General features: G+C 42.1%; 7 protein-coding genes across 10 annotated transcripts; 6 read left to right on the forward strand and 1 right to left on the reverse strand.

Moving 5' to 3' along the window:
• Positions 1–20,252: 20,252 nt before the first annotated feature.
• edem2 (ER degradation enhancer, mannosidase alpha-like 2) lies at positions 20,253–25,928 on the reverse strand. Its single transcript, XM_087833686.1, has 11 exons — positions 25,700–25,928; positions 24,305–24,415; positions 23,233–23,272; positions 23,014–23,119; positions 22,756–22,881; positions 22,449–22,660; positions 22,031–22,172; positions 21,672–21,796; positions 21,453–21,597; positions 20,995–21,116; positions 20,253–20,904 (listed from the first exon to the last, which is right to left on the reverse strand). Exons 1-11 carry the CDS (start codon positions 25,789–25,791, stop codon positions 20,440–20,442), a joined length of 1,686 nt encoding a protein of 561 aa, XP_087689812.1. The 5' UTR covers positions 25,792–25,928; the 3' UTR covers positions 20,253–20,439.
• A 1,231-nt stretch (positions 25,929–27,159) lies between these two features.
• On the forward strand, positions 27,160–35,665 carry LOC148097056 (C-type mannose receptor 2-like). Its single transcript, XM_087834028.1, has 6 exons — positions 27,160–27,196; positions 31,651–31,841; positions 32,031–32,250; positions 32,362–32,697; positions 33,646–33,743; positions 35,549–35,665. Exons 1-6 carry the CDS (start codon positions 27,160–27,162, stop codon positions 35,663–35,665), a joined length of 999 nt encoding a protein of 332 aa, XP_087690154.1.
• Positions 35,666–38,193: 2,528 nt separating this feature from the next.
• On the forward strand, positions 38,194–43,062 carry LOC148097057 (C-type mannose receptor 2-like). The gene is made up of 6 exons (XM_087833642.1): positions 38,194–38,227; positions 38,421–38,596; positions 39,138–39,333; positions 39,475–39,807; positions 40,683–40,774; positions 42,943–43,062. The coding sequence occupies exons 1-6, from the start codon at positions 38,194–38,196 to the stop codon at positions 43,060–43,062; spliced, it is 951 nt and encodes a 316-aa protein (XP_087689768.1).
• Positions 43,063–45,972: 2,910 nt separating this feature from the next.
• Positions 45,973–47,880, forward strand: LOC148097058 (lymphocyte antigen 75-like). The gene is made up of 4 exons (XM_087834176.1): positions 45,973–46,144; positions 46,625–46,963; positions 47,201–47,319; positions 47,749–47,880. Exons 1-4 carry the CDS (start codon positions 45,973–45,975, stop codon positions 47,878–47,880), a joined length of 762 nt encoding a protein of 253 aa, XP_087690302.1.
• Positions 47,881–55,912: 8,032 nt separating this feature from the next.
• On the forward strand, positions 55,913–65,674 carry LOC148097059 (C-type mannose receptor 2-like). Its single transcript, XM_087834178.1, has 6 exons — positions 55,913–55,946; positions 56,211–56,401; positions 62,554–62,770; positions 62,895–63,233; positions 63,589–63,683; positions 65,555–65,674. The coding sequence occupies exons 1-6, from the start codon at positions 55,913–55,915 to the stop codon at positions 65,672–65,674; spliced, it is 996 nt and encodes a 331-aa protein (XP_087690304.1).
• Positions 65,675–72,996: 7,322 nt separating this feature from the next.
• Positions 72,997–86,542, forward strand: drc7 (dynein regulatory complex subunit 7). 3 transcript variants are annotated; one of them, XM_087833644.1, is made up of 18 exons: positions 72,997–73,101; positions 75,066–75,150; positions 75,604–75,742; positions 75,858–75,983; positions 76,927–77,121; positions 77,213–77,365; positions 77,793–78,011; positions 78,085–78,219; positions 80,181–80,247; positions 80,416–80,544; positions 80,850–80,978; positions 81,723–81,937; positions 83,208–83,420; positions 83,523–83,633; positions 83,753–83,848; positions 84,907–85,053; positions 85,930–86,069; positions 86,174–86,542. In XM_087833644.1, the coding sequence occupies exons 2-18, from the start codon at positions 75,113–75,115 to the stop codon at positions 86,271–86,273; spliced, it is 2,352 nt and encodes a 783-aa protein (XP_087689770.1). In that variant the 5' UTR covers positions 72,997–73,101; positions 75,066–75,112; the 3' UTR covers positions 86,274–86,542. The 3 variants fall into 3 exon arrangements, with proteins under 3 accessions (XP_087689770.1, XP_087689772.1, XP_087689771.1); XM_087833646.1 differs by having other exon boundaries at positions 73,020–73,101; positions 75,097–75,150; XM_087833645.1 differs by lacking the exon at positions 72,997–73,101 and adding an exon at positions 74,533–74,627.
• Positions 86,543–91,806: 5,264 nt separating this feature from the next.
• On the forward strand, positions 91,807–100,596 carry LOC148097060 (uncharacterized). Of its 2 annotated transcripts, none has more exons than XM_087833372.1 (7): positions 91,807–91,996; positions 92,738–93,079; positions 94,790–95,134; positions 95,787–95,867; positions 96,337–96,438; positions 99,554–99,594; positions 99,898–100,596. In XM_087833372.1, the coding sequence occupies exons 1-7, from the start codon at positions 91,957–91,959 to the stop codon at positions 100,015–100,017; spliced, it is 1,071 nt and encodes a 356-aa protein (XP_087689498.1). In that variant the 5' UTR covers positions 91,807–91,956; the 3' UTR covers positions 100,018–100,596. The 2 variants fall into 2 exon arrangements, with proteins under 2 accessions (XP_087689498.1, XP_087689499.1); XM_087833373.1 differs by having other exon boundaries at positions 95,787–95,849.
• The last annotated feature ends 2,379 nt before the right edge of the window (positions 100,597–102,975 follow it).

Raw genomic sequence — 102,975 nt, forward strand, 5'->3', positions numbered from 1 at the left:
ACGCATCTAGTTGTTTTCTAGTTTGCAGTTTGGTTTCTTAGTCCCTTTTGTCATCTCTCCCTGGTCCGTGTGTCTACCTGTCATGTTTCATGCCTCTGGTTAGGTTAAGTTCATGTTCTATCTCCATGTCTGTCTCTGTGTTTCCTGTTTTATTTTGAAAGAGTATGGTGTTCATTGTAGTTAGTGTTACTCTCCCCTGTATTGCCATTAGGTTTCATTCTAGTCAGCTGTGTCCTCATGTGTCTCCACTTCCCCTGATCACCTCATGTGTGTATTTAAGTCCTCGGTCTTCCTTTGGTCGTCGCCATGTCGTCTGTTCAACTTCCCCCGTGTTACGCCAGGTTTCAGGACTCTGTGCTGGTCATGTCCATGTTACTTACGTATATACGTTTCATAGTTCCTTGTTGTTCCAGCACAGAGTCCTGTTCACAGTTGCCTCCGTCATGTGCATCATTGTCAGTTCTTAGTTTTCCCAGTTCAGCTTTGTTTAGTTTTGTCTCGGTGCTTTCTGTTGTTTGCCACGTTAATCAGCCCAAATAAAGGCTCGCTTTTCGTTTCAAGTTCGGTACTGTCTCCTCGTCTGTGTCTGCACCTGGAACCTCACACTCCCACGCTCGGTCCGCCCACAGCAGACCGTGACAATCGCTGGAGTAAAATGCGTCTAGCTTACCTCGTTCAAACTGATACGACTGCAACTGCTTCGCCTACCATCTCTGTCCCTTCAGACGCCTTCCTGTCGGTCAATGACAGGTTTGTACCAGAGTTTCCCAGAATTCAACAGATTCACATCGAGTCACTGATGAGCTGACACTGATTCAGTTTGTGACATATGTACTGTAGTCTTTTAAACAGCGACATGTGTTTCTTAATCACTTTTTGTTATTTAGATTTCTTTTTACTTTTGGATTTGCAGTAAAATTTGTACAAAAGTACTTCACTGTCAAAACATTCAGTATTTAAGAGGAAAGGACGACCTTCTCTCTTGTTTCTATGAAGGATGATGGCTGTATTTAGAGCATCCTGACCCATGTCTTACGTTGGACTTACATATTTCATTTATAGGTTTTTAAATACTGTAAAATAACATCTTAAGTTCAGGAGAACTTCATGGTAAATATTATGATTTTGATTCATTCCCAAGTGAAACCCTGTGTTACAAAGTGACGATTTCTTGCTACGATCTTCAGTTCAGACTTTATTTTCCAAAAAAGGAAACATCACGATTTTCTTCACAGCCCGAGTTTAGTTTTTAGACCTGAGGCAGTTTGTCTTTTTTCACTCAGGCTTAAAAATGAACTTCTTAGTCTCAAGAAAGCAGTGTTTCAGTTTTACTGAATGAAATTCTAGTGTCACTTGGCACTAATTAACTGTGTGATGCACCCACGTAAACACCAAAGTATTTGTTTAAGTGACATTGTCTTTGAGTTGACTCATCAAGGCTGCTCTACTTACACGAGTCAGCGAGGTGCTTAACTTCATACCGACAGGCAGCCTCATCATCATTTGTGTGACTGAGTAGTGAGTCTACTTGACTATGATGATGAGTCTGAAGTATCTGCACAGTCGTAGGTGTAAGGAGGATCCAGCAGAGGACTCAACACACAACCTTGAACCACCTGTGGTCTGCTAGTCAGGAAACTGAAGACTCGCCTCGAGGGTGGGGGAAGGCAGGCCAAGGTTAGTTTAGTGGCCAGCCTGAAGTGAACTACTGCATTAAGTGCTGAACTGGAGTCTATAAATAACAGGCTAACATGAACCCCTCTGCTAGTGCCCAAATTGGATAGAGTTGAGTAAGTGGGCTATGGAGTCATCTGTGGATCTGTGGGGACGTATGCAAATTGTAAAGCTCAGGCAAGGAGGAAGTGTTTAAGGTTCTGATCTCGCTTTATCTCTACAAACATCAAGGATCTAGAAGCAACGGTCATTTAAACTGCTGGGGGCGGGGCTTTCTTAGGAACTACGTCTGTTTGATGCATGTGGGGATGATGCAGTCGTTGAATATGTCCAACACGTTCTCACTCCCAAAGCGTAACATTTTACGCTAGGTGACAAATCGTCAACATATTACGTTTTCGGCTACCCACCACGTTCCTAAATGACGACCTCGGAAAAATGAGGAAATATGAAAACCGTATGGACTCAATCTACACATGTTCGCTCTTTTTCTTCAAATCACTTAGAAACACGCTATTTAACATCATTAAAGTCCTGGTTAAGATCAGGGAAAAGGTTATGGTTAGGGCTAGGGATAAGGTTAGGTTTAGGGCTGGAACGTCTATTACCGCGGGAGCGTCATTGCACTGGATTTCAGCCATAACCCGCCGCGTACCATAAGAACGCCGAAGGTCTCCTTTTGCGTTCATCAGGAACGCTGCGGGACGTGACAAAACGTCGGCATGTTACGCCTCGGGAGTGAGAACGGGCTCATATATCACAGTGCTCGTTGGCACTTCCCTTGACGAAACGTCTAATAAATTCACGGCCTTCAAGGGAATCAAGTCCTCCTTCAGTTGTGATCTGTCCCAGTGGTTGTCATGAATCCAGGTGGTACGTTGGTTTCCTGCCCTCACAGTACACATAGAAGATCTGTGCTTCTCCAGCCAGAGAGCTCGAGGGTTTTTCCTCACAGTCTGTGATGGTACGTGCTCTTCTGGAGATAGATTGCACTCTGTGGACTTTATCAGAGGCAGCCTTGTATTTCCTCATGTTACTGACTGAGAGCTCAGTGCAGTGTAGATGCTTTTATCCACCCACAGCTTCTGGTTCAGAAATGTCCTCGTCACACAAATGTCCATTAATTTCTTATTGAACACCACACAGCTTCCATAAACACGACATCATCTGAGCAGCATCAGGACGTGGCGCAGGCAGAAACAGGTCACTTCTGCTGGTGTCGTTCATCTGTTATGTTTATTTGTCACTCATGCTTCTTCCACAGACATAAAGCTAACATGTTGGCCCACTTTCATGACATGCTTTTGTTAAAATGTTTAACTCTTGTTGTTATTGTTCCCAGGCAACCTTTGACAAATCACAAACAGAAACCAAAGGACCAAAATCTGTGATCAGCGAGGACAGAGAACCACATCACGGAGAGGGCGGAGTCACAGCTGTCACATCTGTAACTAACGAGCTGCCAGAAAACATGAAGCGACCCAGCAATGCTCTCACACTGTGACCATAAATCATCACATTTATGGTGATAGCTTTGCAAAAGTTTCGTTTTAGGGGGAAGCTCACTCAGAAATGGACTCGCTCTGCCACACAGATGCAATTAGAACCGGTGACTGTTTTTTGTGAACGCCAAAGCTGTGTTTTCATTCTTCCAGCCAAGTACATCACATCATAACACACACCCTGCTGTACCCACAGGCTCACATTTCACTGTACAATGTAACACATTCCTGAGTAAGTGTATGTGTGTGTGGTAAAGGAAGCAGATGGGATGAATATATGAAACTGAATCCTGTGGGGTCAGCGTTTGCTGAGTAACACCAACCTCGTGTTGATGCGACATTCACGAGTCCTGACCTCAGTGTCACATCAACCGTCAGGAGTGTTGAAGACAATAAGTTCAGGGTGGATTTAGGTCGTCAAACCTAAATGTCTGCAAGACTGAACGAGCAGCAGCAGATATCCAAACAAAGAGGACTTTCCCCTCGTTTTCTGTCAGATATAAACTGTTACAGTAGCTGAACTGTAATTATCCATACTGAATATTGCCAGCGTTTCAAATAACGAGGCAAGTAATAAATTCTATGATCCTCAGCTTTTCAGACTAAGATCGCAGTTTTTTTCTAGTCTTGGATCTCTGTGATGTCATAGAGAGTGACTCCTTTTAAGGCCATCTCAGACACAAAACTCAGCTGTCAAACCTTCTGTTTATGATAAACAGCCAATCAAAAGGCAGTTCTCTTAAACAGGACCTAAAACACTTTGTTTCAGACATGGTCACGGTAAGCTGTGTGTGCCAGGACCCAAAATCCAGACTCACAAGCAGGACTGCAATCAGAACAGATTTAAACTGGGAAGGCCAACTGGGAGATACTAACCAGAAAGAATTAAACAAGGAGTTACCTTACAGACACGACACACAGCAAAAGGGAGATCACAACACCGGACAGAAGGAGACACAGACATTATATCTGTGGACGGGGAACACAGAGGGGGGAATAATAACCAAAACTTAAAGGCTACACAGCAAACTAAGACCTGGGGATACAAACAGAGTGAATACAACGGATGAAACACTGGAACAAAATAACTTCATAAACCAAAAGTACACCATGAACCCTCAAAACACTGGATCAACAAACCAGGAGCGTGACAAGCATGAACCCAGAGGTTGCACCAACATGACGTACGAATCTTTTTCACTCAATCAAAATATGGAGTTGGAAATTAAATGAACAAATTCACTAAGTTCGCTAAATAATATCCTGATCCTGTAGTAACAGAGGGACAAACTGGATGAGCGATGCCACCAGTGTTGGTCAAGTTACTTGAAAAAAGTAATCAGTAACTAATTACTGATTACTTCCCCCAAAAAGTAATCCCGTTACTTTACTGATTACTTATTTTCAAAAGTAATTAATTACTTAGTTACTTAGTTACTTTTTAAAAACACGATTTACAACCTGAATAGGTGATAAAGTGATAGATCTTTCAGCCCAATTCTACTTTTTCTGCATCATCATACAAAATGTAATCAAATGGAAAAGTCTCTTTTTAAAACTTGTTTTATTAGTTTTAATCTTTTAACTTTATGCATCAAGCAAACATTTAATTATCTGCAACATTCTCTGACTGGAAGAAATTAGTTTAACATTTAAACCTATTTTCTGCACATTCCAGCACATAAAATATTTTTGTGTGTGTTTACACTCAGTCTTTCAAATAGATGCAAGTAAAACACAGCAGAAAATAAATAAAGTCAAAGACTAGCGGTCCTGTTGCTCTATTTTCACCTGTAAAGCAGGAGTGGGGTAGGCGGAGGGTTACCCTGGTGCAGGTGTGCTGCGGTCAGTGGAAGAATCCGCGAGTTTCTCTGTGAGTTTCCCATTACGTCGTAGCTACTCGGTGCTTGTTTGGAAGTTTAGGGTTTTTTCGCTGTAAAAAGAAGTTTTCTTCCCACGCACAACGGACACTAATGTTTTTGTCACTTTTTATGGAATCAAACTCAAAGTAAGGTCAGTACTTCTACGCTTTAAACGCTGCACGCTCATACTCTCTCTGCACTCGATATATGATCCATTGTTGATCTGCACACAGCTGTTGTCACGAACGTCGCACTCGCTTACGTCACTGTCATGAGACATTCTCGCAAAAAAATCACGGTTTTAGTAACGCAGTAATGCAGCGTTCCTACGGGAAAGTAACGGTAATCTAATTACTGTTTTTGCAATAGTAATCCCTTACTTTACTCGTTACTTGAAAAAAGTAATCGGATTACAGTACGTGTTACTGCCCATCTCTGGATGCCACAGGCTGTGAGAAAGAGTTGTTGAAGCGAGATCAGGAAGAAGGGCGACAACCGTGAGTGGTAGTAAGAGCTCCACAGATGTGATGTTTGAAGTAGAGAGAGTGTTTTTTGAGTGTTTTTTGCTTCCTATAAACCTGCTCAAACAACATTTCACAATAAAAGTCTGCATGGCTTTTGACTAAGAATGATAACAAGCACAGATTCATTCATCCAAACGTGTAATCTGCCTGCCACGGTCAAAGATCAGAACAGTCCGTGTAAAAGATGTACAGACGAGTACTTTATGTTGAAACAGAGGATTACATCCGTCCATTCAGCCATATCAACACAGAGGAGGTCAGAATATTCCATTGCACAGTATCCAGAGTTTGACGGTGTCGATGTCGGGCTTTAATGTTCCCGTCTTTGTAGAAAATGCAACATTTTATTTGTTTTATTGTAGAAAAATAGTGATGGTTGAACTTCTCTGTATAAGTATTCTACAGCTGGGACCAGAGCGGGTCGACTGGACCACCAGACACAGATCCAAGCAGTAAATCTGAAAAATAAAAGAATCGAGGTGCCGCAGCGTACCAGTCAAAGTCCAGACTTAACCTTTAATGCCGTGGTGGGATGTAAGGATGTCTGTCCACAAACAAACGCCTGCGAACCTCAATGAACATCCTAAAGAAGAGAAAAAATTCCTCTGCAGTGATGTGAGACTGAGAAAGTTGTACAGAAAATGATTGCTTCAAGTTAGAGCTGCTGAGGGTGTTTCTGCAAGCTGCTGAATCACAGGATCCACTTAGTTTTTCAGGCGACTGTTTTTCAGCGTGTTCTTACCATGTTTCATAAACGAGGACTACCAGGAAAACACAAAAGTGTTACATATATACAGCTTATACAATAATGTGTTCCTGCTGTTAGAGAGGATACTGTGTAACTGCTTTCCTCTGTTTTATTAAGGATTGTTGTAACTGAAGTAAAATTCCCTCCACTGTTCTGATTCTGGGATCGGCGGTTGTGTCCCAGCTGACTGGGGTAAAAATGAATTCATGACAATCTCACAGTCCTGATAATAAAACTGAACTATACTGAGCCTTACACTCTCTTTGATATGGATAACATGGCGTACAGTCGTGATTTAGAGGCCACACCCGAACAAAGAGCTGATTCCAACATGTACTGTACATTCTCATGAGACTTGAGAAAAAACACTCTCATGCCTCAAAAATGTACGGCAACTTGCACCAATATTCTTTTTTCCAACTCTAAAGCTTTAGTATTTATAGTATTTACTTACATTACAATAATCTGGTATTTTTAATACAGTGTGGATAGCCATGATGTGTTTTATTTTTGCACTTTGTTTTCCAGATTTTCAGGAAATTCTTTTAAAATTTTAAACGTACTCATTTACATCACGTATTTGAAGTTTGCCGACTTTGCTTTCAGGCATGTTGAAGAGATCAGAAGTCATTTCAGGAAAAAAGTTCACGCAGTTATCAAACTTTCTTTGTGTGAAGTGAAATCTTTTACTGTGAAAACACAGCGTGAGACCAAATGGATATCAGAAAAAAGACAACAATCACAGATCAAATGAGACGACAAGCAGAGTTTTAATGAATCACATCCTGTAAGATCTCTTTTCCAGACCTGTGAAACTCGCAGGGTGGAGTCGGAGTGTCCAGTTTTTCTTTTGTCCTGCAATCTGCTCCAGCTGCAAGGTGGAGAGGAGCCAAACATAAGTTTAGTCGTGTTCGTTCTGATGTAGGGAGTCTCCTGAGTGTGAGACAGCTGGTGCAGTGAGACTGGATGCAACGAAAAGTTAAATCAAATCAGCAGGAAGAGAAATAAGCACCAAGATATGATCTGAGTTATTCTTTTCACACAGCTTTATGCTGTAAGTGACGGAGCGATTATGAAGGTCTGCTTCCCACAGCATGAGTGAACATTCACGTCCTGTAGTTACACACAGACACCGGTTGATTTTGGTACCAGTGTTGATTTAGTCCTCAATCTAGACCAGAGAGAGAAATCAAATGGTTCTGAAAAGAAGAGAATTATTTTATCATTTTAAAGCCCAAAAAGTCCAGATTTGCTTGATATGCATAAAGTTTGTAGTTTCCTAGAGTTTAAACAACTGCTGGATCATCTGCAAAAGTTGGTTCTGTTCATCTGGACGTAGCGTTTTCTGGGAGAAACGTTTCGTCACTCATCCAGGTGACTTCTTCAGTCTCAGCTGACTGCAGGTTTCCCCAATCTTAGAAACAGATTTGACCTCCCAGCCCATTGTTCCTTCAGTGGGTTGGTTTCAGTCATTATGCAAATGTACTGTTTATAATATTGGGGAAACCTGCAGTCAGCTGAGACTGAAGAAGTCACTTGGATGAGTGACGAAACGTTTCTCCCAGAAAACGCTACGTCCAGATGAACAGAATCAACTTTTGGAGACTTATTTCCCTGGATGATTGAGATGCATCAAGACGTTTTAACTGCTGGATCAGAGTGAGCGCTTCCAACTCTGTAATATGTCCAGGTGTGGAGCGACTTGCTGGATTTTCCTTAACCAAAGTAAAACGAGCAGACAGATCTTGGTATTGAACCCTTTTTTTAAACTTCAGACTTATTGTTGAGCTTAAATTTGAGCCGCCGGTCATGTGTTTGAGGGACAGGGCGAGCAGCTCCATGCTGACGGGGCCTGCGGAGATGGTTCGATGTTGTTTTGGACACAGCCCAGTGGGAGGAGACGAGGAAAGATGATCGTTCCCTCTGTCAGGACAGAATCTGCACGAGGAACAGAGAGGCATCAAAATCTGATCTTCTCCCAGAGGATGACTTTAAAAGGGATCCGTAGCTTAAATCTATGTGAAGCTCGCATGAATATGACTATAATCTATGTGAAGGAAATTTAGATTGAAAATAAAGGGAATAACAAGAACATACAGGGAATAAAACATCTTGTTTTAGGGTCAGAGATTATTTTTAACCATATTTATCTGACATAAATGATCCTGCCAAATATTAAATCACACTTATTAGACACTCGCAGCAGTTATATGTTGACTAATCCAGTTTAATCCTTTTTAATTGTTCAAGGGGTTTTTTTTAGAATACTTTATGCTTTGTCTACAAGGGGAGTTTCTGTCACACAGAGAGAAACATGACAAGAACAAATGAGTGAAATATGAAGAGATGGGATAGTGGTGGAGAGGAGGAGATGTGGAATTCCTCTTTGGTTGCAGACTGGAGCTGATGTTAAAGTCTGACCAGCTTACACCTGATCATAACCTACATCTCCACGTCTCCAATCCAAAAACATCACAAAAAAGATCCTGACTTAAGAATACGTCCCTATTGTTCACAGTTTGTTCCCACTAAAGTTTGTTCTCATTTTCAAAAATTCCCCCTCACACCAAACATGTTTTTTTAAATATCCACACTTTCTGAAGTTCTTCACTGCATAACACATCCTCACTCCCAAACGTACACACACACACACACTCGCACACACATCCATGCATCATTTGAATAATATGCGATGGTGTGTATGTGCATGAGCCCAGCCCATGTGATTCTGTTGTCATTGACTGGCTGCTAATGGCAACCAGATGAGCGGCCTTGCATGTGTACGTGTGTGTGTGTGTGTGTGTGTGTGTGTGTGTGTGTGTGTGTTGGGTGTAGCCCCTCTCACTCCTTCGGTTTATGATTAATTTGGGGACCTGGAGCCAAATCTCTCTCACACATGCTTTGCATTATGCAATATTTGAGCAGAGCTGCATGTTGCGTAACGCCCATCCTTGACGTCGTCATCTGTTCCTGCACATGCTCAGTGATGATGTCATCCATATAGGAAGCCGACCGTTCCTTGGAGACGATGTCGAACCCTCGTAAGTGACTCTGAACCTTCACCGATGTGACTGCTGCACCTCACCCAGTAACTCGATATCCTGGGCCTGATTTCACTCAGATTACTGGTCCTAATGGGTTCACTGGTGTCACCGGTCACACCACGCCAATAAACTGTTAACTGATCTCACTGGTTTCAGGTGTTGAATTCAATATGCTTTAATAATCACATATAAAATGATTTTTGTTGCACCAATCAAAGCTTCTCAGGCAGCCTCATGCTTGGTGTTCGGTGCGTTTGCTCCCACGGTCGTCTCTGCGTTATTTTAGAGCAAATCTTTCACCGCTGATGTATCTGAAATCACTGTGCAGTGGTAACACAGCTCCCAGTGCTCCCAGCACACTAAACACTTGAACTGAACGCTCAGTTCGCTCGGTGCATTCAACAGCGCCAGCATGTCACAATGGTGACCTTTTAGCTTACATTTCATTTTGGGGAAGAAACAAGGAGTCAAATGTGGTAAGTAAGGCGGGTGATGAGTGACGAGTTTGTTGATGGCAGGCCGCCCAGCTGTCATTTGTTTGGACTGTTTGGGCTTTTCAGTAAATCTCCACACTGACAGTCTGACGCTGAGGGACAAATACATGCTGTGATTATCTGACAAAGTGATCGTTCCCCTGTCACGCTCCCGTCAAGACGCACCTTATTCTGTCTTGAATACTGCAAAGACTGCTGTTTCGTTTTTGAGCTGTAGCCTCATCTGAGACGTAGTGATGGTCCTCCACTTGAAGGCTGGGTTATCACTCCGTGCTTCTCCTGCACGAGGTGTTATGTGAGGTCATAATGTTGACAGTCAGTTAAGAAGACTTTCACTCACTTCCTGGACTCGAAGCTGGAGTTTTTCCTCAACTTGTAAATCTTCTAAGAGTAGCGATGACACTCCCGTGACCAGCTGGGAGGAAAGGCAGCGGTTACATCTCACATGTTACAGTTAATTAAAAGAGACACCGATGAGAGAGACGTCAACTCCTTCTGTCTGGAAAAAGTGCTGAAATATATGATCTAAGTCGAGATGTCACGAGATGTTTAATGTCTTAGACACAATCACTGGTGGACCTTATTTCAAAATGTAGGACAAGAGTCAGATGTTGACTGCTACAGTAGAAATGATGTTCACGCCCAAAATCATGACTTTAAATCATTTCAATAATGAAATGTTGTTTCATATTTACCATGTAAATCATTCGATTTAATGGAATCTGGTGAAATTTACATTATTGGTTTACATTCACTTTATACAATGTATATATTTTTGATTTGAACATATTTAATTTGATATATTTCAGTTGCATTACATTTAATTAATGCTTCATGTTCACGAGGGCCAACATATTTGAGTATTTCAGGTGTTTGAGTAGCAGCTGTGTTGGAAACATACTTTGGTTTTTCCAGATCTGAAACCTCACAGTGACAAAAATGTTCCATCAGAAAGTCAAACAGGAAGTTGGAAAGGATGTCGAGTCACATTTTGAAGAGACTGTCTGACTCGTCTTCCTCTTTGGAAATCAGATTTTTTGGAGTTAATCATGGCTGCAGGTCTGTTTCTCTGGTTGTTTGCTGAAGGAATTCTAAAGTCTTTAAAATCCAGAACGGGGGAAAAACAGTCTGGCAAAGTTCAAATCTAGCATACTGGTGCTGAGCTGCAGTAAATCCCCTCTGACTGATTTCACCTCTACAGGAAAGAAACAGCTGAGATAGATTGCATCACCACATGTTTCTCTTTCTGGTATTGTTATTCTGAGCGTGAAGCAAAGAAAACCTCAGCAGAGAACAGACAGGATGGGAGGCTTTGTTTGAAAAACACTTCAAATAAATGTTCAGAAAGAGATTTAAATGGAAATGAAGACGGAAAAACAGGAGAACGTACAATCAGAGGATAAAGCCTGATATATGTACTCCAGTAGAAACTTTCAAGAGGGAAAGATCCAGTCAAATTCGAGCTGTAAGAATGAAAGCAGCAAAAATATCCAAATGTTGAAGTTTCTATTTCATTTGAAGCACAGAAAGTTACTTTCAGCTAAAGTGAAACGAATGATGAAAGCTCTTGTAAAGTCTCCAAACACAGTGCGAGCACAGAAAGGTTGAAAGGTCATTTGATTGAAGCAGGTGAGGGTGACAGGAATGAAACGTCCAAAAACAGTTAATGTGCAGAGCCATCGTTGACCATTACAACCGTCCTCGCTTCACAGTCGATCCCTCAGGTGCAGCAAGAAGCTGAAACAAATGCAGGACATAGACCCTCCAGATGATGAGGAGCTTCACTGACGATGAACCTGGAGGATAAACCCCAAGCAGATGGCAGGACTAACTAGATTTAAGAACCCGGGAGACTACAATAGAAAACTCTGAAGAACAGCACTCGGCTCAACATTAAACATTCAGACTCTTTGGTCGTGTCCAAATTCATGGGCTGCATCCTCCTGAAGACCCGGCCTTCGTGGTCTACGTGGGCCGGGTCCTCAGAAGGTCGGATAGGCCGGAAGTAAACGGCTGGGGAATTGGACGGTCTCGCCTTCAGATTAGCGTCACCGCTGTCTCGGTGGAGTTTAATAAACTCGCCATCTGCTCCTTGCTATCTAAAATATAACAGGACACTGGAGTAAACTCTCGACCGTCTCACACTTCTGTTTAATCAGTTTTCTGTTTGACGTTTATTCAGCTGTGTGAAAACCACCCGATGGATTAATAAAGTTTTATTTTATCTAATCTAATAACTTTAATCTCAGCCAAACCGATTTACTCACGAACAAACAAAACACTGAAAAAAGCCCAACAATAACATTTTTAGGTTGTCTAAGTGACTTATATATCACGTTTAACCCGAGCAGCGAAACTCCGCGGTGATCTGAAAACGATGTGCCGGGAGTTGTGCCGTTCTCGGCGGCATCAGTGACCCTCGAGCTCCCGGTCAGCTATTGAGCTGGTGGGTAACAGACGTGTCCGAAAACGTCGAAGCACTTTTGCAAATATGCGATATCTTGATAAACCGAGCAGATATTTGATGTTTACACAGCTACTTTCTCGCCTGAAAATATGTTAAAAGTTTATTTTGTGACCCAGAAAGAATAATAAGAGTAATTTTAAAACTTAGTAGCTGCCGCCATTGTTGGAAACTGGAGTTTGGCTGGGCTGTGCTATGAATTCTGGGATATGGTGGGCCACGAAGGACACACCCGACCCATCCTTCAAATTCGGGGAAAAGGAGGACGCATTTGTCGGCCGCATTCGGAGGAGTCTACGAATTTGGACAGCCTTCGGCGCGTCGCTGTGACGTAATCGGTCCTCAGGAGGAAGCAGCCCATGAATTTGGACAAGACCTTTATACAGTCTGAGAGTGAGAACAAGACACAGGTGAAGGTGATCAAGACAATCAGGCAGGAAGGAAGCAAAACTAAGAAACGAGCAAACAAGCCACAAGAACCAACTACCAAAATAAAACAGGAAGTCAACAACAACCATAAACCATGAGACAAGGAGACGCTGAAACATGCTAAACATGAATGAAGTTATTCAGCGAGGAACATGCAAGTAACATAATTTACTCAAGACGAAACAGACAGGAAGGAAGCTACCAGGAAGTAAACAAAAGACAAAACCAATTACAGAGACAGCACTCAGGGGAACAGGAAGAGGAAACACTCAGGGAACTAAAAACACTACAGCCTAAAACTTAATCAAAGCCACCCTGGGACCATGACACTCCTCTGTGATACAGTCACACGTAGTCAAACAGGTGTCGATGAATGATGAGGATTTATAAGGATGAGTGAAGCTGGAACATGACCAGCTGTGGATGCTTTGGCTAAAAACATACATGAACAGGAGCCAAGGTAAATATTTCTCAAAGAGTGTGATATGACTGAGTTATGAAAAATGCATGTTCTGGTGTCCTTGTCGTGATGTCAGTAGAGTTTTTAGGGACTGGATACCAGAATTGAGGGCTCTGGTTACCACAACCTTTGAACATCAGTTTTGCAGCTCCAGATAAAGTCCCAGATAATGTCTTTGCTATCTTTGCATGGTGCAACCATGCAGTCATTTGTTAGTTACAGGAGAAAGTCTTAAATGGGACAGAAGCTGAAGTGGGACCAGCGAAACTCCCCTTTGTGTCACTGTAAAGAAGTTTAGCTGCTGTAATCCCTGAGAAGTCTTTATAGAGGAAGAAGACGAGCAGAGTCAACATTTCGATGGCTTTGCATGTTTCTCTTGTTTATACAGAAGCAGTTAATTTTACAAATGCTTTACTGGTACAACGCCCACAACACTGCACCACATTCTTCTATTATTGTTATTTTTCAGCCACTTTATTAGGTACAACTGCTTCTCAAATAAACGATCAGCTAATCTTACAGACCAGATGAGCTGCTGAAGTTCAAACCGAGTATCAGGATGTTGGTGCCTCACTAGTCTGATGTTTCAGAGATGGATGATATAATTTGGGCACACAAACATCTCCAGATTTTACAGAAAACGGTCCAAAAACAAAAAAATCCAGTTTGTTGCAAGCAAAGTGTGCAGAAGAGCATCTCTGAATGCACAACATGTCAAACGTTGAAGCAGATGAGCGACAGCAGCAGGAGACCACAGTGGGTGCCACTTCAGTCAGCTAAGAACAGCAAACTGAGGCAACACTTCACACATCCTGCCCTGTATCAGTGATTCAGGCTGTTAGTGATGATGTGATGCTGTCGGGGATATGGTCAATTCAGATCTACACGAGTGTGGACCATGGTGTCAGAAGTCTCTGAACGTTTCCTACACCGTCATGAATCTATGCCATGAAGACAAAACATAGTTGCATAAACTTTTCTGTCTTTATAATTTAATGACTATTCAAATATTCAAAATCATGACCATCCCTGCCAAGTATCATAAGCTGTACCTCTGATCACACAGCTTATGTTTGCAGTTATTTCATGGAAAGATCCCAAGAAGTCACGTGGCTTTAGTTACTTAAAGTTTTGGTCCTAACCTTTAATGTGTCCAGTAAACCACGAGCCCGAGGGCTGTGCATACCTTTTACTCTCAACGTCAAACAGCAGAAATTAGTTTCCTTTGCAGGGTGAACAGGATCCAGCTGAGATGGATCAAACGCCCCCAAAGGAGCTGGAGCCCGAGAGGTCCGAGTATCTGTGCCCTGCAGTCCTGACCCAGATAAACAGACAGATGAACCAAAGTCTATTCAAAAAACAAAGCAGTGTAGCACTGAGAGCCTCAGCCAACGCAGAAACAGCATTATCAGATGGTCAATACATCACCATCTAACAGGTGGATAAGTAACAGTTAAGGTGCTTAAAACTACTAAGACGGTTGAAAACAGCATAATGAAATAAAACAGGTGAAAATAGTGCGACAATCCAGACAGAACAACATCAAGTAGACTGACAGAGCGGAGGAATGAAGGGAGGTATGGATGCTTTAATCTGGTTTAAAGACTTGTTTGGAGCAAAGTCAAGCTCACATTCAGAGCAGTTAGTCATGATGGAGTCATGAATGGAGACCGATCCAGAAACACACCCTGAAAGGACGAAGGAGGGGAGGAAAAGAGAGATGCAGAATAGTGACGGAGGGTTGAGGGACGTTAAAAGGTTATAAAACGTGGGGAGGAGGGGAAGAAACAGCAGGGTGAGTCCAACCCTTAATGCCAGAGGGGATTTCTGCTGAACAGAACCAGAGTCGGCTCTGATGCTGCTCTGTGGAGTTGCCCTGTGAACAAACAAAGCTCCTGTTTACTTCTAGAGTTGCACAGCAAAGCCGGCCGTGTGGACGCTCCAACAAACACCGATTTCTCTCTTTGATGTATTTTAAACCCTCTCGTCTTCCTTTCACTCATTCGCTGTCAGGCGTTCTGTCTCACTAGTACAAAAAACTTCAAGTGTTGATTAACTGATTAATGGCTTCTGTTTGACATTAGCAAGTGACAGTTTTTGACCTTTTTGACCCTAACAGGGGCCATAGTTGATCAAATGAATCTCACATGTGATTCAGTAACACTGAAAATAGTGACGGAGCCCATAAAGTCATCAGAGCAAAGGGACTCAACAACTCTTTCCCATTCAAGCTTATTGGCAACCAAAGGTGTCGCCCCCTGCTGGCCATCAGAAATAAGACAGGTTGAAGGGACACTGCTTCCTTGATCTATGGCCACAGTGAAAACTTGTTTTAGGGCAGTGGTGTCCAAACCCAGACCTCAAGGGCCGGTGTCCTGCAGGTTTAGATGTGTCCTTGATCCAACACAGCTGATTCAAATGGCTAAATGACCTCCTGAACATGTCCTGAAGTTCTCCAGAGGCCTGGTGTTGACCCGGGGTGAGATCTAAAACATGCAGCACACCGGCCCTTTAGTTTTCAGATGGAGGATGAGGCAGAGCTGACCTTACAGGTGAACTTTCACCAATAATAAAAGTTTAGACACGTGAATGAAAGAAATTCTGATTTTGGGAGGGTGTTGTTAAACTCCACGCCGTAGGGCTCTGGGTGGGTTTGAATCTTCTTGCTTTGTGGTAACCGTGCTAACCACTCAGCCACCACGGTGCCGTCAAATTACAGCTTGTGAAGCCAGATAATCAGATAATCCAACAAACTCTTGAACTCTTGTGGAAAGATGATCAATTACTTTGGTAAGACGGCGATGGAGGATCTATAAGTCTTCTGAATCAGAACCACATCAGCTGAAAGCAGCCATCAGCCCTGCCCTGACTCAACTCCATATGAAAACTGTTTGCTGGTAAATGAGTGAAGAGCTGGAAAACTGGATACACACCAGGAAAAGTTGATGTTTAATTACATGAAATCCAGAAACAATCACTCTGTTAAAACTGCCTTTCACCATTTTAACTGCTGCAAATCTCTGAGGATAAGAAGTTTTTAATCATCATCATGTTTGTTTGTTCGTGTCTGCCTCACACAGATCTCCTCCTGAGCATCAAACAGATGACGGGACAAAATCAATCATAGCCTTAAATTTAAAGGCAACATTCTGCTTCCTGAAGATGACGTCTTCACTTTTCACGTAGAACATTTGTTGCTCCGTCACTGCAAAATACAAATGCAGTGCTCAGCCCGTTTGTCAAGTGTTGCAAGTCCTTCGTGTCACCGCACATACGTACAAAATGTTCCTCCCTATGCAGCGTTACGGTATTTTCATTTAGTCCAAATAGTTTGGACTGCTCATGATCCAGCAGGTTGCTGGTTAGGTTTTAAACCAATACTTGCTGATTTTTACCTGAGTCTTTGAATTAACTAGAAAATATTACTGCTCCTTTTTAAAAGCCTCCCTTGGTTTTCAAACTCTTTGTGAGCCCAGCCGGGGTTTGAGATCTACAGCACATCCAGTTAGTATACCTGAGGCCTGGCAGCCACTGATCAGCTACCCGTCTGTCAGTCCAAAATAAAAACAACACAAAATATTAACCAAGGGGGGAAACTGTCAGGATTGATCATTTAAGATGGTCATTTATGCTTAAAAATGTATAATCATTTGTATGCTGATAAAAATCATATCCTTATTAGGTCTGATAAGACTCTGTGTGCACTTGTGTACCATGAGATGAGAGGAAGCAGTCTCGACGTTATAATTTCCATTATAGCTGCAGGAACTAGACTTTGCTGTTCTTAAAAGTGCTTTAAATGTGTGTTTGAGACACGACCTATTGCAAGTTCCTGTTTTTATCGTTTAGCAAGACGCTTCTGCTTTTCTGCATACAGTTTAAGTTCACTGAAAGGTCGTGTGTGGAATACAAGCATGCTGAGCCACACAGGTGTTCACAGACACAAACTACACCTTTCTTGGCTGCTGCCTCAAAGCACATTGTGCGCTGTCTATCTTGCGTGCTGCACAATATCATTTAATATTTAGTATCTACTGTTATCTACTGCTAGCTAGTTTATTGTGATGGTGCTGTTTTATTATGTTGCTCTTTTTTTGTTTGCTTTCTCTTCTGTTTTTTCCTCCATACAGGTGATCCAGGTGTTTTGTTTTTCTCTCTTTCTTCCCCACTTTCTCACTGGTTTTCTTTCTCTCCCTCTCTTTCTTTCATTCTTTCTCCCTGTCCTATCCCCCAGTCATGTCTGTCCCGTTTGTAGCAACCAAAAATAAAATAAATACATAATTATAATAAAGGTCAATCAAATGGACCAATATGGCCATGATGATCCACTTGGTAAAATAAATCCGCTTGGCATCTTTCTTGGCCTTAAGACAACAATTCTGATGCTAAAGATCCAAACGGGACACACACACACACAAAAGAAAGGTCGTGTGTCCATGTATAGTATGGCTGGAAACACACACACACACACACACACAGAATCCAGACACTGATGTTGTTCAGAGATGCCTGCTTAAGGTTGTCACGTGTATTTGTAATTGCATATTCATGAATGATTGCTTGCTGACAATAAAAAGGGCTGTAGTAGTAGTTGGTTGAGTTCAGGTGAAGGAATCTTTTCCTCAACTTCCCTCTCGAGCCACAAAGACAACGAGCTCTGTCTTGTTCTGTTTTGTCTGCAGTTTGTTGGTCTTGTGTTCCAGCGGGGTTGGTGCCTAGATAAACCCAACAGAAACGATCCACTTCAAAGTCTGACACTCTAACCTGGGAGTCTGTGGGCGCTGATTTGCAGTCAGCCTGTTAGCAGCGCTGCGGTTTGGGCACTTGAGCCTTTTGCTCGTCATTAATGATGAGCGGGGATCTGCTGCCCGGCTCCCTCAGATTTTGAATCGTCGGGACACGCCCTCTTTTAAATGTATAAAAGTATCATGTGACTTGGATCTCACTGCTTTTCATTCATTCGTGTTCCTGTAAAGACCTGCAGTCTGCTGTCACGAGGCTCTGTTTCTCATCACACAAAACTTAATTTATGATATTACCGAGTTTCAACAGACCATCTTTGTTTGTACGTCGGGAAAACTTTATGCTGGGACTCAATAGTAATAAACTGTAATCTATACTGGATCACGAACAAACCAATGAGTTTGTTAATCGTGTAAATTTGAATCAATAATTGATATTCAGTCACTTGCAGCTGTGCTTCTCAGTGCAAATGTTACATAAAAAGAATGATTTGCATGAAATCAGTCCAAGAAGAAGACATTAAGAAAACTTCATGATTTCTGTATGTGACACGTGTTCGTCTCTGTAGGATCCTGACTCCCAGATGCCGGACATACTTTTACTATGGAGGCGAAACACTGCCTCCCTCTGGCTGCTGCGAGCACAGACACCCACACGGCACAGACATAACACCGCCTGCACGCTCTCGTGCTATTAATTCTTTCATTTGTGGACTATTTTTCTGTCTGCTGGTTTCATTGTAACCACAGTGACAAAGGCTCCTGAACATGAGCCCAATCAACAGTCAGCATTTTGTTTAACTGCTCTCATAGAAACACTTAAAGTTTAATCAGTTTGACTCCTGTCTTTTGTACTCAGAGGTCTGGATCCTGGATTTAGAGGGACAACACTTCCCGTCTGTTTTGGAAAGTTAGAAATCTGTCCCCACATGTCAGAAACCGTTGGCTGGTCACAGAAACTCTCAGAGTGAAGACGAAACCTTAAATGGTGCAAAGGGAAGTTAATGCAGACCGCTCGAGCTCAGGGACCCGACCGTCGTTTCCGTAGTTGTGACCTCTAAGTGATTAAACACATTTACCTCTACAGAGGAGCTGCATGGTTGTAAAGCATCCCACATCAAAGTCATTAAAACCCTGATATCGTGATGACATTTCTCTATTTCTTTGGTGTAGAGGATCATTTTGGGATGTAACTCCTGTCTGCTGTAACTATAACAACGACAGTAAACAAACAGGCTTCACAGAATAATGGAGGCAGGTTGACAGAAGCTGAAGAAGGCGTGCCACTACTGTAACAAACAATTAACTAGGGGTGGGGGAAAAAATGGATACTGTGTAGCATGGTGATATTTTGTTTGCTAATAATGTATGGATACAGGGACAGCAGAAATTGATATTTTGTTACAAAAAGGTTTTTGTGCTCTGACTTCAGAGCATGTTGATCCTTTTTCTGAGCAAGAATCCTGACATTCCTTCACTGTCCAAATGTGTTTCACTTGTTTTTGGCAGCAATAAACATGACAGTTTACTTATTTTAATTTAAGACATGTTTTATTTTAATTAAGTTTAAAACGTTTTTATTTAATGTAAAATTATATTTTGTTTTAATTTACTTTCAAATTCTTCAGTTGCTGAAGGGGCTGCATAGTTTTCATAAACTGCATAGTTCAGAATAGCTATAATTGTACCAGATGGTTGATTCAGTTAAGTTGGACTAGACTGTAATACAAACCGTTCAGTTTGTCAACAATAAAACTGAAATGAGAGAAAGACTGAGAGTGAGACTTTGATATTAGAGAAAATGAATATTGATAAAGTTTACCTTTATGTGCAGAATCTGAATATCGCAAAATATTTTTAAAAATTGCAATAATATCGTATCGTGGGTTAAGTATTGTGATAATATCGTATCGTGGGATGTTTGGTGATTCCCACCTCTACAATTAACACCTGTAAACTACAGCGATCGGCCACAACGACAGAACCACTAACATATGAAGGAAACGTGGCTCTGACACATATGACCCGTCAGGTGGAGGAAACAGAGCCATCGCCATCCACGGACGCACCATCCTCAAAGGAACCAGCCAATCCGCTGCAAGAATCCCAGTTCCAGACACTGCAGGACACCCAGCCCCCCACCAACACCCCGAGGTGGTGCATCCACGCCCTAATGGGAGCGTGTTCATGCAGCACAGTGGTGACCGACACACTGTCAGGCATGGCCTGCACAAAAAACACCTCATCACCAACCGTGTAAAACAGACAAGAATAACATTTGTTTTAAATAAAAATATATTTCTCTTTAATTTAAATTACATTTGAGTCGACAAAGCACAGCAAAGTTCTGGTCCTGAGCTCCTTCATAGCAACAAAAAGCGAACCCCAGCAGATCTGTGTAGGAACGTCTCTGAAAACTCTGTTTTCAATCACGGAGCTGCTGAGACTCGGGGTCTCACTCAGCCGCTCGCGGCGAGACGCTCGGAGGAAGTCGTCTCACGTGTTGTCGGTAAAAACTTGTCCCAGGATGGAGAGCCGAGCGCTGAACGGCTGAACGGGGCAGGACAGCAGAGGGGGCGTCTTCTTCTCTCCGGGTTTCAGAGCGATGCTCTCCGATTGGCTGCCCCCCTCTGTCTGTTCGGGAGGGGGTTTTGATTGGCTGCCGGGCTGCGACAGGGTGAGCAGGATGTCTTGGAGCTCCTGGCGGTCCTGGTCGTGCCGGCCGCAGCAGTACAGCGCCGCTGGGTCCAGAGGGTGAGCCTCCGTGTTAAAGATGAACCCCCCTGCCCCTAACACGCACTCCCCCGCCTCCCCACCCTCCTCCCACGACCCGTCCCCCTCCGTCCCTCCGCCGTGCAGAAAGTGGGTGGGGTCAAAGAGCAGGTAGAGGTACTTGATGGTTTCAGCTAGAAAGAAGGATTCCATCCTGTTGTCCAGCTGGTGATCTCGCAGGTCTTTAACCTGGAAGACGAGCGAGGAAAACTCTTTTTAATCACGAGCACTTCAACGTGATAACTAAGGCCAGCCAATCAAACTGATAGTGGGGCTTACGCTGGCATATCCACACGGCGTCTTGGCGATCTTCTCGATGGACTCCAGAGCGTCGACGCCCAGCTGGAGATAGGTGTGATCACCTGTCGCCCTGAACAGGTACATCGCACTCTCGATCAACTCTGAAACACGAAGGAAGAAGGAAGATCAGCTGGTTTTTACTTAAAGTTGCTCAGAAAACAACCAAAAACTATACTTCAGAGTTTTATGACATCAGCGCCTTCAAGGTTCATCTACACAATAAATATTATTGCGATGAAGCTCTGTGTTGTTGCCCATCTCAGAAAGCATCACTCACCTGCTGTTTAGTTCAGATTATCTCAAGACACTAAAAATCAAGCAGCTCAAGGCCTCCCATCACTCCCTGAAGCTGATAAATATTAGTCTGAATGAGCTCCGACTGTAACCTTTGACCCCGAGGAGAGAACGCGATAGGCGGAGGGTGTTAGTGGACTGACCTGGTCTCAGTGGGTAGCCCTCTCTCTTATCCACAGTGTAACCCTGAGGGATGCTGTAAAACTCGGGCAGTCCTCCAAACTGTCTCCACACAGAATAATAATTCTGGAAAGTTCTCACAGCGCTGTCCAGGTTTCCCAGCAGAGACTGAAACACAGACGCAGATTTAACTTTGTTTGTTAACAGCATCCAGTTACACACTTGTTTGTGCGTTCACTCACCTGCAGGCCGGGCCAGAAGGCCTCCAGACTCTGGAAAATGGGCATGGACACAGTTCCTTTGTGCATCTGCACCCACAGGTACCAGTCGTCAAAGCGGGTGTAGTTCTGGATGGCTCGATCATACGCTGAGAAAAGACATCACAGGATCAGACGTTTGGTTTTCCTTCTGTTTGTGGCACAGAGGCATCAAATGAAGCTTTCATGAGTGCAGAAGTTATGCAGCTGGAACCATCGGACAAACCAACCCTGACGACTACTTACAGACTAGAAAAATTATTTAATTTGTCTCCACAAACTTTTTTTTTTACTAAAACAGGAAATGCTCAGCAGCTGTCAGGAGGAAGCGCTGTGACCGTTACCCTGGAACATGCTGAGCAGCTCTTCATCCTGCAGCATAACGGCTCCTTTCACCAGATACTCGAAGTACGAGTCGACTCCTGCGCCAATACCAGCATCCTGAGCGACCCACTTCGTGGACACGATGTCAATGTGGTTCCCCACCTGGGCGGGCAGACAGGTGACAGGAGCAGGTAGGAGGCTGTTTCTGTTTTATTGACACATTCAGCTCCTTCACCAGCTCCACAGAAACATTTATATAAAATCATCATATTTAAATGTTTTTAAATTAATTTGGCTTAATGTGGCTCCATTCATGCTACTCTCCATTTTCAGCACATCCTACACAAATGCTCATGTTAGGCCTTTTCCCACTTTAGCTGCCATGTTTGCGCTTTGGGTTGGACGTGAGTGGACGGTTGTAGCAGACACTTTATTTACCAGTCCGATGTCAGATCTGGTCTTCCACAGGGCTCTCAGGGCTCGGCGGGCGACGTTCTCAAATGTCGGGTCTCCCGTTAGTCGACTCAGTGTGGCGAACTCCAGGATGAAGGTTCCCACGCCAGCAGTACAGGTGACCGGTGTCTCAGTGGGACTGACGCCACGCAGGAGGTTCACCGTACCGTACGGCATGCCGGTGGGAGTCTCAAACGCTGATTTGTTGTTGAGACAAATTTCACTGATTTATTCACGTTTGCTTTTCAAAGTAGTTCATTAAAACTAGAGAGTCTGAAATGCCAGAACACACCAGGCAGCAGCTTCCTGGCGGCGTCCTCGGCCATCCTCAGCAGCGGTCCTGAGCAGGGCCACCCGGGCTCCAGCTCCATTCCCGCCCTCTTCGCCAAGAGATGGGCTGACAGCAGACCGCCCACAACTACACGCAAACACACACACACACACATTAACCTGAGGTGGACTCTCTCCACAGCTCCTGCGCCCAGATGTGCAGCGTTTATAAAAACAGCAGTTTAAATGTTGAACATGAGTCCGAATCGTCCGTCAGTACCTCTGATGTTGGTTTCAAACACGGACGCGTTGACGTCGATGTCGAAGTCGACGGTGTCTTGGAGGATCGACGCCACTCGCTGGAACTCTGTACGGTTTCCCAAAACCTTCAGAGAGAACACATCGAACCACTGTCGGGTCACAGCACAGGAGTACAACATCTGCTCATCAGTGTTTGTTAAAGGCTCTGTAAATGTAAAACATCTGTTTCCAGTCTTACCAGCAGCGTGTCGAGGGCGTCAATCAGAGTGAGCGAGAAACTGTGGAGAAAAGAGCAGCAGGGGTCATTTTACCGTTTCTGACTCTTAACATCACGTAATGTTTTCTTCTGAACCACTTTAACTGAAGAGAATATTTTCAATGTTTTACTTTGAAATTCTTTGTTCTTTATCTTTGTCTAAACGTAACTTCCTTCCACATGCATAAATACATAAACAAGAGAAAAATCATAATTGTATAATTTAATATTTAAGTCACTATTTTCTAATGTGATGTGTGTAATGTGTTGGACTTAAAAAAGCAGTAAATTTATTAAACTTTTATAAGAGAAATCTTGAATCTGTTCATTAAAGGAAAATAAAATTAACTGATTTCACCTGAATATACGAAATAAATTCATAAATGTGACCTGATGGTTTTATAAAGTGGTAAAAATCAGAGAAAGGTAAAAGAAATACTTAAAGGTTTGGCGTGTGCTAGCTGTGTCCTGTTGAGACAGGAAGTGTCTTATAACTACAAAATAAAAGAAACAAGAGCGCTCAGAGAGTTCAGATCTCCCTGAAAGGCACACGCTGTGTTAAAATAGTGATGCTTTTATTAAACATGTTGATGTCAGCATTGTTGGAAATGTGGAGATGATTAATCGATTTTATTATCTTCACCCGTATGATTGGAGCAGAACTGACTGAAATCTTTGGCTTCTATCAGCTGTAGAAACCTGAGATTTTAGGATACATTCATACTGTGACTTTATGGGTCATCGTAACGTCGTAGGCCCTTGTATTGAAATAATAGTGTATACACATAATAATACTCAGCATGGTTTCTTTATTATTTTTTTTAAGGTAAACTTTGACCTTAGGTGCTAACAGTGAAGGTCAAGGTCAACCTAGATACTCATGACCCCTAAGGCCTGCTACAGTGTTGTGAAGTTTGAAAACAATCCATGAAATGTGAGTAATATAAAGTTTCTACACGTTGTGTCCTTGAACTTGACTCGATTTTCACCCTAAGTAAAGAAAAGTTCACTGCAGTAAAGTGTACTTTACATTCCAGTTTTTAAACTGCCTCACCTGCCCCACGTGTCCTGTCCATCGCAGGTGAGAGGGCGGAGCTCATCGTAGGGGAAGGCGTTGTCAAGGTAACTGTTGTAGGCGTGGTAGAACATGGATTTGATGCGCTGTCTGAGAGATGGAGTTTGTTACATTACGGACGGGACAATTTATCACAGCATTCAAATTTAGATGAAACTAATTCAGTAAAAATTGGATTCTGCAATTTGTGAAAAACGTTAAACATGCAAGTACACAAATATTTCAACATATATTAGAATCAAAATGGAAACGCTCTGAAGCCAGATCAACTTTTTTAACGGGATTTCGGAAAAGCAAGCGAAGCAAACCACTGAACAGTTAATGTTCAACGTTTTTCAAAATAAAAGCTTCTCACATTACTGACACAGGCAGACAAACAGGCAAACAAACGAGAGCAGGTCGAGCTGTACACGAATCGCTGTTTAAGGTTGTTTAGGACCAGCGTTCATACTTTACATAATAATAATAATAATAATAATAATGGATTGGATTTATATAGCGCTTTTCAAGCACCCAAAGCGCTTTACAATGCCACTATTCATTCACTCTCACATTCACACACTATTCATCACCTAAACGAGTCTGTGCGCTTTCATCGACAAATTAAAAACTTTGTGTTTCAGGTGAATTCAAAGCTTTTAAAAACAAACTGATTAACCTGTGAATATGTTGGGACTTCTCTTAATCATCAGTTTGAAACATCTGACAAAATTAAACGCACATGTCGGTCGCTTAAGTCAAACCCTTAAAAGAGGCAGCGTTCAAATTATGATGCAAATGCAGCTGATAGTAGAATGAAATATTTCCACAAACAAAGTGTACCAACATCAAACCCACACCGACTGCTCAGGAACACAAAAACAAATGAGAGATGATTAAGATGCAAATGAATTTCTGCGTCAAGCCAACTCGCATTTATCTGATATTGTTTTAATGCCACTGCTGCATATCATTAAATTTGGCATCTTTCTTCCACAGTTTGTTTTTTGTCTTGTTTGTGGTCTTGAGTTCTTCCTCCCCACAGTCGCCAGCTGTTGCTCATGGTCTGAGTGTGGTGACTTTGTAAAGAAAATACAATAAAACGACCCAAACATCTGCCCGGACGCATTGCTAAGATGACTGCTGAGTGGAAATACTTGCTTAGATAAAACATACAGTAAAAAAAAACACTTTACAATTATTATTTGATTATTGTGTTGTGGGAGTTTCCCCACTCTCAAACTCACAGTGGGGTCCCAGTCTAGTGTTAGCGTTTGCCCCTTCAGACACACGCACCCACCCTCAGACTCGCTCCAGCTGGCGTGATGAAGGGAGGATGGGTGTCTGCACAAAACTCAACTTTAAACCGAGTCCAGACGGAGCTGGTGTCCGTACCTGACAGCAGCCATCTCCTCCTCCGAGAACTGACGAGCCGCCGCATCGCTCAGCACCCACACCAGCAGCGCCGCGCACACGGGAGCGCGCATGTAGACAGACAGACGGACAGGTGAGACAGGTGGACTCGGACACAGATATGACCTGAAATTAAAGATCGGGGGAACACGCGCGGAGCACAGAGCGAAAAGTCTTCTGTTGTTGTTGTGCAGCTGTCAGGAAGCAGGAAGTCATCTGTAGTCATCTGCGCATGCGTCGAACCGGTGCGCTGACGAGGGCTTTCGACGTGGAATCTCATTGGACGTTTTTTATGTTTTGTTTTTTAAATAAACCTTTATTAATAAACTGGTTATATGACAATGATGACAGTAGAGCCATTGAAATGACAAATTATATAACTGGACTGTAAAATAAATTATACAGATATGAATTAATAAAAAAAAGGTTTATTTTAAAATTATGCTCCGTTGTATTTATTTCAGAGAAGGTTTATTTCGTAGAGCTAAATGTATTTTCCAGCTGTCTCTTATTTTCATCTCTTATTTTATTAATTAAAATTATACTTATCTCTATTTATTTACATAATGAGTGAGTCAGTATTAAAAAGATAACTTTGCAAATATTTATGGACACACATTACAAAGTACTGTACATTTGCAGTAGTGTGGAAAGTCTTTGTTATGTTATCAAAGAGCCAAACATACATACATGCAGAGAGAAATACACAGACCTGCCCCCTACAGAAAACACAGAGTATGTGAATACCCTGAACAGCATGACAGACTTAAGCAAAAGACCTACAGCCATGTAATCTCTATCATTGCACGTTAACTGAATACTTCCATTCATTACTGCTCCACTGTATTTTAGAGTGACAAATATTTCCCCCAATCAGAAAAACTATGTTCAGTAATAATAAAGCCATTTTAGTTTCAGAGCTTATCACAAAGCTACTATTTAACTAACTGAAGCACACCTGAGGCGAGCCTGGTTTGGGCTGAACGATGATGTGAACAGCTGAAGGTGATCAATGTCAAACAGACAGCAGTGAGGCTGACTTCAGACACTGAGACAAGCAGACAGTAGGGAAGGCAAAGATCCCTGCGCTCACTGAGGTGGGAATGGATCCTGGACCAATGGAACTTGTGACCATGTTACCTTAACACAGTCTGCTCTGACGTCTGAGGATTAAAACAAAGGAGTTCAAGTTCTAGACTTAGACTCAATAATTGATGAGAATATCTTTGAATTTCACATTTAATTATACATTTTTGTGGTCTACATCATCCAGCCAACAGCGTCTCCAGTATCAGTTATATGACACGAAATAGCCTCACAAGCAAATATTCTCCTTTTAATAACTTTGCATGATGTAAACATTAACGTGTTCATGTATAACCTCCTGAGTTACTTCATTATCTGAGTGTGTGCAGTGACAGATACGAGCAGAACAAACAAGCATGGAGAAACTTGTTCTGTTCATCGCCGCTGCGTCAGGCAAGTGTTTTAAGGTGTTTTTATATTTTCTGTAATGAAAACAGAATGATAGCTTGAATAGAAAGCTACAGTATGTCAGTGGCAGTAATCTAGTATTCTAGTTTCTTGGTTCCTGTCTCTGTGCCTGTCTCATGTTCCCAGTTTTGCTTCCCCCCCAGTCTCATTGTGATTTGTCCCAGCTGTGCTCTCCCCCCCGTGTCTCGTTCCCTCGCTATCTCTCGGTGTTTTTAAGCCCTTTGTCTGCATTTCTCATGTTCCAGCTTTCCTTGTGTCACAATACGGCTGTGTGCAGGCAAGGAGCCAAACGCAAACTCGCAGAGACGACAAGTAAACTCAAAAAACAGCTTTATTGATGGTGTGGAAGGGAAACAAAGAACAAAACTAAACTGGGAAAACTAATAATAAATCGTACTTGGAAACACGGGGAGAATAACGGGGATAACGAGGGGGAATGAGCCACAGGAGGAGAGCACAGCTGGGAGTAATTAGGCAGGACGAGACAAAGGAAGCAAAACTAGAAACATTAACATAGGACAGACTGTGAAAACAGGAAACACACAGACTAAACTCAAGACATGTAAACTTAACAGACTGGGGAGACAGAACATAGGGACCTGAAACATGGGACAGAAAGGCAGAGTAGACACGATATGAACATAACGATGCCACAGGGGAAGAGTAAAACAGGACAGAACACAGGACCTCTTTCAAAATAAAATAGGAAACTTAATGAAACGCAGACATGAAACACATGAAGGACGAGGGAGACTTAACAGGGGTTGAAAACACAAGAGGAAACTAAATGGCCTGTATTTATATAGCGCTTTGCTAGTCCCTAAGGACCCCAAAGCGCTTTACATATCCAGTCATCCACCCATTCACACATTGGTGATGGCAGCTACATTGTAGCCACAGCCACCCTGGGGCGCACTGACAGAGGCGAGGCTGCCGGACACTGGCGCCACCACCACCGCTGACCACCACCAGTAGGCAACGGGTGAAGTGTCTTGCCCAAGGACACAACAACCGAGACTGTCCAGGCCAGGGCTCGAACCGGCAACCTTCCGATTACAAGGCGAACTCCCAACTCTTGAGCCACGATCGCCCCACTAATAAACAAATGAACACATAAACCATAAACATCAAAAGACTCAGGATCGTGACACCTTGTTCCATGTCTCAGCTCTTTAGTTTCTTTGTACTTGTTTTTAGGTTTCTTCCAGTTTAGGTTTTGCTAGTTTCGTCATTGTCACCCTTTACTTTTGTCTGTATTTTTCTTTGCTGTAATAAAGGCTCACTTTCAGTTTAATCTGTCTCTAGTGTCTGCGTTTGGGTTCTATCTGCATATTAGGGCAGCATCTATCAGATGAGATGTTGATGCAGTCTCAGTTCACCACCATAGAGTCCTCTCACACACACATGCACACGCACCTTCTCAAGCTCGCTGTTGCACTGAGACCAGTTTTACCTGCAGAGTCCAGCTGCCTTGATTATGATCAAGCTTCTTCAAGTGAGCTAAACTCAGATTATTGCTTGTTACAAAGACCAGGCTGAGGATTTGTCCCTTTTATCTTTTGTTTCTTTTACTGATCTTAACTGTTTCAACAACTGTGGAGTTTTGTGCTGTTTTCATTTGATTTTGTTTTCTTTTATCTGCTATCTTCATCTGTTTTCATTATTTTTTGCCTCTTTAGTCTTTTTTTTTTTTTCATTAAATCTGTGTGGATCCTGTGAAATGTGATAAATATTACTTTCTTTGTATCCATCAGCTTCATGATGGGATGAGGATCGATTCTGAAAGTTGTCTTGCTGGACTGACCTGGTAACATTGAGTAACTGTACGTGTGACAGCAGCATAACCTGTGCTGATAGATAAAAGGATTTTTTGGATGAATTTTGATTGTTGTCACAAAAAAGTGTATGAAACATGTCCTTTCCTTTAAAGTAGGAGGATGGGATTGCTTCACCATTCGGTGGGTCCAGTGTTTTGTCTGCTCGGCCTCCTGTATCGCTGTTCTAGTTCTCCTCTCATGTGTAATCTATAATATAGCACGCACCCTGCTCCACACAGCGGGTGTCAACCCCTGTTTATTTGACCTTCTGCAGAGTGTGTCTGTCAGGTTTGTCCCACACCACAGGAGAGGGATTGTATCTGCATTATGGCATCACAAAGCCAAACTGAGCACGGGGACAATACTCTCCTGTAAATCTGATGCATGCAGATCATTGTGCTTTTTTCCTTTTTTTTCTAGGAAAAGGTGGAAATGTGGAGGTGTCTGGGGAAAGTTGCAGAGAGGTGTGAGTGTTTCCTCCATACAGCCTTGGCATGGGAAGTTTTCATCTCATCACAGGCCACAGATGTCTTTACCTGGCCTCCCACTGCTGAGATAATCCTTCTATAGCTCCTCACCACACCTGGGCGCTGGATGGTTGGATGATGCTGGATCGAGACTTACAAACATCCAACAACTGGAATATGCTGGATATTCATTTTCAGCCTACTCTATGGCACAGGTGGTTTTGGTCAAACCTTTTGGTTTTTGGGGTTAATTTTCCCAAGAGCCCAGAATTATGACCTATAACTGCAATGTCTCCTCTTACTAGGATCAGTTTTAAAAAAAAGATTAAATTGATGTCGACCATCTGGGGCCTTAATTACATCAACAGCCACTTCAGTTCATTTATGGAGCTGAAGGAGAGAATTACTTACAGTAATATAAAATTTGCCGTATGTGAAAACAAGAACAAAATTCAAACATTGATCTTTCAGGTGCTGGCCGTCTGACGCTGCTCTCTCTCCTGTTTATGACACTGAATGTGCAGCTTTGTGCTGGAGCAGGTATCCACATGCAGACATCGCTGCCTTATGATCACTCCTCACACATTTCCTTTATGTTCATTCAGGAAACTTCATCACATCCCAACAGCATCAGTAAAGCTCCACGGTTACATCATCCAGCCAACAGCGTCTCCAGTATCAGTTATATGACACGAAATAACCTCACAAGCAAATATTCTCCTTTTAATAACTTTGCATGATGTAAACATTAAACCTCCTGAGTTACTTCATTATCTGAGTGTGTGCAGTGACAGATACGAGCAGAACAAACAAGCATGGAGAAACTTGCATTGGAGCTGGCCACCATAGAAAACATGGAGGAAGTGAAGACCCTGACATGGTGGACTTGAGCAAATCTGATAACAGACAGCGATGTAAATTCACTCTCTCTGTTTAACTGAAACATATTTTTGACACGGGCAGTTCAAATGCTCGTACACTTCACGTCTTCATTGGACACATGGAGTAATCCCTGACAGGACAGGCTCGTGAGAGCATGATCAAAGTTTCACCTGCTTGCTGCGATCCTGGACTGTATGATGATGTAAACAGCTGTAGGTTTACAGCTGTTTATGAAAATAGTGAGGCTGAGTTCAGAAATTGGAAAGGTGGAAAACCAGACAGCAGAAGAAGAACATTGTGCACAGATGACATCTTATGGGTCGGGCCAATAAAGACCTGGTGTTCTCCTCACCGGCTTAGCCTCTGAGTTATCCAGTTAACTTCCAGTCTGCACACATGCTAGCCACTCCTACCTCGCCAGATCTCTGCTACAACACACACAATTTAAGATTAAAGTAAACGTGTGAGCACCGGTGCTGCATCTTTTTATTTACATAGTAACACGTCCTCCAGGCCATCCGTTCCCAAACTCAAAAATGCTTTACAACAAGTCCAAGTGCCCTGGAGCCTGACCAGTGTTAAATCTTCAGTCTAATCAAAACCCAAGAGAAAGTGATGTTTTCATGAAGATCTTATTCTAGAACATGAACAGGCTGTTGGGTATAAATTCTTAATGCTGCACAGTCATGTTGAGCCCAGTTTGTGACCCAGCTGCCACTGGGACATAAGCTTGAAGTCACATGTAAAAAAGACGACCAATATAAAACTAGAACATTTTATTTTCTATATCATCTTAAATTTCCACCTGGAATTTCACATTTTTAATTTCTGGTTACTATTGAAACTGCCCCCCCCCCCCCCCCCCCCCCCTCTCTCTCTCTCCCTCCATTTAAATACCGACTGAGGCCATGAGTTCATTTACCCCTTTATGACATGCAAATCTGATCCAAATTCTTTCCTCCTTATTACTTTGCAGCTCCATGTTTACCGTCATACATGAAACAGGCAAAAGACAAGGATGGACAAGTTTCTTCTGTTCATCAAAGCAGTTTCAGGCAAGTATTTTAATCTGTTTCTCTTAATATTAGTTAACAATAAATAAATAGCTTTATTTTTTTTTTTCATCTGGTGACTTTCATAATATTTTAACTACACACCATCTCTTTAATCGCTGTACTGATTAAATAATCAACACGACCGAGCAGACTGAAATGGATGAGAGACTTGTTTTGTTTGTTTTTCATCATGTAATTAATATTCACATCTGTGTCAGGGCTGTGGGCTGTTTCCTCAAGTGCTCAGCGTCAGTACCATTTTGTTTATGAGCAGAAGAACTGGACCGAAGCACAGCAGCACTGCAGACAGTATTACACAGACCTGGCTGCAATAGAAAGCATGGAGGACGTGAAGACTCTGAACAACATGGCAGACTTGGAAAAAATGAAATACTCAGAATACAGCAATGTAAATATGTCCTTAACATCGTTTTTAATAATTATATAAGGTGCAGATGATGCTCAAGGTATCCACATGAAATTTGTAATGTGAAAATCAGAAGGTGGCTGTAATATTGTAAATAAATAATAAATGTATTATTGGGCCAACGGTTGAGTTCATGTTCTTTATGTCACACCTTTGCCCAATGAAACACAGCGAGCCTGGATCGGCTTGTACAACGACATGAACAGCTGGAGGTGGTCGATGGACAGCACAGGTTTCTACAAAGATGGAGAACCTGAGCTCAGAAATTGGTCACCTGGAGAACCAAATAACCATAAAGGCAATGAATGTTGTGTAGAGATGTTTGACAGCGGACTATGGAATGACAGAGACTGTGATGCCGTCTATAATGTAGTCTGCATTTACATCGCAGGTGAGGACTTTAAATAATACAGAAGCATTCAAACATACAGCGTTTTTCTGTGATTTCTTTCCTGACTCTGCTTCTATTTGCCTTCATGTTTATTGTTTCTATCTTTTTCAGAGTCAAATGTGACATTTGTCTTCATCGAAAACACGATGAAATGGACGGACGCCCAGAGCTTCTGTAGAGCTCATTACACAGACCTGGCCAGTGTGAGAAACATGTCAGAGAACCAGAAGATAAAGGAGCTGATACCTGCAGGACAAAAGGTCTGGATCGGCCTTTTCAGAGACTCCTGGAAGTGGATCGATGGATCCAACTCCTCGTTTAGATACTGGAATACAAAAGAACCAAACAACAATTTTGAAAAGGAGATGTGTGTGTCAGCATACTTTGAAAAGGAAGGAAAATGGGAAGATTGGAACTGTGATTATAAGAGAGCATTTGTTTGCTACAGTGGTAAGCTAGCCTATGCTATCCCGTCAGTATTGTCATTTAGCTCGACTTTGCAGAGACATGGCAGCGCTGTTGTGCCTCTGTTTGTGCAAAAATGACAAACCTGTACAGTAACTGTTCTGGAGGCTGCATTGAAAAATGTAACAAAATACCAGGAAGTGAAACCTTTAAAGTGTGCATGAATCTATCTATCTATCTATCTATCTATCAAACACTGACACAGATTCAACTGTCTCTCAGCTGCATAAAGTTAAAACCATGTCTAGCGCCATCTTCTGTCAGTATAACGTGACATCACAGGGTTGGCTGTTTGGTTGCAGTCAGTAGACTTGCATTAGTTTACTTTAGCTAACTAAAGAACAGGAAACACAGTTATGTTTGTGGTGTGATGTGCATGTAGTAACCTGTGCTGTTGTAAACTGGCTCCAAGGCTCTCCTCCACACAGTCCTCATTCATAAAGTGCTTTGCAAACCCGAACATTGCAGCTAACAGCTCCAGTTTCAGTGCAGCTAGCCAAACGACAAAAAAAAACACTGACTGCTTATGAAACAGAGTAAAAGTGGGCAGTTTATCCTCGGTTCGTTACATAAAACTAATTGAGACAAGCAAAAAACTTTTCCTGTTACTATTAGTTAGCTAATATAAATGTAAGACTTTTAGCAGCAACCAGCTAACCTGGTAATGTCAGGTCCTGTACTGACAGAAAAGGGCATCAAACATGTTTTAAAAGCTTTAACTACTTATTTCTAAGACCCAGCTTCACAGTGTTACATCGATGTCATCTTTGGGGAGCAGGGCTCCTTGAATTAGGCTTTGTGCATGTAGAGTTTCATGCCCACTTTTCTACAGTTTGGACACGATGGCACCTTTCAGTGAAAAAACAACAGCGTGTGCTCTCTGCTCCTCTTCGGCTAACCCTAACCATTATTTTCTTTCATTTACAGAAGTACGTGCTCGCAGCAAGCACGTAGTGAGACTGGAGCTGGTGAAAAACTCCAGTGTGGACCTGAGTGACCCTGCTGTGATGGAAGACGTGCTGAAACAGGCAGATCATTTAGATTTTTACTTTATGTTTCCTTTTCATCTTTTTCAGCACTCTGTTGGGTTTTGAATTTTGGAAACAAAACTACAACTACACATGTGGTGTAGACACCCAACTGAAAAATGTCCAAAACCAGTTTTATGATCTACAAAGTGAAAAACTTTGAAAAAACAGCTCAAACATACAAGTAACCAGAAAATATTCTATAAAAAAAGCACAGATAACACAACACATTTCACATGGACATGTGTTGCATGCACTCTTTATTTAAACAACTGCAAACTTCCACCAGCACTTAGTTTTTAACCAAAAGCTATAACTACTGTCATTTTTAATCTATTTATCTTTGTGTTTAATGTCCTGAGAGATTTGGCAGAGGTTCAGCGTGGGAAGGACCTTAGTCTGCGTGAGCGGGTAGAGAGCACCGAGTGGTGGTAATAACCCTGTGGAGGGCTTTCCTCCCTGCTGCTGGCACACAGATGCAGTATGACATGGATATCTGTTGCTCCACTGGTGCCACCTACAGGAGTTCTCTAGCTCTAGAGTAGCCGCCATGATTGCTCAGCCAAACTGTGTGGGGTGCAGCGTTGGTCAAGTTACTTGAAAAAAGTAATCAGTAACTAATTGCTGATTACTTCCCCAAAAAAGTAATCCAGTTACTTTACTGATTACTTATTTTCAAAAGTAATTAATTACTTAGTTACCTAGTTACTTTTTAAAAACACGATTTACAACCTGAATAGGTGATAAAGTGATAGATCTTTCAGCCCAATTCTACTTTTTCTGCATAATCATCATACAAAATGTAATCAAATGGAAAAGTCTCTTTTTAAAACTTGTTTTATTAGTTTTAATCTTTTAACTTTATGCATCAAGCAAAAATTTAATTATCTGCAACATTCTCTGACTGGAAGAAATTAGTTTAACATTTAAACCTATTTTCTGCACATTCCAGCACATAAAATAAAAATATTTTTTGTGTGTTTACACTCAGTCTTTCAAATAGATGCAAGTAAAACACAGCAGAAAATAAATAAAGTCAAAGACTAGCAGTCCTGTTGCTCTATTTTCACCTGTAAAGCAGGAGTGGGGTAGGCGGAAGGTTACCCTGGTGCAGGTGTGCAGCGGTCAGTGGAAGAATCCGCGAGTTTCTCTGTGAGTTTCCCATTACGTCGTAGCTACTCGGTGCTTGTTTGGAAGTTTAGGGGTTTTTTCGCTGTAAAAAGAAGTTTTCTTCCCACGCACAGCGGACACTAATGTTTTTGTCACTTTTTATGGAATCAAACTCAAAGTAAGGTCAGTACTTCCACGCTTTAAACGCTGCACGCTCATACTCTCTCTGCACTCGATATATGATCCATTGTTGATCTGCACACAGCTGTTGTCACGAACGTCGCACTCGCTTACGTCACTGTCATGAGACATTCTCGCAAAAAATCACGGTTTTAGTAACGCAGTAACGCAGCGTTCCTACGGGAAAGTAACGGTAATCTAATTACTGTTTTTGCAATAGTAATCCCTTACTTTACCCGTTACTTGAAAAAGTAATCGGATTACAGTAATGCGTTACAAGTAACGCGTTACTGCACATCTCTGGTGGGGTGTGTGCTGAACAGAGTGTCGTGCCTCAAATCGCCCTCCTGTGATGTCACTGCCCACAAAAAGACAGCAGTATATTCAGTGTAAATGATATTTCAATTCTAATTAAATGAGATGATCCTTTCAAATCAGCTGAGTAAAATATGCCGGATATAGCTGGAGACGTTTTTCTGAGTGATATTCAGGCAAACATGTTTTTTGTGTTGCAGCTTAAACAGAAGCTGAAGGACCAGAGAGTGAATGGAGACATCAGGCTGAGCTGGAGGACGCAGTCAGGTGGGGAGGTTTTCTACAAGGATGAGAAGCAAACAAAGAAGGAAGCTTGAAAAGTCAAGAGTAGCCTGTAAAGAGTTTTCATTCTTTGTTCTTTTCAAAATTGTCTAAAAATCTAATGTTTGTGACCATATCAATTTAAAAGGTGTCACATTTGATGCTACATTAAGTTAAACATCAAACATTTTAAGTGGAACAGCTGTTTTTATACTCGTCTGTGATGTGTCAGTGAGGGAAGCCCAGACCGATGATTTTACAAACAGAAAAAAGAAAGATTTTATTTGAGTTTCTCATTTCGGGTATTAGTCGTGTTTTTGACTTTGGAAAACGTATTTAATATTTTCTGGAAGCTGGAAAGTTAGCTCTATTCATCTGGACGTCACATTTTTGGAGACTGAAGACGTGTCCTGCATGAGCGATGAAGCGGTTCTCTCACTCCAAACGCTGCGTCCAAAAGAACAGAATCAACATTACCTGCATGTGTGCATTAAGATCGTTTCTATTTAGTTGTTTTCATTGTTATTAATCTTAATTTTTGTGTTTATTGCATTTTAATCCAGCTTTCATGATACTGAGTCTCTGGTTCTTCTTACAATATGTTGATGAGTTCAGTGTTTGTAACATCTTGTGTTGACACATTTGATTTTATCTGTAGAGCTAGTTGTAACTTTTATCTTCCCCGTGTCTCTGGTTGTGTCTCTCTGTTCTCGGTGTTTCACTGTTGATGCTGGTGTTGTGTCGTATACAGTGGTGTGAAAAAACGTTTACTCTGTTCACCATTTCCTCATTTTTTGCACATTTTGCTTCAGATCATCAAACAAATTTAAATATTAGATAAAGATAACACAAGTAAAAATAAATGCAGTTTCTGGTGTTTATTATTAAGGGGAAAATAATCCAAACACATATGGATGACCTCGTGTGAAAACGTGATTGCCTCCCTCTCCTTCATTATAACATAAGTTAACTGTGGTGTCTCACATCTTTGGAAAGCTGAGTCCAATTGGAACAACGGCCTGATTACTGCCACACCTGTTCTCAGTCAAGACATCAGTTAAACACAGTGGAGTAAGCCTTTTAATAATAATAAGAATAAGCCTCTTAAATTTCTCTAACTAGAATATAAAAAAAACAAAACGATTTTAAATTTTTTTGTAGTTTATTGCACTTTTTTGCAATTTATGTAATGACTATGCACTTAATGCATACATATTATTAAAATTTAGGCTGTAATGGTTGTATTGATGTATAGCAACTTGAAATGCTCCCAAAAATGGCTCCATAGCATGAAAAAATATAATATAAGCTCTGGCGGACTTGGTTCTGTGGTAGGTCTTAAAGGGTTAAAAAGTTGAAGCTCGGTCAGTTAATTGATGGTCGTTCGTCCGGCGCCATGTCCGGCCGATCTATTGAGCAATGGAAGGATTGCATACACGCTTACAATACATATATCACATATAATCTAGAAACAGGCCTGAATAAAGGCCTGAGTGTATTCAGCAACCTGCTGCGTTTGAGTTTGCTTGGTAACAGATGACTCAGAATAAGTCAGGAAGTGTATTTCTGAAACTTTGTTTCCTCTGTAAAGTGTGCATGTTTTGGTGGTTATTTTGAGGAGCTGTCTGGATGAGGCTATTTGAATAACCAGGTTATTCATTATTGTCTTTTATTCGTTTATATTCTTTTTATTAAGCTTTGAGTAGTGGAATTTAATTAAAGCATTTATTCAATATATTACAAATATAGTTTTAGTGGATTGTTGCACATATGAGAGTGGCCTCTGTCTGGTTGGGAGCTTTAGTAGGCGAGGTGAGAGGTGAAACAAAGTGCCTGCAGAATTGACCGTTTTGTTGCAGAGCATCTGAGGTTTTGGAGAAGCAAGAGCGAGATGAGCTACCGGAAGCACCTGGCTTGGAGGCGAAGAAAATGTTCTTTTCAAACTGTGTCAAAAGTCGTCACCAGAACATTTGTGGTTTTGGAAGTTATGCATGTATTGCATCTGCTTTGACGCATGAGGGGGCGTCATAAATAATACCCTGATGCTATAAAAACAACTGCTTGTGTATTATTGGGCGGAGATCGGCGCTGAGTGTGTGACAGTGTTCATCTCCCCACACGTGTGTTCATTAAAATCATCGTTTGACCGAACCCTCCTGGACCAGTGTTGTGATGTTGAATCCCTCCTGTATCCCTCCTCAATATTTGAACCCTTAACACAGTTTTGAGCCGGCCCATCTCATAATATTCATGCTTGTGTGACTTGAAGGCTTTACCTTTTTCATGAAGTGGTATAATAAGTGTAAATAAAATATCTATGAATCTTATTACTTCTGTTCCTTCCATGTTTTTCTAGATGGGGTGTAAGTAGGTTTCCTTTAAGTGCTAATTAGCTCGGGCGCCCTCATGCAAATGATTGACTGTAAGGCAAACTGATTTGACTTGTTTTGAATTGACTTCTGCACAAACACATGCGTCCATCGCCTCCTTGGAAGTAACTTGCATATTCATTTTGCATGAAGATGAAGATGAGAAGTCATTTCACAACAGTCGGACCAAAGGAGGAAGCAGGGAACATACAAGAATGGAAAAGGCTCTGTTCATCATAGCGGCATCAGGCAAGTCTGAATTATTACGTTTCCATCATCATATTTAAGTGTGATCCTTGTGATGAAGATTATTACTGTAACTCTTCCCCTTTGATGATGCATTAGTGTGTTATATTTACTGCTGACACAAATTTCCTGCCAACAGAATAGATTACACAGAAATGTACGACTGAAGCTAAACTCGTTTATTTACTGTTTGCAGGCCTGTGTGCCGTCGCCTCCAAACATCACTACCAGTTTGTTTATGAGCTGAAGAACTGGACTGAAGCGCTGAGTTACTGCAGGGACAAATACATAGACCTGGCTACTATAGACGACATGCAGGATGTGCAGACGCTGAACAGCATAATAGATTTAAGCAAAATGACCACCAGCAATGTAAATTATTTTTTTATTATTTTTTTGTGACAGTAGGACTTTAGGTTTTTGTACATTATTTGAATTTTATGGTACTGAACTATATTTAAACTATATTTGCTTGAAAGATCACTTTTCTTTTCTTACTGTTGCCAAGTGCTCACATGGGGTCATCTGATCGTTGACTTCAGTATAATAAAGCCGATTGAGGCAACAGTTGTTGTGATTTGCTTTTATAAAAATAAAACTGAATTATTTTGAATTGAACTGAATAAGGTTAGCGTTAGGATCTTGTGAACTTCCAAATATTTGAATATAATTTTTGTTAAGTGGAAAATCTTCTTGACAGAAAAATTGTGATGCAAAAATCTACAAATTAATTGAGATTTTCTTAATTTGTATTAATCTTTATAAATAAAAATGGAAAAAATTAAAGAACTAAATTACAAAATATCACAAAATATGAAATGTTTTATACTGTATATATCAGTGCTTACTGATAATCTGACAGCCTAACTCATATATTTTATGTCTAATGAAACAAACCCACTGGTGCTTTCAGAGAGTCTGGATCGGGCTGTATGATGACGTGAACAGCTGGCGGTGGCCAATGTCAGAAACCAGTGAGTTCAGAAACTGGTCACCTGGACAACCAGATAACCAATTGATTATAGAAAACTGCGTATATATGCTTGATGGACCGTGGTTGGATGGCCATTGTGAGTATGTGTTCAGATTCGTCTGCTCTGATAACAGAGGTGAGCATTTTTCAACAAAGCAGCTCATTTTTTAAATTTTTGTTGCCGAGCTTTTATTGATGTTTCAACAACGGCCTAATAGTTTAGACTTACAAATGCATTTACGGTTGTACACAGCACTTGAGTATGGTCTGTTTTCAGGGTCGACTAGGACATTTGTCTTCATTGACAATATTCAGTCATGGGCGAACGCCCGGAGCTACTGCAGACATCATTACACAGACCTGGCCAGTGTGAGGAACATGACAGAGAACCAGGAGATAGATGACCTGGTACCTCCAGGGATAAGGGTGTGGATCGGCCTTTACAGAGATTCCTGGAAGTGGACGGATGGAAGTAAACCCTCATTTACATATTGGAAAACAAATGAACCCACTCATGGAGCAGAGAATTGTGTGGCAGCAAACTTTGGAGAAAATGCAAAATGGGAGGACTGGACCTGTGACTGGAAGAAGGAGTTTGTTTGCAATGTTGGTAAGCATTACTACCTGAAACATTGGCTGCTATTGGTCACAATTTACAAACTACACCCTAATGTAAAAAGAGCAGGTTGTAGGTAAAAGGTTCTTGCTGTACATCCACTGTTGTGGTGGCAGCTGCTCAATATGTCAAAGTAACTGTATGTGAGAAAACAGTCCTGTACAGTGAGCTCCTAACTGCTGGCTTCACATTTTGTCACCCAGAAACCTCAAGTGGTCACACGGTTTATTCTGCCAGATCCACATTTGTGTTGTGATGGAAGCTGCATCAACTGTTGTGTTCAGTGCTGTTGGCCTTTGTTTTATTTTAAGGTTTTTTTCCAAAATGACCTTTAACAAGAAAGCCTCATTTCTGCTGTTTAATAGCAAAGAAATGTAAACGTTTTAAAAGTATGTCAAATTGTGTCTCTAACAAACTGCTGTGAAGTCTCACAGTGTCAGCTTTGTTTTTATACATAGATATAAAAATATGTACTGATAAATGATCAGAATTATAATATTTCTGACTGAATCAAAATTGAAATCAGTGACGACACCCAGCCCTATTTACTGTGTAGTTATTTTTCTAAAGAGAAACGCTGTGTTCCACCTTATATTGTTGTTTATATTACACATCAGCAGAGGTTTGAAGTGAGCACTGTAATATTATTGTGAATATTAGTATGACAGGATGGGTCATAACAAATGGGCCATTTCTGTGTTCTGGTTGTCGCTTATATATGAAATTAAAACAACAAACCAGGAAGGTTAATCTGAGATTTTGGCACTCATAAGTGTTTTATGGCAAGTAAATTATGTATGTAAAAGCAGAATATGAAAATGCAAGTGAAAGATGATGAAGGATGTAACAATTTGTTCTTATTTTAAAAGCACCTGTTTACAAGGAAGTGGTGAGAGTGAATCTGATCAACTCCGGTCTGGATCTGACCCAACCTGATGTGATGGAAGCCATGCTGAACCAGGCAAGTCATGTTTATTTATTAATATACATGAGAGAGAGATTATACATGCACACATACATCTGTGTATGTGTGCAAGTATAATCAGCTTTATCACAACACTGAATGTGGATCTAACAATCTGTCTGGATTCAGTTGCACGACTGTGTGAGCAACCTAAGACTCTCACTGCTTCTGGGTCTGTCCTGGTGATGTGTCACTGAAACTGCCAGTCTACTGTATCTGCTTCACAACAATATAGAAACAAGAATTTGCCTCAAATCAAACTTAAAGCAGTGTATGACTTCTACTTGATCACTGAACAAGTGCTTTATTACAGCATATAAATACATTTTTCTTCAATATTCAAAACACTGAATATTAAAGAGGATTTCATCTGTGTATTAAAGTTGTCTACACAAGAGACACCTCAGGATGTTAAAGTTGCAACTCCATTTGGGGGGATCATGTCTAAGGAAGGACCGTGGTTCCATCCATGGCTCCTTCAGCTCATGTACCTTAGGCTGAGTCAGGTTTTGAATTGTCAGTTAGACTATATGTAAGAACTAGGGATGCAACGATACCAATTTTTTCAAACCTATACGATACCGATACTTGGATCTGAGTACTTGCCGATACAGAGTACAAAAACCGATACTTCTACCACACACACACACACACACACACACACACACACACACAATTCACAAAATGAATTGGAAGACAGGTTTTATTTTATTCTCTGCAGATAAAAAATAAAATCTTAATAAAAATGACCACAAAAAAATTTCAAGTGAAAAATAAGCACTTCTGTTAAATTATTGCAGAGTCTCCACATTGTAATTTAACAAAATATCACTGAACTATTGGCACTGTCTCGAGCTTTCAGAATAATAAATAAACACTTCTGTTTGGAATAAAAGAAATACAAATTAGGTTTGAGAATAAAATAAACTTTTAAATTGTTGCAGAGTGTCCATATTGTAAACAAACAAACAAAATAACGAAAGTATTTGGCATTGACGAACGAACTCCTCATCTGCCCGTGGATCATCAGTCCACTGTGCCGTTAAACCGAGGACTGACATCACGCACACACTGCTTGTCTTTACCTCTTCAGAAAGTTTTGGCACCATTATCTCCCTGATGTGTGGGCGGTTGGGAATTTCATATCGCAGCTCGAGTATGCTGAGAAGACGGTGCAATCCTATGTTTTCCACTGCCGGCATTGGCTGGTCATCCAGAGCAATACAATGAGTCAAGCCTCTGTTATTTTAACTGCCCGTGGATTTTCTCTTGACATTTTTCATCGCTTTTCCAAAACCTGAGTTAAAGTTGGCTGTTCCACACTGCTGACATGTTTAGCCTAGCTACAGCAGCCTCCAGTTTCTCTTTTTTATCTGGAGCTGCCAGTCTCACTCGCCTAACCCTGTGCCTGTTTAGCGCGGGATGTCCCCCTAGTGGCCAATCTAAAGAACTACAACAGAAATGACAAGCCACCCTCTGATTAATGAAATAAGTTGGTATCGGTTCATGGTATCGGTTAACTTTTACAAGTATGAGTACACACACATTTTACAGTATCGGCCCCGATACCCGATACCAGTATCAGTATCAGTGCATCCCTAGTAAGAACCATGAGTCTCAGTCTGTTTCCTCCTGGCAGATGAAGCTGTGGGGAGTAATCCTTTGAGTACTGTGAAAATCATCAGCCCACAGTGTTCAAGCCAAATGCCTCAGGTTAGGACCATGATCCTGTTTGGCCTCTGGTTATGAAAATGAGGTTCGATTTAATCCACGAGTGCTTGCTCTGTGCACGAGTTTAAGATCCACTGAAGTCACAGATATAAAAGTACACGTGGTCAGTACGACGCTTGCAAAGAGCGATCAAAAAATAGTAACCAGAGTCTGAAACAAGGTGTTCAAATAGTCCTCCTTTAAGAGTAGCTGCGCCACATTTACATCTGGGATTGTTTTATTTTTATCACACATTATAATAACTTTTTTATATATTTCATTTCCAATATTTGGACCAATCTCATGTGCTTTTGTAGTTTTATTAGACATTATTATTAGTCATCAACTCTCTTGTGAAATATTACTGCAAATTTAAATATCTTCTCTTAAAAATAGTTTCTGAAGAATTTAGTGTATATTATTGTCTGAGTAATATTAAGTATTTTGTGTGTCAGATCCAACAGGAGCTGAAGGAGCAGGGAGTACAGGGGGACGTCAAACTGAGCTGGAGGAAGCAGTCAGACGGATCGGTCTTCCACAAGGACGAGGAAACGAAGAAGAAGAGCATCGTCTGAAAATAGTTCAAGAAATGTTGTTTTCGCCTTTGACCTTTCGAGTGCTATTGTGCCATATTATCATATTATTCTATGCTTTGTGTGAATATCATCATCCAAACAAAACAAAAATCTAATTATGATGTGTTTGCATAGTTTTACATAGTTTTATTCTTACCTGTTAACATTTAAAACACAGGACGTTTGCTGGGTATTTGGTGACAGTTCACTGTAATTTTAATACATGCGGTTTTTCACTGTTGCGCTTTACAGACAGCCACTGAGTGTTTGATGCAGTAGAAACAGAATTAGAAGCTGATAGAGGCTGTAAAGATGGCGCATTCTTCACAAAAGCAGGTCAGCCCCACGCACCGGGCAAACTTGCTAACGGAGATTTGCCACATTAGTGCGGTTATAGCGTTAGCGTAATTTTAACTAGATTAAAGCTGACACCACTAATACATACATATATATATATATATATATATGTACGAATATTATGAGATGGGCCGGCTCATCATTATCCTGATTTGCATTTGTTTGTCTCACTCAGTCCAAAAATTACATCAATAGGGAGATGTGGATGTCTACCAAAGAGTAAATAAAAGGGGGAGTATCCTGACGAGTCACTAGTTGTGCAATTATAGGCATGCACAACTTTGTTTACATAGTCACTCCAGTTTTCTTTCTTTTCCTCATCCAGGGTCCGCAGCCTTGACAGCACGGTGCGATTAAACCTTTCCACTGGGTTCCCCTGTGGATGGTAGGGTGTAGTCTTTGAATTAGCTATCCCTGTGTACTTCTGCAGCTGATTGAATAAATGATTTTCAAATTCTCTACCTTGATCATGATGTAATTTACCAGGAAAACCAAATTTCAAGGAAAAGTCATTAAAAATTTTATCTGCTGCTGTTCTGCCAGATTTGTTGCATGTAGAGTAGACTTGAGCAAACTTGGTGAAGTTGTCCTGTAACACTAAAATATACTCATACCCTCCCCTGCTCTTTTCGAGATGGACATAGTCTATGTCTATAAGGGTGCAGTAGCCGGCACGTGACACATGGGGGCCCTACGCTGAACTGTAGGTTTTTTCTGAATATTACATTTGCACATGTGTGATGAAAAACTCAATATCTTTGTACATATTCGGCCAATAAAACCTACTCCTTGCCAAATTCATCACACAGTCCACCCCCGAGTGACCCTAGTAATCTTGCCATCCCTTTCTGTGCCCCACTCATGTATTGAGCCATGTGCCTTTTCATCTTAGCCGCTATGATGCCTGACAGGAGCTTCCACGTGGTGCTGAGGCAGGTTATTGGTCGGTAGTTTGAGGGGACCGGTCCCTTCTGGGGGTCCTTGAGGATCAGGACTGTCCGGCCTTCGGTTAGCCATTCTGGGTGTCTCTCGTCAACTAGCAGCTGGTTCATTTGCGCTGCCAGACACTCGTGGAGTGCAGTCAGCTTCTCAGGCAGTAGGCGTGAACCATGTCGGGGCCTGGTGCTGTCCAACTCTTCATACTGGAAACCCTTTCATGGATGTCTGCCACTGTGATGGTTACTGGAACCTGTTCGGGGAGGTCGCTGTGGTCTGCCACTGAGCATTGCCGTTATGGGTTGCGTCCTTCTCCCATATGCTCTTCCAGTATTGTTCCATCTCCAGCCTTGGTGGTGCTGTTCTCATATTGTTCCCCTGCCACTGAGAGTACACCTTGGTTCGTTGCATGAAGAACAGATTTATGTTGTAACTCATCAATCTCTAGCTGTGAGAGCAGTCCCTTCTTTCGAATGTTGGAACACTGAGCTACTAGTTGTTTCGCCGTCATTGTGGATGTTGGGTATCAAAGAATCCATAGGTCCCTCATCCTATTCATGTAGCCCCTTCTGCCAGGGTTACTTGCGTAGTAGCATTCCAACAACGCCCTGTTTTCGTCTCTTGCCCACCGATGCCTTCTTGTTCCAGTAGCCCACTTCTCGTCAGGGTGCCCTGGTTCCTCAACACCTGACGCGGACCTTGTTGATCAGGGCGACGTCCGAGCTGGCATGCCTTCATATTTATGTCTCGCTCATGTCTGCGGTAGGCTCGCTTTGCATGGGGGGTCTAGCCTTAGGACCCTTACTGGATACAGACACCCCAGGCGGGAATTGAACTTGCCATCTTGGGGTGGCTGTAGCAGTGGCAGAGCAGGTCAGCCACTAATCAGAAGGTCGGTGGTTCGATCCCAGGCTGCCAGGCTACCCTCCTGGCTGCATGCCAAATATCCTTGGGCAAGATACTAACCCCATGTTTGCCTGCTGGTGGTGGTCAGAGGGCCCGGTGGCGCCTGTGTCCGGCAGCCTCGCCTCTGTCAGTGCGCCCCAGGGCAGCTGTGGCTACAATGTAGCTTTCCATCGCCAGTGTGTGAATGTGAGTGTGAATGGGTGAATGACTGAATGTAGTGTAAAGCGCTTTGGGGTCCTTAAGGACTAGAAAAGCGCTATACAAATGCAGGCCAAATGCAGGCCATCCTCCACTCCAAAAGCCTATATATATATAACTTTAATATACTGTGTGTGTGTGTGTGTGTGTGTGTGTGTGTGTGTGTATTCATATCTTTGTGGGGACGAGAAATAGGAAGTTTAATATGCATGTGGGGACCAAACTCCCACTCCCCACAAGTTTGAAGGCATTTTTGAGACTTAAAATATGGTTTTATTGTCAGGGTTACAATTAGGTTATGGTTAGGTTTAGGATAAGCGTTAGGCATTCACTTTTGATGTTTAGGGTAAGTGGCTAGGAAAAGTATTATGTCAATTTGATGTCCCCACAAAATATGAATATGCAACATGAGGGGGGGATCGAGACAGATGTTAGCTATGGAGGCTAAAAAAGTCATTTTAAAATTTGTCTTTGCAGTATGGCTGGATTGGGTTATACAATAAGAAATGGTCGATGACAGGCACAGACGTCTACAAAAACAGTGAACTTGAGTTCAGAAATTGGGCACCTGGTGACCCAAACAACCAGAACGGTAATGAAGAATGTGGACAGATGATCGGTACCGGAGAATGGAATGATGTACCTTGTTATCTAAATGTTATGGCAGTCTGCTCCAGTGTCAGAGGTGAGGATTTAAACACTTTAAAGACCACAACACAAAGCAGTTTCAGTTCTTCATCTATGAGTTATGCCTGTTGCTGCACACTTTTATCTCTTTTCATACAGCTCATATTGATAACTAAAGATCAGAGAGTTGAAATGTAAGCAATAAATCATGACTTGTGCATTTAAGAAATTAAGTGCAGCCTGTCTAGGACTGAGGACTGACACAAGTGGATGTAAAATATTATGATGGCTCAAAGGAGCTTGCAAAGAAAAGCGTCTGGACTTCTTTAAGTTGCTTGAAGACGTTTCACCTCTCATCCGAGAAGCTTCTTCAGTTCTAAGGTCAAATGGTGGAGAGTCCCAGATTTAGAGGGAGACCTTAAACACTTAATATGATTTATTTAGACTGTAATGCTTTTTGTTTTGTTTTGTTTTACATATTAATGTATTGCAAAAATATCTTATGATATTATATGGCACTTCACTTTGATCTGTTCAGGGGCTGATGTGGCTTTTATCTTAATCAACAATCCCATGACATGGACGGAGGCCCAGAGCTTCTGCAGAGCTCATTACACAGACCTGGCCAGTGTGAGAAACATGTCAGAGAACCAGAAGATAAAGGAGCTGATACCTGCAGGACAAAAGGTCTGGATCGGCCTTTTCAGAGGCTGGATGTGGAATGATGGACGTAAAGCCTCATTTACATACTGGATGGTCAACGAGCCTAGACGTTACGCGTCGTATAATTGTGGAGCACTATACTTTGGAGATGCTGGAAAATGGGAAGCCTATAGTTGTGACTTTCTGAGAGGATTTATTTGCTACAATGGCTCAGGTACCCTCCAGGTTTACTTTGATTGCAGTTGCTGATATAACAAAACCCGCTGCACTAACAAAAAGTGACTTATTCTTAAGAAAGTGAGAAGATGGATTTGTTTGTGTTGTTGTGAGGTTCACGCTAAGTTACACTAAGCTTTCTCTGCAACTAACAGCCAACTTCAAAAGGTCTCACATTAATATCCAAACAGTTATCGTCCATGTCACTGATAAATCTGCTTTTTGTTAGATGAAGAAGAAAAGCAGAAGGAAGTCGTGCCAATCGTTTCAAAACATGTGGTGAAAGTGAGGCTGGAGAAAAGCCCGTCTCTCAGTCTGAAGGACTCTGCGGTGCAGGATGAGATGCTGCAGCAGGTAATCATATCTGTAACAGATGTTTTATGGATTGATTAGTTGTCTGTATTTGATGTGAGGGGCATTTTCACAAATCATACTGAAAACAGAGGTCGAGTCCTAAGTTTCCAGTATCAGCAAACTTAACGGCGTACACGTGTTTCATTCTTCCTACTTTGATGTTTTCATGGGCTCTGAAAATGGGATGTGAAAAAAAAGAGATGCTTGAGAGAAGAAGTATGATATTTCAATTTTTTATGCAATTTATTTTAAGCATGTTCCAACCATGAAGAGTGATGCATAGGACCAGGGCTGTGCAGAGATGTTTGAAGGGGCTTAAAGTTAAAAATGGGCCCATAGAACCAGGCTGAACAACAACACACATTCATCTAGAATCTAGTATGGAATCGCATCATACTATATCACTGTCATCGGGCGGGGACAATGCAGAGCAAACATAGACTATGTCTGCCTGTTGGGTACAACGTTGCTGCTGCTCCTGCTGCTGATAGTGCTGGAGGGCAGGGCTGTGCTGAGACTGCAGACATGAAGAAGTCCATAGGAGAGATGCTAGCTGATTAAACCATAAGGCAACAAAACTGTAAGACATAAACGGGGCTCTGCCTGTGAATCACTCTTTGCCTCTCTTCCTCCTTCATCTCCTCATCTCATCTATCACTCTGAATCTGAGAACAATCTGCTATTGCATTAATCTGTTATTTCATTATTCATACTAATCCATAATAAAGTAATGATAGAAAAATGTTATAGAACCAAAACACTGCAACTGTGTTGATCATTGTTTTTATAATAAAATATCTCCGCAATGCAACAGCTGGTACAGGTCTTTTTGTTACCTGTGCGTTTTGTAATCCAGCTGCTGAGGGATCCACAGCCTTTAGCTCCTCCTCATGTCCTTACAGGGCATGTCTGGACAATGTTATAACATGAATAATAATTTTGAAAATCTATACACATAAAACACACACACATACATACAGTGACATTTTATACCTTCTGCAGAATACTGGATATACTTTCCATACTGATCCAGAATCCTTCCCTTCTTATTTATTCCTAGTGCTTTAATAATAAAGTGATGAGAATTTTAAAAAGCAATAAATATAAAATAATGTATTTATGATGAATCGGTTTGTTTGACTATCCACTCTGTGCAGGCAGAAATCTTATTAAATGCTTAAAGTGCAGAGATACAATAATGTTGCTGCTGTAAAAATCAGAATTTTGTCATTTTGTAAATGTAAATCTAATATAATCTCTTTCTTAATGTATTTTCTTTAAAACACAATGTTTGCATTTTCTAATATCACTATTATAATAATCCATAATTATGTGGATTTGCATATTAGATAAATATAGATGAAATATAAGCCCTCCAGAAAGGCAAACTTACTTTAAAATTAAATATGTTCCCTACAAAATGCAGTGAATGAACTAAGGTGAAATCTAAATCACATCACAGTTTTTGAAGGATCTTGGCTGGTAGGTCGTTCCATCTTGGAGAACTAACCACAGATCTTCTGTGGATGTAGGCTTCTCACATCCTTCTGTCTCGTCATGTAATCCCAGACAAACTGCATGATGTTGAGATCAGGGCTCTGTCGTACCATCACTTTCAGTACTACTTGTTCTTCTTCACGCTGAAGATGTTTGGGGTTGTTGTCCTGCTGCAGAACACATTTGGGGCCAATAAACAATCATTTACATTTCTGAAAGCATTTTTTGTTTACAGCATTTTTACACATCTGCCTGAAACTTTTGCACAGTACTGTGTTAACTTTTCACCTTTGAACCCTGAGTTGTTTGACAGTTCATTAAGAGCTGTAATCGAACTCTTAGACAAACTTTCTTTTTCCGTCTTTGTTTCAGCTCAAAAAGAAGCTGAAGGACCAGGGAGTGAATGGAGACATCACAGTGAGCTGGAGGAAGCAGTCAGACGGAGAAGTTTTCCATGAGGAGGAGACGAAGAAGAAGAAAAACAAACATGATGAGTGTCAAATGTTGGTAGAAAATCAGCCTTAACGAGCGATTTGTGTCCTTTAAAAGTAAAAGAAGATTCTGCAGTTTGTCTTTTTTTTGTTGGAATCTTGGATAATCTTGGTTAATGCTAATGTGTGCTGTTTCTTTAATTCTGTTTATTTCACAACTCAACAGGAAGTTGTTGAATTTTTTGGCAAAATTAGTAACGTAATGTTGGGTTTTTTGACATATGTACACTGTACTTACATATAATAGAGAATAATGTCTTTATACAGCCTCTTTGTTTTTCCACTGTTGTCGCACCGGTGAGTAAAACGGCCTCTTGTCAGTTCATATATCTGGTTAATGAAAGTTGAAGACAACAACATCAGGGAACTTAAACCGCTGCTCCTCTGCATTGGAAAAATGTAAAACACGACTGATTGCCTCAAAGATAGTAAACTCAATTTGTAATCCACAGCAGGTTGGAGAAAGAAGACTTCACACACTTTTAACAATCACCCACTGTGCTGTGCAATCGCCTGATTCGAGCTATAACTTCACTATAACTACCCGCCCTCTCCTTTTCTCTGGAGCAAAAAAGAATTAGAATAGAATAGAATTCAACTTTATTGTCATTGCACATGCACAGGTACAGGGCAACGAAATGCAGTTTGCATCCATCCAGAAGTGCTTTAGTGATATAGATATATTACAATATATATTAGCAATAATATAGATATGTAAGTATGTTACAGAAATGGGTCAAAAGCTACTTTATCACATAATCATATTTATTGAACATATTTCACTTCAGTTTGCATAATTTCAACATTTTCATTTTCAAATTAGTTACTCAGAAACGACTTATTTAGGTTGTTCATGCATAATAAAATATAATAATATCAAAAACTTTTGTTTCTGTCTTTTTGTCTGCTCCACTTTTGTCACACGGGCACTTTATTAGCTCTGATTAGATTTCATATTTGATCAATTCAATTACAGCAGGAACAACAATCAGCAAAAGCACATATTAAACTGTCACCCTACATTGCACCCATAAGGGTGGGATTTTAGGCCTTTTACTCGTGGGAGTGATAACTGCTAATAATGGCCTTGAATGTACTGACCTGAAGCAGGTGGTCCTTCCTCTCCTTCATGTTTCCATTCACTCTGGGAGAACAGCACATCCCTCACTCTTTCACAGCAAATGTCTGACAGTCTATAAATGCACCTATGTGTGAAATGTTTGGGTTTCTATTATAATCCATATTTTTTTAATAATATATTTATAAATTATAAATTATATAAAGTAGGAGGAATGGAGGGCTGATTCTGTTCTTCCACATTCTGCCTAAGAAGCGAGTCCATGTATTCTACAGTAATAATTCATGGCACTGTCCTTCCCCATTAGCGTGGTGTGAGACAGGGCTGGGCTGACCAAAATCTCATATATCGCCCTGATAACGATATGTATCGCAAAATAGTGCATTTTGTGTTAATCCTGTGAATCTCGGGCAACTAGTCTTGTGTGAAGTGTTTCCAGCTGGGCGTCGTGTACCTGGATTCGAGTTTTTGACCAATGCATGAAATGATACATTTTTAGACATAAGTTGTAACGGCCACCGTTTTCTTTGTGAGTATTACACGGCCTGTTCTAACGTTTGAGTCTGTATTTTTAGCACCTGACGGCTCTTTTTTGCTCCTCACCCATAAACTCTCTCCATACTCTTTCACCTGATTCCTGCACAGGTGGTTGAAGAGGTTTGTCTGAGTCTGGTGGGGACGAGTTTGCGGGATAATTTGCATAGTACAGCTTTATGGTCAGTGTCAGACTTTTCATAACCAAACCACGTCCGTGCTACAGAGGGCAGGCTTCTTCTAAGGATTTGATGGTTATTATCTAATTCCAAAATATGTTTTCTTTTTATTTGATGAGAATGACATTATCTTACCTCACATCACAGCTTTGTCTGCTTCCGAGAGAACAGACGTCGATGTTCCAGGTCATTATAATCTAATTATAAAGCCAAATTTAAAAATAAATATGTAATAAAATCCTCATCTTTAAGCAATGGAGTGTTAAATCTGCAGTTTTTATGGTTTAGTATTAAAGATACAAGCGCGTGATCACTGACAGCTATGGGTGTATCTCAGTGTCTGAAATGTCACTCGACAATGAGCTGCTCACTAGGAAATAATCTAGACAATATTAGGAGTGATGGGCATGTATATTCCTTACAGTTGGGGTGAAGGAAACGCCTTGTGTCACAAAATCTAAAACAGCTCATGTAGTGTTTAATTACATGTGGCACGGGTGTGGTCTCTGGCGTGGTCTCCAGGAACAAGAGAGCAATCTAAGTGTTCAGAGAGTGTACAAAAACCATAGAAGAATGAGGGGTCATCAACATCTGGGCCGTATATGCTTACAATACCTACTTTATGTAGTGGTTGGCCACCCAGCAGTGGATAAACTAGTATCCTTCTGGGCCCCACTTACTGACAACACTATACTGGAGCCTAGTTATTTCACTGGTGCCTCATTACTCTCCTCTTTCTCCTCACTAATCAGTTTCCTGTGTACAACAACTGCTGTTGTGTAATTTAGAGACCATAGGTTTGACTGCAAAGGGACACATTTTGCATACTTCTTCGTAAGTCAAAGAGCAGCTCCATTTGCATGTAATGGGAGACAGATTGTGTTTTACAGGAAAGGCCACACAGTACAAAGCTCTGAACTACACAGAAACATGTAGATTATTGGTGCTGAAAGCATGCTGTGAAAACCAAACACAACTACTCACTGAAAGAGTGCAATACGCTAACAAATAACTTATGACTCCATTAGCCACAGGTAAATATTGGCTTCATATATGATATTGTCTATTGCTGTATAATTGAGAAAGAGACGCCTTGTGTACTGGTCTAAATTGTGCTGTCTTTACAATGTAGCGCCATCACAAATTACTGTTTTACTTCCCTTTCCTTTCCATGTTTGTCAGAACAGGTGCTTCTCTGTGTACAACTTGTTCTCTGCATTGGTTGATTCTGGTCATCTGGACGCAGCGTTTTCGGCAGGAGAAATGTTTCGTCCCTCAGCCAGGTGACTTCTTCAGTCTCATTTGACTGCAGGGTTTTCTATCCTTATAAACAGTACATTTGGACAATGACTGAAAGCAGCCCACTGAATGAACAATGGGCTCTGAGGTCAGTTCCTTGATGATTAATATGCAAATTGTCTGACTTGATCAAACGGCACTGATCAATAACCATGAGTCCCATTCACAGAGAGTTGGGGAATGGCTGCAATCACAGCATGTAAGATGGTGACAGATGTACCCTTAGGCCCCTCCTCGATTCAGAGATGGTCTTTCCCTTTTCACGTAAATGGCCTCCTTGACTCCGCCTTCAAACCAGCGTTCCTCCCTGTCCAGGATGTTACATCCTCATCATTGAAAGAGTGTCCACTGGCCTGTAGGTGTAAACAGACTGCAGAGTCCTGGTATGACGAGGTAGCTCTTCTGTGTTGTGCCGTCCTCTTAGCCAGAGGTTGTTTGGTTTCCCTGATGTATAAACCCTGCACTTAACAGCGTACACTATGTTACTCTGTTTGTGTCGGGGGACCCGATCCTTGGGGTGGACCAATTCTTGGAGCGGAGTGTTTTGGGGTTTAAAAGCCACAGAAACCCGGTGTTTAGAAAAAATGCGTCTCAACTGCTCCGATACTCCTGACACGTACGGAATCACTACAAGTTTTCGCTGGGGCAGCGGTTGCCCTTCTCTCCTGGATCACCTGGAGCTTTCTTTTGGCGCCTTCTCAGCTTTGACATATGACCACCTGGAAAAACCACATTCACTCAGGGCCTTCTTGGGTATGACATTCTTCCTCTTCCCTGGCTGTGTCTGTGGGGATGGTTTTCACGTCCTGATGACGCCCAGTTTGTGCTCCAGTGGATGATGAGAGTCAAACCTTAAATACTGTATATACCCTATGTGTAGGTTTACAGTACACGTCAGCTTTTAGATGTCCCCCACTACTGTTGGAAATCTCACAGTCTAAGAAGGCCAACCTGACACGTTTCATATCCTCCCTGATGAATTTGATGTGTCGGTCCACCGAGTTAATGTGATCAGTGAAATGTGGTACGTCCTGAGATTTGATTTTCACCCAGGTGTCATCCACATACCTGAACCAATGGCTTGGTGGTGTTCCAGGGTAGGATAGCAAAGCCCTCTTTTCCGCTTCTTCCATGTACAAATTGGCCACGATGGGTGAAACTGGGGAGCCCACGGCACACCCATGTTTCTGCCTGTAGTACTGACCCTTGTATGTGAAGTAGGTGGAATGAAGACACAGTTCAAACCCACTTGGTCGATGCTGAGAGCGGTCCTGCTGCTGAGGTTGGTGTCATCCTGTGATCTCTTACAGACTACCTCCAACGCTTCTGTGACTGGAAGGCAATTGAAGAGAGATGTAACGTCGTACGAGACCATGGTTTCGTCTTTCTAAATTGTTTCTTGTTTCCTGTTTTACTTTGAAGGTCCATGTCTGATGTCATCGTGTTCACTTTACTTCCCCCCTGTCTGTTAGCCCTAATCTCTCCCAGCTGTGTCTCCCTCCTGTTTCCCATTCCCTGATTACTCCCCTGTGTATAAAAGTCCTGTTTTCCTTTGCTCTCTGTTGTGTTGTTGACATCTGCTCATCCTACATCAGCTAGTTTTCTGTCCTGTCTGCAACCCTCAATAAAGCTGTGTATTTAGAGTTCACCTTTGCCTCCGTGAGTACCTCCTGTTTGACTCCCATCACCCTCTGGAGCACAAACTTGGAGTAATCAGGACCCTACACCACCGGGCAGAACATGTTCCCTCTAAGCCTGAAGGAAAAAAGAAGGAACACACACATGTAAAGGAAGCTCTTAAAACATGTGGTTATCCTATTTGGGCGTTCATAAAGTCAGCAAAGAGGCACAGAAAAGAAGATCAGACACCAGCGAGGGAGGATAAGAAGGACAGACGCAACAACATTGTCATCCCCTATGTAGCCGGTATATCAGAAAAACTCAGGAGGGTTTTCTCCAAGCATGACGTCCTGGTACATTTCAGACCCAGCAACACACTCAGACACAAACTGGTTCATCCGAACGACAAAACTCCAAAACACAGACTTAACAATGTGGTGTTTGCTGTACAGCAGCGAGGAATGCCCAGACCTCTACATCGGAGAGACCAAACAGCCACTTCACAAGCGCATGGCACAACACAGAAGAGCCACCTCCACAGGACAAGACTCAGCTGTCCAGCTGCATCTAAAGGTCAAAGGTCACTCTTTCGAGGATGCCAATGTTCACATTTTGGACAGAGAGGACAGATGGTTTGAAAGAGGAGTGAAAGAAGCATCTATGTCCACTGTGAGCGACCATCTTTGAACAGAGGCGGTGGTTTACGACACCAACTCTCTGCCATCTATAATCCAGTTTTGAGATCCTTCCCAGACGCCTTAACGCCCACTCACACCCTGGGCCATCTGACCTCAGGAAATCACATGATAGGGTGGGGCCAGATTTCACAATGGCTGATTGGGACCAACACCCAGTTTCACACCTTGGCTCAGGCGATTAGAAGATCATCAGGGGGTCCTTTTGTCCCTCTGTGGGGGGAAACTCCCACAGAGCTTAAATCTGGGACTCTCCACCATTTTAAAGAAGTCCAGACGCTTTTCTATCCAAGCTCCTTAGACTACAATGACCTGGATGACTGAGGGACACATTTTACATACGTAAGCCAAAAGAACAAGGCTATTTGCATGTAATGAGAGGAAAATTGAGTTTTATTCGAAAGGTCACACAGAACAGAGCTCTACACTAAACAAAAACATGCAGTGAAAAGTAAACACAACTACTCACTGCAATAGTGCAATACACTATATTTATAATACTGACTTCATATATGATTTAACAACAAAAGCAATTTGTTCATGGTTCAGAAAAGATCTTATCTTGGGTTAAGTTTTCTCTGTTAAATGCATCTTCTGGTATACTAGTAGATATATTGGGCTGCAGAATAACAGTGTCTGTGGGAGTAATTACAACTAACAACAGGTTCTCCTCAGTGTTATTACCGTGGTACATAAAAGGAACAAGTCTGAGCCCTGTCTACAAGGATTCATATGTAGAATCAATGAAGCTAGTTTAACGGTCAAGTGTGTAAGAAAGTGATGTAAGCAAATCAAAGACAAATTTACTATCAGTCTTTGCACAAATATAATATATTTAACTTTTTTTGTAACAATCAGAATTTATTTTGTATTCTGGAGTGGAGGAATTAGATGTCAGGAAGCATAAAAGCAATGCTAAACATGATATTCATGCTTTGTCTTTTCAGTGAGTGGTATAAAGTGTATATAAAAAAATCTAAGAATCGTATTACTTCTGTTCCATCCTTCTTTTTCCCTCGTGTGCTAATTAGCTAAAGCTCCCCTCATGCAAATGAATGAAAGAAGGTAAAACTGATTTGACTTTTGGATTGAGTTCTGCATACACACATGCATCCATAGCCTCTGAGGAAGAGGAGGAAATCATTTAATTTGCTAAATATCAACAGTTGGACCAAAGGAGAAAGCAGGGAATGTACAAGGATGGAAAAGGCTCTGTTCATCATAGTGGCATCAGGTAAGTTTAAATTATTTATTGCATTATAAGTTTCCATTATCATATTTATGTATTATCCTACAGGAAACTATTACTGTAGATCTAAAGGATTCTCCCTTTCAGTGTTTTTGTTGTTGGAAATGAAAAAAAAAAGTGCATTTTATTTAATATCGACATAAATTTTCTGCTAAAATAATAGATTACACAGAAATGTAATGTAACAGTGAGGCTAAATGTTTGATCCTAAATTGAGTCCATAAACTCGTTTATTTACTGTGTTTGCAGACCTGTGTGCCGTCGCCTCAGATGTTAAGCGTCAGTACCAGTTTGTTTATGACTGGAAGAACTGGACTGATGCTCTGAGTTACTGCAGAGAGAGATACACAGACCTGGCCTCCGTAGAAAACATGGAGGATGTGAGGATCCTGCAGAGCATGGCAGACTCAAGTAAAATGAACTACACACAATACAGAAATGTGAGTACACTTTTTCTCTTCCTCTTTTCTTTTTGCCTGTCCTGTTTGGTTCTTTAGCAATCAGAATTATTGTCTGAAGGCCAAGAGAGATGCCCAACAGATTTACTTTACCAAATGGATCATCACAGCCTTTCTGTATTGGTCCATTTGACCAACAAAAGGGGCTCCTCAGCTTTTCTTTTTTTTTGTAACGGTATAAACAATGAAAGGTGGTGGATTGGCCAGATGCTGGCAGATGTGTAAAAGTAACTCAGTTGTTTGGTGGAGGCTATGGCGGAGCTTCCACGGAGGCCAGCAGGTGGATGAGGGAAAGGGGAGGCAGGAGGAGGAGAGACCCGAGGCGGATCAACTGGTCCCGTAACGGAATTGACACCCTGCTGCTTGGGAGAGCCCGATTGTCCTGCGGAGCCGTTTGTTGCCGGATACTCGATGGTCGGTTGCGTCGTGTCTGGCGACCAGTGTTGGGACTAACGCGTTATTAAGTAACGCGTTACAGTAACTACGTTATTATTGTGGTAACGAGCACGGTAACTAGTTATTATGCCAAAATCAGGAACGCGTTAATCGTTACTGGGATTTAGATAGGCTCGTTACTCGTTACTTCGTGTGGTGGCATCGCGGAGCTTCCACAGATTCAGTAACATTAGCAAGTGGTGGAGGCAGCAGGTGGAGGAGGGAGAGGGGAGACAGGAGGAGAGACAGGAGGAGAGACCCGAGGCGGACACCGGTCCGAGTATCAGGTGAACTGAACTTCAGGTAAGAAGTTATGAGCTGCAGTCTATCTGGTCAGATATAAACCAAGTTTAGGTGGAGTTTATTTTCGTTATGCTGACTTTTTACAGTCAGTTACAATAACTCGTACTGTGTGCTAGCTAGCATGACGGAGTTTCTATACAGCTGGGTGGTGCTATGATGTTACTGATAGTGAACTTTATTTTGTTCATAAGTTATTAGAGTTGCCAACCGTCCCGTCTGGTATTCAGAGAAAATATTACGCGTTTCTTATTGAGGTGAAAAGGATCAGTTTGTCCTGTAATTCAGCTACAATGAAAAAGACACAAAGCTGGAGTTATTCTGTCTTTGCTGCACAGCTGCCTCTTCTTCTTTCATTCTCTCACCCTCCCTCTCCCGTTTCTACTTCAATCATGAAAACTGATCAATGATCAGCTGATCGTCTCTCTTGTTTGTTTATCGCTCACTTTGCGCCAGAAAGAAGAAACCAGCCGATGTCGCACTAAACAACAGCAGCACGTTTAAGCTTGATCAGCTGTTGTTAGAATGTATTTAATATTAATTTCTAGTATCAGCTGATGTTTGCTGGAGCCACAGCTGTAAACCTGCTGGTCATGATGTGGGTTTGGATATGTGGTGAGAGGGAAACATGAAGATGAAACCAGGAGATGTCCTTACTGAATCATCAGAGCTGTGATGGAGAAACAGGTTTACCTTTTAGGTAACATGAATGAGTTGAAGTTATGAACTGTTTCTGAGAGACAAATAACCCCAGGATCCTTTTCTGTGTAGCTGACAGCTGGTAACTGTGCAGGGGCGGGTCTAGCAAAGTGTTGCCAGGGGGGCAGGTAGGGCATTAACAGGGAGAGGGGGGCACAAAGACATACTTTCTTATTCTCATTTAAAATGTCTCGCTTTTAATAAATAATTATCTGAATCTTACAACAAACGTTTGATAGATTGATGCATATATACCATCAGAACAGTGAACATCACTGTCACAACAGTGTTTGTTTTCATTCAAAGGCTTTATGATTTTTCCTATAATGGCGGCCGGTCTCTAGTCAAAATGCCCGGGACGATTTTCTGTCCCAGTCCAGCCCTGTATGCAGCTCATCTGCAGTCTGCTGTTACCTACATCTTCTTATTCAGAAGGCAGAATTTCAGAGTTCTGAGTACAATCAAAGCATCACGACTGCAGTTTTTGTGTTGGATGTAAAAAGCGCACATGACGCTGTGACGTAGGCTAGAATCATGGCGGCGGTCAACGACGGTCCAGGCGTGGGATTTCTCTCGTGGAAATATGCACATTATATTTTCCTTTCTATTGGTAGGTGGCACAGTGCACTGTGGCAAGTAAGCAAGCTAGAAGACTGGCAAAGTTATGGAAGCAACACATTAACAAGAGAATTCTGAGTAAAACCAAAGTTACTTTCCCGAGTAACTAGTTACTTTGAAAGTAACGAGTAACTTGAAGTAACTGAGTTACTTTTGATAGAAGTAACTAGTAATGTAACTAGTTACTATTTTAAAGTAACTTACCCAACACTGCTGGCGACACTCTCGATGGAGGACATTGAACGACATCTACCAATTCGGAACCACGATAACAGAGTTCTGGCTGATTGGAGCTTATCGAAGTACAAGAAGCAGCTACAGCTGTTCAAAATCCCATAACGCTGTTCGACATGATAGACGATGGGCTGTGAGTACTCAGACTGTGTTTTGAACACAATATGGATAAGATCTTGAAGAAGAACAACGGGAATTGAGAGAATTAGACCAACTGTAAAAATTGGATGCAGTCGTTCGCACTGGCACCAGCTGAAGGCCAGCCAAGGTTGAAGCTGACTGAAACAACCAAATTCTCCATGATAACAGGATTGTTGTCCTTCAAGGCCATCCGCGTTGATCGAAGATTGTTGACTTTTGCTTAACCGTGTAAAGAGACACTTTCTCTCGGTTGAACACGGAACACACACACACACATGAACACACACATGTACACTGACACAGACCTACACTCACCCCCCACCCCCTCCGAACGCCTTCGAAGCTTATGTCTTCTGTGTTGTGAGATGATTCATGTGCTGAGGTGGTTTTTTCTGTTCTCAAACTGATCTCCCTGTTGGAGCTCAGTCTGGGGGGGAGTTATTTTTTTTCCTCGTCTTTCCTCATGTGGTGCATTTTCCATTGTTATACCTCTCTGACCCGTCTTCCCCATGTGATGTTTGTGTAATGTATGTATGGTCGGAAGGGTAAGATGGCGCTGGCAAGGCTGGCAGCCTTAACCCAATTTCCCTCGGGATGAATAAAGTATGATCAATCAATCAATCATTCAATGTTGCCACCACCCCTCCGACTTGGGCACCATGTGAAGTGGAGAGGCCCAGGCACTGTTCAAGCGCTGCGCAATGCCCAGGCGCTCCATGGCCTCAAACTCCTCCTGGGTGATGGACAGTTTCGCAGGGTAGCGGCTACACGCGCGCGCAAACACCGGGGAACCAACCATGGCGATGTAATCCTCAACCCTGTATTTTGCTGCCGCGCTGGAGAAATTAGGAGTTGACAGCGACAGAAACTCTTACAGCAAACGCTGAAATACGTATCCAGAGGCCACCAAACTGGCCCCAATAAGGGAGTGAGCGGCCCGGGTTAGACAGGGTAGCGAGAAGAACGACAGAGCATCAATCAAGCGTCTGTGAGCAACGTTGACTAACAGTCCGTGGGCACAAAAAAAAATCGGTGCCGAGCTGGCAGCAACAAAAAAGTTCCACTGGAATTTCCGGCCGTGGAAACTAACAGTCACTAACCTTTCCCCATTAGTTGCAATACTAGAACCGTTAGCCGCAATCAGCTGCAGTCCGTGGCTTGCCGCTAAACTGTCCGCAGCGGTGGGTGGGATGAGGCTCTTCTGGGAGCCAGAGTCAACCAGCACGAGTCTTCAATGAAGAGCATCGTCAGCGCCCGTGGCCGCTCCTGCACGGCAGCCCCGTTTCACTGAGCCAGAAAAAGAGCAGGGTGGCAGGCAGCGATGTGCTCTGGCGCCAAAACCGCCATACCAAGCATGTTGCTGAATTTTGCAAAGGATGGATGGAGGGAAGGGAAGGTGGCAAGGATGATTGTAGTGAATGGAAGTGTGAGTAAAATTATGTTACTCCTGTGAGAAAGCTGTGTTTAAAGGTATCCGCTGAGAATGGACCCTGTTTGCACATAAACGAGAATGAACAGCTAGCAGAACTGGAGGAACCTATATAGATGACAGCCGGAAGGAGCGTGTTTGGAGGCGTGGTCCTGCTCCTGAAATTCCGATACATAATCTCCAATAAAACTTTATTGACCCCGAAGGAAATTGGGTTAAGGCTGCCGACCTTATGCCAGCACCATCCGTGGTTTGTATCATATCTATCTAATAGACTCCAGTTTGTGCATGTAAATGGAGAGTCCTCTTCACACACTAATTATGGTTAATTATGGAGTTCCACAGGGTTCAGTGCTAGGACCAGTTCTGTTTACATTATACATGCTTCCCTTAGGCAGCATCATTAGAAGACATAGCATACATTTACACTGCTATGCAGATGACACCCAGCTCTATCTGTCCATGAAGCCAGATAACACACACCAATGAGTTAAACTGCAGGAATGTCTTAAAGACATAAAGACCTGGATGGCCGCTAACTTTCTGCTTCTTAATTCGGAACAAACTGAGGTTTTTGTACTCGGCCCTGAAAAGCTTAGAAATATGGTATCTAAGCAGATTCTTCCTCTGGATGGCATTACCTTGGCCTCCAGTAACACTGTGAGGAACCTTGGAGTCATTTTTGACCAGGATATGTCCTTCAACGCACATATTAAACAAATATGTAAGACTGCTTTCTTCCATTTGTGCAACATCTCTAAAGTTAGAAATATCCTGTCTCAGAGTGACGCTGAAAAACTAGTTCATGCATTTATTACTTCCAGGCTGGACGACTGTAATTCATTATTATCAGGAAGTCCTAAAAACTCCCTGAAAAGCCTTCAGCTAATCCAAAATGCTGCAGCAAGAGTCCTGACAGGGACTAGAAAGAGAGAGCAGATTTCTCCTGGTTTGGCTTCCCTTCATTGGCTTCCTGTTAAATCCAGAATTGAATTCAAAATCCTGCTCCTCACATACAAGGTCTTAAATAATCAGGCCCCATCTTATCTTAATGACCTTGTAGTACCATATCACCCTATTAGAGCACTTCGCTCTCGCTCTGCAGGCCTACTTGTTGTTCCTAGAGTATTTAAAAGTAGAATGGGAGGCAGAGCCTTCAGTTTTCAGGCCCCTCTTCTGTGGAACCAGCTTCTAGTTTGGATTCAGGAGACAGACACTATCTCTACTTTCAAGATTAGGCTTAAAACTTTCCTTTTTGCTAAAGCATATAGTTAGGGCTGGACCAGGTGACCCTGAATCCTCCCTTAGTTATGCTGCAATAGGTGTAGGCTGCCGGGGGATTCCCATGATGCATTGAGTTTTTCCTTTCCAGTCACCTTTCTCACTCACTATGTGTTAACAGACCTCTCTGCATTGAATCATATCTGTTATTAACCTCTGTCTCTCTTCCACAGCATGTCTTTATCCTGTCTTCCTTCTCTCACCCCAACCAATCGCAGCAGATGGCCCCGCCCCTCCCTGAGCCTGGTTCTGCTGGAGGTTTCTTCCTGTTAAAAGAGAGTTTTTCCTTCCCACTGTCACCAAAGTGCTGCTCATAGGGGGTCACATGATTGTTGGGTTTTTCTCTGTATCTATTATTGTACGATCTACTGTACAACATAAAGCTCCTTGACGCGACTGCTGTTGTGATTTGGCGCTGTATAAATAAAACTGAATTGAATGGAGATGCTTGCCCCCCACCCGAATCATACGGCGGGTCAGCTGGACTCCTCAGAGATACCGACCCAATGCTGCTGTCTACATTGCCTTACTGTAACCCTACTCACCCACCCCTGTTGCTTGTCACGTGTTTTCATGGTGTTACGGTGTGAAGATTCATGTGCTTGTGTGCTGAGTAGTTTTTGTTTTCTGTTCTCCTAGTGACCCCCTGTCAGGAGCTCAGTCTGAGTAGACTTCTATTTTTGCTCCTCCCTTTTTGTGTTGTACATTTCATTGTTTTTCTTTATGCTACCTATTCTGACCTGTCTCCTCAATGTGATGTTTGTTTATTATATGTATGGTTTCACTGCAAGTGACAAATAAAGATCACCATCATCAAATGCTGTTTGACCAAGATCCAAAGAAATAGCAACTGATGACCTGATAATGACCCAGTTTACACAGAAATCAAAATATATGACTCGAAAGTAAAAAAAATACCATTTTAGTTTCAAGGCTTTTTATGAAACAATTGAGATCAATAGTTTATGTCACAACACATTTCAATTGTTCCTTGCAGCGAGCTTGGATTGGACTGTACGATGATATCAACAGCTGGAGATGGTCAATGTCAAACACAGATTTATACAAAAACAGTGTGGCTTTCAGAAATTGGGAGCCTGGACAACCAGACAATTGGAGCAGCAAAGAACACTGTACTGGGTTAAGGTGGACTGGATCATGGATTGATGAAAACTGTAATAATACATTTAAAGCACTCTGCTCTGACATCAGAGGTGAGGATGTTAATTCATACAGAACCCTAAAACAAAATTGTTTAAGTTCTACAAGTCTTTTCAATCTCTTTGGATTTTACATTTAAATATCTCTTCTTCTCCCTTCACTTTGGGTATTTTCCAGGACTGAATGTGACATTTGTCTTCATCAACAATTTCATGACATGGATGGAGGCCCAGAGCTACTGCAGAGCTCATTATACAGACCTGGTCAGTGTGAGAAACATGTCAGAGAACCAGAAGGCAAAGGAGTTGGTACCTGCAGGACAAACGGTCTGGATCGGCCTTTTCAGAGACTCCTGGAAGTGGACGGATGGCAGTAACTCCGCGTTTAGATACTGGAATATATATGAACCCAATCATAATCTCAAACATGAATCTTGTGTGGCAGCAAACTTTTGGTCTACTGGAAAATGGGAGGACTGGTACTGTGACCGGGAGACAGCATTTGTTTGCTACAGTGGTACGTTCTGATTCATGTAGCTTTTAGTTTTTGAATTTCAAATGGAGACAAGGCTGCTACCATCATCTCTGATCCTCACAGACTGCACTGCAGGCTGCTGTTTAACATTACAGACAACGTATGTTTTTATGACAAAGGTCAATACGGTTAGCTTAGCTTAATATAAGAAAGTAAAAACACAAGAGCTTTAGTACAGTGTTGTGAAACTGATGTTGCTTCATTTCTGAAACAACAAATCCCTTTTATTTACCCTGAGAACGTTCAGGGCAGCAACAAAGTGCTACTGTACTGTGCACATGCAGCATTACTTATTTACCTTTAATTAAAGCCGTACATTTGTTCATTATTTACAAAGAGCCGGCTTACAAGCAAGTGGTGAGACTGAGGATGGAGACAAACAACCATCAGGATCTGAATGACCCTGCAGTGATGGAAGCCATGCTGGAACAGGTAATTATACAACTCATGATCTCAGTGCAGGGGTAAAACTAGTTCTGGGGTAACGCGTTACTGTAATCTGATTACTTTTTTCAATTAACAAGTAAAGTACGGGATTACTATTGCAAAAACGGTAATTAGATTACCGTTACTTTCCCGTAGGAACGCTGCGTTACTGCGTTACTAAAACCGTGATTTTTTTGCGAGAATGTCTCATGACAGTGACGTAAGCGAGTGCGACGTTCGTGACAACAGCTGTGTGCAGATCAACAATGGATCATATATCGAGTGCAGAGAGAGTATGAGCATGCAGCGTTTAAAGCGTGGAAGTACTGACCTTACTTTGAGTTTGATTCCATAAAAAGTGACAAAAACATTAGTGTCCGTTGTGCGTGGGAAGAAAACTTCTTTTTACACCGAAAAAAACCCTAAACTTCCAAACAAGCACCGAGTAGCTACGACGTAATGGGAAACTCAGAGAAACTCGCGGATTCTTCCACTGACCGCTGCACACCTGCACCAGGGTAACCCTCCGCCTACCCAACTCCTGCTTTACAGGTGAAAATAGAGCAACAGGACCGCTAGTCTTTGACTTTATTTATTTTCTGCTGTGTTTTACTTGCATCTATTTGAAAGACTGAGTGTAAACACACAAAATATTTTATTTTTTAATCAGTAATTAGTTACTGATTACTTTTTTCAAGTAACTTGACCAACACTGTTCATAAGTAATTAGTTTGAAGCTGCCTCGTTTTTTGGCCCCACCCACCTCTTTACTGCTGTCTGCCCCTCACTTTGATCTTCACCTGATACTGAGAACTTTTGGGGAGGTGTGAATAAACACTGACCAGCAGTTGGTTGCTTTTGTTCAATAAAGACAAATGTATTTGAGGAGAGTTTTGTGTTACACCGCTGTGAGCCTTCACACATCAAAGCGATTTGAGTTTGAACAGTGACACATGAAAGGCCTCTCTGTTCATTAATCACCAGCGGATGTTGCTGGTGATCAGCAAACACACAAACTGTTAGTGTGCTGTTTGTCTCAGAGTGTGTTGCTAACTAAAGGTCCAGCTGCTGCATGTCACAGGGAGAGAAAAGAAACAGCTGACTTCAGTCAGAGATGGAGAAAGATAAGAAAGACCTGAAGGGAGAGGAAACGAGCTTAACTGTAAAGGGAACGACTGCTCATTCAAAGCTTACATGTATGTTATTTAAAGGCTGCATGACAATCCTCTGCAGGTTAGTGCAGACAAACAGGTTACTTTTCTGAACTGTGGTGGATTTAAAATAAAGAACTGTGTGTGAGTGGTGCACAGTAGCTCTCTCCTATAAAGACAGCAAATACTGTCAGTGTCGAGGGTGGAAATCAGCCAGGGCAACATAAAACATCTGCTGACATCTGGTTACAATCAGGTGTAGAAACCTGCAAACAATATTATTACAGTAATGCACTAATAGAGCACAAGGTTCAGTCAGTTTGCACAAAGATATCTGGTAGAAATGTTATTCAAAGAGTTACTTTTTACATTCATTACTTACCCAAAGTAATGGATGTAAAAAGTAACTCAAAGTAATGAATGAGTACTTTGAGACTGTTTTATCTGTTTAATTTGTTATGGAATAATAAGGGAACAGACATCACCTGACTGAATAATTCATTACCTCTATTAGCTCAAACTGTAGTCCTCTGAATACTGCCTGCCTTTATTTACCAATCAAGAGATGTATAAGCTGTCCACAAACACTGGAACAAAGTACAGGGTTAAATCAGTTACAGATGTGTGATCCTGCATCCTTCCAGAGCAGAGCGGTAAGCGTAACAAGCTTTTAGTGAAGAGTTTTGTCTAAATGATATTCAGATTGTCACTTTTTGTGTGTTTCAGTTCAAACAGAAGCTGAAGAACAAGGGCGTAAAAGGAGACGTCAAACTGAGCTGGAGGAAGCAGTCGGACGGGGAGGTCTTCCTCAGGGATGAGAAGCAAACCAAGAAGAACACAGCCTGAAAAAATGAGTTTTAAATGTTGATCAGGGCTCATGTGTGGTTTGGTGTTGGGTTTTTTTCATAGAGCACATTATAGTAATAAACGTGTTGGTGTTCTTGTTTTACTTTTATTCTGCATTTAGGATTTGATTTGTTTGTGTGTTTCTGGGTTCATCTTTATTCTGGTAGATTGGAGTAGTAAAGGTCAGAGTAGTAAACTGTGTTTGTTAGGACCTCACTGAGACTTTAGTTTTGTTTTCATGTTCTGGTTATTGATGCGTTTAAGTTCCTGTGTTCTGGCTCATGTCTGTAAGGAGTTCAAGGTTTCTTTCGTGTATCTGTGGCTGTTCCTCTCGTGTCTGTGTAAATATCTCAGCACGTCGGTGTTCTCTACTCAGGCATCTTATCGAGGCCACGTCCACACTTTCGTTTAAAGGCGCATCTTTTTCTCTCCGTTTTGGCCTCCTGTCCACACTGAGACGCCGTTTTCAGTGTGGATGAACAACTGTTCAGAAACGACTGAAAACAATAGAGTGGACGCCCATTTTCAAATGTATCCAGATTAGTGTAGACGTAGTGTCAGTGTTCAGTCTGTGTTACTTCTCTGGTTTATTTCCTGTTTAAAATTGAAAGTTGATTTTTCTTTTCACGTTAGTTTTACTTCCTGCTGTTTGGTTAGTCTGACTGTATTCAAAGTCTGTGTAAACTAAAACAATATTGAGATAAAAATAAAACAAAAGTCTGTCATCTTGTTGTAAAGCCCTTTTTGTTTTGGATTTACTTCATCAGTGGGATTAACACTTTCTTGAATTTTGTAAATAAATATTGAAAGTTGAGGAAAATACTTCTGAGTGATCTGTCCACATCTTTCAAATACATCAAAATATGTCATAATCAGGCTGTTTGGAAAACCCCAAAGCCCAAATTAGGGCAGCAAGCAGTCTGGCCTAACTTTACTCCCACTAACGTTACTCCCACTAACGTTACTCCCACTAACGTTACTCCCACTAAATTTACTCCCACTAACGTTACTCCCACTAACTTTACTCCCACTAACTTTACTCCCACTAACGTTACTCCCACTAACGTTACTCCCACTAACGTTACTCCCACTAACTTTACTCCCACTAACGTTACTCCCACTAACGTTAATCCCACTAACTTTACTCCCACTAACTTTACTCCCACTAACGTTACTCCCACTAACTTTACTCCCACTAACGTTACTCCCACTAAATTTACTCCCACTAACGTTACTCCCACTAACGTTACTCCCACTAACTTTACTCCCACTAACTTTACTCCCACTAACTTTACTCCCACTAACGTTACTCCCACTAACTTTACTCCCACTAACGTTAATCCCACTAACTTTACTCCCACTAACTTTACTCCCACTAACGTTACTCCCACTAACTTTACTCCCACTAACGTTACTCCCACTAACTTTACTCCCACTAACGTTACTCCCACTAACGTTAATCCCACTAACTTTACTCCCACTAACGTTACTCCCACTAACTTTACTCCCACTAACGTTACTCCCACTAACGTTAATCCCACTAACTTTACTCCCACTAACGTTACTCCCACTAACTTTACTCCCACTAACGTTACTCCCACTAACGTTAATCCCACTAACTTTACTCCCACTAACTTTACTCCCACTAACGTTACTCCCACTAACTTTACTCCCACTAACGTTACTCCCACTAACTTTACTCCCACTAACGTTACTCCCACTAACTTTACTCCCACTAACTTTACTCCCACTAACGTTACTCCCACTAACTTTACTCCCACTAACTTTACTCCCACTAACTTTGCTAACCTTGAGCCAGATACCGACAGGTGGTCACGGTGTGGATATTTGTTGACATTTGTCATGTGGTGGAGCCACTGCAGGGGTGAATGTTCCAAAAAGCGGGTGAATGGGCATCTCAGGAGTAAATAATAAAGGGTGTTGGTCGCCCACTTGTTAGCTAAGCACTTCTCTACAGTGCTGTAGCGTGGCTCATCCTCTGATGTACTGTCTGATGTACAGTACTGGGAGGTCAGCACCACACACCCTAAGGCAGCGGTCTCCAACCTTTTTTGCGCCACGGACCGGTTTATGCCCGACAATATTTTCATGGACCGGCCTTTAAGGTGTCGCGGATAAATACAACAAAATAAAACTAGTACCGGTACCGAAAAAAAGAAGATTTATTCATAACACACATGAAAAGACCCAGGAAAACCAAGTAAACGATAAAAACGATAACAAAATAACCCTGAAAACTATACATTTCACACCTGAGCCTCAACTCTCGCGGCCCGGTACCAAACGACTCACGGACCGGTCCGAGGCCCGGGGGTTGGGGACCGCTGCCCTAAGACACCCTTTTTCACATGACAGTTGACCCAAAGCGTGACGTTTTGTCCATTACATGCTGAATTCCGTTTTTTTGGAGCTTGGCTCTCCCAGTTTTACATTTGTAGGTCCAGAACCCCATGTGGCTTCCTGCCAAACAGGAAATTAAAAAAACGCAGTGAAAAAAACAGGATCTATTCATTGGTTCCAATTATGTTCATCATCATTAATCAATGAAAGCCTTATTCAGATGCTGCACCAGACCATCAGTCTGTGGGTGATACACTTTAGTCCAAATAGACTTCATACCCAGCAAAACGTGACATGAAGGATGTGCTCTGGTCCATCAGAATCTCTTTCAGGATTCTGATGCAGGAATTCTGTGTGCGGCTGTTGTAGAAGCTCCTGTTGTCGTTTTTGAGTTTCATAAGTTTGCTGCTTTGTTTTCTGCTAAACAGACCAGCATTTCTTTAAGTTTGAGCCAAAAAAGGTGTTCAACACTTGGAATCATCTTAACATCATTTATCTGCAGAAATGCACGTCCAAACTGAGAACGACTTTAAATATCAATCAACTGTCCAGTTACTTCTCAGTAATGGGAATACAACTAAAATGGCTAAAATCCACTGCAGAGGACTTTGTCCAAACCTTGTGGCAGATCCACTCAGTGTAAACTGTGCGTGTGTTACAGATGGTGTGGGCAGACACACACAGAGTGGGCTGTGCCTTCCATCTCTGTGACACTATGGAGGGACTGGACTGGGACAGAGTCTCCTTCCTCGTCTGTAACTACTACCCAGCGTCAGTACCACGACTCCTTAACTGCTGCACAATACTACAACAAGTGCTCCCTCTTGTGGACAGTAGTAATAATGACACTTTATGTTTGACTGAAGGCAGGAGACGTCATTAAATGTGGCTTCTATTAAAAGAAGTTATCTCACAATAATGTAGACAATACAGTATAATACACTTATACATCAATGGTGCTTCGTGTCAGTTCTGTTGGAAAATGACACTAAGACTAAAACCAAACACAGTTTATTCAATCATTCAGGAAATCCCCCAAAGTTGATTCTGTTCGTCTGATTTGGATTTGTGTGATATTTTGTGTGCGTGTGTTCAGAGGGAACTGCGAAGGCGTGCGGCCGTATGTTGAAGGCGATTGGTGCTCCAGATGCCCCGAAAACCTCCAGATGTGAAACTGACAGGCTGTCGTTACTCCTCCTGATCTGTGTTCATCCACATCAGCACTTTAGTTTAGTGTTTGTTCAAAGGCAAATGTAATTTAAGTTAATGCAGCATGAGGTTTCACAGGTGCTCACTGACTTTTCACTACATTTATTGATAAAATGCAAAAGAAGAAAAACATTTATTTCTAGTCTTTTTCAACTGTGAAGGGTGAAAAGTGCAACATCGTTTTCAGCACAGTGAAAGGTGAACCACTGCGGGTAAAACATCCATAAAAACTGTAAAAAATAAAGCTGCAGATTTCACCCATCGCAGGTTATTTTTAGAACGTAACTCCGGTGATAAACGAGGGACCGCTGTATGTGACAACCTTTACATACTGTTCAGTATATAAACGTTTATGTGTGAGGGTAGTGCCCAGTTTTGATGACAGCAACAATATTTTAAATGTAATTTTCAGTGACCCAAACAATACAAACATGAAAGTTGATACTGTTGCACTTTTCTGATCACTGAGGCTCAAATCGAGGAAAACGTGTTTTAGGGAGTCTTGAAACTTTCCACCTGTACGTGCCAGGCTGGTGTGTATTTGTAAGTGACAGTGGGCCCTGACGCTGGCAGGAGAAATGTGTGTGTGTTTGATCCACGCCAGTCTTTCTTGCTAACATTCTTGTTAGCATCGCCCCATCAACACAAAGCCAATAAGATTTTTCCACAGTTTATAAATCTTACATGCGCGTGCAGTCAGAATAGGACTTTCAAGAAGCAATCACATCACCAGGTAAAGTTTTCTTTACGAATGCACGTGAATCCATCATATATTTGATTATTGCTCCCACATCTGCTGCACTGTCGTGAATGTGTTTCCACAGAGAGGACCAGAAGGAGAGCAGTGATGGACATGGCTTTGAGTGGGTGTGGTGGGCCGGCCTGTGGAGAAAGTAACAAAGATGTGAACTTAAAGATTGTGGATTAAAAGTTTAAAGAAGTGAAAGCAGGGACAGAAGGTGGAGCGGTGGTTACGAGAGACCAGAAGTGAGAGAGTGGTTGAAATATTCATCGCTAAATGCTCGTAGTGCTCTCAGCCTATTTCTGGTCCTGGTGCTCTGCAAAGCTGCACACAGACTCACCCTTCGTGTGTGTGTGTGTGTGTGTGTGTGTGTGTGTGTGTGTGTGTGTGTGCTGCAGCTCTTCCCTGCAGCTAAGCAGCATTTCTCTTCTTCTATCAAAATAAACTTGTCTGATTGTATTTCTGTTGTGTATGTCGCTCTTTTAACCCTCCCTCTATCAGACTCTTTCACTCTGTGCTGCTTTCTACTGTTTGTGTTTGGAAAAGAGAAGATCTTTTTCACGGCTTTCTGATTCTGCCATAGGAGGAGATGTTACAGCTCTAATGACTGCCTGTGTGAACTATTGAACAGGCCTTTAGAGGGCTGTAGGGATGTTTCTCAAGAAAACTTCAGACACAAAACAACTGCAACAAGAAGGGAAAGAAAAACAGAATTGAATTGAAAGCCTTTCTAGTCAGTATACACAGTGTAGCAAGATTAAAACCAGCTCCGTAAAAGTGCACAAATAATATAAATATGCAGTACAGGAGTGACACAGACAGCCAGAGAATGATGGCACTACCAGATATTACACTGGACTACAGTACAGCACTGCAGCAAAATCAAACGAGGCTCAAACTCATTTAGCTGCAAAGAAAATAACTGCATGTAGATGCAAAATGATTTTAAAAAGAAGTCAAATATCAGTGCAAAAACCCTCTAAGTGGCTACAAAGAAACGTGACCGATGGAAAAGCTCTGCAGTGATTACACTATGACAACTATACAAATACAGGAGACTCAGAGTCACAATAATGAAAGAGTGCAAATATGTCTGAGACAGCAGACGCAAGCAGCAGAGGCAGAAGTCGAACAGCTGACTGTGAGTGCAGAACATCTGTAACACATTTAGATTTATTTACATATTTTTGAGGACATTTGTGTTTTGAAACTAGCTGCACAAGCCGACACAAGCCTGTTCTTTAGTTTCAAAGAGACATCGGGTACTAAAGTCTGACCTCGACCATCAGCTGAGCGTCCTCCTCATCGTGCCGCTCGCCACGACTGCTGCAGAAACAATAAACTACTGTGAGCTGAACTTGCAATGCAATAAATATTAACGTTTCTGCTTTTTGTTTGAATTAGTTTAACCTTATGTGTATTAGTAGGTTTCAGCTGAGGCGACGCTGTGACTTTTTTGGGTGGCCATGGACCCCGAGGCCTGTCCACAGCACTGAACACTGAAGAGGGAGACAGAGGAGACAAAAATGGCCGTCGCACCCATGAACTTTGAAGCTTTCCCTGTTCCGTGTTTGTACTTCTGTCTCCCACATTCAGCATCGTCACTGTGAAACACGGGAGCTTAATGGTGATGAGACTCAATGTCAGCTGTGTCTGGCTGGAGGACGGGTGGGAAAGTTACCCAGCAGCAGGGGGGGGATACTGGTCCGTATATATTAGGGGACCAGAGGACACCCCAGCACTTTCCCCCTTTGCTGTTGCTCTGCCGTCTGTGCTTAAAGCTGTACTCCCGTGGTTTTGCTTTGTCTGTTTGTATTTTTCCTGCTGTTCATATGATTGAGTGTATTAAACTCTGTCCCAAGGATTCGACTCTTTTCCAGAGTCTTTCTGAGTGTCTTGATTTTAATTGGAGCTCCAGTCTGGATCTGACCCACCCTGATGTGATGGAAGCCATGCTGAACCAGGCAAGTCTTGTTTATTTATAAATATATCATAAAGAAAGTATATCTGAGATACTCACCGAGTGTTAGGCCGATCTACTTCTAGTTTGTCTGCAGGTAGACCGATAAGCGCGACAGGAGATTGCTCTGGAGACAACTGGAGATGGAAAAAACGTTAATCCAAAAACAGGGGAGCATGAATAACGAACACAAGGAAGTCCGAGTTACCACCAATGGTAGCAGGATGGCAGAGGGTGGCAGGCAGCGCTGGTTTAAGAGACCCTCCAGATAATGGCCCAGAAATTAGGAACAGGTGATGTGCTGACGAAACTCCACCCCAGGAGACGAGGACGTGGAACTGGTCTCACACCCAACCAGGCACAGTTTGATCCTTCCATATACTTTTCATTTCTGATTACTTTCTCTAAGAATGTGCTTTCTCTTGTTGTCTCTTTTCACTCAGTAAACTTCAGTATTTATCAATCACAGTTCAAAAGTTGGTTTCTCAAAAATGACTTATTCTGGGGGTTTTCAGCGTAATAAAATCAAAAGTTTTCTGTTTCTCTGTCTTTTTGGCTGCTCCACTTACCTCATACACAGGCCCTTTGTTAGTTCTGATTAGATTTAAGATTTGATAATAAATTAAATTATAGGTAGAATATCTATCATCCAAAGCACATAGATTAAACTCTGTCACTTTGTGGTACATTACACCCACAAAAGCTGGGTTTTAGGCCTTTTACTTCACCTCTGGTTGGAGCTGAGACGAGGGATCTCAGTCTTCTTGACATTTTCAAAAAGTATGCAGGTTCAAAGGGCAATAGCTTCACTTTCCAGGCCAAGCACACCATCTGTAGGCACACATGTTCATCTTCGAAGTGTACTTTTATATAATTAAAGGGAGGATATTGGAGTGGTATTTTCATGCGATAGCTTGACTATCATACTGACTTCAGATCAAACTGGCCCAGGAAACAGAATAAATTTGACATCTCTGTTTCAAAGATCTTCTGAAGTTTTGTTCTGTTCTAATCCTATTAACTCCGAGGGTAAGTGAATGCAGCTTACCTTCACGTCGTGACGTGTGGCTGTTACCATGGACACGAGGCAACGACAACGCTTAGGAGTGAGCGTCAACGGATGTGAAGTAGCTAAAAACAGTTAGCGGAGCCCGGGTGAGAAAAAGTTTATCCAATTTTCAAAAAGTTTGTTTGTTTACGTCTTTAGTTTGATAGTTACCGGAAATTAAAAAGCACGTTTTAAACGAGGTTACTTCTGTATGTGGGACTGCAGACTATCGCTGTGTCCCAATTCGGGGTATGCACGCTTGAGGTACGCATTTCAAGTGCGGTTACGTCACCGCCACGCGACGACGGCTGTCCCAATTCGAAGTGTACTTCAAATGCATACTCCAAATGCGCCGTCGATTTCCCCAAATATCAACCGTGGTCCGGTGCACGCTTCGTGGTCCCATATATCCCACAATTCATAGCGCGGCGGTGGGTGTGGATAATTTTGCTGCAAGAAGGGAGCGGCCGAAAAGTGAACTGTCAAAATTAAGTACTGAACATGACGTCACTTATTCATGTGCGAATGTTTAATAACGAAGAACATTAAAACATTACTGTTGGCCACATGTCGGCAAAGTTATGTGACATTAGTGATGTTTGTACTTTCAGCATTAACTTGGTTTTAAAGCCTCTACTTCTAAATATACATATAGTCGACCTTAATCTTACAGAGAATCTGATGATTTTATGGATAATTAAAGTCAGTCATATATCCACAAACACAACAAGCTGAAAGTCAGTGATATAGATTATATATATATGTATGTATATATATATATATATATATATATATATATATATATATATATATATATATATATATATATATCATAATAATCTGACAATACTATAATATTGGCCATATTATATTTACATTACCATAGTGATATGACCTTAGTCTCATAAACAACATGAGCTAATTGTTATTTACTAGCTACTCTTAAATGACTGTTCAGTACAGAAATGAAGCCCTTGAATCATGTTTTACAGTCCTGTGGTCTCAGCCTCAGATACTCAACTAATCAAAGTGATGTCATGACAAAAATGATTGACCAACAAAACAATTTTCTCCTTCATTTCTGTCAAACAAAGCTGTATGTAGCCTGTCTCGCGGTTAGTATCATGGTTGCTAGGCAACCTGAACAGCGCGACGAAGCATATACCGTCCCATTTCACAAGCCTCTCACTTCCGCACTTCTCGTACTTATAGTACGCACCGTACGTAGTACGCGTAGTGCGCGTACTTCAAGCGTGCAGACCCTGAAATTGACACAGCCATGGTTACTACAGGGAACTAAAACTGAACGGAAACGGAAATAGATGTGAATTTTTTAATAACTTAAATCTTGAATCTTTGAAAAACACACAGAAAAATAAAAATATAGAGCTGATATAAACTCAAAACGACATTTTAAATAAAGAAAAGTGGAATTAATGAATAACGGGGGGACTACAAGAACTGTTGGCTTCCGTTTATTCTTAAAAATAAATTAAAACGTTTTATATAATCGCACCGAAGCTGCAGAGCGTGGTCAGAAGGTCCCACACAAACAGACCCACGTGATGATAACATGCCCAGAGACAGCAGGGAGACTATTTATTGTATTCAAAGTTTCCTTACATTTTAAAAGGTAAATGAGGTGTTGTCCAGCTCAATACGCACTACTCATTTCTAGAGCTGAACATTTTAAAGTTGTGTTTAAGTTTGTTTTTACAGAAGATTTTTTAGCCTCTTTTTTTAAACAATAAGAAGATACTGACAACAAGATCTAATTTGATTGTATTATTTTAATTAGCAAAATTGTTTAAAAAAAAAAGTTGACAAGATGCTAGTACAAAGTGCTTCACATGAGAATGTAAAATCATATCAAACAGGCAATATAACAACATAAAGAAGGTATAAAATCAAATAAACATATTACACATGAACATTACCCAGATGCCTGTCTAAGCAGATGTGTTTTAAGCTGTTTTTAAAGAAGGCACAGAGTCGATGGTGCGTAGTGGGGGAGGTAAACTCTTCCACAGCATTGGAGCTGGTGTGCTTTTCTCATGTTTTTAAACTTCAGGCGCACATAAACGTAATTAACCTTAATCCAGGAGGAGCACAGCACTGATGGAGATGGAGGAAGCTGCTGCTTCCGAGAAGCTTCTGTAAGTTTTTTACACTCATACAAAAACTACACACACAGCTGAAGAAAATACAAGACAAGCAAAGAGCTAGTTGTCTAGACAAGACTGTCAGGGAGTTCTGGAGGTTTCTTCCTGTTAAAAGGGAGTTTTTCCTTCCCACTCTCGCCAAAGCCTTTGCTCACAGAGGGTCGTCTGATTGTTAGGTTTTCTCTTTTTCTCTTGATTATCCCTTTAAAGTCTGAACCATGAAATAACTGACAGAAAAATCTAATTTATTTAAAATGGAGGTTTAGTTTTGTTTGAAATCTATTCTGCAATTTATTACGATTTTTCTGAGGGAAAAATTCCCACCAATGATGTAGAAGTCTCAAAAGCTCAAATACGAAACATTAGATGTTCAGGGGTTAATGTAGGCATTAATGTAGGGTAAAGCTGGTGGCTTTGAGGTCGTGTTCACCTGCTCTCCTTCTTCAGGCCCAAGTCCTACAGGAGCAACTCTCCAGAAGAGATTCGACTGTTAGCCATCGCAGAAAACTTCCAGCGTCAGTACTCGCACTTGTGTCCTGACCGCAAACTGCTGCTGCTCTGTCCTGTAAACGAATGTGGAGTAAAGGTAGGTTTATCTCACTCAACCTTTTTGTCTCTGAAGAACAGATCCCATTGGACCTTCACGTCTGCAAACACCCTAAATACTTTCTGCATCGCCGTCTGTCTCTTCTCATATTCAGAAGTTTGTGTCGACGACTCTTCGTCCAACGCCGACCATCCACTGTGAACTGTTCGACTGGCAGGGCTGTGCCTCTTTTGTGGCCGACTTCCTGTCGTTGGTCCCTCTGGATCCGCCCGAGGAGCTGGTCAGAGAAATGTTTGAGTTTTAGGAGCAAACCAAATATTTTTTGTATTCTGTGGTTGAGAGTTAAAGCACATGTTAGAGAGGACGTCTTTTATTCTGCTGTTTCTGATTTGTGAAACCGTCATTTTCATAATTCAGATAATTAGTGCATATAACGTAATTCTAATATGACAGGCTGCTTGTGTTTAGCTGCACATTAACTGCGCGTCATCCTGTCATGTCTGTATGCAGACACCTCACATGACCAACAACTGATGATGTCACACTCAGAGAAATGTGTTTGTGAGAAGCTGAAACTGGAGCTAGACTTGGTTCTGTTCGTACTCTGAGATCATTTAGCAGACAGATCGGTGCAGCATCTGCAGGGATGAGGAGTGTTTAGGTGAAGAGAGAGTTCAGCCTGAAGGCAAAGAAAGTCCATCTACACCCAGCAGCCTTTCAGCTGCTCAGCTCCATGTCAGACAAACACAAGCTCAAGACTTCCTCGGTCCTTGTAGATGAGATTAGAGGAGAAAGTTCAGACTACTTTAAGCTGATAGAAAAGAAACAGCAACTCAGATGTTGACTTGGTGCAACCAAAGAGCTTCTCTGAGCACCTTGAAGCAGCAGAAGTCAGCAAAGAACAGCAAAGTGAAACTACAATTTATTACAGTGACCCAGCCTGTGCTAACAGCCACTGCTCCTGCACATTGAAACGAGCCTCTGAGAGACTCAAGTGCAGATTTTAGAGAATCAGGATATTTTCCACAGCTTCACTTGTCAGACCTGAAACCCTCTTCTTTCTTTTATATACGGTCATTGTTCTGAACATGTTTCAGCTTTTCAAGATGGTGGATGACAAAAGAAACAAGGCTGCAGAACATAATCACCTTCACATCAATAAACGCACGCATGCGTGCGCCTTCTCTCGGTGTGTGTGTGATTGTGCGTGTCTCCCATTGCAGCCGAAGGCCCTTTGCTCTCCCACCTCGGTGCTGCAGAGTCAGAGAGCCACGTGTTTTGAGTATGCCACTCTGCTGTGCAGCCTGCTGCTCGGCGAAGACTACGATGCCTACTGCGTCAGCGGCTACGCCGTCAAAGAGATGTGTCTGCTCGATCAGAGCCTGCAGCAGTGCCCCCTGCTGGACCCCGAGGTCAAGGTAAGTGCGTGCAGCGTGCACATGTGGTCGACGATCAGATTGTCGACTGCCAGATGTGAAAGTGACTTCTTGGTTGTGTGTTTGCGTGCAGGCTGTGCAGGCTGTGAGCCCAGAACAGAAGGACCAGGATGATAAATACTCAGTGAAGCTGCAGCTGCAGCTCAAGAGTCGTTTTCTGGCCGAGCAAGAGAAGAAGAAGCAGGAAGCTGAAGCTGCGCTGCTTGTAAAACAAAAACAACAAGAGGTAAAGTGATCTTTGCTCTATAAGAGCGACTGCATCTACACTACAACAAAGGCTCTCATGAGATATGACATTTATAGGCTAAGAGTCACTAAACCAGATCTATGTAAGAAAGTTTACAAGACGAGGTGGTGTTTACCCTGCAACAGCAGCTCATCCTGGGTGCCTTTAACATAAGCTTGTCTGTCTTTTACTTTCTGTTAATTAAAATTAAGTGTAAGATCATATAAAAGCATTTACATAATTTAATCTGACTTTTAAACTGTAGCTATTTTTACGTTTTTTCATGTTCATCGATGTATTTGGATTTTTATGAGACTGGTTTGAAGTGTTAAACAAATTCACTGCTTTACTTGCATGAATATTCTGACTGAAGATCAGTAACGATGGTGTATGTTGTGTCGTCACTATGAATTCTCTGTGCGAGCAGGAGAAAGATCAGCAGCTGGCCGACCCGCTGCGAGGCCTGCGGGTGCACTGCTGGGTGCTCGTGCTGTCGGGCTGTCAGGACGTCCAGGAGAACGTCTTCATCGACCCTCTGACCGGGATCGGCTACCCCACCAACAGTGACAACTTCCTGGGCATCGAGAGCGTGTGGAACAACCTCAACTACTTTGTGAACATGCAGGACTGCAGTAACGGCTGTGCTGTGAGTCCGTGTGCACGGTTAAAACAGCAGAGCCAGAACGGAGCAGGTTTGATGAAATATTCTCCATGTGTAGGACATGATGTTTGACCTGGATGATCTGAAAACATGGGAGCCAGTCCTGTTTGGAGCATCAAGCAAGAAGCAACTGATTCAAGAAGTCCTGAAGAGAAAAGAGGCTAAAATGATGGGCAAAGGGAACCTGGTGCAGGTACCGAATGTGTGTGTGAATGTGATACACAAATGGCAGCAACAAGCATGCAGCAGGGGTCAGCTGTGTTTCAGTATATTTGATCCACAGTTAATATCATCAAAAAATACCACATATACCCCAGAAGAAGTCAAAATACTGCTGTAGAAGCTGTAAGTAGATTCATGATGTTACGTCTCCTGGCCTTCGGGCTACGAGGGACTCACATAAAGTCCTAATTTAAAGCTCTGGTTCAGACTGACATTTATAATATAACAAACTTTTATTTTCTAAATCCCTAATAGAAAAAACTCCAAAGAAAATCAAATATACAAAGATAATCTACCTAACGAGCACATAAACGTGAGGAAACGAGGGATCACAAAACAAAAGGAGCCCACAGAGACAATCACAGCTCCACAGACCGGCTCTGATGACTGATCACCCAATCAGGACAGAGGAGGTGGAGCCTAATACCTCATTTGAGATTTAACAATAAATACAACAATATAATGTTAATTTTTTTTACACATAATCTTGGATATTTAATTTATATTTACCTTTAAAGAGGCATCGCCTTCTTATGTGTAAAATCTGAATGATTGACCTTTTTCAAACATCCAGAAAACAACAAAATACAGTTAATCACAGATCAATACTGATTGGTTGGTCAGATATGAACCTAACAGAGTGACACCACATTAACATATTAGCTTTACTTTTTTATTAATGTTTTAACTCTGCTGTAAGATCACATCATCGTGTGGATTATTAAAGGACCCAAGATGCAGGCAGCTCAGATGCAAGTGAGTTTATTCATCAGATGGTGATACAAACAGATACGGCGAGGGTGAGAATGGAAACGAAACAAAACCTAAACTGGGAAAACTGAGAAGCAGGGAAATACACAGAATGACGTAACGCAGACGAACTAACAGACGCCAACACGAGGCTAAAACACACAGAGGATAACGAGGGAATGAGAAGGCGGGCACAGCTGGGAGTAATCAGACATGACGGGACAGGGGAAACGTAACGTGAACACACACCTTCAAAGTAAAACAGGAAACACACACACGCAAAGACACAGACTCAGAGTCGTGGGCTTAACACACTGACTACACTAGACACCAAACAGAGGGAGCACAGAAAACACTGGGAAACCAAAACACTCATGATTCATTAGAAAATCTAAAGTGAAAGTACAAAAACGAAAACACTGGGTCACCGTGACAACCGTACATTTCTACTTCATTAAAGGAAATTTAAAGGAAACATTTGACCTCTGACTGAATGACACATGAAAGGATGAAGCTCTTAAACAGTCAGTACACACTTACTTCCTGTTATCAACAACTCTGTTAACAACAGCTCCTCTTCTTTCAACATTAGTCATTCAAACACTTAAACGAGACTCAGAGTGAAACGCTGTGCTGCAAAAGTTATGCTGATATTTTCAGCTCTGTGTTGTCATTTCACTTCTTTTAATTTATATTTAGTACATTTCTATTCGTTTCCTGCACATAAACAGATTTTTATTTTCAGTCTCGTCTCTTGATTTCAGGTAAATACATCTGTGTTTCTGATACGTTAGCCTTAAAAAAGAATGAAAACGTTGGTGGACACAATTTGTCGAGACGTTGTTATTGCAGAAATGAGCAGTGTTAACAGCTGAGACGACCGAGGCTGAAACTGCAAATCTCTGCAGCGTCTTCACCTCCATGTAGCTGTTAGAGCACCTGAGGAGCCAACTGGTCTACTCTTTGTGATCAGGACTGTGGTCAAAGGAAACAAAATAACAATAATAATAACAATTCCCCCCATTTTTGTGCTTATTACCTCTAAAGGAAGCTCCGTTATTAGCCGTGGTTTTGGAGAATTGTGCCTGAGACGAACTGATTCAGCTCATTTTGTGAATGCAAATGAAACACGATTTTACTGTGAATACAATAAATGTAAATTGAACCTGCTTTGTCTCGAAGGAGGACGTGCCCAAAGTTTTGGAGATGCCGAGATCCTGGGTCGGCTACATTGCCATCTCCAGAGAAGGTAGGCTCTGTTTGCACAAACATCACCTCGTACGTTGTTCACCAGTTTTACTTCAGCTTTAGGTTTCATGTGTTGTTATTCAGTTCAAGATTTAACCTCTAGAACCCAAACAGACGTCACCCGATGCTGTCGAACCTGCACAAATACTGCCTCTTCTTTATTATTCAGCCCTGAAGAACCGCTGGCCAGGAGGAAAGAAGGTGATCCGCTACAAACAAGCCCAGCTGGAGAGGTTTGCAACGTCCAAAAGGTTATACGGCGTCGTCACACGACTGAGCAAATACAAAGACCGAGACTGTGAGTGCCAGAGAAACACGCTCTCCTGTCTTCATGTAGACGTGAATGTGCTTTTCTTTACAAGGAAAAAAGGGGAAGTTCTCCAGCAGGAACGTCTCTCAGCGGCGCTCCTCATGCACTTCTCAGACATTCTCAGATTTCTGAGATTTTCTCAGCGTGCTAATCTTTTTAAAGTTGGTTTGTAAAATATGTAGTTTTTAATATTTTTAAGAAATTAGACACCTTCTTTTATATTTTTAGTTCGTTAGTGAGATGATTTATGGTTGTGTTGTTTGTAATGAGTAACCTGTGAGTGTGCGTTGAAGGCACTGAGGTCGCCACGGTGAAGGAGTGGTATCAAGACAGGAGCGACTTCCTGGAGGAGAAGGAGGTGGACAATATCAACAAGGTCACCACAGAACGCTTCGGACACGGAAGAAAACGTCACCTGCTGTGTGAGCCTGCTTTCTGCAGCCATCAGAGGCGCTGCGTAGAAACATTTTCATGTTAGATTTTAATCCAGTGCAGCCGAAGGCACCTAAAATACATCTGACGAACACCAGCAGCTGAGTTTTATCCTAGAAATCATCCGTTTAAGGAAGTTTGACTCAGCTAACATCACAGCTCGGCTCAGGCTGAACATCTTTAATGTGCTGCTACACTCATCAGACACAACACAATGAAAATTTGCTATGCAAGATTTTTAGCCTATTGGTAGATGGTTCCTAGGTAACACGATGGCGCCATAATCTGTGATATAGATAAGAGCCGATGGGGCCTTTTTAGCTGCTCAGCGTCTGATTGTGGAGTTTGCAGACAGACAGACAGAGACAGACTTCATGTGTTATACCATCAGTCTAAGTCGGGGGTATTACTGGCCGTTAGCCAATGAGCATGCAGTTTGATGGCCATACCCTCCCCCAAAACAGAAACAGCATCACGAGCGCTCAGTACGGGACTTCGTAGTCCAGTGGGCAATGTTATGATGGCGATGTTTTTTACAGTCTATGATTTTTACTGACTGACTGATTTTGGCGTCAGCTGCAAGCTCCCGAGGAGCTCAGAAATGCAACTGAACGTTGTCACTTGCTCCATGTGTTTGAGCCTTCAGCAGCTTTGGAGTGACTCGTTCTAAATGATAATGTCAGAGAAGCGATGAACGAGTAAGCTGAGAGGAGGTGTGTTTCTTTTTCGTTCAGTTTTGAGGGTCAAATCGCTTACTCTGGGCACTGAGGTTGAAATGCACTTCAGCGGCGCTCGCGTTGACGACCTGGTGCGGAGGGTGCTGTCGCCGAAAGAATTAATCGAGCTCTTCGAAGGCCGGAGCGACTTCCTCCATTACCGGCACGTCTACTTCAAAAAACATGTCCAGCTGCTCAGCGAGAACTCACAAATGGAGGAAGTGCCCGTACTGGTAACAGGAAACAAACACACAGATCACTTCATAAATCGTACTAATCATTTGATAGTTTTGTGCTTTTGATAGTCACTTCACCCTATAACCACATTTTTGTGAACTCTGGAGAAACAAGTACTCTAGACTTTAAGCCACATTTAATTATTCATTCAAATAGTGTAAGGGAGGGGTCCCCAATCCCAGTCCACGAGGGCCGGTGTCCTGCAGGTTTGAGATCTCACCCTGGGTCAACACACCTCAATCACATGATTAGTTCATTCCCAGACCTCTGGAGAACTTCAGGACATGTTGAGGAGGTCATTTATCCATTTAAATCAGCTGTGATGGATCAAGGACACATCTAAAACCTGGGGACCCCTGGTGTAAGGGAAGTGATGCAGGCCGTGCAGGCTCATCATACGAGCGCCCCAGCCAGGGTTTAAACCAGAAAGCTTCTTGCTGTGGGGCGTCAGTGCTGACCCACAAGCTTGGGCCCAACAGACAAACTTTTTCCTGATTAGCGCTGGTCCTCAGCAGGTTACGGGACTCTGCTCAGTGACTGAAAGAATAGGATTGCAGACGTAAAGCACATCTGGGCATTGTACGGCCCCCAGTCCACATCTGGGCCTTTGGTCGGGATGTCATGTTTCAAAGTTTTTGGAAAACTTGATTGAAGAGTAAAATGTTGGTGGTTTTACTGTACCCAGTTTTGTTATGTAACCAGACGTAAGACGTAAGTAGCAGATTACAGATGAGCTCCCTCCACTACAGTCCCAGTTTTTCATGGTCGAAAGCAGCGGTCCTCAACCACGGACGGTTTAATGTCACACAATATTTTCACGGACTGGCCTTTAAGGTGTCGCGGATAAATACACCAAAATAAAATGATACGACCGAGACAAAAACTGTGGTGTTTTGTAAATTTATTCATAATAAACGTGAATTCACTGAGTAATTGTGTAACTTTATTAGCAGCGTCCTCCTGAAACGCGCCAACAACACTGAGAGTAACGTCCTCCTCTCTGCCCCTTAATGCTCTCTGGTCACTATGGTAAAGCGTAAATATATCTTTCAAAATAAGACGCACAACTACAACACGGGAAACCGAGCTGACACAAACATCACACCCGAGCCTCACCTCTCGCAGCCGGGGGTCGGGGACCGCTGGTCTGAAGCGCTCGCCCCCTGAGAGGAGGAACCAGCTCGGGCTACATTGTTGCTTTGTTTTTAAAAGCCACAGGATGCTTACGTGGACGTGTTTTGTTTGTTTTGTTTATTGCTCATTCAGAAAGTGGTGGAGCGTTTCCATAGAAACGACTCCAAACCAGCCAATGAAGACGTGGCTGAGCGAGTGTTCCTGATACCAGAGAAACTGATTGAGTTGACCTACCACGTAACGGAGGACCGATTGATCCCTTCAAAGATCGGCTTCATCAAGCCACTGGGCTCAGAAAAAAGGAACACACAGGAAATCTCTCTGGACATGATCTCCACCTTCCAGGTACTCGTCGCAAATGCATGACAGCAGATATCACAGTTACATTCTTTCAGTCTAAAAGCTTCTAATCTGCCTCTGGGTTCATGCACTCCACTCATACTTAAGGTGGATCTATCTGCGAAGCCGTTTTCAACCGTAACCCTGCATAAGATGCTGGTGGAACTGATGGAGGTTGAAGAGAAGGTGACTCATCATATTATGCGGTCGGTGAAAGAGGTAACCACACCCTGGACTAAAAGAGTAGTCCCCACAACGCCTTCATTCTTAAAGTTTTCCCAGAGTAATTAGGAAAAGTACCTGTAAGTTCAGTTAAAGATGTTCTGTTCTGTGAACAGATGAGAGACATTGTGACGCTCCGTGAAAAGGAGAGTAAAGAAATGAAGCTCTGGAGCCGAGCAGCTGCCCTCGTCCGCAGCAGGAAACAGAAAAAGGTGACACAAGCCGTTTCTTTCTCTGCTGCTCACACTCCCCGACTTTTGTTGCCCCCCTTCCACATTTTTGAGATGTGTTGCTGCCATCAAATTCAAAATAAGATGTCAGTGAAATACATTTGGATTTTATTTGGATTTCACACAACATTCGACCTCCTTCACAACAGGGGATATCTAACAGTTTTTACAATCTTCGACTGCTTTAAGAAAGTTCAACATTTGACTCACTGAAAATTTAGTAGATTAAATATCAAATAAAGACTTTTACAAACATTTACACACAGAAAGAAGACCAGGTCCCTCGAGATTCCAGATGATTCACATCTGTAACACAAACAGTTTACATCCAGATTGTGCTCAGGCTTGAATCATGGCTAAGAACTTCCTGGAATAGTTTTTTTAATGTGTAATAGACAACGATCTGTTGAATAAGATTGTGCGACTGGCTTTCAGAACTTCAGTTTGTAATGTGTAAATGTTCACATATATACAGATCTCTGTACTAGTGATGGGAATTCCAGCTCCTTCGGCTCCCAACCGGCTCTTCAGGTTGTTTTGTTGCTTTAATTAATTTATTATCAACCCAAACACGCTGCCAGTGCAGGAACAACATAGGTGGGGAGGAAATCACCCAGTGGGTCAGTATCAGTAGTGGACTGGCCTCACCAGAGCCTGGATCTCATCCTTACTGAAGCAGTGTGAGATGGTCTCCAGAGAAAAGGACTAAAGGCAGAAACGTGGAGTCTGCCTCAAGTGGCCATTAGGGGAACTGCAGCTTTTGATACTCAGGCGGGCGTTTCATTTTTCAGCTCTGGAGTTTAATGATGGATGAGGCCCGTTGTCTATCTGTGGAACCTCTTTAATATCAAAACAGCATTTTTAAAAAAAGAATTAAACATCTGTCTTTTAATTTGGAGTAATATTGTCTAAATCTCTTGCTGCTGTTATAGGTTTTGATCTTCTTTGTTATTTTTTTATCTCAGGTGTTTGTTGCAGTTTATTTTCTTTAAATGATTCTTGTTGCATCAATCCTTTTGACTCTTTGTGCTTTTTTTCAGGAAAATGGTGAACTTAAAAACATTTTGCAGACGTATCTGTCTGAGGAGATCGACCAAGACCAAGATGTGAAGAAGGAAGGCCTGGATCCAAATTTTGACATCGAAACAGAGGAGAAAATCAAAATCATTCAAGACCAATACATGAAGGTACCAGTGAAGCCTCACACAGCGACTCTGGGTGACCAGTCTTGTTTGCTGCACAGGTGGGCCTGTATAGTAAAATGGTAAATGGCCTGTATTTGTATAGTGCTTTACACATCCAGTCAACCACACATTCACACACTGGTGATGGCAGCTACATTGTAGCCACAGCCACCCTGGGGCGCACTGACAGAGGCGAGGCTGCCGGACACTGGCGCCACCGGGCCCTCTGACCACCACCAGTAGGAAACGGGTGAAGTGTCTCGCCCAAGGACACAACGACCGAGACTGTCCAAACGAACCGGCAACCTTCCGATTACAAGGCGAACTCCCAACTCTTGAGCCACGATCGATAGTTCTGTTGTCTGGCTTAATAGAAGTCATTTTTATTTTTGGATGTTTGATAAGTAAATTCAGGTAAATACACTTTACAGAAACTTGTTACAATCCGTCCAGGTTGTTGTCCTTTGGTGGACGGTAAAACCTTCTCGATGGGTGCCAGAATTCTTTCCTGTAATAAAACCCTGGACAACATCTCATCTCAGACTAAATCAGGCATTTGATGTACATCAGTGTTTTCTTTTAGTTACATTTGTAAGTACATACTGTCCATCGATGGAACAGGATCCAGAATCTGGGGTAAAAATGTGCCAAACTGAACATGTGACCCGGCGTGCTGCTTTAACGGAAGATAAAGGCGATAACAGCTTGTTTTAGGCAGATAAACTAAGAGGCTGTGCAAGGTAAACAAGGACTGTTTGGACTGTGAGTCACACAAAGCTCTTCTAGTAAAGTACAACAGTAACAGGAAGTCAGAGTGGTGACAACAGAAGCAGCGAGGGTTCAGACACAAACTGACGCGGTTGTTAAAAATGTGTTCAGGACATAGCAGAGATGGAGAAGACGCAGGAGGAGTTAAAGATGAAATTGCACGAACTGAGAAAACATCGGGAGCGAGACCAGCAGCAGCTCCGTGACGAGATAAGAAGCCAAGTTAAAGCCGCCGCGGAGCAGCTCCCCATGTACGAACACCCACCTCAGCCCAACTCTCCAACCCAATGATTTACGTTTAAAAACACAAACTTAGTGTGTGTGTGTGTGTGTGTGTGTGTGTGTGTGTGTTCAGGGATATGCGGAGAGGAGAGGAGACACACACAGATGTTCAGGAGGATCTTCAGGAGGATCTCTGCCAGGAGCTGCAGCTCTCCTCTCTGATGGACAGCTGAGCCTCACACACCTGTCGCCTTTTTGTTTTATCAGTAAAAACAAATATTGGTGTTTATTAGTTACACAACCAAATGATACGACTACACACGTGTCTGTGTTTGTTTGCTTTGTTTTTCTTCATCTTGTTATTGTTGACATTTAGATTTTTCAGACCGTGTGTAAGACTTCACACATGCAGGAGGGTCCTCTGTACACTACGGCCTCTACAGCTGATATTTATGGTTGTTGCTACGAAATCAATAAACAAATAAATATAAATCATAAGGTATCTGGGGCTCCTGCAATTTCATGATTCAGGTGAAGTAAATATAATCAGGGAAGCAAAGAAAAATGGAATACGTGTGTTTAAATAAGAGGAAGAAAGATGGAAATATTCAAGGAGCGAATGTGGATGAGTTTAAATACTTGGGGTCAATTTGCACAAGAGAGGTGAAGAAGAGAGCACAGGCAGGGTGGAGCGGGTGGAGATGAGTGTCAGGAGGGATTGGTGACAGAAGGAGAGCAGCAAGAGTGAAAGTTAAAGATGGAAGTGAGACCTGCTGTGATGTTTGGTTTGGAGACGCTGTGTCACCAGCTGCCGTCGCTCCCGATTCTTGGATTCTGACCTGGTGGAAACATGACTGAGACGGGCGTCTCAGTTCAAGAACTTCCTTATTTACCCATGTATGAGAGATGTTCACAGCATGAAGCCTCCTGCAGGTCTGAAGGGCACTCCCTCGATCTGTCACATGTATACTTTTCCTCATTCAGAGCTACTTTTCCTGTTATGTAGTCCTCTGTGTTCCTGTACCCTTCATAAACATCTCCTTATCTTTTCCTTTATGGTCTTACACATCAATTCATCTCTCCTTCTCTGCATGTCCTCAGTTTCTATGCATGTGGGGTCTCTGGATGCGCTGAGCTCTTCACCTGGCAAATAGTGCTGCCCTTTGCAGCCACACTGTAATGCTACTTCTGCACTCTTTCCTGTAATGCTGTTTTTTATTTGTAACTACTTGCTCCTGCAGTTACACAGAGGCCTGCTAGCAGTATAATAGTATATACAGTTCCACAGGTGGCACAAAGATGTAAAGATGTTGAGATCCTCGGTGTGAGTGAGCAACAGAGGGACAGCCCACAGTCAGGAGGCGAGGCTGAGGGTTACATACAGCCAGAATTTCATTCCAAAAAACACAAATACACACAAATAGTTACAAACTAAAATAAATAAAAAATACATACATATTGGACAAAGGATGTTAAAGATGAAGCTGATTGACAGGAGGAAGAGGAAGGCCTCAGAGGAGATTCATGGACGTAGTGAAGGAGGACTGCAGAGGTTCTGAAGGGAACAGCTGAAAGAAGAAGGCTGAGAGAACCAGCATCCCTGTGTGTCAGTTAGAGAACGACGGATCTTTAAGATAAATAAATGTTCCTTCAGTGCAGCAGTTTGCAACTAAAAGTCTGATTGCACTGTGAGAGTGTATTTCACAGGTTTAAAGAAAATAAGAACTTTAAAGACCCAAATCAGTTTTTTTCTTCTTTTTAACAGTAAATGTCAACAGGAGTGTAATTAGTAGGGGTGCAACGATACTCGTATTGATATTGAACCGTTCGATACAGCGCTTTCGGTTCCGTACGCATATGTATCGAACAATACAACATTTTTAATTTATTTTATCAACTTTTCTTCTGACGATGCTGTCTGTGTTGAGAGCTCAGTTTATCTGCGTTCGACTACTCCGCCTAGGCTGCACTGTCGAGTGCAGATCCACTGAGCACACTGAGCAACGCTCCTTGCAACATGGCAAATTGAACCTCCCCCACCCTCATTCAGATCTGGCGTTTGGAACTATTTTGGTCTTCATGTGACGTATGACCCTGAAGTCATGGACTGTGAACTGTGAAGTTCACTGTTAACTGTGAAGCTAATTGTTTGGAAATGGAAAAGTTGTATTTTGAAATGCTAAGTTTTGAGAGTAGCATGTTTAAAAGGGAAAATAGTTTGACATCTGTTACAAGAGAAAAAGTGTTTATGAAAATACTGAGTTTATGTTACCTGAAATGCAGGAGTGTGTCTGTATTGAAAAGAAATGTTATGCAGTTGTGTTTTATTTCAAGAGCAAAAGAATGTACCAGCCTAACTTCAGTAAGGGGGATGTGGTGTAATCTATATTGATGTACATGCATGCGCCACTAGGCGGCAGTACTTACCCACTAAACAGGAAATGTGTGGCATGAAAACAGCACGAGAGGAAGATAAAATAAAAGATGGTTGTTGCTCCACGTTATCGCTTGAGCCGGAGTTTTATTCAAGAGCCCAACACAACAACTTCATTTGTTTTATTCATTTAATGGAGCTCCAACACAATCCAGTACAACTGTTTTCATTTTAATTTCTTATTTTGTTTTAAATCCATTCATCCAAAAGAGCAGTGCAAACTTGGTTGACTGTGTGTGTTTGAGTTATACTGTAGTGATGGGATTTCCGGCTCTTTTTAGAGATCCGGCTCTTTCGGCTCAGCTCACTAAAAAGAGCCGGCTCTTTCGGCTCCGAACCGGCTCTTCAGGTTGTTTTGTTGCTTTAATTATTTAATCATTAACAATAATATAAAATTATGCAGAAAAGGAATTACTAATGTAAAAAAAGTGGTTTTATTTATATATGTTTATATATGGCCCCTAGAGACAAAGCACGTACAAACTCTAAAGCATATACAAACTCCAAAAAGCATGTACAAACTCCAAAACACATTTCTAGCATTTACTGAACTTCCAAAACAGAGCTACCCAGATCACTTAAATTACACAATTGAAAACATGTGTGTATTGCACAAGCACTCATATTTATTCAAATAATTTAAAAAAAAGTTAATTTACCTGTTACTACCACACACCAAATCCGGTTGTTGATACTTCCTGGCTTGTGTAGCCACTAGGTAACAAAAGCTCAACACTGCGCCCTAGCATCCTGGAGCACTTCTGTTGTCTTTTGTACGTGTTTTGGAGTTTGTACGTGCTTCTGAGTTTTTACGTGTTTTGGATTTTGTACGTGCTTCTGAGTTTTTACGTGTTTTGGAGTTTTTACGTGTTTTGGAGTTTTTACGTGTTTTGCAGTTTTTACGTGTTTTGGAGTTTGTACGTGCTTTGTCTCTAAGGTCCACCATAAATATACTTTATTTATTCACTCCACATAAAATGTAATAAATAAATCATATAATACAAAAAACAACTATTTACATTTTAAACTTTTAACTATTTAAATTTTCAGCTTTTTTCTTTTAAACAAATTTAACGTGAAACAACACAAAACACTGCAAACCACAACACAATTAAATATAAATTAAAATATTAAAACAAAAAGAAGATGCACATTCTCTGTCATATGGGCCTGCATGATTTCTGAATCCTTTATCATCTGCAACTGAAAATAGTGGATGATTACTATACCTTTCTAATGTGACGTTGTTGCCCCTCGCTCTCTTTCTCTCTGGCTCTGTTCCTGTGCTACTGAGTGTAACTAACGCCCCTCCTCCCTCTGCCCAGCGCAAAGTACAGGCCGCGCATGCGGAGTTTAGCGGAAAAAAGGGCGAGAGAGAGGGTGAGAGAAAGACAAAAAAAAAAAACCTCACGGCTCCCAAAAAGGAGCCGGCTCGCGTCGTTCACTTCAAAGAGCCGGCTCTAAGAGCCATTTCGTTCGCGAACGACCCATCACTATTATACTGAGACCATAAAGGTTCCAGGTGCTCACGTCCAAGATGACTCCTTTTGTGAGTCCCTAAATCAAAACCTCCCTCCGATCCTAGCAGGACGTGTAGGGTCTCTATTGGAGTTGATACTGTAGTGGTCCTGAGTAGAGGCGCTACATTCATTTGATGGAAATACTGCCAACGCCTGGCTGAAATGCTGCCTGAATCACTTCCTGAGAAAAAAGTCTTCAGTGTGTTTTGGCAAAGGCTGACAGTTACAGGCAGAAAGATGAGTTTGCAGCTCTCAGCTGTTCTGGCTTTTCAGTAACTTCCTCACAGCTGGAACTGCTGCTTCATCACCTAACTGACTCCCAGCTGGTTACTACTGTAACTCCCAGCTGACCCTGTTGGTTCCAGTGTACACCTGTCCTCTCACCTCACCTGTAATGGTTTAAACTGACTCCTGTGTTTTGAGTTCCTCCTGTGGAACCAGACTACGCTGCTGTCACAGAGGTGAGTTTGAGGAACTTTAAACACATCGTGAGTGTTTGCTGAATCAGCTGATACTAAAGTCTTTCTTCTGCTGCTGATTTCAGTAAATCTCCTGCATGGACTCCATGCTTGTCTCACTGTTTGAGTCCGTTTGTGTTAACAAATCTAAACATTATTGAAAATGCAGCAGCTGATCAACAGTTTCATCTTTATTTGTTCTCTTTTTTCAGGAGGAAAACTCAATTTGTCCAAGAGGACTTTTGGCTCATGTGGCCAAGTGGTCGTCCTCGAGCCCTGGACTCAGCTCAGGAGTGGGACCACAGTAACCCTGACCCACTGAGCAGGAAACTGGACCCTTTCTTGTCATCATAAAGATTTCCCCTTTGCTAAATTTTAAGTATTAAAATGACTGTAAAAAAAATCTTCCTGAGTGTCACAACTTCAGAGTCAGTCATGAAAACAAATAAAATGGGGATTTTCTTTTGGACTGCACGTCCATCATAGACTTCACACCCTTACACGGTGTGACGTACGAGCACTCAGGTCTTATTTTTAACTTTAGAAATATGAACTTCCTTTATTTGCGTCTGCTTTGAGTATCAGCCCACTGTTTAAAACTAATGCTGTAAAAGGAAAAAGAAATTCATTAACGAGAAGAACCACAGCAACTCTGCACAGACTGAAACTCATATTTACCAAAGCAACTCAGATTCTGAATGTTAAGTCAGTTCATGGTCAGTGGAGATGTTTCCTCTTTGTTATTGTGAGAATAAAATAATTCTCCATGTAAAAACAGCACAGAAAAAGGAAAGATATTAACTGTTCCCTCAGTGCTGTTGAGCAATAAGTTCGTCAATCTTGGTCAGTGTTGACGTTCAGCTTCCTTTTCTGCCACGAGCTGACCACAGACTCAGTGAGATCAACAGGAAGTCGAGCTGTTGCAGCTGTTATAGACAAAAAACAGCCTCAATGCAACTTTTTAAAATGGACAAGAATGATCCTCTATCCTGGGTCTGTGTGCTGGATGTCATGTTAGCTGTGATGTAACATTTAAGTCTCATTATTATGTAAGTAAGTTAATTAAATAAGGAATTATCTAATAAAAATATGAACACAAGATTCCAAAGATCTCATGGAAAAACTCAGTCAGCAGATACTGAAATGCTGTGAAGTCTCAAGAACAATATGCACAAATAACAATGACACTTATGATCATTTAAGAGTTTTAACATTAGAAGAAGACTAAATGAACTTTAGCTGAGGTGGAAGAATCAGCTGGACACATCATCACATTTTAAATTAGTGATGTGAATTCTGGTTTCAGGGATAAATGTAAATGTAAAGAGGTGCATGAATGAGCAGGAAGCCCTGCAGCAGACACAGACGGATGCAGAGGGGAGGAGTGTAGAGGTGCTGTGGTGTTTGGAGGAGGGACTCCTTCAGTTAGAGAAGTGAGGCGTCACAAGTTCCTGGTTTCCAGTGAAGAAGAAGAGAGGCAGCAGTAAACCATCAGAGCCTCATCATGAAAGTCCATCACACTCTGATCTGCTTCTTCTTCCTTTGTGAGTACATTCACTTTTTCTTTCTGTCACTCTCGTTCTTCAACATGTTTCTGTTGTTAAACATGATGATCAGAGTCAGCTATGAGTCACTTTCATGGACGCTTCTTCCATTCAAACTGCTTTTATTCATGATTTCATGGATGTGTTTGTGGCCAGTATGGACAGAAGAAACCATCACAGTGAGACGTTCATGGACATGTTGCTGCTCACTTTAGGACGTGATAACATGTGAAACCATCGTTTCAAACACAGCTCATTACAAGTGTTTGTTACTTCCTCAGAATAAACTGGACAGTCAGTAAAATAAAGGGAACAAACTCAGCCTGCTGCCTTCAGAGTTTATCGACTCGGCTGAACTTTAATTTGACTAAACTAAGAAAATCTGCCTGCAAACATTTTGATCCTGATAGCTCAGATGAAACAGAAAAAACTGCCTCACATCCTGCAGACAAATATAAAACTGTGAGTCATCGCCTAAAACCAAAGTGTGAATAACTCAGTGATGTTAAACTTTTAGTTTCCTCTTGATCACAAACAGTTTAGTGTCAGAGCTCTAACACGACTGAATCTTTGTTCTGATCAGTGAGGAGAGAAAAGTGAAACAGAAGATGATGTTTAAACTGTCAGTGTTTCACATTCAGACGTTAGTCTCAGTGTGTCTGTGTGTGGATGCTGTGATCAGACTGCAGCTTCTTACAGGAAGTACAAACAGTAACTATTGATGGTTCATGTTTCCAACAGCTCTGCAGGAGGGAAACCCTGAAGTCAACGACAACAAAAACATTTCATTTGGAGTCGTTGGAAGAAATCTTACAGCTGGATTCAGGTTTACTGCTGGAACAGGAACATGGAAAATATTCTGCAGAGAAGAATGTGAAGGAGAAAATGTTCTTATTAATACAACAGATGAGAAGCATCGACGTCACAGATACAGCACTGAATTAAAATCAGAGAATGGAGCTCCTGCTTTGTCTGTGAGCATCACACAGCTGATCATGTCTGATGCTGGACAGTACAGCTATGCTGTGGCTGAATCTCCATCATCAGTTTCATACGAACAGTTTGAAGTTGTTGTTGCTGAAGGTGAGTTTCAGTTTAAACTGTGGAAATGTGGATTTCTCTGTTTTGTCTCTGAAAGTCTGAAGAAAAGTTTTATGAAACTGAGTTTTTTACTTAATCTTTTTATCAGTTTTCACAGTCAGTGACTCTCTGAACAAAACTTCTCTTTACTAAACTGTTTCTTTAACTCCAGTTATGTATATAACTGTGGAAAAGAACATTTGTGCCATAATCTCCATCATGTCAGGATGATGTGAGTGAATCGTGCACAGAACAGAGCAGACAGACACATTTATTTCATCAGAAGCTGTGGTGCAGGGTTGTGGGCAGGAAACGCTAACAGCTCTATATGAGATTGACTAATATGATATCTGAGGCATCGTCTAAGTGATCAGCTGATCTGCTTTCTGCGGTTGAGCTGGACTTCATGAGCATGAACTAAACTGTTCAGTTTCTGAGTCTGAAAATGAAAATCAAAGGTTTGTGTGTGAATTAGAATTTCTGTGTTTGATCCATATTTGTATTGCACAGTGTTCACTGAGGGGTTTTTAACGTCACGTTATTCTCATGTTGCTGGATTACATTTGAGGCTCTGCTCTGTTGGCACAGTGAGTCCTGTTCATGGTTTCAGTGATGATGTTGGGTTTTTGCTTTGATCACCTGCACAGGAACTGAAGCGTTCAGGGTTAAAGCCTGAGTTTCCTAAACCACAGTCCTGTGTGGACTCACTGAACCTGACATCAGCATTTAGCATGAAGCTTTTTACCAGCTCGCTAAGTTAACCCATTCGTTCCAGTGTGTTCACATGAAAGAGGCGGGAGCAACATCTGACCAATCAGAAACACGGAGACATCAGAGCAGCTGATTTTACAAAGAAAGTTAAAACTATAAAGAGGTTAAACACAAACAGTAATACAGACTGTTGCTGCCATCAGTAAGACTGTGAACGAGCTACTGGATTAATAAAGTTTATGTTTTTGAAGTGATCAATGTCTCAGCTCATTAAAACACAGAGAATCTGATGGATCATAATCAGCATTTCATTAAATTCATGTTTCAAAGAAAGGTTTTAGTTTTAATTAATTTAAATGCACCTGTTGTTAGAGTTGTTAGACTGTGCAAATCTGATGTGAGGTCATCGAACAGCTGCTTGTTTTAGGATACTTTGATTATAAAACAATAAAACTGCAATAGAAAAAAAGAATCGGGGAATAAATTTGTATTTAATAATTAATATTCTTCAGGGATCAACAGGGAGAAGCAGAGACATCAAACACCACTATCTGCTCTCAGAGGTCTCGGGTCCAGCGATCTGATTGGACAGTAGGTTGTGGTTTCCTGGTGATCTGTGATCAGGAACATAACCTGTGGAGCAGATTAGCCTAGCATATATATTAGCACAGTGATGTAAACAGGTAATAAGTGAACCAGCTTCATATTAAAAAACAGGATTAACCCTGAAGTTACAGTAAACACAGTGAAAGCTCCAGAGTGACACTAGCAGAGTGTCTGCATGTGTCCACTGTTTCATGATGATGTCATGATGATGGCACGAGGAGGTCGGACTGAAGCTGAAGGATTCACTTCAATCACTGTTGAATTCACTGTTCCAGCCACAGACTGGTTGAACTGGGCAGCTCCCAGTGTAACTGTGGGTCAAACTGGAGTTATTGTGATCAGACTGCATCATCATCAGCACTGATAGTAACTATTGATCGTTTGTGTCTTTAACAGCACTGCTGGATGGAAACGATGATCAGCTGAAACACTTTGATAAAGAAACTGGAAGCTCTCTCACAGTCGGATGTTTCTTTAAACACTCTGGAGGACAAAAGTTCTTCTGCAGGGGAGAATGTGGAGAGGATGAGGTTCTTCTTCAAACTGATGGTGCAGATGCTTCCAAAGACAGATACAGAATTGGATTTAGAGGAACTTCAGAGGAGGAACATAGAGGAGGAGGAATTCTGTATGTGACGATCACACAGCTGACTGAGTCTGACTCAGGATGGTACAGATGTTCTCTGAATCCAGATGCTGCTCAAGGTTCATTCAGAGACTTTGAGATCAGCGTCACAGATGGTGAGTTTCCCCTGAAAATGTTTTTAATGTTGCTAATTCAGTCATTGATAGCTGCTTTCAGATAAGCAGACATGTTATCTTACAGCCACACTGTAGCTAATGATTTGCACTTTTTCTGCAACTAAAATCTAATCTGACAGTTTTTCTCCAGCAGCATCAAAACTTGGTGCTATTTTAAAATCTGAATTTCAGAATCTTTCTTTACACTTTTATCCCAGATGTCAGAAACTGCAGATCGATGAGACGCTGCTGGTGTCTCACCTTTAACAATGAGCTGTTCTTTGACTTTGGTCATTTCCAAACTGATGTGTCCTTTTTGTTAAAGTGCTACAACATCAGGAGATGGGAAAGGTCACGACGTTTGAAGACAGCAGTCTGTGTCCACTCTGAGGGACTTTTGTGTTTGTTTCTTGGTTTCATGCACTGGTTTGGACGCATATTAATGGTTGGCTATAGTACGGAGGAATATTAGGGTAGTTAAAATACACCCAGCAGACCTGCCTACTGTGATGTCAAAGATGTGATGTGACAAACATCCTGACTCGCAGAGAGACACACTTTGACACACAGTGATGTGTGAGCGGGCTGCTTTTTCTCTGCTTTTAAATAAGAACCACGTCTAAACCAAACTTCACTCTCTGACCTGTTTCAGCAGTCGTCCAATCAGCTTCCTCGCCTTCACTCACCACTGAGCAGCCTGAGAAAACATCTGAAGGTACCACTGTGTCCACAGGTTTCTAAAGATCCTCCTCTGCACACGACCACTGTGGAATTTATATCAAAGAATTTTGTTAATTTCAAATATTTAATAATAACGTTCCTCAAATGTTGATGGTTCAGCTGGTGTAACGACCAGAAAGAGTGAACAGTATTTATTCTGGTAGTCAAATATTTAAATACTATTTAAGAACTCACACCATTAACTTTCTAAGAACTGTTTTTGCTGCAGAACTTTTTTTTCTGCTCTTTTTTCTGGTTATTCATGAAATTCTAGGCTTTTCCTTTAATGGTCATCAGTGGAACAACTTCACCTCTTTCTACCTGCAGTGAACACGAGTTGTTTCCACATGCAGAGAAATGCTGGATGCTCGTTGCAGACACTCGTCTGTTAGTTTAGGATGATTCAGTGATTCACAAAGCAAACAGGGAGCCAATCATCAATCAGCAAATCAGACTGAAACATCGTTTTTCTGCTGTCACAGGTGTGCTGCTGCATGTGATCATCACTCCACTCATCATCATCATCATCGTCCTCTCATCACTGGCTGTTCTAATAATCTGCATTAAGAGGAAGCGCAACAGAGGTAGGACAACAAAGACACAGCAACAACAGAACTTTCCATTTATGATCAAAAACTGAAACTAATTTTACGTCACTCGTCAAAGCTGCAGTGAAACATAAAAATATTTTCCCTGACTTGTTCTTTGTGACTCGTCTGCACGCTTTGGTTTGAGGACAGTGGAGAGACTGATGGACGTTCGGCTGCACTGAGGGCGATTTCAGGAGGACTGAGTCCTTCTGTTTCAGTTCTGACTGCTCAGTACTCTGATTGGCTTAGTGAGAGGTGGAGCATTCAGGAGGAAGGAGACGATTCACTGCTTTGTTAAATTATTGATTTAAATGCAAAGAAATATTAAGGGAACGCCCTTCATTTACTGGTGCAAAATGCTGTGGTACAGTTTTAACTGGTAAAAGTTAAGCTGGATATTACTCTGGTTCTGGCCTCCTTACACTGGCTTCCAGTTGAATTTAGGATCTAATTTTAAATCCCTTTACTGGTTTTTAAATCCTTAAATGGTCTGGTGCCTGTATATTTGTCAGATCTGCTCGTTCTCTCCTCGTTCACTCAGTCAGCTGCTCAGCTGTTGCTCTCAGATGGAGACATTCTCCATCGTGGCCCCGAAGCTTTGAACTGTACTCTGCTACTATGCCGTGTGCTTCAGTGTTGGTCTTTAAATCCAGGCTAAAAACTCATTTTTATTAACAGGCTTTTGACTCAGTGCGTAACTGACACTGTGTTTTTTTTATATATTTATTGTTACGGTAACTGGAGGGACTCAAACGCAGGACTCCTCTGCTCAAAGGAAGAACAGAGGCTTGGTTCACCAACACCAGGTGAAATGTGCGACAGTGACAAAGTGCTATACAAGGGTGCAGGGATCAGGGCTCCAGGGAGTCCACAGGGAAAAGCAGGGGAACACTCTCACTCCTCTCTCACACCAGAATCTCTCTAAGCACCAAGGACAGGTCCAGAGTGTCCGTACATAGGAAATGACGTGTTAACACAAGAAGCAAAAACCAAGGCAACTAGATTAGTAGTGTCCTCGCCAGGATTTCACTGGCACAAGTCAAGCAACAGTACAGCCAAGAGCAGTAATATGAGTCAAAGGCGGGAGCCCAGGATGAGCTCCGCCCAGGTGATAGAGGAAGAGAGAGAAAAAACGATTGCAGAATATTTCTCAGGCAGATCTGCTGAACTGATGTACAGCACTTTGGTCGAGCATGTGATGATTTTACAGTGCTATATAAATGAATTATGGTATTGTCCAATGATGTTAATAAACATGCTAGTAAGGCAAGGCAAGTTTATTTATATAGCACAATTCAACAACAAGGTGATTCAAAGTGCTTTACAGAGACATTAAAAAACAAAAACAATTAAAAGCATGATTTAAAATTGATTAAAAAGTAGATAAAATCAGTAGTTAAAATATAAGTTTTGAAACTTAAGCTTAAAAGTGTGGATTTGGTGTTTTATTCAAATGCAGCTGAGAACAGGTGAGTCTTCAACCTGGATTTAAATAAACTGAGTGTTTCAGCTGATCTGAGGCTTTCTGGGAGTTTGTTCCAGATATGAGGAGCATAAAAGCTGAATGCAGCTTCTCCGTGTCTGGTTCTGACTCTGGGAACTGATAAACAAACCGGATCCAGATGACCTGAGGGATCTGGAAGGTTCATACTGGGTCAGGAGGTCACTGATGTATTTTGGTCTTAAACCATTCAGAGCTTTATAGACCAGCATCAGAACTTTAAAGTCTATCCTCTGACGGACAGGCAGCCAGTGTAAAGACCTCAGAGCTGGACTGATGTGGTCCACTTGTTTGGTCTTAGTGAGGACTCGAGCAGCAGAGCTCTGAATGAGCTGTAGTTGTCTGACTGATTTTTTAGGTAGACCTGTAAAGATGCTGTTACAGTAATGAAGCCTGCTAAAGATGAATGCATGGACTAGTTTTTCCAGGTCCTGTTGAGACATCAGATCTTTTATCCTTGAAATATTCTTGAGGTGATAGTAAGCTGATTTTGTTATTGTCTTAATGTGTTTTTCTAAGTTTAGGTCTGCATCCATCACTACACCAACATTTCTCTCCTGGTTGGTGGTTTTTAGGTGTATAGATTGAAGTTCTCTGGTGACCTGTAATCATTTTTCTTTGGCACCAAAGACGATTACTTCAGTTTGTTTTTGTTTAGCTGGAGAAAATTGTGGCACAACCAGTCATTAATTTCCTCAATGCATTTACCAAGAGCCTGTACAGGGCCTCGGTCTCCTGCTGACATTGTGATATATATTTGTGTGTCATCTGCATAGCTGTGATAGTTTATTTTGTTGTTCTTTATAATCTGTGCCAGTGGGAGCATGTAGATGTTAAACAGAAGGGGTCCCAAGACAGAACCTTGGGGAACTCCACATGTGACACTTGTCTGCTCAGATGTGAAGTTACCTGTTGATACAAAGTATTTCCTGTTTTCTAAGTATGTTTTGAAGTAAGCACAAAAAATACAAAAATGAAAAATCCCTTTAAGAATGCATCATGTATTCGTCTTTTCCTGTAGAAGAGGAGACTGTGCACAGTTTTCATGAGTTTAAAATAAGATATTGACTCAGGTATTAGTAAAGCAGAGAGGTGAAGAAGAAGTGGATCAAAAGTATCAGTAAATATCTGGGAAACTTCAAGGTCAAAGAAACATCACAGAGAAAACAGGAAGACAAACAGGATCTGACGTTCAGGCTCATTCAACAAAACACAGGCGTTCGCCACAGACGACTAAATGAGCCTCCGATTGAAACAGTGACCTGGTTATATCTGCTTGTATCTATGAGCTGACTGCTCACTGTGACCTCAGTAAACTCTTTCCTGCTGCAGCCAACATGCTGAACTGAGCCTTTTAAAACAGGAGTGCACAAAGCAACAGCTGACGTTACAGCAGATAATGCCATCTTTAACATACAGTCTATGCTTTTTACTACTGAGCTGATAGAGTGAACAATAAATAAATTGATAGATTTATAAAAATCCAGATGTCAGACTGCTCATAACCAAAATAATAATAATTATTAATGATCTCTCGTATTTCGTTGTCGCGTGCACTTTGAATGATTGGTCCCTCTAACAGAGGAACATCCTTTGTTTGTTCCACAGGTTTGAGGACCAGAGCAAACTCAGAGGGCACAAACATGGAGGTGACTTTCTTTCTCTTTGGTTCCTCTCACTGTTGACAGACTGCTACTGTAACAAAGAAATAAAGCAGTCACAGTGTGATGGTTCAGTTTGTAGACTGTTCCACAAATTACAATCCAAGAAGGTGAATTCAAACAGGTAGGTGACAAAAATGGCCGCCCAGACGGAGACTCCAACAACAAACAGAGACACTGTTGTCTGAGAGGTTCAACGAGGCAACACGGAAATATTTACCAGCACAAATGATTTAACCAAGTCAGAGTCTCTTCTTTTTATGTGAAGAAGACAGTTTGTCTCTGTTTCAGGACGTCCACTACGAGAACTGTACTCCAGGTTCTACACGTGAAGACTCGACCTACCAGAGCCTCGATCCAGCCGGCAGGGACCAGGACCAGACCTACTCTACACTCACACATCACACATGAGACCCTCTGGATTCACACCTGGGTTTGTTTCAGTGCCTCAGGTTTAAAGTTTGAACACAAACCCTGAAAACTGTAAATATTGACTTACTTTGGAGTCAGCTTCAAGTGGCTGTTAGAGGAACTGCAGCTGCTGGAACGTCTGCAGGAGGAACCAGCCCCACCAGCCCCCATCATCCTACACGAGTGCCCCGTGGACACTGTGAAGTCTTTCTGCTGCAGTGTGTCATCCATTTGTCTGAGAAGGTGTCTGCAGTCTTCCTTCTCTCCAACACCTCGACACCTCCAGGACCCTGAGACTGACACCAAAAATGTCTTCTGGCCCCTCCCACCCTGGACAGAAACAGTCGCTCCCCTCAGTATCATGAAACTGCCAATATTATGTACATGTTATTAAAAACAACAAAAAACATTACCTGATCAGTCTGTTTTTGTACACTAAGAAAAATAATTAAATGTTATAGATTTCATATTTTACTCAACCCTAAACAGAGACAACCGTAGCTTTGGATTCTTCTATTTTATTTGAGTGTTTTAAGTGAATCCATTGCATTAAATGTTCATTTGGAATCACTTGATGGATCTGCATCAGACATAACTGAAGTTAATCAGCTGGTTAGCCACACAGAGCTAACAGCAAACCATATAAAACCTTAGCATACGCAGCACGCAGCAGCTACAAGGATGCTGTTCTTATTCTATTATTATTACAGTGGTTGAAACATAATAAGTCTGCCTTCACTTTGTAATCCACATCAGTCCTGCTGCAAATCCCACATTTCCACAGCGTTCCTGTGACTGTTGGTGTTCTTCAGGTCAGCACAATGTTGGTGTTTGTACTGAATCAGATTATTTGTATGGAGCAGACTTTGGTGTCACACCAGTTTGTACTACAGGATGGAGCAGGGAGCTGATGTGGGGTCCAGTCTGTGAAAGAGCAGCTGTTCCAGTTACCCTAACTTACAACAACAACACAATCAGTGGATGTGATGAGCACGTTACCTACTGAACTGTAAACGGAGGAATTTCTGATCATCTGTGGATCATTTTTGTTTACTGCTTATTCAGCTGAGGGTCACAGGGGTGGAGTCTGTCCCAGCTGTCACAGGGAGAGAGGCGGGTCCACCTGCACAGGTCGCAAGTCAGAAAGGACAGAAACCACACTCTCTCATATACACACCTATATGCAGTGTTGGGGAGTAACGGAATACATGTACCGCCGTTACGTATTTAAAATACAAAATATGAGTAACTGTATTCTGTTACAGTTACCGTTTAAAAAGGTGGTATTTAGAATACAGTTACTTTGTTGAAATAAATGGATTACACGGCGGTACTTCCCTGTTTCATATTGTGGCGGGTCAGGACTGTTTGGGTTTTGTTTGACAGCTACGTTCTGTTGTTCCAGGCAGCGTTACGGTTGCCATGGTTACAGGGCGACGCTCTCTCTCTCTGCGTGTTTCCTGGGTGAGAGAGGCCTTTTTGTTGTTGTGCTAAGCTAACAGGCAGAATGCTACAGGTATAGCTCTAAAGAATGTAGCATCATGGGCAGTGTAGTCCGTGCTGCAGGGAGAATGGACTGGCGTACCCGTTGTTAGTGATGTGCGATACCACTGATTTCCTTTCCGATCCATCCATCCATCCATCTTCATCCGCTTTATCCGGGACCGGGTCGCGGGGGCAGCAGCCTAAGCAAAGAGGCCCAGACCTCCCTCTCCCCAGCCACCTCCTCCAGCTCATCCGGGGGAACACCAAGGCGTTCCCAGGCCAGCCGAGAGATATAATCTCTCCAGCGTGTCCTGGGTCTGCCCCGGGGCCTCCTCCCGGTGGGACATGCCTGGAACACCTCACCCAGGAGGCGCCCAGGGGGCATCCTTACCAGATGCCCAAACCACCTCAGCTGGCTCCTTTCGATGTGGAGCAGCAGCGGCTCTACTCTGAGCCCCTCCCGGATGGCCGAACTTCTCACCCTATCTCTAAGGGAGATGCCAGCCACCCTTCGGAGGAAGCTCATTTCCGCCGCTTGTATCCGCGATCTCGTCCTTTCGGTCACTACCCACAGCTCGTGGCCATAGGTGAGGGTAGGGACGTAGATCGACCGGTAAATTGAGAGCTTCACTTTTACACTCAGCTCCCTCTTCACCACGACGGACCGGTGCAGCGTCTGCATTACTGCAGCTGCAGCCCCAATCCGTCTGTCGATCTCCGGCTCCCTTCTCCCATCACTCGCGAACAAGACCCCGAGATACTTGAACTCCTCCACTTGGGGCAGGACCTCATCCCCGACCCGGAGTGGGCACTCCACCCTTTTCCGGCTGAGAACCATGGCCTCAGATTTGGAGGTGCTGATCCTCATTCCCGCTGCGTCACACTCGGCTGCGAACCGCTCCAGTGCGAGCTGGAGGCCCTCACCCGATGAAGCCAACAGAACCACATCATCCGCAAAGATCAGAGATGAGATCCTGAGGCCACCAAAGCGAAAGCCCTCCGCCACTTGGCTGCGCCTAGAAATCCTGTCCATAAAAATTATGAACAGAACCGGTGACAAAGGGCAGCCCTGGCGGAGCCCATCACCCACCGGGAACGAGTCCGACTTATTGCCGGCAATGCGAACCAAGCTCTTGCAACGGTTGTATAGGGATCGAATGGCCCGTAGCAATGGGCCAGACACCCCATACTCCCGCAACACCTCCCACAGGACACCCCGAGGGACACGGTCGAATGCCTTCTCCAAGTCCACAAAACACATGTAGACTGGTTGGGCAAACTCCCATGCACCCTCAAGTATCCTCGAGAGAATGAAGAGCTGGTCCAGTGTTCCGCGACCAGGACGAAAACCGCATTGTTCCTCCTGCATCAGAGGTTCGACTAACGGACGAACTCTCCTTTCCAGCACCCTGGCATAGACTTTCCCGGGGAGGCTGAGGAGTGTGATCCCCCTGTAGTTGGAACACACCCTCC

Source organism: Neolamprologus brichardi, chromosome 20, assembly GCF_056152115.1.
Source record: "Neolamprologus brichardi isolate AB-2024 chromosome 20, ASM5615211v1, whole genome shotgun sequence".
NCBI lineage: Eukaryota > Metazoa > Chordata > Actinopteri > Cichliformes > Cichlidae > Neolamprologus > Neolamprologus brichardi.

Excerpts from the sequence above, each read along its gene's own strand:
- LOC148097056 (XM_087834028.1), top strand. The coding sequence starts at position 27,160 with ATGGAGAAACTTGTTCTGTTCATCGCCGCTGCGTCAG. Across the intron at positions 31,842-32,030 it reads AATACTCAGAATACAGCAAT|CGAGCCTGGATCGGCTTGTA; the intron begins GTAAATATGTCC and ends AATGAAACACAG. Across the intron at positions 33,744-35,548 it reads TGGAAGACGTGCTGAAACAG|CTTAAACAGAAGCTGAAGGA; the intron begins GCAGATCATTTA and ends TTTGTGTTGCAG.
- drc7 (XM_087833644.1), top strand. The coding sequence starts at position 75,113 with ATGGAGATGGAGGAAGCTGCTGCTTCCGAGAAGCTTCT. Across the intron at positions 78,012-78,084 it reads ACTGCAGTAACGGCTGTGCT|GACATGATGTTTGACCTGGA; the intron begins GTGAGTCCGTGT and ends CTCCATGTGTAG. Across the intron at positions 80,545-80,849 it reads CAAATACAAAGACCGAGACT|GCACTGAGGTCGCCACGGTG; the intron begins GTGAGTGCCAGA and ends TGTGCGTTGAAG.
- LOC148097059 (XM_087834178.1), top strand. The coding sequence starts at position 55,913 with ATGGAAAAGGCTCTGTTCATCATAGTGGCATCAG. Across the intron at positions 56,402-62,553 it reads ACTACACACAATACAGAAAT|CGAGCTTGGATTGGACTGTA; the intron begins GTGAGTACACTT and ends TGTTCCTTGCAG. Across the intron at positions 62,771-62,894 it reads ACTCTGCTCTGACATCAGAG|GACTGAATGTGACATTTGTC; the intron begins GTGAGGATGTTA and ends GGTATTTTCCAG.
- LOC148097060 (XM_087833372.1), top strand. The coding sequence starts at position 91,957 with ATGAAAGTCCATCACACTCTGATCTGCTTCTTCTTCCTTT. Across the intron at positions 91,997-92,737 it reads GATCTGCTTCTTCTTCCTTT|CTCTGCAGGAGGGAAACCCT; the intron begins GTGAGTACATTC and ends TGTTTCCAACAG. Across the intron at positions 95,868-96,336 it reads AGGTACCACTGTGTCCACAG|GTGTGCTGCTGCATGTGATC; the intron begins GTTTCTAAAGAT and ends CTGCTGTCACAG.
- edem2 (XM_087833686.1), bottom strand. The coding sequence starts at position 25,791 with ATGCGCGCTCCCGTGTGCGCGGCGCTGCTGGTGTGGGTGCTGAGCGAT. Across the intron at positions 23,120-23,232 it reads ACGCCCTCGACACGCTGCTG|GTTTTGGGAAACCGTACAGA; the intron begins GTAAGACTGGAA and ends TTCTCTCTGAAG. Across the intron at positions 20,905-20,994 it reads CGCCGTGTGGATATGCCAGC|GTTAAAGACCTGCGAGATCA; the intron begins GTAAGCCCCACT and ends CTCGTCTTCCAG.
- LOC148097058 (XM_087834176.1), top strand. The coding sequence starts at position 45,973 with ATGACAGGCACAGACGTCTACAAAAACAGTGAACTTGAGTTCAGAAAT. Across the intron at positions 46,964-47,200 it reads TATTTGCTACAATGGCTCAG|AAGAAAAGCAGAAGGAAGTC; the intron begins GTACCCTCCAGG and ends TGTTAGATGAAG. Across the intron at positions 47,320-47,748 it reads AGGATGAGATGCTGCAGCAG|AGCAAACATAGACTATGTCT; the intron begins GTAATCATATCT and ends GGGACAATGCAG.
- LOC148097057 (XM_087833642.1), top strand. The coding sequence starts at position 38,194 with ATGGAAAAGGCTCTGTTCATCATAGCGGCATCAG. Across the intron at positions 38,228-38,420 it reads GTTCATCATAGCGGCATCAG|GCCTGTGTGCCGTCGCCTCC; the intron begins GCAAGTCTGAAT and ends TACTGTTTGCAG. Across the intron at positions 40,775-42,942 it reads TGGAAGCCATGCTGAACCAG|ATCCAACAGGAGCTGAAGGA; the intron begins GCAAGTCATGTT and ends TTTGTGTGTCAG.